The sequence below is a fragment of the Apium graveolens genome, chromosome 4 (genome assembly GCF_009905375.1).
Source record: "Apium graveolens cultivar Ventura chromosome 4, ASM990537v1, whole genome shotgun sequence".
Classification (NCBI taxonomy): Eukaryota; Viridiplantae; Streptophyta; class Magnoliopsida; order Apiales; family Apiaceae; genus Apium; species Apium graveolens.
The window spans coordinates 315,903,006-316,047,184 of NC_133650.1; the positions used below are offsets into that span (position 1 = coordinate 315,903,006).

The 144,179-nt window shown below is 34.3% G+C and overlaps 6 protein-coding genes and 2 pseudogenes across 6 annotated transcripts; 3 read left to right on the top strand and 5 right to left on the bottom strand.

The window, feature by feature from the left end:
• Positions 1–15,899: 15,899 nt before the first annotated feature.
• Positions 15,900–20,156, bottom strand: LOC141720283 (cell differentiation protein rcd1-like). The gene is made up of 7 exons (XM_074522629.1): positions 19,944–20,156; positions 18,175–18,264; positions 17,890–17,932; positions 17,313–17,422; positions 16,898–17,002; positions 16,388–16,480; positions 15,900–16,019 (listed from the first exon to the last, which is right to left on the bottom strand). Exons 1-7 carry the CDS (start codon positions 20,154–20,156, stop codon positions 15,900–15,902), a joined length of 774 nt encoding a protein of 257 aa, XP_074378730.1.
• Positions 20,157–28,044: 7,888 nt separating this feature from the next.
• LOC141720285 (sorting nexin 2A-like) lies at positions 28,045–35,533 on the top strand. The gene is made up of 13 exons (XM_074522630.1): positions 28,045–28,071; positions 30,033–30,555; positions 30,870–31,003; positions 32,284–32,287; positions 32,686–32,750; positions 32,881–33,141; positions 34,012–34,107; positions 34,417–34,482; positions 34,588–34,659; positions 34,758–34,817; positions 34,913–34,957; positions 35,063–35,155; positions 35,438–35,533. The coding sequence occupies exons 1-13, from the start codon at positions 28,045–28,047 to the stop codon at positions 35,531–35,533; spliced, it is 1,542 nt and encodes a 513-aa protein (XP_074378731.1).
• Positions 35,534–40,000: 4,467 nt separating this feature from the next.
• LOC141720286 (cell differentiation protein rcd1-like) lies at positions 40,001–44,825 on the bottom strand. Its single transcript, XM_074522631.1, has 8 exons — positions 44,613–44,825; positions 42,535–42,624; positions 42,250–42,292; positions 41,673–41,782; positions 41,296–41,400; positions 40,753–40,850; positions 40,471–40,543; positions 40,001–40,117 (listed from the first exon to the last, which is right to left on the bottom strand). The coding sequence occupies exons 1-8, from the start codon at positions 44,823–44,825 to the stop codon at positions 40,001–40,003; spliced, it is 849 nt and encodes a 282-aa protein (XP_074378732.1).
• Positions 44,826–44,909: 84 nt separating this feature from the next.
• LOC141720287 (sorting nexin 2A-like) lies at positions 44,910–62,480 on the top strand (annotated as a pseudogene).
• A 9,124-nt stretch (positions 62,481–71,604) lies between these two features.
• Positions 71,605–76,542, bottom strand: LOC141720288 (cell differentiation protein rcd1-like). The gene is made up of 8 exons (XM_074522633.1): positions 76,330–76,542; positions 74,252–74,341; positions 73,913–74,009; positions 73,390–73,499; positions 72,975–73,079; positions 72,348–72,538; positions 72,066–72,138; positions 71,605–71,712 (listed from the first exon to the last, which is right to left on the bottom strand). Exons 1-8 carry the CDS (start codon positions 76,540–76,542, stop codon positions 71,605–71,607), a joined length of 987 nt encoding a protein of 328 aa, XP_074378734.1.
• A 3,546-nt stretch (positions 76,543–80,088) lies between these two features.
• Positions 80,089–86,394, top strand: LOC141720289 (sorting nexin 2A-like; annotated as a pseudogene).
• Positions 86,395–95,542: 9,148 nt separating this feature from the next.
• Positions 95,543–100,114, bottom strand: LOC141720290 (cell differentiation protein rcd1-like). Its single transcript, XM_074522634.1, has 7 exons — positions 99,902–100,114; positions 97,861–97,903; positions 97,284–97,393; positions 96,906–97,010; positions 96,279–96,469; positions 95,997–96,069; positions 95,543–95,650 (listed from the first exon to the last, which is right to left on the bottom strand). Exons 1-7 carry the CDS (start codon positions 100,112–100,114, stop codon positions 95,543–95,545), a joined length of 843 nt encoding a protein of 280 aa, XP_074378735.1.
• Positions 100,115–131,482: 31,368 nt separating this feature from the next.
• On the bottom strand, positions 131,483–136,413 carry LOC141720291 (cell differentiation protein rcd1-like). Its single transcript, XM_074522636.1, has 9 exons — positions 136,201–136,413; positions 135,349–135,420; positions 134,122–134,211; positions 133,837–133,879; positions 133,260–133,369; positions 132,845–132,949; positions 132,226–132,416; positions 131,944–132,016; positions 131,483–131,590 (listed from the first exon to the last, which is right to left on the bottom strand). The coding sequence occupies exons 1-9, from the start codon at positions 136,411–136,413 to the stop codon at positions 131,483–131,485; spliced, it is 1,005 nt and encodes a 334-aa protein (XP_074378737.1).
• Between the last annotated feature and the right edge of the window lie 7,766 nt (positions 136,414–144,179).

Here is a 144,179-nt window from a genome sequence, read left to right on the forward strand (position 1 = left end):
GTATTTTGTAGTTAATTTAATGTTAAAATCAAATTTATTCCAACCAACTTGTAACAATCAATTAATAACTTTAGAAACGGCTATAAAGTTTATACATGGTATAAATATTTAAAAAATGAAGTTTTTTTAAAATTTGAAACCTAAATGATATGTTGTTTTAAAAATTTGCAGATTTTAATGAGAATTTCTAATTCAAGATCTCCAAGTAATACTAATATATGGAAAAAATTTGAAAATTGTAGTAATTATTATTTATTTAAACAAAGTAATTAATAAATAATAATGTTCTTAATCACCTATGGAAGTAAAGTCGTTAATGATAATATTTACCTTAATTTTTTAAAATACATAATAGTGAGATTTCAATGACATTTTGATTGTATTTCATGACATAAATGAAATCTGTTATTTTGCCTTAAAATTTATGTAAAAGATAAATTTATTTTCAGCTATCAATAGTTACAATAATTTTGGAAACAACTGTAAAAAATTTAGGTTTAACAGATATAAATTTTGAACTATACTAACATGTTTAATAAATTCGCAGATTCGAACTAGAGTTTCCAATCAAAATTTGATGAATCCAACACATTATGTGAGGATTCTATTCAAATATTTCAAAAATCAATTAGTGTAGTACTTTGTATAGGATTAATGGTGGATTGATGGGTCTAATCGAGAATTTTAGAATATTACTTTTTATCATTAATTTATAATTTTTTTAACCTTCGTACTCAAACCAGATGTAAATAATTGGGTAGGACGGGGGTACTCATCAATGTTATTTTTCAATTTTTTTTTGCTTTTGAAATGCACTTTTTTTAATTTGTTTGCTAATATAGATCTAGTGATAGATGGTTAAACCCACACTAGAAAACCCATGTGGTCACAAGGCCTAAAATTAACGAGAACTCAACAGCCCAGTCTCACGAAAATTTTAACCGCTACCAATTCATTTTAAAATCATGGATTATAATATTTTAAAGCAAGCTGTTAAAGTCAAATATATTGATATAAATGGATCGACATATTTAATTTGGATTTCAATTTTTAAAATCTTTGACTTGTGTGTTATTCAATAATAAGTTCTTTTTATTTTAGTAATTGGCAGTTCGTAATCCACTTTTATTTTTATTTTTGCGATTTCAGTCTACATTATTTTCTCTCCCAACTTGCACCCCATAAAATTGATTTCTCTTCTATTTGCACCCCGTTAATGACTTTCCATCCAAGATAACCGTTAACTTTAACGGAAGTAGGGATATTTCAGTAAATTACTAACGAAAATAGAAGAAAATAAAGTAAATGAAAAAGTCTCTTGGTGTTGGAATTTGTAGTGGCTTGAAGAGCTGTCTGAGTTTGTTGAATGATGTGAAAGAGAGTTGATTTGAAATGGTGCTCATCACAATCTTTGCTAAACATCCAAGATGGAGTGTTTGTACTTGAGCTATGGCCTGCTTCTCCCCCTGTGTGCATGAAATCTTCTTCATCATCATCTTCATCCCCAAACTCCTCCGAAGCACCAGCTGGATAGTCAAATTCATCACCAGCTGTGAAGGACATGGTAGTGATTGCATCATTGGCCCTTTGCATAGAAGCAGTTGTGTGCACGAAGTTGAGAATTCTCTCAGAAGCCACATTGTCCTGTTCAGCTAGAACTTGATAAGCTGGAATATGGTGAGTAAATGCCTCAACTTTAAAAGAAACAGAGTCTAAGACAGCTTGATAATCTTGCTAAAATAGCTATTTCTTTTCAGCCTCATTGACATCCCTTAACTCACTAACAATGGGATCTTCCCATTCTTCTGTACCTGCTTTTCTATCATAATCTCTCTTTTCTTACATCAAGGGCTCCCCTTGGCTTCCCACCCTCACACCTTCACCTTCACCTACTAAGGTGGGACTCCACTCACTCACTTTTGCCAACTAGAAGAAATACCTTGCATATTTTTACTCTTTTCCTCTCCTTTCGCCTGAGAGCAATTCAGCCTCTCACTATGATCACTCCCTTTCCTCAATCCTAAGAGTGATTGTACAACTACTAAATCATCTGCGCTTGTGACAACAGTTGAGATTTCAATTTGTGCAGTGATTGTCAACGGATGAGAAACATCCGTCGAAGTAGTAGTTGAAAGTGTCAATGGATAATCGCTGTTAAGCACATCCGTCGATATACAATCACTGGTCAACGGATGAACAATATTCATCGAGATAGTGGAAATGACAGAGTTTGGAGAAGAAACTACTGTAGAATCTGTGGTGATTGGTGAGATTTTGCATAGTATTCTTAGTAGAATCAGAAAGAAATGGCAACAAATCATCTAAAAAATCTTTGACTTGTGTGTTATTCAATAATAAGTTCTTTTTATTTTAGTAATTGGCAGTTCGTAATCCACTTTTATTTTTATTTTTGCGATTTCAGTCTACATTATTTTCTCTGTCAACTTGCACCCCATAAAATTAATTTCTCTTCTATTTGCACCCCGTTAATGACTTTCCATCCAAGATAACCGTTAACTTTAACGGAAGTAGGGACATTTCAGTAGATTACTAACGAAAATAGAAGAAAATAAAGTAAATGAAAAAGTCTCTTGTTGTTGGAATTTGTAGTGGCTTGAAGAGCTGTCTGAGTTTGTTGAATGTTGTGAAAGAGAGTTGATTTGAAATGGTGCTCATCACAGTCTTTGCTAAACATCCAAGATGGAGTGTTTGTACTTGAGCTATGGCCTGCTTCTCCCCCTGTGTGCATGAAATCTTCTTCATCATCATCTTCATCCCCAAACTCCTCAGAACCACCAGCTAGATAGTCAAATTCATCACCAGCTGTGAAGGGCATGGTAGTGATTACATCCTTGGCCCTTTGCATAGAAGCAGTTGTGTGCACCAAGTTGAGAATTCTCTCAGAAGCCACATTGTCCTGTTCAGCTAGAACTTGATAAGCTGGAATATGGTGAGTAAATGCCTCAGCTTGAAAAGAAACAGAGTCTAAGACAGCTTGATAATCTTGCTGAAATAGCTGTTTCTTTTCAGCCTCATTGACATCCCTTAATTGTGTTCTAGAACAATGTTGATAATTTTATTATTTGGCCATATTAGTTCTTGAAGTTTCAGTAACTATTTTTTCTTCAGGAATTCAATTTTACCTGGTTTATTAACAGGTATTTAAAGTGCTTGCATAACGGGGAAGGATCTGTCATCGATATTCCACTTCAGTGCCTTTTTTACTTTTTGAAAACCCGTTATAAACATTAATGAACGAGAGACTTAAAGTTGTATTTCATGTGCAAATTTTGATATTATTCCACCAATTATCGTATCATAATCTTTAATTTTTTTGGATTGTTATCTCTTGTGTAAGGTGTGCTCTCATGGATCTACAACATTAATGAACGATGAGCTTTTTTGAGTTTCAAGTGGAGGTGAACATATCTCTCATGCCATCCATCTCAAGGATTAATGATTTTCTCCCTTTATTTCTTCCTATTACTTTTATATTTGTCGTATTTTTTCTCCTTTCATCTTCTCTTTTCATGAAATTTAGATTTTAGCCTTTACAATATGTTCTCCTGAAGGCATGTACATAATTTTAACTAAGATGAGCTTTTCTGAGTCTTTTGCACGCTAGGAACCAGGTGATTGATTTATATCTTGGATCAGAGTTACAAAATATGTAAAGTACAAAGTGATTATTAAAGTAGGGTCTATTTATCAAGCTTCAGGTTGGATAGCGATCGCATTCTTAGCTAATCCTCCCATAGGTAAAAAAGTTTTAGGCATCATCATCTTATCGGTTATGAACATTCACTACGCCATAAGTGCACATAGGCAACGATTTTTATCCAGCGTTGCACAAAAAGCGTTGCATTATCTACAAAATTTTCAGTTTATTGCAACATAACGGTGAAAGCGTTTCATTACATTGAAGCTACCATTACTAATAACTGTTAGTGTTGTGCAGCATGCAACAGTAGAGGTCATAGCGTTGCATTAGATATTTTTTTTATTTAATAAATGCTGACCTGGAAAATAAATCTGAGGTGGCGTGCTGGGGACCCACGGGTACTAACCTGGCATGTTAACGTGTCATGCCACGTCAGCATTTTGGGCCCCACATATGGGGCCCATTGGTGACGTGGAATGCTGACATGGGATTAGTGTGACCCACATGGGGGCCCAAAATGCTGACGTGGCATGCTGACGTGGCACACAGTGGGGCCCACTTGCTGATGTGGCACTTCAGGCGTTGTATTTGCTTTATGGTGTTGCAGTAGGTTATTTAGTGTTGCGTTAGTTATTGTACTATTCTTAAAATTTATTTGTTATATTTATGTTATAATTTTTTTTAAAATATTTTTAATTGATCCAACCGTACAAATTTTGTTTCCTACTAGTTTTAGAGATGTGTAATTTTTTTTTAAAAAAATAAATTTTATATCACATGCTTTTTTAATAGTCAAACCCCGGTGCACACGGGTTCACATTACGTAGTCTTGTTCCGGGTGGTGATTCTATTTTTTTAAAATTTTTGTTCAACGATCCAACCGTACGGATGATGATACCTACTAATTTTAAAAATGTCTAAATATTTTTTAAAAAAATTAAATTTTATATCGTATGTTTTTATAATAGTCAAATTACGGTCAACACGGGTTCCTATAACCAAGACTTGTCCCGAGTGGTGATTCTATTTTCTTGAAATTCTTGTTCAATGATCCAACCGTATAGATGATGTTATCTTCTAATTTTAGAGATGTTAAATTTTGTTTTTTTTTAAAATTTAGATTTTATATCACGTGCTTTTTTAATAGTCAAATTACGGTCAACACGGGTTGCTGTTACCTAGTATTGTCCCGAGTGATTATTCTATTTCTTTAAAATACTTGTTCAACGATCCAACCGTATGGATGATGATACCTACTTATTTTAAAAATGTGTAATTTTTTTTTTAAAATTTAGATTTTATAGCGTGTGTTTTTATAATAGTCAAATTACGGTCAACACGAGTTCCTATAACCAAGTCTTGTCCCGAGTGGTGATTCTATTTTTTTAAAATTCTTGTTCAACGATCCAACCGTACGGATGATATTACCTACTAATTTTTAAGTTGTGTAAATTTTTTTAAAAAAATTATATTTTGTATTATGTGTTTTTATAATAGTCAAATTACGGTCAACACGGGTTCCATGTAGATTCTTGTCCCGAATGATTTCTATTTTTTTTTAAATTCTTGTTCGACAATTCAATTATACAAATAATTGTTCCGATTAATTTTATCATTGTCGTGTTATTTTGACATATATTTTACATTAGTTATACAATTTTCTTATAATATTTAAAATTGTAAATATTTAATAAAAAACTAAAAAAATAATTAAATGATGTTGAGACACAGATCTGCACACTTTCCCAGGCCAAAAAATTGGGCGGTTATTTCCCCCTTAACAAAAATTCACTCTTTCTCTCTAAATCTGAGCTGATACTCGAAAATTAAAATAATATTAAAATAATTTACAGAAAAGCAACAAGATATTTATCAAAATAATTAAGAAATTATGATTGTAAAGACTTAATTAAGTCAAGGCCCAGCCCGTTAACAGACAAGCCCTAAAAATTTATCATTTTTATATAAAACCCTAACAAACATAAATCATTAGCAGTGGCCGCCTCGTCTTTCAACCCCTCTCTTCACTCAGATCTTCAGACCCCTTCTCACCTCCACCATCCTCTCCCCCGCTCACCTTCTTATTATATTCTTCTACACATCTCGATCCGAGATGTGTAGAAACAATCGAGAAATCAACAACCTAATCCGTACAACACGTTTCTCGAACCGCCTTCGTATGCTGAAGCAATATTTCGATCGTTCGATGGAGAAGATAGCAACGGAGGAAGTGGAGTCAACGGTCATGATTTGTTCGCAACTTCGACTTCACATTCCGGAGTGAAGTATGTGCGAATCACGGTTTCGGATCCTCAGAAGGAGCAAGACGTGCCGAATGGGAAGTTGCCGTTGGTGAGGACCACGGATGTGGCGTCGAGAATGTTGGATGGGGCGGTGAAGTTGCCTTGGCAGTTGTTTGGGAGGGAGAGTTTGCAAGGGAGTGCATTGGATGTGAATGAGGTTGCGTTGCCTGCGAAAGGAGAGAGGGATTTGTTGAGGATTTTTAAGGAGTTGAAGCAGTCGGTTACGAATGATTGGGGTGCGGTTAAGCCACCGGTTGTGGAGGAAGATAAGGAATTTTTCAAGAGGAAGGGTAAGTTGCAGGATTTCGAGAATCAGATTGGTATTGCTTCTCAGCAGGTCTATTGAACTCTTTTGATGTAAATTATAAATTTTGAGTGCTATGTTTGTCAGTTTATATAATTAGTAATGTTTCTCGATTCAAATATGTATTGATATTTGTCTGATAATGTTGATCTAGCGAGACCATTTTGAGTTGCGACATCTAAGACTTGATTAAGCTTAAATGTATGTTAATCAATTTCCTAACTCCATACAATAAAGGAAATATCGATGTTTGCCTCGGTGTTATATGTAAATTTGTAATATTTATTACTGTCATGTAGTTGATTTAGGTACTAATAATATGTATAATGAAATGGGACGTATGCTATTGACATGAAATTAAAGCTCAGCAAGAAATTGGGGAGAGGATGGGGCAACTGGGGTTGGCTTTTGTCAAGCTAATGAAGTTTGAGGCGGATGAGGCAATGTTCAACTCTCAAAGGGTGAGATCTGCAGACATGAAAAATGTGGCTACTGAAGGGTTTTTAGCACATAAACGCAGCGAAAACGTAAATTTACTCTTAAAAAGAACCGAAACCCTCCGCAGGATCCATGCGAAAAAATAATATTTAATTCGTAGTTCAGTATGTTTACCTTAAGAAGCTTTACGTTAATGGAAAGATGGAGGTCTTTAATAGCGATCCAAGAACGATGAACGGAGATCCTTAGCAGATGCTCCTCAAGTGTGAAGCACTCCACCGGTATCCATCAAGAAAACGATGTAATGAAGGAGGAGGAGATGGAGATAATTAGGGTTTTGTCAATCTTTTTGGTTAAGGCAAAAATAGAGTTTATAATAGTATATTTATAGGCAAAATTTTCAGCTAAATTTTTTTCCATAAAATATTATTATTATTAACCCTTTATTATTCTCACTAATAATTAAAACACCTTTTAATTATTAATCCTTTTTCTAAATTCTTTAGAAATAATTCTCTCACTTGATTTAATTTCTAAAAATTAAATTCTTAATTAATAATATTAAGAATCTTTTCTTAATTAATAATATTAAGAATCTTTTCTTAATTAATTTATAATCAATTAAATCTCATTTAATCAATTATTAAATTTGCCAATTAATTATTTATTTCATAAATAAATAATTATCAGCCATTATTAATTAATTCCTCCACCATTAAATCATTATCTTTTATGGTGTGACCCTATAGGTTCAATATTAAGCGGTAGTAGAAATAAATAATAATAAAATTATTTTATCATTATTTATATAGATTCTCTAATTCATTAAATATGATTAATAAATTAATCATATTTATTCTACATCGTGAGGGATACTTCTCAGCATATCGCGACTATCCGGATAATACGAATTCACTGCTTAGAATACCAAGAACCTATTCAGTGAGTAGTTACCGTACAATTAATTCCTTCTACGCTGTAATATCATGATTAAATACAAGGCATAAAACTTGTGTCAAGCCTATCTTATTTAATCACTTGCTTTCCCATTCACTATGCTTAGTTCTATTTAATGTAAATTAGAAACTCCTTTCTAATTTCATTCACTCTGGCCAGAGATTCCTGGATTAACATAAGTGGATCAGCATTGAACATTCTCTTCCTACACTGGAAGGGGTAGATCCTTTATTGATCATACCCTATCTTCGTGTACAAATTCCTATACCCAGTAGAGCCCTTATAATTGTCCCTTGAGACTAAGAACTAAACCAAAGCATAGTTCAGTGTACACAAGATGACTATGATGACCTCAAGTCTAAGGATACTTGTACAACTATCACTATGTGAACAACTGCTGACACGTGAGTGAACTCCATTAGTTGTTCAGCTGTGTGAGTCATGTTCAGTGAACTTATTCTATAATAAGCACCTACATACTAGCTATAGTGTCACCAACAAATGTCTATGAGAACAGACATCCTTCATAATGAAGCAAGCATAGTATGTACCGCATCTTTGCGGATTATTAATTACCAGTTATAATTCTACGACCAGGAACTATTTAAGTTTAGAGTTATCATCTTTTAGGTCTCATTATTATGATCTCATCACAATCCATAAAAAGCTTTACTCTAAACTGTGGTATATCTTATTTAAATATTTAAATAGATAGAGCCCGCAATAAAAACAAAACAAGCCTTTTATTAATATCAATGAAATCAAAACAGATTACATAAAAGTTATTCCTAAATCCTCATACATGATTGGACTTAGGACATATCACTTTCAGCTACTGTTGCTGTCAATACTAGCAGACTCTATCGGGAGTTGAATGCACAAACTGTCAAGCATCTGGTAAGTTACTGGATTGTTGTACTTTCCCAGACTTGAATTGCTAACTTTAATCATGATCCTTTATCTTTTCAAGCATCTTGTTCCACTCGAAGTGCTAGATATTTACAGATGCTCTATTCTTATACTGCAGGATAAGCTTCATGACTATCTTGGGGTGATGTTGGCAATTAACAATGCATTTCTGACCGCGCGAATGCTTTGTTGACGGTGAAAACTCTTTTATCCGAATTGGCCTCCTTGAATGTAAGGATTGAAAAGCTTGAAGCTGCTTCATCAAAGATTTTTTGTGGTGACAGGTCTAGAATTCGCAAAATAAATGAGTTGAAAGAAACTGTAAGAGTAACAGAGGAAGCTAAAACCTGTGCAGTCAGAGAATATGAACGGATCAAGGTAACATGTTCTTCCTTCTAGTGCATGTATTACCTGAACACTTCAGAAATTTTAGTGACACCAGTTATCCATAAATTCTTTAACTAGTTTTTGAGCTGAGATAATATATTCTTTAAGTAGTTTTTTCTTCGTCCAATAACAATCATTATAAAAAACTGAATACAATAGGAGGGTCTTGCACTAAGAAAAATAGTTAATTGTGTGTGTCCTTAAGTGGATATTAGAACCATTTCTTCAATTGCTTTATAAAGTAAATGTGCATAAGCTTTGCCCTTGCTTGAGTTATGCTGACAAATTAAATATAGAATAATCATTCATTCTGTTGAATTGGATCTTGATATTCTTATAAATGAGGACTTAATTTTTTACCAAACAAAATATAGTTAGCAATACATAGTCACTTAGACTTATTGCTTAGTATGTAGCAGAATAAGCAACGAAGAGTTAAGCACCTCAGATTTTTAGAAGCAAGCAAGAAAATATAATAGGATGAAGTATTTAGCAAAAGTATACAAAGTAATTAACACAGAAGGAGCATAAATGTGCAACACTGAGTATATAATAGAAGCGAAGTCCGTCATGAGCAATGGGGTCACCAAAATCAATCCTAGTAATCATTATTTAGAAACACTGAATATAAGTTCTAGGGTCTATTATTTGATTGTGGCTACCAGACTGTGGTGGTATGTTATGGATGTTACTGCTAGCGACATGGGAACGTAGAGTATATCCGTGCAGTCTTTTAACCACTTTTCATGGTTCTATTTAATTAGATAACAAGGCAACCTGGGTTACATGAAGCTTCCTATCTATACTATGACATTATTGTTAATTCTTATTCTAAACTGTATATTTGTGTTGTATTTGCAGTGCTTTCCTATTACCATCGACGTCGGCAAAAATAACCAAAAGTTGCTGGATGATGAGTTCATTATTGGTCTCAAACAAAAGAGGGCAACTGGGCAGGTACTTTTTATCTTCTTTTCTGTAATTCATAGATATAATTACTTGCGGTCTACAACTAAAAACTAATTTTGTATGCATTCACCTGCATCAAGGAATTTGCCGAGCTTCTGGAGGAGTTTATGTCTACTGTTAAGCAGAACTATGGAGAGAAAATCCTCATACAGGCTTGTTTGCAGTTTCAAACATTTAAGTAGATAATGGATTTTTATATGTTATAAATTCTAATCATTTGACATTGATTCTCAGTTTGAAGATCAATCTTATGGTTGATTTATAGTGATTAATAGTGATTTATAAGTTTTCAGGGTCAATCTGACAATTATCACGAGTTGATCGGCATTCCGCACCATACTGAATGCCTAGCACCAGATGAAGTGGCCATGCTTGTGGTAGGTTGAGTGTTTTTGAAAAGTATATGCACTAAAATGTGTAAACTTTATGTCCTCTTATTACTTCTGTAAAGGCTTACCTAATGTTGTTTTATAATTTAAAAGACAAGTTTGAAAGCCCTGTCTGGAGTAGTTTCTTACATAGATTCTGATCACCACAAAATGCTTCTTTCTTTTGTAAGTAATAGTGCATTAATATTTTTTCTCATTTCTTTTTCCATTATTTTTTTTGGATTTTAGTTTTTTGGTTGTTAAAGAAAGTTTGTTACCTTCAGATAAGTGGCATGAGCTTGTGGAACTATGGTCCAGATGTGATGGATGTATTGGTTGAGTTGGTTGTTACTTTGATATATAATGCTACTCACTATACAATAATGATTATCATTGCTTGTTCTTATCAAGGATTAGTTTTGCTTTTACTACATTGTAGGCTGCAGTGAGCGGAAAATACCTCCATCTATGCTTGGATATGCTTGTAAGAAATTTTGTGCCGCCTTTATCTTTCCTTAGGCTATTACAGTATCCACGTGTGCATGCTGCTTTAAAGGAAATTGCTGATTTAGTTCCCCTCGCACCACTGAGATTTGAAAAAGTAATCAAGGAGAGGATGCCCCACAGATCCTCAAAGCAACCTTGGATTGTAAGTTTACTTCATCTGCTTCTCGTCTTTTTGGGGACATGCTTCTCTGTAACCTTGGTTGGAAGTACATTTTTTATGCATGTCTATGTAGACTATATAGCACATTATCGATTTGTTAAATATAAATTTAGAATGAATTTTTTTTGGTCTAGTTGCAAGTTGTTTCAAGTAATTTCATTAAAGGAAATGTCGGGGCCTATATTGACTCCAAAAAAAATTACCTTTTGAGTCCAGTTGCTTTTATGGTTGTATTTAGCTCTTTGTTTTAATCTCTCTTGGCAGATAAATCATAAATCTTTTACGCTTTGTACACTATCTGTTTTGCGTCTTTTTGGGGCAAATGCTCAATCTGTTCCAAGGCAGAAGTACATTTTTTGATGCATGTATTTATAGCCCATAGCTCGTAATAAATTCTAAAAATGAAATTATTGACTTTATTGGTTGGGTTTAATTGTGTTGTGTTAAATAAGTAGTAAATTAATAATGGAAAGTTTAAGGCCCAAATCAATACCATAATATTGAGTGATTGACTGCTAAGTCAAACTGCTTTCATTACTTAAGTTTAAGGCCCAAATCTTGTTATTCTTATTCTATTCATTTTTATTTTCTAGGCTAAAGCTCCATTTAGCTTCCTTGTATCAACATCGCCTTAGGGTCTATTTTTAAAAGGTTTTTATTCGAAGATGTACCACGGTTTCCAGTGATCAAGAGGAAAACGGTACTACAGTCATTCAAGGCACTCAAGGCGCAACTTCTTAGTGACTTAGTTCTTTGGTATCTTTGTTCATTTGAAGAAAGATTTGATGTACTTTTGGTGTTTTAAATTTAGAATTGGGCGTATGTATTTTAGTATTTTTTGTATGTTTAAAACTTGTTGGATTCCTGATATGGTTGTTTTTGTTGGATGCCACTTATTGCAGGTATCATGTAAAAACAGACAAATTATGGCCAATTTTTTATGTTTTCTAGTGTTGCATATTCCATAGTATGATGTTGCATATTGCTTTTCACTGTGTTACATTTGATTATTATACTGTTGCAATTTTAAAATGGTGTTGCATAATGTGGTATATACTGTTGCAATTGAATGAAAATAGTGTTGCATATGCAACAAAATGGTGTTGCATAAACAATATGGGCCCCACATATGATGTGGAAAAGGGCCCCACTGCTGATGTGGCATTGCGGGCCCCCACATGCTGACGTGGCAGGATGAGACCTAGCTGACGTGGCGTGCTGACGTGGCATGCTGATGTGGCTCTAGGGACCCCCTGTTGCTGACATGGCATCTGATGTGTCAGTTGCCACGTAGGACCAAGTGTACTATCCTCTCAGGTCTAATGCAACACTTTCTGTTGTTGCCAATAGGTGATTTACTGTTGCAAAATCCACCTGATGCATTACTTTCAAGTGTTGCACAAAATGTTGCATTAGGTGTCTACGACCACTTTCACATTGGCGACCCCCCTCTGGTGTTGCCTATTACCTTATGCAACACCATTTGGGCCTTATGCAACTGTATAGTAGGGGTTGCCTATGTGCACTTATGGCGTAGTGATTACTCTAATGACTAAAATTTAGGTACATACATATAGGTTATAGAATAATGTGAAAATCTTTTATGTACGGTAGAAATACGAGTAATAACCTTTTAACATAATGCGTATAACTTTTGTTTGAATGTACTTGAATTGGCCAATACTTTCATTCTTGAATGCTATAAAATGCTAATGAATTTGTTTTCCTACCTGCTAATGGAGAGTTTGAACTTGTGTACATTGCATGTGACTTTCTCTTATTTACAAAGCCTTTTTTGCTAATCCGATTTACTTTATCAGATTAAATTGCAACAAAAGTGTAGGGTTAAATTCACACTCTAATCATAGGTTTTTACAAGTTAGCAATCATTTCCCTATGACCAAATCTTTAAAAAATCAAGATTTACATAATTTATTATCTTTTACTTTGACATTAATTTGTTGCTTTGCAAAAGCTCCCACTATGAAACAAGGTTCGATTTTTAATTTGGATAAGAGTGAGAACAAATGAGTTGTGTTACCCACTTCTCTTCTTGCGGATATGCATAACATCCCAAATTATGTACATGTTGTAACAAAGAAGGCAATGTCTTATGTTCCCTAACCCCTTACAAATACGCCTATATTCTAATTGTTTATGGTTTATTGCAGGACTTTCATTTTCGGTTAGAGAAATTTAAACAGGTTTGCTATCCATTCGAGCATCTCAAGGATAATGAGACACCAGAATTTTGGAAAATAACGAGATCGCAAGTTGGTAGAGTTCTTTTCTAAAAAAAATGATGAAGTCAGAAAGTAAGAGCTTTTAGGTCTCAAATGCTGCTTTAAGGTAGGTACTCATGATAATCCATCTAGCCCTTAAGTGCATTGGTTTTTGAGTTGCTTATTGATATGGTTGTGTACATTGACCATGATAATTTTGACAAAGAAATGCTGTGTATATTTTTATGATGTTTATGAGTTTCTTTCAAGATTTAATGTGATAGTATATATAAAATTGTAGCCTGGACATTAAAGAGGAGATGTAAGTCCCCATCTATAACTACATTTTAATTTCACAAGTTATTGACGTACATGGTTGTTCCAATATATTTTAGATAATTGAATTACATGGATGACTTACATGGATGACTGACTAATTTTCAAATTAATTGTTTTATGCTAAAAAAAAGTGGGAAGTAATATTAGTCATCTCAATTTCAATATAAGATTTTTATATATTAAATAATTATTTTTAGCAAAACACATGCTCATATCCAGTCATTTTTTATTATTTTAATATTAAAGTATTATCAATTTTTTCTTTGTCTACAATCATGTTGGTATCTTCTATTTGCAAAATAAAATTAATTCTAAAAATGTGCACAGATGGATTATATATGGAGTTCTAGCTTCTCTTATTACACTTGGATGATGCAAAATGTCTATTGTAATTTAAGTACTAAATTTATTCAACATTTATTTAGATAGGTTAAATTATACATGCTTGATAAATTGTATTTAGAGCAATGAAAGAGTAAACATATATATAAAAATGATGTATGCATAATCTTATTATAAGTAGTATTTTTTTTGAAAGGATAAAGAAATGTTAGTTGGAAAAAAGATGTCAGATTGAAACATCTGACAAAAAAAAGTATAAAGTTAAAATATAAAGTACCATTGTACCACTTCTAATGTGTATAACATTATTTTTAGCCACTCTTTTAGTTTTAGGAATCTTAATTTTCAACAAAATTGCTGTAAATAATATTTTTTATTTTTATTTTTAAATAGTTTCTCTGAACTGGGCGGGTATATTTACCTAGTTATATTATGAACTGGGCGGGTATATTTACCTAGTTACATTATGAACAATTTGCACATCCTCGTCTTTTTTCTATATTCTTCCCTCTTACAATTACAAGTTACAACCTTTCTTTTGTATTGAAGTTTGTTAACAAATATATTGTTTGTATTCCCTTCAACCAAATAGAACAATAGTGTATGAACTGTGTGGTGTCTAGCAGTTATACAATAGCCGTTTCGGTTCAGGGAATGTTGAGTTTTTTTCAAAGAGAATTCACGTTTAGGACTTTATTTCATAAGACAAGCAAGCTATATTCTAAGACAGTTGAGAGCTTCTCATTTTCATTCATGACAGAAATAGTGGCATTTTGCTTTTGCCTACAATGTCAAAGGGAAGATAGCTTTAATCTGTCCCGGCAAAAATAAACGAAATGGAGACATTATTTAAACACACAGACACACACAGACATGGAGAGGGAGGGAGGGAGGGAGAATACTTTGTACTTTGTGATAACTCCGATGCCTAAACTACCTTATTTTTAAACTGTTGGCTAGACAGTTGTCTACCAGCTCTGTAAAAACTTCTTGCCCTATGTACTGTATGTTAACATAATGTAAAATATATTATACATATGTCATACATTAAATAACTTTATGCAGCAATTTTTAGCATTATAACAGTTTAATATGCAATTTTTTTGGTTGTTATATATGCCATTTTAACTTCAATTTTCAATGTTTTCAGTCTAGTACCAAGCACACAGATAGTTTCTTCGAGCATATAGACAATTGTACGGGTATGTATGATCAGAGTTAAAATTTTATGCAGAGCCTGCTGCATAATAAACAATCAACAGCTCAATGTCTTTCTTTTTAGCTTCCAGTTGTAGAAACTTGAAGTTCATATCAACAAATTGCACAATTTAAACTAGAGATTTTTCTTCCCATCTACTCGTTAGCCGCCAATTTTGTTTTTATAAGGTTGATGATGCGCACACAGCAATATGTGAATGAAGATTCTAGTGTATTTGCGCAAACTGGAAAAATAGAAGACACAGATAGGTAGGAAAAGATGCACAGGTCTTGATGTCTCAAATGTAACTGCTATTTTACATGCTTGAGACCGAAAGTTTGAAGCAAATAAACGAATTTTTGTTTCTTGACATCTCAAGTCCTCAATAGATGGTTTTAGTTTAGAAAATCTCAACATATTGTTTATAAATCATAAAGAAATTTATTAATGGTAATAATATTTTATGTACTATATCTAATCTTTTTAATCTTTGAACATAACAATATTTTTTCATGATCTCAATCATCAGAGTTCAGAGAGAGCGTTGATCAATAGTGACACTCAATGAGTTCATGCCTGTAATTCAAGAAGATGAGTAAAGAAAATAAAAAAATGCGTAAAAGGAGAAAACTATACACCAAAATATCATCAGCTAACCACATGAATCTCGATAGGGCATTTTATGATTGTTTATCATGTATTATTTTGCAACTTGGAGATATAATTGTTCTACAAAAAATATTGTTAACATCAAAGCTAAAATTAAAAGGTTTCTGAGATCTATGAGAGAATTCTTAATTTCCCTTGTATAACGAAAGGAAAGAGCTAGCAAATATCAGCTAGCGATCAAGATGTGAGGAACTGCAACATCACCAACCGCTTCTGCATTTGGCCCGCATCCCATCGATAGCTTTTGAAACAAATCTTGTAAATTTTTTAAGGTTATAGGGCGTGCCTGCATAATATGTGTAGAAAATTAGATATTAGATAAGAACATTTAAGATACATTAGTGTGTGTACTTGTGACTCTGTCCTCGCGACAAAAACTCATGTAAAAAATTATGTAATATTCAAAACGAGGAGTCGTGTATCTAGAAGTATTGATGTCGGTCAGAGACATTTTTTACACAAGTTCTAAATCAATAATACAATAACTATAGGAACGATATAAGAATAGAAACACACAACAGCTTGGAAGATATGCTTACAAAGGTTGCTGGCTAACCTTGGATCATCGGACAGTATGACATAACATTGAATAATATTCTTCAAAACTGTAGTAGACGGTTCATCCTGCATCTTTTCAATTACGTCATTAAAAACCTTCATGATTGCACACAACCGGTTTGCAGGCTCACAGCAATACTGTAGTCCCTGCTCTTGCATCATTATTCTTGACATTATCCAAGATGCAGTCTGTATAGCCATATACAAGTGTTCAGAGTGAGTTTAAAGAGCCAATTAACTATGGGTGTCGATCTATTTATATTTTGATGGTGTACCGGAATTGTTTCAGAATTATTTGCTCAGGTTCTTACTAGGACGATCAAGTCTATGCCATGCAATATAAACCTTATGATTTATATATGGCTGGGTAAGAATGTTCATCAACACCAAAATATTAGATGTTCATCAAGTCGACTTGATATGTATTAATACGAAACATGGAGTATTAACTAAAAATCCCTTTTTCAATAAACACCTAGCAGAAACACTAGAAAGGGAGATTAATTTGAAATTTTTAGTAACCAGATTACATACTCTGTACTGTCTTACATTACATGTAAGTTGGAAGCGAAAGAATGTTGAGTTCAAATTTTAATGGACACTTACTGATTGTGAAAGTTCGTTTCCATATTCTATGGATTTTAGACACAAAGGGAAGAGTCCTGATTCAAGCAAACAGTGAACAGCAACCTTTGTCGAAGGGTCGCCTACCTGCATAGTAGAGAAGATTCGGATGATATTTGGAGTAGAACCTTATAGGCATATCAGATCATATTAAAGCAAATTGATATGCAATCTGGTAAGAAATAATGGACATTTTCTTCAACTATTGTTCTGATTAAGCTAATTTATCTCAACATTGCATTCAATTCAGAGCTGAAACTTGAAAGGGCGGGTAGCAACTAGCAATGAGAAAATACTTCCATGCAAGGTTACTGGTGCTTAGCTGTTTTAATAATTCAAATGGCTAAAAGTATAAAAAATTGAAGGTATCATGTATTGATTTAGATTGGAATTGTACCTCCTTCAGAAGACCACCAATGACCCCCAAGCTCGTTAGCCTTAGGTACTGGAATGGCTTGCTCGTTTCTTCAGTCTCCAAGAAAGGGTACAAGTAACAATGTATCTGAACTGCAAGGACAGAAGTAAGTTAATACAAGTCTGTCTACGATTAACCTTATCTAGCTCCTTAATTATCCTATTAAAATCAGTTAATAACAATATTTGAATAAGTTATGCAAAATCCTCATCCCAGAATATATGTAACAAACTTGTAACTTCAACTGAATCCTTGATTTCACCTCAGTGTCCTGTTTCTTTGGTGTTCACATAAACAAATCATACCAGCTTGAAATAAAAAGTGAATGCATTTATATATCAAAACACGTCAAGTTCGACAATATCTTGTGTGGTCTTTAAGTAGCAATATCAGACATCAAGAAATCAGCAAAAGTTATAGAATGAAATTAGCTTATATCATTTGGTGAGAAGAAGCTATAACTGTGGATACATCCAACTATGTTGAAGAAGACTAATGTAAATACTGAATACATTAGCAGAAACAAGTCACATAGCTTTCAGAAAGTTCAGAAAAATACCATTAAGGAACTGCATCTTCGTTTGAGGGTGAGTGGCCAAGCACTGCATTCAATAGAAAATACACTTTGATATTAGAGTTGCATACATAATTTTTAAGTACATAGAGTACCAGCTATGGCTCCTGCATAAGTAAAAATAAATTTGATGTATATAGATAATAAATTTGATAAGTAAAAATAAATTTGATAAGAAAAAAGTTTGAAAATCAGGAAATCGAACATATAAAGCAAATACATTACAAAGTTATTACCACTAGAAAAGGAAATTAAAGGAGCGGAAATGACCTCAAACAAAACAAGTACATCACAAACTTTACTTGAATCTTTCATAGTAAGTTTCTCAGGTGTTAATGACTTGTATATAGATAATACTTCCTGCAATAAAGAAGATAATTCCATTAATCACCAACTGTAAAACACAACATTCTCATTTGAATAGATAGAATAGCCAATACAAACCACAAGGCTGAGCTTGTCAAACAAAGTAGTAAATCATTTAAATGATTCCAATGACCATCATGTGCGGATTTCATAAATTGTATCAAGTTCTGATTCAGATGTGATGCAACTTGATCTTAAGGGTAGAACTTCTCTAAGACGTGTGACATAAAAGTTGCAGAACTTCCTTACAATGCCTATTTTCCAGATTTTTGGGTTTCAAAATTTCAAATTTCCAAAATATTTGAGATCTCCGCAAATCTTCTCATTAGTTCAATGAAAGATTTCTTCGGCAACTGACAAGCAAAGATACGGGTGCAGAAATGCTGGGGTGCGTGGACAAAAATCTAATAAATAAATATAATAATATGGGAATTCGGGTGCGGGGGACACGACATATAGAAATATAGATTTTCTCTGGATTTCATGTTACATATATTCAATCTTGTTATAAAAACCACAAACTATAAACAAATTTAATCAAATGCATAATTTATTGATCTAAAACACAAAATACAGGTAAAATATTTTAATTTATGCAAAAATCAACACTAGCATAATACGTTTGTATTTACTAACAAAAAGTGATACTTAATTTTAGGAAAGTAGGCGGTTAACAGAAATTTTGATTACAAATTGTGGGGAAAGAATCAAAATTAGGATTCAGGATGAATCCCCTATCCGATGAGGGGACGTGCATGTCATAGTATCGGACACAAGGATCAAGGGATTCACAAACAAGTATAATCATTTCAAAAGACAAGAAAGAATAAGAATCATTAATCACGAAATATTGCTTAAATACTATATAACTGGGGGACTCCGGACTTGAGAAGATCAAATATCACAATGTAACCTAGATACTGCCATTTTGGTTTAGTAGTCCACTTCAGTATTAAGATCTAAGGAAGAAACTCAAATCAAAACAGGGAACTTTTATTGTTAATGTTAACCAAAATTAGAAGTTAATAAAAAGAATTCACGACATGATATAAACTTAAGCAAGCTATTAAAACAAATACATTTAGTTTGATCAATGCAAAGCATTGAGTAAGAAAACCGTACTGATTGACCGCCAAATGTGGAGGGCCAAATCTTGAATTCTTCCCTGTTTCTGTATTGATAAATCACATGTTAGAAATGAAATATACTATATCACCCAATAGACATTAGAACATAGAGTGTAAATAATTTGACTCTGCAGGCTGGACTGCACTTTAAACTTCTAACAAGCAAACTTAAATGATACTATACAGTCATTTAGGCGAGTCAAGATCATCATTTCTCTGCACATACTTATTGTTCTAAATAAAATGTAAAACTACAAAATATCGAAAGAATCCACGTAAAAGTGACATTTGGTGCATACAAAGATATATATTTGCACATTCCGATTGAAGAGATACTTTCATAAATCAGACTGATTACAAATAAATATCGATCTATGTTTGTGTATGAACCACATAAAGAATGAAATCAAACGAATGAGTATATCTGGTTTACATAATCCCTGGTCGATTACAGATCAATTTATTTCCACCTAACAACATACACAAACAAACAAAAATGTACATAAAACAAACAAAAATCTTCATAAATGAAGAAAAATGATGGACCTTAATCTGAGTAAGAGATGAAATGGCCTTTTCGCGATGCTCAGGTTCTCGAAGCAACACAACCAAGTCCTCTACACTAGCAGAAGGCCAATCAATAGCTTTGCTAGCACCATCACAGGGACCGTTGTTGTTAGCAGGTGCACCACCATTCGACATAACACTGTTGTCACCTTGTATCGGATCAGGATAAAGAGAGTCAGGGAGATTCAACATTGTTTCAGACAAAAACCCTAGATATGAACTGAACAAGATGGCTGCTGCTGTTATGTTGTGTAGGAAAAGAACACTGAACTAAAGATGCGGCAATATATTGGAGGCTGTAGGAATGGATATTTTTTAGGTATTTATAAGATTTTTCATTTTGCTAGAGTCACTGCTGTGTACCTAGGATTGGGTGTTGGACGTATCCTTTTTGCAGTTATTTGGAAACTGACCAATTGTTTTATTACACGTGGTCACAGGAAAAACAATTTCTAGGGGACGTTAGGGGTTCATGGTTTTGGGCCTAAACCCACACTTTACATACCTCATCCTTACCTTTTACCTGTAAATTTGTGATTAAATATTTGTAAGATTTTTCATGTTTTGCATCAAATAATTTGGGATAGTTTGGGAAAAGAAAATTGTTATGCTATATAAATAAGGTTGCACAAAAATTTTAAAATCTAGGAGCAATCTTATACATGTATAAATTTATACCAATAGTTGTTTGTACCATCACGGTAATTAATAAACAATAATTGGAAAATATGATTTTTTAAATAACTTATATTAGTTAAATCGTACATGATGGTAATAATATAATTTCAACAGACATATATTTCAAGATACGTAATGATATTTCATCGTATTCGTGACTTAAATAAACTACAGTATTTTGCAGTTAATTAAACGTTAAAATCAAATTTATTCCAACCAACTTGTAACAATCAATTAATAACTTTAGAAACGGCTATAAAGTTTATACATGGTATAAATATTTAAAAAATGAAGTTTTTTTAAAATTTGAAACCTAAATGATATGTTGTTTTAAAAATTTGCAGATTTTAATGAGAATTTCTAATTCAAGATCTCCAAGTAATACTAATATATGGAAAAAATTTGAAAATTGTAGTAATTATTATTTATTCAAACAAAGTAATTAATAAATTATAATGTTCTTAATCACCTATGGAAGTAAAGTCGTTAATGATAATATTTACGTTAATTTTTCAAAATACATAAAAGTGCGATTTCAATGACATTTTGATTGTATTTCATGACATAAATGGAATCTATTATTTTGCCTTAAAATTTATGTAAAAGATAAATTTATTCCAGTTAATTTCAGCTATCAATAGTTACAATAATTTTGGAAATAACTGTAAAAAATTTAGGTTTAACGGATATAAATTCTGAACTATACTAACATGTTTAATAAATTCGCAGATTCGAACCAGAGTTTTCAATCAAAATTTGATGAATCCAACACATTATGTGAGGATTCTATTCAAATATTTCAAAAATCAATTAGTGTAGTACTTTGTATAGGATTAATGGTGGATTGATGGGTCTAATCGAGAATTTTAGAATATTACTTTTTGTCATTAATTTATAATTTTTTAACCTTCGTACTCAGACCCGATGTAAATAATTGGGTAGGACGGGGGTACTCGTCAATGTTATTTCTCAATTTTTTTTTGCTTTTGAAATGCACTTTTTTTTAATTTGTTTCCTAATATAGATCTAGTGATAGATGGTAAAACCCAGACTAGAAAACCCATGTGGTCACAAGGCCTAAAATTAACGAGAACTCAACAGCCCAGTCTCACGAAAATTTTAACCGCTACCAATTCATTTTAAAATCATGGATTATAATATTTTAAAGCAAGCTGTTAAAGTCAAATATATTGATATAAATGGATCGACATATTTAATTTGGATTTCAATTTTAAAAATCTTTGACTTGCGATTTCAATAATAAGTTCTTTTTATTTTAGTAATTGGCAGTTCGTAATATACTTTTATTTTTATTTTTGCGATCTCAGTCTACATTATTTTCTCTGTCCACTTGCACCCCATAAAATTAATTTCTCTTCTATTTGCACCCCCTTAATGACTTTCCATCCAAGATAACCGTTAACTTTAACGAAAGTAGGGACATTTCAGTAAATTACTAACGAAAATAGAAGAAAATAAAGTAAATGAAAAAGTCTCTTGGTGTTGGAATTTGTAGTGGCTTGAAGAGCTGTCTGAGTTTGTTGAATGATGTGAAAGAGAGTTGATTTGAAATGGTGCTCATCACAATCTTTGCTAAACATCCAAGATGGAGTGTTTGTACTTGAGCTATGGCCTGCTTCTCCCCCTGTGTGCATGAAATCTTCTTCATCATCTTCATCCCCAAACTCCTCCGAACCACCAGCTGGATAGTCAAATTCATCACCAGCTTTGAAGGGCATGGTAGTGATTGCATCATTGGCCCTTTACATAGAAGCAGTTGTGTGATCGAAGTTGAGAATTCTCTCAGAAGCCACATTGTCCTGTTCAGCTAGAACTTGATAAGCTGGAACATGGTGAGTAAATGCCTCAGCTTTAAAAGAAACAGAGTCTAAGACAGCTTGATAATTTTGCTGAAATAGCTATTTCTTTTCAGCCTAATTGACATCCCTTAACTCACTAACAATGGGATCTTCCCATTCTTCTGTACCTGCTTTTCTATCATAATCTCTCTTTTCTTACATCAAGGGCTCCCCTTGGCTTCCCACCCTCACACCCTCACCTTCACCTACTAAGGTGGGACTCTACTCACTCACTTTTGCCAACTAGAAGAAATACCTTGTATATTTTCACTCTTTTCCTCTCCTTTTGCCTGAGAGCAACTCAGCCTCTCACTATATTCACTCCCTTTCCTCAATCCTAAGAGTGATTGTACAACTACTAAATCATCTGCACTTGTGACAACAGTTGAGATTTCAATTTGTGCAGTGATTGTCAACGGATGAGAAACATCCGTCGAAGTAGTAGTTGAAAGTGTCAATGGATAATTGCTGTTAAGCACATCCGTCGAGATACAATCACTGGTCAACGAATGAACAATATTCGTCGAGATAGTAGAAATGACAGAGTTTGGAGTGGAAACTACTGTAGAATCTGTGGTGATTGGTGAGATTTTGCATAGTATTCTCAGTAGAATCAGAAAGAAATGGCAACAAATCATCTAACAAATCTTTGACTTGTTTGTTATTCAATAATAAGTTCTTTTTATTTTAGTAATTGGCAGTTCATAATCCACTTTTATTTTTATTTTTGCGATTTCAGTCTACATTATTTTCTCTGTCCACTTGCACCCCATAAAATTAATTTCTCTTCTATTTGCACCCCGTTAATGACTTTCCATCCAAGATAACCGTTAACTTTAACGGAAGTAGGGACATTTCAGTAAATTACTAACGAAAATAGAAGAAAATAAAGTAAATGTAGAAGTCTCTTGGTGTTGGAATTTGTAGTGGCTTGAAGAGCTGTCTGAGTTTGTTGAATGATGTGAAAGAGAGTTGATTTGAAATGGTGCTCATCACAGTCTTTGCTAAACATCCAAGATGGAGTGTTTGTACTTGAGCTATGGCCTGCTTCTCCCCCTGTGTGCATGAAATCTTATTCATCATCATCTTCATCCCCAAACTCCTCCGAACCACCAGCTGAGCTGGATAGTCAAATTCATCACCAGCTGTGAAGGGCATGGTAGTGATTGCATCATTGGCCCTTTGCATAGAAGCAGTTGTGTGCACGAAGTTGAGAATTCTCTCAGAAGCCACATTGTCCTGTTCAGCTAGAACTTGATAAGCTGGAACATGGTGAGTAAATGCCTCAGCTTTAAAAGAAACAGAGTCTAAGACATCTTGATAATCTTGCTGAAATAGCTATTTCTTTTCAGCCTAATTGACATCCCTTAACTCACTAACAATGGGATCTTCCCATTCTTCTGTACCTGCTTTTCTATCATAATCTCTCTTTTCTTACATCAAGGGCTCCCCTTGGCTTCCCACCCTCACACCCTCACCTTCACCTACTAAGGTGGGACTCTACTCACTCACTTTTGCCAACTAGAAGAAATACCTTGTATATTTTCACTCTTTTCCTCTCCTTTTGCCTGAGAGCAACTCAGCCTCTCACTATATTCACTCCCTTTCCTCAATCCTAAGAGTGATTGTACAACTACTAAATCATCTGCACTTGTGACAACAGTTGAGATTTCAATTTGTGCAGTGATTGTCAACGGATGAGAAACATCCGTCGAAGTAGTAGTTGAAAGTGTCAATGGATAATTGCTGTTAAGCACATCCGTCGAGATACAATCACTGGTCAACGAATGAACAATATTCGTCGAGATAGTAGAAATGACAGAGTATGGAGTGGAAACTACTGTAGAATCTGTGGTGATTGGTGAGATTTTGCATAGTATTCTCAGTAGAATCAGAAAGAAATGGCAACAAATCATCTAACAAATCTTTGACTTGTTTGTTATTCAATAATAAGTTCTTTTTAATTAAGTAATTGGCAGTTCGTAATCCACTTTTATTTTTATTTTTGCGATTTCAGTCTACATTATTTTCTCTGTCCACTTGCACCCCATAAAATTAATTTCTCTTCTATTTGCACCCCGTTAATGACTTTCCATCCAAGATAACCGTTAACTTTAACGGAAATAGGGACATTTCAGTAAATTACTAACGAAAATAGAAGAAAATAAAGTAAATGTAGAAGTCTCTTGGTGTTGGAATTTGTAGTGGCTTGAAGAGCTGTCTGAGTTTGTTGAATGATGTGAAAAAGAGTTGATTTGAAATGGTGCTCATCACAGTCTTTGCTAAACATCCAAGATGGAGTGTTTGTACTTGAGCTATGGCCTGCTTCTCCCCCTGTGTGCATGAAATCTTATTCATCATCATCTTCATCCCCAAACTCCTCCGAACCACCAGCTGAGCTGGATAGTCAAATTCATCACCAGCTGTGAAGGGCATGGTAGTGATTGCATCATTGGCCCTTTGCATAGAAGCAGTTGTGTGCACGAAGTTGAGAATTCTCTCAGAAGCCACATTGTCCTGTTCAGCTAGAACTTGATAAGCTGGAACATGGTGAGTAAATGCCTCAGCTTTAAAAGAAACAGAGTCTAAGACATCTTGATAATCTTGCTGAAATAGCTATTTCTTTTCAGCCTCATTGACATCCCTTAAATCACTAACAATGGGATCTTCCCATTCTTCTGTACCTGCTTTTCTATCATAATCTCTCTTTTCTTACATCAAGGGATCCCCTTGGCTTCCCACCCTCACACCCTCACCTTCACCTACTAAGGTGGGACTCCACTCACTCACTTTTGCCAACTAGAAGAAATACCTTGCATATTTTCACTCTTTTCCTCTCCTTTTGCCTGAGAGCAACTCAGCCTCTCACTATATTCACTCCCTTTCCTCAATCCTAAGAGTGATTGTACAACTACTAAATCATCTGCACTTGTGACAACAGTTGAGATTTCAATTTGTGCAGTGATTGTCAACGGATGAGAAACATCCGTCGAAGTAGTAGTTGAAAGTGTCAATGGATAATTGCTGTTAAGCACATCCGTCGAGATACAATCACTGGTCAACGAATGAACAATATTCGTCGAGATAGTAGAAATGACAGAGTTTGGAGTGGAAACTACTGTAGAATCTGTGGTGATTGGTGAGATTTTGCATAGTATTCTCAGTAGAATCAGAAAGAAATGGCAAAAAATCATCTAACAAATCTTTGACTTGTTTGTTATTCAATAATAAGTTCTTTTTATTTTAGTAATTGGCAGTTCGTAATCCACTTTTATTTTTATTTTTGCGATTTCAGTCTACATTATTTTCTCTGTCAACTTGCACCCCATAAAATTAATTTCTCTTCTATTTGCACCCCGTTAATGACTTTCCATCCAAGATAACCGTTAACTTTAACGAAAGTAGGGACATTTCAGTAAATTACTAACGAAAATAGAAGAAAATAAAGTAAATGTAGAAGTCTCTTGGTGTTGGAATTTGTAGTGGCTTGAAGAGCTGTCTGAGTTTGTTGAATGATGTGAAAGAGAGTTGATTTGAAATGGTGCTCATCACAGTCTTTGCTAAACATCCAAGATGGAGTGTTTGTACTTGAGCTATGGCCTGCTTCTCCCCCTGTGTGCATGAAATCTTATTCATCATCATCTTCATCCCCAAACTCCTCCGAACCACCAGCTGAGCTGGATAGTCAAATTCATCACCAACTGTGAAGGGCATGGTAGTGATTGCATCATTGGCCCTTTGCATAGAAGCAGTTGTGTGCACGAAGTTGAGAATTCTCTCAGAAGCCACATTGTCCTGTTCAGCTAGAACTTGATAAGCTGGAACATGGTGAGTAAATGCCTCAGCTTTAAAAGAAACAGAGTCTAAGACATCTTGATAATCTTGCTGAAATAGCTATTTCTTTTCAGCCTCATTGACATCCCTTAAATCACTAACAATGGGATCTTCCCATTCTTCTGTACCTGCTTTTCTATCATAATCTCTCTTTTCTTACATCAAGGGCTCCCCTTGGCTTCCCACCCTCACACCCTCACCTTCACCTACTAAGGTGGGACTCCACTCACTCACTTTTGCCAACTAGAAGAAATACCTTGCATATTTTCACTCTTTTCCTCTCCTTTTGCCTGAGAGCAATTCAGCCTCTCACTATGTTCACTCCCTTTCCTCAATCCTAAGAGTGATTGTACAACTACTAAATCATCTGCACTTGTGACAACAGTTGAGATTTCAATTTGTGCAGTGATTGTCAACGGATGAGAAACATCCCTCGAAGTAGTAGTTGAATGTGTCAATGGATAATTGCTGTTAAGCACATCCGTCGATATACAATCACTGGTCAACGGATGAACAATATTCATCGAGATAGTGGAAATGACAGAGTTTGGAGTAGAAACTACTGTAGAATCTGTGGTGATTGGTGAGATTTTGCATAGTATTCTTAGTAGAATCAGAAAGAAATGGCAACAAATCATCTAACAAATCTTTGACTTGTGTGTTATTCAATAATAAGTTCTTTTTATTTTAGTAATTGGCAGTTCGTAATCCACTTTTATTTTTATTTTAGCGATTTCAGTCTACATTATTTTCTCTGTCAACTTGCACCCCATAAAATTAATTTCTCTTCTATTTGCACCCCGTTAATGACTTTCCATCCAAGATAACCGTTAACTTTAACGGAAGTAGGGACATTTCAGTAGATTACTAACAAAAATAGAAGAAAAGAAAATAAATGAAAAAGTCTCTTGGTGTTGGAATTTGTAGTGGCTTGAAGAGCTGTCTGAGTTTGTTGAATGATGTGAAAGAGAGTTGATTTGAAATGGTGCTCATCACAGTCTTTGCTAAACATCCAAGATGGAGTGTTTGTACTTGAGCTATGGCCTGCTTCTCCCCCTGTGTGCATGAAATCTTCTTCATCATCATCTTCATCCCCAAACTCCTCAGAACCACCAGCTAGATAGTCAAATTCATCACCAGCTGTGAAGGGCATGATAGTGATTACATCCTTGGCCCTTTGCATAGAAGCAGTTGTGTGCACCAAGTTGAGAATTCTCTCAGAAGCCACATTGTCCTGTTCAGCTAGAACTTGATAAGCTGGAATATGCTGAGTAAATGCCTCAGCTTTAAAAGAAACAGAGTCTAAGACAGCTTGATAATCTTGCTGAAATAGCTATTTCTTTTCAGCCTCATTGACATCCCTTAATTGTGTTCTAGAACAATGTTGATAATTTTATTATTTGGCCATATTAGTTCTTGAAGTTTCAGTAACTATTTTTTCTTCAGGAATTCAATTTTACCTGGTTTATTAACAGGTATTTAAAGTGCTTGCATAACGGGGAAGGATCTGTCATCGATATTCCACTTCAGTGCCTTTTTTACTTTTTGAAAACCCGTTATAAACATTAATGAACGAGAGACTTAAAGTTGTAGTTCATGTGCAATTTTTGATATTATTCCACCAATTATCGTATCATAATCTTTAATTTTTTTGGATTGTTATCTCTTGTGTAAGGTGTGCTCTCATGGATCTACAACATTAATGAACGATGAGCTTTTTTGAGTTTCAAGTGGAGGTGAACATATCTCTCATGCCATCCATCTCAAGGATTAATGATTTTCTCCCTTTATTTCTTCCTATTACTTTTATATTTGTCGTATTTTTTCTCCTTTCATCTTCTCTTTTCATGGAATTTAGATTTTAGCCTTTACAATATGTTCTCCTGAAGGCATGTACATAATTTTAACTAAGATGAGCTTTTCTGAGTCTTTTGCACGCTAGGAACCAGGTGATTGATTTATATCTTGGATCAGAGTTACAAAATATATAAAGTACAAAGTGATTATTAAAGTAGGGTCTATTTATCAAGCTTCAGGTTGGATAACGATCGCATTCTTAGCTAATCCTCCCATAGGTAAAAAAGTTTTAGGCATCATCATCTTATCGGTCATGAACATTCACTACGCCATAAGTGCACATAGGCAACGATTTTTATCCAGCGTTGCACAAAAAGCGTTGCATTATCTACAAAATTTTCAGTTTATTGCAACATAACGGTGAAAGCGTTTCATTACATTGAAGCTACCATTGCTAATAACTGTTAGTGTTGTGCAGCATGCAACAGTAGAGGTCATAGCGTTGTATTAGATATTTTTTTTATTTAATAAATGCTGACCTGGAAAATAAATCTGAGGTGGCGTGCTGGGGACCCACGGGTGCTAACGTGGCATGTTAACGTGTCATGCCACGTCAGCATTTTGGGCCCCATATATGGGGCCCATTGGTGACGTGGAATGCTGACATGGGATTAGTGTGACCCACATGGGGGCCCAAAATGCTGACGTGGCATGCTGACGTGGCACACAGTGGGGCCCACTTGCTGATGTGGCACTTCAGGCGTTGTATTTGCTTATAACCAAAACTTGTCCCGAGTGGTGATTCTATTTTCTTGAAATTCTTGTTCAATGATCCAACCGTATAGATGATGTTACCTTCTAATTTTAGAGATGTTTAATTTTTTTTAAAAAAATTTAGATTTTATATCACGTGCTTTTTTAATAGTCAAATTACGGTCAACACGGGTTGCTGTTACCTAGTATTGTCCCGAGTGATTATTCTATTTCTTTAAAATACTTGTTCAACGATCCAACCGTATGGATGATGATACCTACTTATTTTAAAAATGTGTAATTTTTTTTTTAAAATTTAGATTTTATAGCGTGTGTTTTTATAATAGTCAAATTACGGTCAACACGAGTTCCTATAACCAAGTCTTGTCCCGAGTGGTGATTCTATTTTTTTAAAATTCTTGTTCAACGATCCAACCATACGGATGATATTACCTACTAATTTTTAAGTTGTGTAATTTTTTTTTAAAAAATTAGATTTTGTATTATGTGTTTTTATAATAGTCAAATTACGGTCAACACGGGTTCCATGTAGATTCTTGTCCCGAATGATTTCTATTTTTTTTTTAAATTCTTCTTCGAAAATTCAATTATACAAATAATTGTTCCGATTAATTTTATCATTGTCGTGTTATTTTGACATATATTTTACATTAGTTATACAATTTTCTTATAATATTTAAAATTGTAAATATTTAATAAAAAACTAAAAAAATAATTAAATGATGTTGAGACACAGAGCGGCACACTTTCCCAGGCCAAAAAATTGGGTGGTTATTTCCCCCTTAACAAAAATTCACTCTTTCTCTCTAAATCTGAGCTGATACTCGAAAATTAAAATAATATTAAAATAATTTACAGAAAAGCAACAAGATATTTATCAAAATAATTAAGAAATTATGATTGTAAAGACTTAATTAAGTCAAGACCCAGCCCGTTAACAGACAAGCCCTAAAAATTTATCATTTTTATATAAAACCCTAACAAACATAAATCATTAGCAGTGGCCGCCTCGTCTTTCAACCCCTCTCTTCACTCAGATCTTCAGACCCCTTCTCACCTCCACCATCCTCTCCTCCGCTCACCTTCTTATTATATTCTCCTACACATATCGATCCGAGATGTGTAGAAACAATCGAGAAATCAACAACCTAATCCGTACAACACGTTTCTCGAACCGCCTTCGTATGCTGAAGCAATATTTCGATCATTCGATGGAGAAGATAGCAACGGAGGAAGTGGAGTCAACGGTCATGATTTGTTCACAACTTCGACTTCACATTCCGGAGCGAAGTATGTGCGAATCACGGTTTCGGATCCTCAGAAGGAGCAAGACGTGTCGAATGGGAAGTTGCCGTTGGTGAGGACCACGGATGTGGCGTCGAGAATGTTGGATGGGGCGGTGAAGTTGCCTTGGCAGTTGTTTGGGAGGGAGAGTTTGCAAGGGAGTGCATTGGATGTGAATGAGGTTGCGTTGCCTGCGAATGGAGGGAGGGATTTGTTGAGGATTTTTAAGGAGTTGAAGCAGTCGATTACGAATGATTGGGGTGCGGTTAAGCCACCGGTTGTGGAGGAAGATAAGGAATTTTTCAAGAGGAAGGGTAAGTTGCAGGATTTCGAGAATCAGATTGGTATTGCTTCTCAGCAGGTCTATTGAACTCTTTTGATGTAAATTATAAATTTTGAGTGCTATGTTTGTCAGTTTATATAATTACTAATGTTTCTCGATTCAAATATGTATTGATATTTGTCTGAAAATGCTGATCTAGCGAGACCATTTTGAGTTGCGACATCTCAGACTTGATTAAGCTTAAATGTATGTTAATCAATTTCCTAGCTCCATACAATAAAGGAAATATCGATATTTGCCTCGGTGTTATATGTAAATTTGTAATATTTATTACTGTCATGTAGTTGATTTAGGTACTAATAATATGTATAATGAAATGGGACGTATGCTATTGACATGAAATTAAAGCTCAGCAAGAAATTGGGGAGACGATGGGGCAACTGGGGTTGGCTTTTGTCAAGCTAACGAAGTTTGAGGCGGATGAGGCAATGTTCAACTCTCAAAAAGTGAGATCTGCAGACATGAAAAATGTGGCTACTGAAGGGTTTTTAGCACATAAACGCAGCAAAAACGTAAATTTACTCTTAAAAAGAACCGAAACCCTCCGCAGGATCCATGCGAAAAAATAATATTTAATTCGTAGTTCAGTATGTTTACCAATCTGCAGACTTGAGAAGCTTAACGTTAATGGAAAGATGGAGGTCTTTAATAGCGATCCAAAAATGATGAACGGAGAACCTTAGCAGATGCTCCTCAAGTATGAAGCACTCCACCGGTATCCACCAAGAAAACGATGTAATGAAGGAGGAGGAGATGGAGAGAATTAGGGTTTTGTCAATCTTTTTGGTTAAGGCAAAAATAGGGTTTATAATAGTATATTTATAGGCAAAATTTTCAGCTGAAATTTTTTCCATAAAATATTATTATTATTAACCCTTTATTATTCTCACTAATAATTAAAACACCTTTTAATTATTAATCCTTTTTCTAAATTCTTTAGAAATAATTCTCTCACTTGATTTAATTTCCAAAAATTAAATTCTTAATTAATAATATTAAGAATCTTTTCTTAATTAATTTATAATTAATTAAATCTTATTTAATCAATTATTAAATTTGCCAATTAATTATTTATTTCATAAATAAATAATTATCAGCCATTATTAATTAATTCCTCCACCATTAAATCATTATCTTTTATGGTGTGACCCTATAGGTTCAATATTAAGCGGTAGTAGAAATAAATAATAATAAAATTATTTTATCATTATTTATATAGATTCTCTAATTCATTAAATATGATTAATAAATTAATCATATTTATTCTACATCGTGAGGGATACTTCTCAGCATATCGCGACTATCCGGAGTAGTTACCGTACAATTAATTCCTTCTACCCTGCAATATCACGATTAAATACAAGGCATAAAACTTGTGTCAAGCCTATCTTATTTAATCACTTGCTTTCCCATTCACTATGCTTAGTTCTATTTAATGTAAATTAGAAACTCCTTTCTAATTTCATTCACTCTGGCCAGAGATTCCTGGATTAACATAAGTGGATCAGCATTGAACATTCTCTTCCTACACTGGAAGGGGAAGATCCTTTATTGATCATACCCTATCTTCGTGTACAAATTCCTATACCCAGTAGAGCCCTTATAATTGTCCCTTGAGACTAAGAACTAAACCAAAGCATAGTTCAGTGTACACAAGATGACTATGATGACCTCAACTCTAAGGATACTTGTACAACTATCACTATGTGAACAACTGCTGACACGTGAGTGAACTCCATTAGTTGTTCAGCTGTGTGAGTCATGTTCAATGAACTTATTCTATAATAAACACCTACATACTAGCTATAGTGTCACCAACAAATGTCTATGAGAACAGACATCCTTCATAATGAAGCAAGCATAGTATGTACCGCATCTTTGCGGATTATTAATTACCAGTTATAATTCTACGACCAGGAACTATTTAAGTTTAGAGTTATCATCTTTTAGGTCTCATTATTATGATCTCATCACAATCCATAAAAAGCTTTACTCTAAACTGTGGTATATCTTATTTAAACATTTAAATAGATAGAGCCCACAATAAAAACAAAACAAGCCTTTTATTAATATCAATGAAATCAAAACATATTACATAAAAGTTATTCCTAAATCCTCATACATGAATGGACTTAGGACATATCTCTTTCAGCTACTGCTAATGTCAAAGCTAACAGACTCTATCGGGAGTTGAATGCACAAACTGTCAAGCATCTGGTAAGTTACTGGATTGTTGTACTTTCCCAGACTTGAATTGCTAACTTTAATCATGATCCTTTATCTTTTCAAGCATCTTGTTCCACTCGAAGTGCTAGATATTTACAGATGCTCTATTCTTATACTGCAGGATAAGCTTCATGACTATCTTGGGGTGATGTTGGCAATTAACAATGCATTTTCTGACCGCGCGAATGCTTTGTTGACGGTGCAAACTCTTTTATCCGAACTGGCCTCCTTGAATGTAAGGATTGAAAATCTTGAAGCTGCTTCATCAAAGAATTTTTGTGGTGACAGGTCTAGAATTCACAAAATAGATGAGTTGAAAGAAACTGTAAGAGTAACAGAGGAAGCTAAAACCTGTGCAGTCAGAGAATATGAACGGATCAAGGTAACATGTTCTTCCTTCTAGTGCATGTATTACCCGAACACTTCAGAAATTTTAGTGACACCAGTTATTCATAAATTCTTTAACTAGTTTTTGAGCTGAGATAATATATTCTTTAAGTAGTTTTTTCTTCATCCAATAACAATCATTATAAAAAACTGAATACAATAGGAGGGTCTTGCACTAAGAAAAATAGTTAATTGTGTGTGTCCTTAAGTGGATATTAGAACTATTTCATCAATTGCTTTATAAAGTAAATGTGCATAAGCTTTGCCCTTGCTTGAGTTATGCTGACAAATTAAACATAGAATAATTATTCATTCTGTTGAATTGGATCTTGATATTCTTATAAATGAGGACTTAATTTTTTACCAAATAAAATATAGTTAGCAGTACATAGTCACTCAGATTTATTGCTTAGTATGTAGCATAATAAGTAACGAAGAGTTAAGCACCTCAGATTTTTAGAAGCAAGCAAGAAAACATAATAGGATGAAGTATTTAGCAAAAATATAGAAAGTAATTAACACAGAATGAGCATAAATGTGAAACACTGAGTATATAATAGAAGCGAAGTCGGTCATGAGCAATGGGGTCACCAAAATCAATCCCAGTAATCATTATTTAGAAACACTGAATATAAGTTCTAGGGTCTTTTATTTGATTGTGGCTACCAGACTGTGGTGGTATGTTATGGATGTTACTACTAGCGACATGGGAATGTAGAGTATATCCGTGCTGTCCCTTAACCACTTTTTATGGTTCTATTCAATTAGATAACAAGGAAACCTGGGTTACATGAAGCTTCCTATCTATACTATGACATTATTGTTAATTCTTATTCTAAACTGTATATTTGTGTTGTATTTGCAGTGCTTACCTATTACCATCGACGTCGGCACAAATAACCAAAATTTGCTGGATGATGAGTTCATTATTGGGCTCAAACAAAAGAGGGCAACTGGGCAGGTACTTTTTATCTTCCTTTCTGTAATTCATAGATATAATTACTTGCGGTCTACAACTAAAAACTAATTTTGTATGCATTCACCTGCATCAAGGAATTTGCCGAGCTTCTGGCGGAGTTTATGTCTACTGTTAAGCAGAACTATGGAGAGAAAATCATCATACAGGCTTGTTTGCAGTTTCAAACATTTAAGTAGATAATGGATTTTTATATGTTATAAATTCTAATCATTTGACATTGATTATCAGTTTGAAGATCAATCTTATGGTTGATTAATAGTGATTTATAAGTTTTCAGGGTCAACCTGACAGTTATCACGAGTTGATCGTCCGCACCATACTGAACGCCTAGCACCAGATGAAGTGGCCATGCTTGTGGTAGGTTGAGTGTTTTTGTAAAGTATATGCACTAAAATGTGTAAACTTTATGTCCTCTTATTACTTCTGTAAAGGCTTACCTAATGTTGTTTTATAATTTAAAAGACAAGTTTGAAAGCCCTGTCTGGAGCAGTTTCTTACATAGATTCTGATCACCACAAAATGCTTCTTTCTTCTGTAAGTAATAGTGCATTAATATTTTTGCTCATTTCTTTTTCCATTATTTTTTTCGGATTTTAGTTTTTTGGTTGTTAAAGAAAGTTTGTTACCTTCAGATAAGTGGCATGAGCTTGTGGAACTATAGTCCAGATGTGATGGATGTATTGGTTGAGTTGGTTGTTGCTTTGATATGTAATGCTACTCACTATACAATAATGATTATCATTGCTTGTTCTTATCAAGGATTAGTTTTTCTTTTACTACATTGTAGGCTGCAGTGAGCGGAAAATACCTCCATCTATGCTTGAATATGCTTGTAAGAAATTTTGTGCCGCCTTTATCTTTCCTTAGGCTATTACAGTAGCCACGTGGTCTTGCAAAAAAAGAGCAAATTCTTTGTCGTGTGCATGCTACTTTAAAGGAAATTGCTGATTTAGTTCCCCTCGCACCACTGAGATTGGAAAAAGTAATCAAGGAGAGGATGCCCTACAGATCCTCAAAGCAACCTTGGATTGTAAGTTTACTTCATCTACTTCTCGTCTTTTTGGGGACATGCTTCTCTGTAACCTTGGCTGGAAGTACATTTTTTATGCATGTCTATGTAGACTATATAGCACATTATCGATTTGTTAAATATAAACTTAGAATGAATTTTTTTTGGTCTAGTTGCAAGTTGTTTCAAGTAATTTCGTTAAAGGAAATGTCGGGGCCTATATTGACTCCAAAAAAAATTACCTTTTGAGTCCAGTTGCTTTTATGGTTGTATTTAGCTCTTTGTTTTAGTCTCTCTTGGCAGATAAATCATAAATCTTTTACGCTTTGTACACTATCTGTTTTGCGTCTTTTTGGGGCAAATGCTCAATCTGTTCCTAGGCAGAAGTACATTTTTTGATGCATGTATTTACAGCCCATAGCTCGTAATAAATTCTAAAAATGAAATTATTGACTTTATTGGTTGGGTTTAATTGTGTTGTGTTAAATAAGTAGTAAATTAATAATGGAAAGTTTAAGGCCCAAATCAATACCATAATATTGAGTGATTGACCTGTTAAGTCCAACTGCTTTCATTACTTAAGTTTAAGGCCCAAATCTTGTTATTCTTATTCTATTCATTTTTATTTTCTAGGCTAAAGCTCCATTTAGCTTCCTTGCATCAACATCGCCTTAGGGTCTATTTTTAAAAGGTTTTTATTCGAAGATGTATCACGGTTTCCAGTGATCAAGAGGAAAACGGTACTACAGTCATTCAAGGCACTCAAGGCGCAACTTCTTAGTGACTTAGTTCTTTGGTATCTTTGTTCATTTGAAGAAAGATTTGATGTACTTTTGGTGTTTTAAATTTAGAATTGGGCGTATGTATTTTAGTATTTTTTGTATGTTTAAAACTTGTTGAATTCCTGATATGGTTGTTTTTGTTGGATGCCACTTATGGCAGGTATCATGTAAAAACAGACAAATTATGGCCAAATTTTTATGTTTTCTAGTTTTGCATATTCCATAGTATGATGTTGCATATTGCTTTTCACTGTATTACATTTGATTGTAATACTGTTGCAATTTAAAAATGGTGTTGCATAATGTGGTATATACTGTTGCAATTGAATGAAAATAGTGTTGCATATGCATCAAAATAGTGTTGCATAAATAATATGGGCCCCCACATATGATGTGGAAAAAGGGCCCCACTGCTGACGTGACATTGCGGGCCCCCACATGCTGACGTGGCAGGATGAGACCCAGCTGACGTGGCGTGCTGACGTGGCATGCTGATGTGACTCTGGGGACCCCTTGTTGCTGACATGGCATCTGATGTGTCAGTTGCCACGTAGGACCAAGTGTACTATCCTGTCAGGTCTAATGCAACACTTTCTGTTGTTGCCAATAGGTGATTTACTGTTGCAAAATCCACCTGATACATTACTTTCAAGTTTTGCACAAAATATTGCATTAGGTGTCTACGACCACTTCCACATTGGCAACCCCCCTCTGGTGTTGCCTATTACCTTATGCAACACCATTTGGGCCTTATGCAACTGTATAGTAGGGGTTGCCTATGTGCACTTATGGCGTAGTGATTACTCTAATGACTAAAATTTAGGTATGTACATATAAGTTATAGAATAATGTGAAAATCTTTTAATGTGAATTTGTTTTCCTACCTGCTAATGGAGAGTTTGAACTTGTGTACATTGTATGTGACTTTCTCTTATTTACAAAGCCTTTTTTGCTAATCCGGTTTACTTTATGAGATTAAATTGTAACAAAAGTGTAGGGTTAAATTCACACTGTAATCATAGGTTTTTACAAGTTAGCAACCATTTCCCTATGACCAAATCTTTAAAAAATCAAAAATTTACATAATTAATTATCTTTTACTTTGACATTAATTTGTTGCTTTACAAAAGCTCCCACTATGAAACAAGGTTCGATTTTCAATTTGGATAAGAGTGAGAACAAATGAGTTGTGTTACCCACTTCTCTTCTAGCGGATCTGCATAACATCCCAAATTATGTACATGTTGCAACAAAGAAGGCAATGTCTTATGTTCCCTAACCCCTTACAAATACGCCTATATTCTAATTATTTATGATTTATTGCAGGACTTTCATTTTGGGTTAGAGAAATTTAAACAGGTTTGCTATCCATTCGAGCATCTCAAGGATAATGAGACACCAGAATTTTGGAAAATAACGAGAAAAAAAATGATGAAGTCAGAAAGTATGAGCTTTTAGGTCTGAAATGCTGCTTTCGGGTAGGTACTCATAATAATCCATCTAATAATCCATCTAGCCCTTAAGTGCATTGGTTTTTGAGTTGCTGATTGATATGGTTGTGTACATTGAGGATGATAATTTTGACAAAGAAATGCGGTGTATATTTTTTTGATGTTTTTGAGTTTCTTTCAAGATTTAATGTGATAGTATATATAAAATTGTAGCGTGGGCATTAAAGAGGAGATGTAAGTCCCCATCTATAACTACATTGTTATTGACGTACATGGCTGTTCCAATATATTCTAGATAATTGAATTACATGGATGACTGACTAATTATCAAATTAATTGTTTTATGCTAAAAAAAACTGGGAAGTAATATTAGTCATCTCAATTTCAATATAAGATTTTTATATTTTAAATAATTTTTTTTAGCAAAACACATGCTCAGATCCAGTCATTTTTTATTATTTTAATATTAAAGTATGATCAATTTTTTCTTTGTCTACAATCATGTTGGTATCTGCTATTTGCAAAACAAAATTAATTCTAAAAATGTGCACATATGGATTATATATGGAGTTCTAGCTTCTCTTATTACACCTGGATGATGCAAAATGTCTATTGTAATTTAAGTACTAAATTTATTCAACATTTATTTAGATAGGTTAAATTATACGTGCTTGATAAATTATATTTAGATCAATGAACAGTAAACATATATATGAAAATGATGTATGCATAATCTTATTATAAGTAGTATTTTGTTTGAAAGGATAAAGAAATGTTAGTTGGAAAAAAGATGTCAGATTGGAACATCTGACAAAAAAAAGTATAAAATTAAAATATAAAGTACCATTGTACCACTTCTAATGTGTATAACTCCTTAAAATTTTAGGTACACTCATCAACTCTCCAATTATATGTTATATTTTTATAACATTATTTTTAGCGACTCTTTTAGTTTTAGGAATCTTAATTTTCAACAAAATTGCTGTAAATAATATTTTTTATTTTTATTTTTATTTTTAAATAGTTTCTCTGAACTGGGCGGGTATATTTACCTAGTTACATTATGAACAGTTTGCACATCCTTGTCTTTTTTCTATATTCTTCCCTCTTACAATTACAAGTTACAACCTTTCTTTTGTATTGAAGTTTGTTAACAAATATATTGTTTGTATTCCCTTCAACCAAATAGAACAATAGTGTATGAACTGTGTGGTGTCTAGCAGTTATACAATAGCCGTTTCGGTTCAGGGAATGTTGAGTTATTTTCAAAGAGAATTCACGTTTAGGACTTTATTTCATAAGACAAGCAAGCTATATTCTAAGACAGTTGAGAGCTTCTCATTTTCATTCATGACAGAAATAGTGGCATTTTGCTTTTGCCTACAATGTCAAAGGGAAGATAGCTTTAACCTGTCCCGGCCAAAATAAACGAAATGTAGTGTTATATATTTAAACACACAGACACACACAGACATGGAGAGGGAGGGAGGGAGAATAGTTTGTACTTTGTGATAACTCCGATGCCTAAACTACGTTATTTTTAAACTGTTGGCTAGACAGTTGTCTACCAGCTCTGTAAAAACTTCTTGCCCTATGTACTGTATGTTAACATAATGTAAAATATATTATACATATGTCATACATTAAATAACTTTATGCAGCAATTTTTAGCATTATAACAGTTTAATATGCAATTTTTTTGGTTGTTATATATGCCATTTTAACTTCAATTTTCAATGTTTTCAGTCTAGTACCAAGCACACAGATAGTTTCTTCCAGCATATAGACAATTGTACGGGTATGTATGATCAGAGTTAAAATTTTATGCAGAGCCTGCTGCATAATAAACAATCAACAGCTCAATGTCTTTCTTTTTAGCTTCCAGTTGTAGAAACTTGAAGTTCATATCAACAAATTGCACAATTTAAACTAGATATTTTTCTTCCCATCTACTCGTTAGCCGCCAATTTTGTTTTTATAAGGTTGATGATGCGCACACAGCAATATGTGAATGAAGATTCTAGTGTATTTGCGCAAACTGGAAAAATAGAAGACACAGATAGGTAGGAAAAGATGCACACGTCTTGATGTCTCAAATGTAACTGCTATTTTACATGCTTGAGACCCAAAGTTTGATGCAAATAAACGAATTTTTGTTTCTTGACATCTCAAGTCCTCAATAGATGGTTTTAGTTTAGAAAATCTCAACATATTGTTTATAAATCATAAAGAAATTTATTAATGGTAATAATATTTTATGTACTATATCTAATCTTTTTAATCTTTGAACATAACAATATTTTTTCAAGATCTCAATCATCAGAGTTCACAGAGAGCGTTGATCAATAGTGACATTCAATGAGTTCATGCCTGTAATTCAAGAAGATGAGTATAGAAAATAAAAAAATGCGTAAAAGGAGAAAACTAAACACCAAAATATCATCAGCTAACCACATGAATCTGGATAGGGCATTTTATGATTGTTTATCATGTATTATTTTGCAACTTGGAGATATAATTGTTCTACAAAAAATATTGTTAACATCATAGCTAAAATTAAAAGGTTTCTGAGATCTATAAGAGAATTCTTAATTTCCCTTGTATAACGAAAGGAAAGAGCTAGCAAATATCAGCTAGCGATCAAGATGTGAGGAACCTGCAACATCACCAACGGCTTCTGCATTTGGCCCGCTTCCCATCGATAGCTTTTGAAACAAATCTTGTAAATTTTTTAAGGTTATAGGGCGTGCCTGCATAATATGTATAGAAAATTAGATATTAGATAAGAACATTTAAGATACATTAGTGTGTGTACTTGTGACTCTGTCCTCGCCACAAAAACTCATGTAAAAAATTATGTAATATTCAAAACGAGGAGTCGTGTATCTAGAAGTATTGATGTCGGTTTTGTTGTGCAACTAGAGATGCCCATAGAAGTTGCTGAGGCATACAAAATTGCAAATACTGTGTGCCTCCAGTATTTATGCGTAATATAGATACTTTTTTTTATAAACTTGGATTTTGTTAGTGAAATTTGCTGTTTTGTGCCACAATAGAGTCCACATTTTTACATGTATATAAGAGATCATCTGGATGGACTTACACGAAGGGCTTCAATATATGGGGCAGTCGTCAGTATTGGCGGAATGAAGCTTCTCAAGAGGAGACAACCCCTGCTGCATTCGAATCACATCAAATTATGTTTGTTGAGTACAACAACCAGACCGCCCCAAGGGACATAAAACCACTCTCAAGCTATCCGGTGCTTGGTCAGACACATTTTTTACACAAGTTCTAAATCAATAATACAATAACTATAGGAACGATATAAGAATAGAAACACACAACAGCTTGGAAGATATGCTTACAAAGGTTGCTGGCTAACCTTGGATCATCGGACAGTATGACATAACATTGAATAATATTCTTCAAAACTGTAGTAGACGGTTCATCCTGCATCTTTTCAATTACGTCATTAAAAACCTTCATGATTGCACACAACCGGTTTGCAGGCTCACAGCAATACTGTAGTCCCTGCTCTTGCATCATTATTCTTGACATTATCCAAGATGCAGTCTCTATAGCCATATACAAGTGTTCAGAGTGAGTTTAAAGAGCCAATTAACTATGGGTGTCGATCTATTTATATTTTGATGGTGTACCGGAATTATTTCAGAATTATTTACTCAGGTTCTTACTAGGACGATCAAGTCTATGCCATGCAATATAAACCTTATGATTTATATATGGCTGGGTAATAATGTTCATCTAACACCAAAATATTTGATGTTCATCAAGTCGACTTGATATGTATTAATACCAGATTTTATACTCTGTACTGTCTTACATTACATGTAAGGTGATATATTGCAGTAAAAAATGCTTGGAAGCGAAAGAATGTTGAGTTCAAATTTTAATGGACACTTACTGATTGTGAAAGTTCGTTTCCATATTCTATGGATTTTAGACACAAAGGGAAGAGTCCTGATTCAAGCAAACAGTGAACAGCAACCTTTGTCGAAGGGTCGCCTACCTGCATAGTAGAGAAGATTCGGATGATATTTGGAGTAGAACCTTATAGGCATATCAGATCATATTAAAGCAAATTGATATGCAATCTGGTAAGAAATAATGGACATTTTCTTCAACTATTGTTCTGATTAAGCTAATTCATCTCAACATTGCATTCAATTCAGAGCTGAAACTTGAAAGGGCGGGTAGCAACTAGCAATGAGAAAATAATTCAAATGGCTAAAAGTATAAAAAATTGAAGGTATCATGTATTGATTTAGAGTGGAATTGTACCTCCTTCAGAAGACCACCAATGACCCCCAAGCTCATTAGCCTTAGGTACTGGAATGGCTTGCTCGTTTCTTCAGTCTCCAAGAAAGGGTACAAGTAACAATGTATCTGAACTGCAAGGACAGAAGTAAGTTAATACAAGTCTGTCTACGATTAACCTTATCTAGCTCCTTAATTATCCTATTAAAATCAGTTAATAACAATATTTGAATAAGTTATGCAAAATCCTCATCCCAGAATTTATGTAACAAACTTGTAACTTCAACTGAATCCTTGATTTCACCTCAGTGTCCTGTTTCTTTGGTGTTCACATAAACAAATCATACCAGCTTGAAATAAAAAGTGAATGCATTTATATATCAAAACACGTCAAGTTCGACAATATCTTGTGTGGTCTTTAAGTAGCAATATCAGACATCAAGAAATCAGCAAAAGTTATAGAATGAAATTAGCTTATATCATTTGGTGAGAAGAAGCTATAACTGTGGATACATCCAACTATGTTGAAGAAGACTAATGTAAATACTGAATACATTAGCAGAAACAAGTCACATAGCTTTCAGAAAGTTCAGAAAAATACCATTAAGGAACTGCATCTTCGTTTGAGGGTGAGTGGCCAAGCACTGCATTCAATAGAAAATACACTTTGATATTAGAGTTGCATACATAATTTTTAAGTACATAGAGGACCAGCTATGGCTCCTGCATAAGTAAAAATAAATTTGATGTATATAGATAATAAATTTGATAAGTAAAAATAAATTTGATAAGAAAAAAGTTTGAAAATTAGGAAATCGAACATATAAAGCAAATACATTACAAAGTTAATACCACTAGAAAAGGAAATTAAAGGAGCGGAAATGACCTCAAACAAAACAAGTACATCACAAACTTTACTTGAATCTTTCATAGTAAGTTTCTCAGGTGTTAATGACTTGTATATAGATAATACTTCCTGCAATAAAGAAGATAATTCCATTAATCACCAACTGTAAAACACAACATTCTTATTTGAATAGATAGAATAGCCAATACAAACCACAAGGCTGAGCTTGTCAAACAAAGTAGTAAATCATTTAAATGATTCCAATGACCATCATGTGCGGATTTCATAAATTGTATCAAGTTCTGATTCAGATGTGATGCAACTTGATCTTAAGGGTAGGACTTCTCTAAGACGTGTGACATAAAAGTTGCAGAACTTCCTTACAATGCCTATTTTCCAGATTTTTGGGTTTCAAAATTTCAAATTTCCAAATTATTTGAGATCTCCGCAAATCTTCTCATTAGTTCAATGAAAGATTTCTTCGGCAACTGACAAGCAAAGATACCGGTGCAGAAGTGCTGGGGTGCGTGGACAAAAATCTAATAAATAAATATAATAATATGGGAATTCGGGTGCGGGGGACACGACATATAGAAATATAGATTTTCTCTAGATTTGATGTTACATATATTCAATCTGGTTAAAAAAACCACAAACTATAAGCAAATTTAATCAAATGCATAACTTATCGATCTAAAACACAAAATTCAGGTAAAATATTTTAATTTATGCAAAAATGAACACTAGCATAATACGTTTGTATTTACTAACAAAAACTGATACTTAATTTTACGAAAATAGGCGGTTAACAGAAATTTTGATTACAAATTGTGGGGAAAGAATCAAAATTAAGATTCACGATGAATCCCCTATCCCATGAGGGGACGTGCATGTCATAGTATCGGACACAAGGATCAAGGGATTCACAAACAAGTATAATCATTTCAAAAGACAAGAAAGAATAAGGATCATTAATCACCAAATATTGAAAAAATACTATATAACTGGGGGACACTGGACTTGAGAAGATCAAATATAACAATGGAACCTAGATACTGCCATTTTGGTTTAGTAGTCCACTTCAGTATTAAGATGTGAGGAAGAAACTCAAATCAAAACAGGGAACTTTTATTGTTAATGTTAACCAAAATTAGAAGTTAATAAAAAGAATTCATGACATGATATAAATTTAAGCAAGCTATTAAAATAAATACATTTAGTTTGATCAATGCAAAGCATTTGGTAGACCCAAGTCATTGTGCATAGCGATAGGAGTAAGAAAACCGTACTGATTGACCGCCAAATGTGGAGGGCCAAATCTTGAATTCTTCCCTGTTTCTGTATTGATAAATCACATGTTAGAAATGAAATATACTATATCACCCAATAGACATTAGAACATAGAGTGTAAATAATTTGACTCTGCAGGCTGGACTGCACTTTAAACTTCTAACAAGCAAACTTAAATGATACTATACAGTCATTTAGGCGAGTCAAGATCATCATTTCTCTGCACATACTTATTGTTCTAAATAAAATATAAAACTACAAAATATCGGAAGAATCCACGTAAAAGTGACATTTGGTGCCTACAAAGATATATATTTGCACATTCCGATTGAAGAGATACTTTCATAAATCAGACTGATTACAAATAAATATCGATCTATGTTTGTGTATGAACCACATAAAGAATGAAATCAAACGAATGAGTATATCTGGTTTACATAATCCCTGGTCGATTAAACCACACTTTATGAAAATGAAATGACGAGCATAGACATCATAAAATCATGACAAGGCCACAATTTAACTTGTATTTCAACATATGAATGCATAATTTAAACTCTTTAAAAACTCAGATCTATTGTCAATTACTTCTAATCAAGACACACAAATATAAATGATAACTCTAATCATAATTAATCATCAATCATTTCTAACCAGCCACGTTAAACAAGCTTAAACACAAAAAATGCATCCAATCATGTATTAAAAACATCATTTATGAATTTACAATTACAGATCAATTTATTTCCACCTAACAACATACAAAAACAAACAAAAATGTACATAAAACAAAAAAAATTCTTCATAAATGAAGAAAAATAATGGACCTTAATCTGAGTAAGAGATGAAATGGCCTTTTCGCGATGCTCAGGTTCTCGAAGCAACACAACCAAGTCCTCTACACTAGCAGAAGGCCAATCAATAGCTTTGCTAGCACCATCACAGGGACCATTGTTGTTAGCAGGTGCACCACCATTCGACATAACACTGTTGTCACCTTGTATCGGATCAGGATAAAGAGAGTCAGGGAGATTCAACATTGTTTCAGACAAAAACCCTAGATATGAACTGAACAAGATGGCTGCTGCTGTTATGTTGTGTAGGAAAAGAACACTGAACTAAAGATGCGGCAATATATTGGAGGCTGTAGGAATGAATATTTTTTCGGTATTTATAAGATTTTTCATTTTGCTGGAGTCACTGCTGTGTACCTAGGATTGGGTGCTGGACGTATCCTTTTTGCGGTTATTTGGAAAGACAATTTCTAGGGGACGTTAGGGGTTCATGGTTTTGGGCCTAAACCCACACTTTACATACCTCATCCTTACCTTTTACCTGTAAATTTGTGATTAAATATTTGTAAGATTTTTCATGTTTTGCATCAAATAATTTGGGATAGTTTGGGAAAAGAAAATTGTTATGCTATATAAATAAGGTTGCACAAAAAATTTAAAATCTAGGAGCAATCTTATACATGTATAAATTTATACCAATAGTTGTTTGTACCATCACGGTAATTAATAAACAATAATTGGAAAATATGATTTTTTAAATAACTTATATTAGTTAAATCGTACATGATGGTAATAATATAATTTCAACAGACATATATTTCAAGACACGTAATGATATTTGATCGTATTCGTGACTTAAATAAACTACAGTATTTTGCAGTTAATTAAACGTTAAAATCAAATTTATTCCAACCAACTTGTAACAATCAATTAATAACTTTAGAAACGGCTATAAAGTTTATACATGGTATAAATATTTAAAAAATGAAGTTTTTTTAAAATTTGAAACCTAAATGATATGTTGTTTTAAAAATTTGCAGATTTTAATGAGAATTTCTAATTCAAGATCTCCAAGTAATACTAATATATGGAAAAAATTTGAAAATTGTAGTAATTATTATTTATTCAAACAAAGTAATTAATAAATTATAATGTTCTTAATCACCTATGGAAGTAAAGTCGTTAATGATAATATTTACGTTAATTTTTCAAAATACATAAAAGTGCGATTTCAATGACATTTTGATTGTATTTCATGACATAAATGGAATCTATTATTTTGCCTTAAAATTTATGTAAAAGATAAATTTATTCCAGTTAATTTCATCTATCAATAGTTACAATAATTTTGGAAATAACTGTAAAAAATTTAGGTTTAACGGATATAAATTTTGAACTATACTAACATGTTTAATAAATTCGCAGATTCGAACCAGAGTTTTTAATCAAAATTTGATGAATCCAACACATTATGTGAGGATTCTATTCAAATATTTCAAAAATCAATTAGTGTAGTACTTTGTATAGGATTAATGGTGGATTGATGGGTCTAATCGAGAATTTTAGAATATTATTTTTTGTCATTAATTTATAATTTTTTAACCTTCGTACTCAGACCCGATGTAAATAATTGGGTAGGACGGGGGTACTCGTCAATGTTATTTCTCAATTTTTTTTTGCTTTTGAAATGCACTTTTTTTTAATTTGTTTCCTAATATAGATCTAGTGATAGATGGTAAAACCCAGACTAGAAAACCCATGTGGTCACAAGGCCTAAAATTAATGAGAACTCAACAGCCCAGTCTCACGAAAATTTTAACCGCTACCAATTCATTTTAAAATCATGGATTATAATATTTTAAAGCAAGCTGTTAAAGTCAAATATATTTATATAAATGGATCGACATATTTAATTTGGATTTCAATTTTAAAAATCTTTGACTTGTGTGTTATTCAATAATAAGTTCTTTTTATTTTAGTAATTGGCAGTTCGTAATCCACTTTTATTTTTATTTTTGCGATTTCAGTCTACATTATTTTCTCTGTCCACTTGCACCCAATAAAATTAATTTCTCTTCTATTTGCACCCCGTTAATGACTTTCCATCCAAGATAACCGTTAACTTTAACGAAAGTAGGGACATTTCAGTAAATTACTAACAAAAATAGAAGAAAATAAAGTAAATGAAAAAGTCTCTTGGTGTTGGAATTTGTAGTGGCTTGAAGAGCTGTCTGAGTTTGTTGAATGATGTGAAAGAGAGTTGATTTGAAATGGTGCTCATCACAATCTTTGCTAAACATCCAAGATGGAGTGTTTGTACTTGAGCTATGGCCTGCTTCTCCCCCTGTGTGCATGAAATCTTCTTCATCATCTTCATCCCCAAACTCCTCCGAACCACCAGCTGGATAGTCAAATTCATCACCAGCTGTGAAGGGCATGGTAGTGATTGCATCATTGGCCCTTTACATAGAAGCAGTTGTGTGATCGAAGTTGAGAATTCTCTCAGAAGCCACATTGTCCTGTTCAGCTAGAACTTGATAAGCTGGAACATGGTGAGTAAATGCCTCAGCTTTAAAAGAAACAGAGTCTAAGACAGCTTGATAATTTTGCTGAAATAGCTATTTCTTTTCAGCCTAATTGACATCCCTTAACTCACTAACAATGGGATCTTCCCATTCTTCTGTACCTGCTTTTCTATCATAATCTCTCTTTTATTACATCAAGGGCTCCCCTTGGCTTCCCACCCTCACACCCTCACCTTCACCTACTAAGGTGGGACTCCACTCACTCACTTTTGCCAACTAGAAGAAATACCTTGCATATTTTCACTCTTTTCCTCTCCTTTTGCCTGAGAGCAACTCAGCCTCTCACTATATTCACTCCCTTTCCTCAATCCTAAGAGTGATTGTACAACTACTAAATCATCTGCACTTGTGACAACAGTTGAGATTTCAATTTGTGCAGTGATTGTCAACGGATGAGAAACATCCGTCGAAGTAGTAGTTGAAAGTGTCAATGGATAATTGCTGTTAAGCACATCCGTCGAGATACAATCACTGGTCAACGAATGAACAATATTCGTCGAGATAGTAGAAATGACAGAGTTTGGAGTGGAAACTACTGTAGAATCTGTGGTGATTGGTGAGATTTTGCATAGTATTCTCAGTAGAATCAGAAAGAAATGGCAACAAATCATCTAACAAATCTTTGACTTGTTTGTTATTCAATAATAAGTTCTTTTTATTTTAGTAATTGGCAGTTCGTAATCCACTTTTATTTTTATTTTTGCGATTTCAGTCTACATTATTTTCTCTGTCAACTTGCACCCCATAAAATTAATTTCTCTTCTATTTGCACCCCGTTAATGACTTTCCATCCAAGATAACCGTTAACTTTAACGGAAGTAGGGACATTTCAGTAAATTACTAACGAAAATAGAAGAAAATAAAGTAAATGTAGAAGTCTCTTGGTGTTGGAATTTGTAGTGGCTTGAAGAGCTGTCTGAGTTTGTTGAATGATGTGAAAGAGAGTTGATTTGAAATGGTGCTCATCACAGTCTTTGCTAAACATCCAAGATGGAGTGTTTGTACTTGAGCTATGGCCTGCTTCTCCCCCTGTGTGCATGAAATCTTATTCATCATCATCTTCATCCCCAAACTCCTCCGAACCACCAGCTGAGCTGGATAGTCAAATTCATCACCAGCTGTGAAGGGCATGGTAGTGATTGCATCATTGGCCCTTTGCATAGAAGCAGTTGTGTGCACGAAGTTGAGAATTCTCTCAGAAGCCACATTGTCCTGTTCAGCTAGAACTTGATAAGCTGGAACATGGTGAGTAAATGCCTCAGCTTTAAAAGAAACAGAGTCTAAGACATCTTGATAATCTTGCTGAAATAGCTATTTCTTTTCAGCCTCATTGACATCCCTTAAATCACTAACAATGGGATCTTCCCATTCTTCTGTACCTGCTTTTCTATCATAATCTCTCTTTTCTTACATCAAGGGCTCCCCTTGGCTTCCCACCCTCACACCCTCACCTTCACCTACTAAGGTGGGACTCCACTCACTCACTTTTGCCAACTAGAAGAAATACCTTGCATATTTTCACTCTTTTCCTCTCCTTTTGCCTGAGAGCAACTCAGCCTCTCGCTATGTTCACTCCCTTTCCTCAATCCTAAGAGTGATTGTACAACTACTAAATCATCTGCACTTGTGACAACAGTTGAGATTTCAATTTGTGCAGTGATTGTCAATGGATGAGAAACATCCGTCGAAGTAGTAGTTGAAAGTGTCAATGGATAATTGTTGTTAAGCACATCCGTCGAGATACAATCACTGGTCAACGGATGAACAATATTCGTCGAGATAGTAGAAATGACAGAGTTTGGAGTGGAAACTACTGTAGAATCTGTGGTGACTGGTGAGATTTTGCATAGTATTCTCAGTAGAATCAGAAAGAAATGGCAACAAATCATCTAACAAATCTTTGACTTGTTTGTTATTCAATAATAAGTTCTTTTTATTTTAGTAATTGGCAGTTCGTAATCCACTTTTATTTTTATTTTTGCGATTTCAGTCTACATTATTTTCTCTGTCAACTTGCACCCCATAAAATTAATTTCTCTTCTATTTGCACCCCGTTAATGACTTTCCATCCAAGATAACCGTTAACTTTAACGGAAGTAGGGACATTTCAGTAAATTACTAACGAAAATAGAAGAAAATAAAGTAAATGTAGAAGTCTCTTGGTGTTGGAATTTGTAGTGGCTTGAAGAGCTGTCTGAGTTTGTTGAATGATGTGAAAGAGAGTTGATTTGAAATGGTGCTCATCACAGTCTTTGCTAAACATCCAAGATGGAGTGTTTGTACTTGAGCTATGGCCTGCTTCTCCCCCTGTGTGCATGATATCTTATTCATCATCATCTTCATCCCCAAACTCCTCCGAACCACCAGCTGAGCTGGATAGTCAAATTCATCACCAGCTGTGAAGGGCATGGTAGTGATTGCATCATTGGCCCTTTGCATAGAAGCAGTTGTGTGCACGAAGTTGAGAATTCTCTCAGAAGCCACATTGTCCTGTTCAGCTAGAACTTGATAAGCTGGAACATGGTGAGTAAATGCCTCAGCTTTAAAAGAAACAGAGTCTAAGACATCTTGATAATCTTGCTGAAATAGCTATTTCTTTTCAGCCTCATTGACATCCCTTAAATCACTAACAATGGGATCTTCCCATTCTTCTGTATCTGCTTTTCTATCATAATCTCTCTTTCCTTACATCAAGGGCTCCCCTTGGCTTCCCACCCTCACACCCTCACCTTCACCTACTAAGGTGGGACTCCACTCACTCACTTTTGCCAACTAGAAGAAATACCTTGCATATTTTCACTCTTTTCCTCTCCTTTTGCCTGAGAGCAACTCAGCCTCTCGCTATGTTCACTCCCTTTCCTCAATCCTAAGAGTGATTGTACAACTACTAAATCATCTGCACTTGTGACAACAGTTGAGATTTCAATTTGTGCAGTGATTGTCAACGGATGAGAAACATCCGTCGAAGTAGTAGTTGAAAGTGTCAATGGATAATTGTTGTTAAGCACATCCGTCGAGATACAATCACTGGTCAACGGATGAACAATATTCGTCGAGATAGTAGAAATGACAGAGTTTGGAGTAGAAACTACTGTAGAATCTATGGTGATTGGTGAGATTTTGCATAGTATTCTCAGTAGAATCAGAAAGAAATGGCAACAAATCATCTAACAAATCTTTGACTTGTTTGTTATTCAATAATAAGTTCTTTTTATTTTAGTAATTGGCAGTTCGTAATCCACTTTTATTTTTATTTTTGCGATTTTAGTCTACATTATTTTCTCTGTCAACTTGCACCCCATAAAATTAATTTCTCTTCTATTTGCACCCCGTTAATGACTTTCCATCCAAGATAACCGTTAACTTTAACGGAAGTAGGGACATTTCAGTAAATTACTAACGAAAATAGAAGAAAATAAAGTAAATGTAGAAGTCTCTTGGTGTTGGAATTTGTAGTGGCTTGAAGAGCTGTCTGAGTTTGTTGAATGATGTGAAAGAGAGTTGATTTGAAATGGTGCTCATCACAGTCTTTGCTAAACATCCAAGATGGAGTGTTTGTACTTGAGCTATGGCCTGCTTCTCCCCCTGTGTGTATGAAATCTTATTCATCATCATCTTCATCCCCAAACTCCTCCGAACCACCAGCTGAGCTGGATAGTCAAATTCATCACCAGCTGTGAAGGGCATGGTAGTGATTGCATCATTGGCCCTTTGCATAGAAGCAGTTGTGTGCACGAAGTTGAGAATTCTCTCAGAAGCCACATTGTCCTGTTCAGCTAGAACTTGATAAGCTGGAACATGGTGAGTAAATGCCTCAGCTTTAAAAGAAACAGAGTCTAAGACATCTTGATAATCTTGCTGAAATAGCTATTTCTTTTCAGCCTCATTGACATCCCTTAAATCACTAACAATGGGATCTTCCCATTCTTCTGTACCTGCTTTTCTATCATAATCTCTCTTTTCTTACATCAAGGGCTCCCCTTGGCTTCCCACCCTCACACCCTCACCTTCACCTACTAAGGTGGGACTCCACTCACTCACTTTTGCCAACTAGAAGAAATACCTTGCATATTTTCACTCTTTTCCTCTCCTTTTGCCTGAGAGCAACTCAGCCTCTCGCTATGTTCACTCCCTTTCCTCAATCCTAAGAGTGATTGTACAACTACTAAATCATCTGCACTTGTGACAACAGTTGAGATTTCAATTTGTGCAGTGATTGTCAACGGATGAGAAACATCCGTCGAAGTAGTAGTTGAAAGTGTCAATGGATAATTGTTGTTAAGCACATCCGTCGAGATACAATCACTGGTCAACGAATGAACAATATTCGTCGAGATAGTAGAAATGACAGAGTTTGGAGTGGAAACTACTGTAGAATCTGTGGTGATTGGTGAGATTTTGCATAGTATTCTCAGTAGAATCAGAAAGAAATGGCAACAAATCATCTAACAAATCTTTGACTTGTTTGTTATTCAATAATAAGTTCTTTTTATTTTAGTAATTGGCAGTTCGTAATCCACTTTTATTTTTATTTTTGCGATTTCAGTCTACATTATTTTCTCTATCAACTTGCACCCCATAAAATTAATTTCTCTTCTATTTGCACCCCGTTAATGACTTTCCATCCAAGATAACCGTTAACTTTAACGGAAGTAGGGACATTTCAGTAAATTACTAACGAAAATAGAAGAAAATAAAGTAAATGTAGAAGTCTCTTGGTGTTGGAATTTATAGTGGCTTGAAGAGCTGTCTGAGTTTGTTGAATGATGTGAAAGAGAGTTGATTTGAAATTGTGCTCATCACAGTCTTTGCTAAACATCCAAGATGGAGTGTTTGTACTTGAGCTATGGCCTGCTTCTCCCCCTGTGTGCATGAAATCTTATTCATCATCATCTTCATCCCCAAACTCCTCCGAACCACCAGCTGAGCTGGATAGTCAAATTCATCACCAGCTGTGAAGGGCATGGTAGTGATTGCATCATTGGCCCTTTGCATAGAAGCAGTTGTGTGCACGAAGTTGAGAATTCTCTCAGAAGCCACATTGTCCTGTTCAGCTAGAACTTGATAAGCTAGAACATGGTGAGTAAATGCCTCAGCTTTAAAAGAAACAGAGTCTAAGACATCTTGATAATCTTGCTGAAATAGCTATTTCTTTTCAGCCTCATTGACATCCCTTAAATCACTAACAATGGGATCTTCCCATTCTTCTGTACCTGCTTTTCTATCATAATCTCTCTTTTCTTATATCAAGGGCTCCCCTTGGCTTCCCACCCTCACACCCTCACCTTCACCTACTAAGGTGGGACTCCACTCACTCACTTTTGCCAACTAGAAGAAATACCTTGCATATTTTCACTCTTTTCCTCTCCTTTTGCCTGAGAGCAACTCAGCCTCTTGCTATGTTCACTCCCTTTCCTCAATCCTAAGAGTGATTGTACAACTACTAAATCATCTGCACTTGTGACAACAGTTGAGATTTCAATTTGTGCAGTGATTGTCAACGGATGAGAAACATCCGTCGAAGTAGTAGTTGAAAGTGTCAATGGATAATTGTTGTTAAGCACATCCGTCGAGATACAATCACTGGTCAACGGATGAACAATATTCGTCGAGATAGTAGAAATGACAGAGTTTGGAGTAGAAACTACTGTAGAATCTATGGTGATTGGTGAGATTTTGCATAGTATTCTCAGTAGAATCAGAAAGAAATGGCAACAAATCATCTAACAAATCTTTGACTTGTTTGTTATTCAATAATAAGTTCTTTTTATTTTAGTAATTGGCAGTTCGTAATCCACTTTTATTTTTATTTTTGCGATTTCAGTCTACATTATTTTCTCTGTCAACTTGCACCCCATAAAATTAATTTCTCTTCTATTTGCACCCCATTAATGACTTTCCATCCAAGATAACCGTTAACTTTAACGGAAGTAGGGACATTTCAGTAAATTACTAACGAAAATAGAAGAAAATAAAGTAAATGTAGAAGTCTCTTGGTGTTGGAATTTATAGTGGCTTGAAGAGCTGTCTGAGTTTGTTGAATGATGTGAAAGAGAGTTGATTTGAAATTGTGCTCATCACAGTCTTTGCTAAACATCCAAGATGGAGTGTTTGTACTTGAGCTATGGCCTGCTTCTCCCCCTGTGTGCATGAAATCTTATTCATCATCATCTTCATCCCCAAACTCCTCCGAACCACCAGCTGAGCTGGATAGTCAAATTCATCACCAGCTGTGAAGGGCATGGTAGTGATTGCATCATTGGCCCTTTGCATAGAAGCAGTTGTGTGCACGAAGTTGAGAATTCTCTCAGAAGCCACATTGTCCTGTTCAGCTAGAACTTGATAAGCTGGAACATGGTGAGTAAATGCCTCAGCTTTAAAAGAAACAGAGTCTAAGACATCTTGATAATCTTGCTGAAATAGCTATTTCTTTTCAGCCTCATTGACATCCCTTAAATCACTAACAATGGGATCTTCCCATTCTTCTGTACCTGCTTTTCTATCATAATCTCTCTTTTCTTACATCAAGGGCTCCCCTTGGCTTCCCACCCTCACACCCTCACCTTCACCTACTAAGGTGGGACTCCACTCACTCACTTTTGCCAACTAGAAGAAATACTTTGCATATTTTCACTCTTTTCCTCTCCTTTTGCCTGAGAGCAACTCAGCCTCTCGCTATGTTCACTCCCTTTCCTCAATCCTAAGAGTGATTGTACAACTACTAAATCATCTGCACTTGTGACAACAGTTGAGATTTCAATTTGTGCAGTGATTGTCAATGGATGAGAAACATCCGTCGAAGTAGTAGTTGAAAGTGTCAATGGATAATTGTTGTTAAGCACATCCGTCGAGATAAAATCACTGGTCAACGGATGAACAATATTCGTCGAGATAGTAGAAATGACAGAGTTTGGAGTAGAAACTACTGTAGAATCTATGGTGATTGGTGAGATTTTGCATAATATTCTCAGTAGAATCAGAAAGAAATGGCAACAAATCATCTAACAAATCTTTGACTTGTTTGTTATTCAATAATAAGTTCTTTTTATTTTAGTAATTGGCAGTTCGTAATCCACTTTTATTTTTATTTTTGCGATTTCAGTCTACATTATTTTCTCTGTCAACTTGCACCCCATAAAATTAATTTCTCTTCTATTTGCACCCCGTTAATGACTTTCCATCCAAGATAACCGTTAACTTTAATGGAAGTAGGGACATTTCAGTAAATTACTAACAAAAATAGAAGAAAATAAAGTAAATGTAGAAGTCGCTTGGTGTTGGAATTTGTAGTGGCTTGAAGAGCTGTCTGAGTTTGTTGAATGATGTGAAAGAGAGTTGATTTGAAATGGTGCTCATCACAGTCTTTGCTAAACATCCAAGATGGAGTGTTTATACTTGAGCTATGGCCTGCTTCTCCCCCTGTGTGCATGAAATCTTATTCATCATCACCTTCATCCCCAAACTCCTCCGAACCACCAGCTGAGCTGGATAGTCAAATTCATCACCAGCTGTGAAGGGCATGGTAGTGATTGCATCTTTGGCCCTTTGCATAGAAGCAATTGTGTGCACGAAGTTGAGAATTCTCTCAGAAGCCACATTGTCCTGTTCAGCTAGAACTTGATAAGCTGGAACATGGTGAGTAAATGCCTCAGCTTTAAAAGAAACAGAGTCTAAGACAACTTGATAATCTTGCTGAAATAGCTATTTCTTTTCAGCCTCATTGACATCCCTTAATTGTGTTCTAGAACAATGTTGATAATTTTATTATTTGGCCATATTAGTTCTTGAAGTTTCAGTAACTTTTTTTTCTTCAGAAATTCAATTTTACCTAAATTATTAACAGGTATTTAAAGTGCTTGCATAACGGCGAAAGATCTGTCATCGATATTCCACTTCATTGCCTCTTTTACTATTTGAAAACCCGTTATAAACATTAATGAATGAGAGACTTAAAGTTGTAGTTCATGTGCAATTTTTGATATTATTACACCAATTATCGTATCATAATCTTTAATTTTTTTGGATTGTTATCTCTTGTGTAAGGTGTGCTCTCATGGATCTACCACATTAATGAACGATGAGCTTTTTTGAGTTTCAAGTGGAGGTGAACATATCTCTCATGCCATCCATCTCAAGGATTAATGATTTTCTCCCTTTATTTCTTCCTATTACTTTTATATTTGTCGTATTTTTTCTCCTTTCATATTCTCTTTTCATGGAATTTAGATTTTAGCCTTTACAATATGTTCTCCTGAAGGCATGTACATAATTTTAACTAAGATGAGCTTTTCTAAGTCTTTTGCACGCTAGGAACCAGGTGATTGATTTATATCTTGGATCAGAGTTACAAAATATGTAAAGTACAAAGTGATTATTAAAGTAGAGTCTATTTATCAAGCTTCAGGTTGGATTGCGATCGCATTCTTAGCTAATCCTCCCATAGGTAAAAAAGTTTTAGGCATCATCATCTTATCGGTCATGAACATTCACTACGCCATAAGTGCACATAGGCAACGATTTTTATCCAGCGTTGCACAAAAAGCGTTGTATTATCTACAAAATTTTCAGTTTATTGCAACACAGTGGTGAAAGCGTTTCATTACATTCAAGCTACCATTGCTAATAACTGTTAGTGTTGCGCAGCATGCAACAGTAGAGGTCATAACGTTGCATTAGATATTTTTTTATTTAATAAATGCTGACGTGGAAAATAAATCTGAGGTGGCATGCTGGGGACCCACGGGTGCTAACGTGGCATGTTAACGTGTCATGCCACGTCAGCATTTTGGGCCCCACATATGGGGCCCATTGGTGACGTGGAATGCTGACGTGGCATGCCACGTCAGCATGCTAACATGGGATTAGTGGGACCCACATGGGTGCCCAAAATGCTGAATGGCATGCTGACATGGCACACAGTGGGGCCCACTTGCTGACGTGGCACTTCAGGCGTTGCATTTGCTTTTCGGTGTTGTAGTAGGTTATTTAGTGTTGCGTTAGTTATTGTACTATTCTTAAAATTTATTTGTTATATTCATGTTATAATTTTTTTAAAATAATTTTTAATTGTTCCAACCGTACAAATTTTGTTTCCTACTAGTTTTAGATATGTGTAATTTTTTTTTAAAAAAATAAATTTTATATCACGTGCTTTTTTAATAGTCAAACCCCGGTGCACCCGGGTTCACATTACGTAGTCTTGTTCCGGGTGGTGATTCTATTTTTCTAAATTTTTTGTTCAACGATCCAACCATACGGATGATGATACCCACTAATTTTAGAGATGTCTAAATGTTTTTTAAAAAATTTAAATTTTATATCGTATGTTTTTATAATAGTCAAATTACGGTCAACACGGGTTCCTATAACCAAGACTTGTCCCGAGTGGTGATTCTATTTTCTTGAAATTCTTGTTCAATGATACAAGCGTACAGATGATGTTACCTTCTAATTTTAGAGATGTTTAATTTTTTTTTTTTAAATTTAGATTTTATATCACGTGCTTTTTTAATAGTCAAATTACGGTCAACACGGGTTGCTGTTACCTAGTATTGTCCCGAGTGATTATTCTATTTTTTTAAAATTCTTGTTCAATGATCCAACCGTATGGATGATGATACCTACTTATTTTAAAAATGTGTAATTTTTTTTAAAAAATTTAGATTTTATAGCGTGTGTTTTTATAATAGTCAAATTACGGTCAACACGAGTTCCTATAACCAAGTCTTGTCCCGAGTGGTGATTCTATTTTTTTAAAATTCTTGTTCAACGATCCAACCGTACGGATGATATTACCTACTAATTTTTAAGTTGTGTATTTTTTTTAAAAAAATTAGATTTTATATCATGTGTTTTTATAATAGTCAAATTACGGTCAACACGGGTTCCATGTAGATTCTTGTCCCGAATGATTTCTATTTTTTTTTAAAATTCTTGTTCGACAATTCAATTATACAAATAATTGTTCCGATTAATTTTATCATTATCGTGTTATTTTGACATATACTTTACATTAGTTATACAATTTTCTTAGAATATTTAAAATTGTAAATATTTAATAAAAAACTAAAAAAATAATTAAATGATGTTGAGACACAGATTTGCACACTTTCCCAGGCCAAAAAATTGGGCGGCTATTTCCCCCTTAGCAAAAATTCACTCTTTCTCTCTAAATCTGAGCTGATACTCGAAAATTAAAATAATATTAAAATAATTTACAGAAAAGCAACAAGATATTTATCAAAATAATTAAGAAATTATGATTGTAAAGACTTAATTAAGTCAAGGCCCAACCCGTTAACAGACAAGCCCTAAAAATTTATCATTTTTAAATAAAACTCTAACAAACATAAATCATTAGCAGTGGCCGCCTCGTCTTTCAACCCCTCTCTTCACTCAGATCTTCACACCCCTTCTCACCTCCACCATCCTCTCCTCCGCTCACCTTCTTATTATATTCTCCTACACATCTCGATCCGAGATGTGTAGAAACAATCGAGAAATCAACAACCTAATCCGTACAACACGTTTCTTGAACCGCCTTCGTATGTTGAAGTAATATTTCGATCCTTCGATGGAGAAGATAGCAACGAAGGAAGTGGAGTCAACGGTCATGATTTGTTCGCAACTTCGACTTCACATTCCGGAGCGAAGTATGTGCGAATCACGGTTTCGGATCCTCAGAAGGAGCAAGACGTGCGAATGGGAAGTTGCCGTTGGTGAGGACCACGGATGTGGCGTCGAGAATGTAGAATGGGGCGGTGAAGTTGCCTTGGCAGTTGTTTGGGAGGGAGAGTTTGCAAGGGAGTGCATTGGATGTGAATGAGGTTGCGTTGCCTGCGAAAGGAGGGAGGGTTTTGTTGAGGATTTTTAAGGAGTTGAAACAGTCGGTTACGAATGATTGGGGTGCGGTTAAGCCACCGGTTGTGGAGGAAGATAAGGAATTTTTGGAGAGGAAGGGTAAGTTGCAGGATTTCGAGAATCGGATTGGTAATGCTTCTCAGCAGGTCTATTGAACTCTTTTGATGTAAATTATAAATTTTGAGTGCTATGTTTGTCGGTTTATATAATTAGTAATGTTTCTCGATTCAAATATGTATTGATATTTGTCTGATAATGCTGATCTAGTGAGACCATTTTGAGTTGCGACCTCTCAGACTTGATTGAGCTTAAATGTATGTTAATACATTTCCTAGCTCCATACAATAAAGGAAATATCGATATTTGCCTCAGTGTTATATGTAAATTTGTAATATTTATTACTGTCATGTAGTTGATTTAGGTACTAATAATATGTATAATGAAATGGGAAGTATGCTATTGACATGAAATTAAAGCTCAGCAAGAAATTGGGGAGACGATGGGGCAACTGGGGTTGGCTTTTGTCAAGCTAACGAAGTTTGAGGCGGATGAGGCAATGCTCAACTCTCAAAGGGTGAGATCTGCAGACATGAAAAATGTGGCTACTGAAGGGTTTTTAGCACATAAACGCAGAAAAAACGTAAATTTAATCTTAAAAAGAACCGAAACCCTCCGCAGGATCCATGCGAAAAAATAATATTTAATTCATAGTTCAGTATGTTTACCTTAAGAAGCTTTACGTTAATGGAAAGATGGAGGTCTTTAATAGCGATCCAAGAACGATGAACGGAGATCCTTAGCAGCTGCTCCTCAAGTGTGAAACACTCCACCGGTATCCACCAAGAAAACGATGTAATGAAGGAGGAGGAGATGGAGAGAATTAGGGTTTTGTCAATCTTTTTGGTTAAGGCAAAAATAGGGTTTATAATAGTATATTTATAGATAAAATTTTCAGCTGAATTTTTTTTCATAAAATATTATTATTATTAACCCTTTATTATTCTCACTAATAATTAAAACACCTTTTAATTATTAATCCTTTTTATAAATTCTTTAAAAATAATTCTCTCACTTGATTTAATTTCCAAAAATTAAATTCTTAATTAATAATATTAAGAATCTTTTCTTAATTAATTTATAATCAATTAAATCTCATTTAATCAATTATTAAATTTTCCAATTAATTATTTATTTCATAAATAAATAATTATCAGCCATTATTAATTAATTCCTCCACCATTAAATCATTCTCTTTTATGGTGTGAACCTATATGTTCAATATTAAGTGGGTAGTAGAAATAAATAATAATAAAACTATTTTATCATTATTTATATAAATTCTCTAATTCATTAAATATGATTAATAAATTAATCATATTTATTCTACATCGTGAGGGATACTTCTCAATATATCGCAACTATCCGGATAATACGAATTCACTGCTTAGAATACCAAGAACCTATTCAGTGAGTAGTTACCGTACAATATCATGATTAAATACAAGGCTGGAAACTTGTGTCAAGCCTATCTTATTTAATCACTTGCTTTCCCATTCACTATGCTTAGTTCTATTTAATGTAAATTAGAAACTCGTTTCTAATTTAATTCACTTTGGCCAGAGATTCCTGAACTAACATAAGTGGATCAGCATTGAACATTCTCTTCCTACACTGGAAGGGGCAGATCCTTTATTGATCATACACTATCTTCGTGTACAAATTCCTATACCCAGTAGAGCCCTTATAATTATCCCTTGAGACTAAGAACTAAACCAAAGCATAGTTCAGTGTACACAAGATGACTATGATGACCTCAAGTCTAAGGATACTTGTACAACTATCACTATGTGAATAACTGCTGACACGTGAGTGAACTCCATTAGTTGTTCAGCTGTGTGAGTCATGTTCAGTGAACTTATTCTATAATGAGCACCTACATACTAGCTATAGTGTCACCAACAAATGTCTATGAGAACAGACATCCTTCATAATGAAGCAAGCATAGTATGTATCGCATCTTTGTCGATTATTAATTACCAGTTAGTAATTCTACGACCATGAACTATTTAAGTTTAGAGTTATCATCTTTTAGGTCTCATTATTATGATCTCATCACAATCCATAAAAAGCTTTACTCTAAACTGTGGTATATCTTATTTAAACATTTAAATAGATAGAGCCCGCAATAAAAACAAAACAAGCCTTTTATTAATATCAATAAAATCAAAACAGATTACATAAAAGTTATTCCTAAATCCTCATACATGATTGGACTTAGGACATATCTCTTTCAGCTACTGCTGCTGTCAAAGCTAACAGACTCTATCGGGAGTTGAATGCACAAACTGTCAAGCATCTGGTAAGTTACTGGATTGTTGTACTTTCCAAGACTTGAATTGCTAACTTTAATCATGATCCTTTATCTTTTCAAGCATCTTGTTCCACTCGAAATGCTAGATATTTTCAGATACTCTATTCTTATACTGTAGGATAAGCTTCATGACTATCTTGGTGTGATGTTAGCAATTAACAATGCATTTTCTGACCGCGCGAATGCTTTGTTGACGGTGCAAACTCTTTTATCCGAACTGGCCTCCTTGAATGTAAGGATTGAAAATCTGGAAGCTGCTTCATCAAAGATTTTTTGTGGTGAGAGGTCTAGAATTCGCAAAATAGATGAGTTGAAAGAAACTGTAAGAGTAACAGAGGAAGCTAAAACCTGTGCAGTCAGAGAATATGAACGGATCAAGGTAACATGTTCTTCCTTCTAGCGCATGTATTACCCGAACACTTCAGAAATTTTAGTGACACCAGTTATCCATAAATTCTTTAACTAGTTTTTGAGCTGAGATAATATATTCTTTAAGTAGTTTTTTCTTCATCCAATAACAATCATTATGAAAAACTGAATACAATAGGAGGGTCTTGCACTAAGAAAAATAGTTAATTGTGTGTGTCCTTAAGTGGATATTAGAACTATTTCTTCAATTGCTTTATAAAGTAAATATGCATAAGCTTTGCCCTTGCTTGAGTTATGCTGACAAATTAAACATAGAATAATTATTCATTCTGTTGAATTGGATCTTGATATTCTTATAAATGAGGACTTAATTTTTTACCAAACAAAATATAGTTAGCAGTACATAGTCACTCAGACTTATTGCTTAGTATGTAGCATAATAAGCAACGAAGAGTTAAGCACCTCAGATTTTTAGAAGCAAGCAAGAAAACATAATAGGATGAAGTATTTAGCAAAAGTATACAAAGTAATTAACACAGAAGGAGCATAAATGTGCAACACTGAGTATATAATAGAAGCGAAGTCGGTCATGAGCAATGGGGTCACCAAAATCAATCCCAGTAATCATTATTTAGAAACACTGAATATAAGTTCTAGGGTCTATTATTTGATTGTGGCTACCAGACTGTGGTGGTATGTTATGGATGTTACTGCTAGCGACATGGGAACGTAGAGTATATCCGTGCAGTCCCTTAACCAATAGTTGCTGGATGATGAGTTCATTATTGGGCTCAAACAAAAGAGGGCAACTGGGCAGGTACTTTTTATCTTCTTTTCTGTAATTCATAGATATAATTACTTGCGGTCTACAACTAAAAACTAATTTTGTATGCATTCACCTGCATCAAGGAATTTGCCGAGCTTCTGGAGGAGTTTATGTCTACTGTTAAGCAGAACTATGGAGAGAAAAGCCTCATACAGGCTTGTTTGCAGTTTCAAACATTTAAGTAGATAATGGATTTTTATATGTTATAAATTCTAATCATTTGACATTGATTCTCAGTTTGAAGATCAATCTTATGGTTGATTAATAGTGATTAATAGTGATTTATAAGTTTTCAGGGTCAACCTGACAGTTATCACGAGTTGATCGGGAATCCGCACCATACTGAACGCCAAGCACCAGATGAAGTGGCCATGCTTGTGGTAGGTTGAGTGTTTTTGTAAAGTATATGCACTAAAATGTGTAAACTTTATGTCCTCTTATTACTTCTGTAAAGGCTTACCTAATGTTGTTTTATAATTTAAAAGACAAGTTTGAAAGCCCTGTCTGGAGCAGTTTCTTACATAGATTCTGATCACCACAAAATGCTTCTTTCTTCAGTAAGTAATAGTGGATTAATATTTTTGCTCATTTCTTTTTCCATTATTTTTTTCGGATATTAGTTTTTTGGTTGTTAAAGAAAGTTTGTTACCTTCAGATAAGTGGCATGAGCTTGTGGAACTATGGTCCAGATGTGATGGATGTATTGGTTGAGTTGGTTGTTGCTTTGATATGTAATGCTACTCACTATACAATAATGATTATCATTGCTTGTTCTTATCAAGGATTAGTTTTGCTTTTACTACATTGTAGGCTGCAGTGAGCGGAAAATACCTCCATCTATGCTTGGATATGCTTGTAAGAAATTTTGTGCTGCCTTTATCTTTCCTTAGGCTATTACAGTAGCCACGTGGTCTTGCAAAAAAAGAGCAAATTCTTTGTCGTGTGCATGCTGCTTTAAAGAAAATTGCTGATTTAGTTCCCCTCGCACCACTGAGATTGGAAAAAGTAATCAAGGAGAGGATGCCCCACAGATCCTCAAAGCAACCTTGGATTGTAAGTTTACTTCATCTGCTTCTCGTCTTTTTGGGGACATGCTTCTCTGTAACCTTGGCTGGAAGTACATTTTTTATGCATGTCTATGTAGACTATATAGCACATTATCGATTTGGTCTAGTTGCAAGTTGTTTCAAGTAATTTCATTAAAGGAAATATCGGGGCCTATATTGACTCCAAAAAAAATTACCTTTTGAGTCCAGTTGCTTTTATGGTTGTATTTAGCTCTTTGTTTTAGTCTCTCTTGGCAGATAAATCATAAATATTTTACGCTTTGTACACTATCTGTTTTGCGTCTTTTTGGGGCAAATGCTCAATCTGTTCCTAGGCAGAAGTACATTTTTTGATGCATGTATTTATAGCCCATAGCTCGTAATAAATTCTAAAAATAAAATTATTGACTTTATTGGTTGGGTTTAATTGCGTTGTGTTAAATAAGTAGTAAATTAATAATGGAAAGTTGAAGGCCCAAATCAATACCATAATATTTAGTGATTGACCTGTTAAGTCAAACTGCTTTCATTACTTAAGTTTAAGGCCCAAATCTTGTTATTCTTATTCTATTCATTTTTATTTTCTAGGCTAAACCTCCATTTAGCTTCCTTGCATCAGCATCGCCTTAGGGTTTATTTTTAAAAGTTTTTTATTCGAAGATGTACCACGGTTTCCAGTGATCAAGAGGAAAACGGTACTACAGTCATTCAAGGCACTCAAGGCGCAACTTCTTAGTGACTTAGTTCTTTGGTATCTTTGTTCATTTGAAGAAAGATTTGATGTACTTTTGGTGTTTTAAATTTAGAATTGGGCGTATGTATTTTAGTATTTTTTGTATGTTTAAAACTTGTTGGATTCCTGATATGGTTGTTTTAGTTGGATGCCACTTATGGCAAGTATCATGTAAAAACAAACAAATTTATCATGTAAAAACAGACAAATTATGGTCAAATTTTTATGTTTTCTAGTGTCGCATATTCCATAGTATGATGTTGCATATTGCTTTTCACTGTATTGCATTTGATTATAATACTGTTGCAATTTAAAAATGGTGTTGCATAATGTGGTATATACTGTTACAATTGAATGAAAATAGTGTTGCATATGCATCAAAATGGTGTTGCATAAACAATATAGGCCCCACATATGATGTGGAAAAAGGGCCCCACTGCTGACGTGGCATTGCGGGCCCCCACATGCTGACGTGGCAGGATGAGACCCAGCTGACGTGCTGACGTGGCATGCTGATGTGGCTCTGGGAACCCCCTGTTGCTGACATGACATCTGATGTGTCAGTTGCCACGTAGGACCAAGTGTACTATCCTGTCAGGTCTAATGCAACACTTTCTGTTGTTGCCAATAGGTGATTTACTATTGCAAAATCCACTTGATGCATTACTTTCAAGTTTTGCACAAAATATTGCATTAGGTGTCTACGACCACTTCCACATTGGCAACCCCCCTCTAATGTTGCCTATTACCTTATGCAACACCATTTGGGCCTTATGCAACTGTATAGTAGGGGTTGCCTATGTGCACTTATGGCGTAGTGATTACTCTAATGACTAAAATTTAGGTACATACATATAGTTATAGAATAATGTGAAAATCTTTTATGTACGGTAGAAATAAGAGTAATAATCTTTTAACATAATGAGTATAACTTTTGTTTGAATGTACTTGAATTGGCCAATACTTTCATTCTTGAATGCTATAAAATGCTAATGAATTTGTTTTCCTACCTGCTAATGGAGAGTTTGAACTTGTGTACATTGCATATGACTTTCTCTTATTTACAAAGCCTTTTTTGCTAATTCGGTTTACTTTATGAGATTAAATTGTAACAAAAGTGTAGGGTTAAATTCACACTCTAATCATAGGTTTTTACAAGTTAGCAACCATTTCCCTATGACCAAATCTTTAAAAAATCAAGATTTACATAATTAATTATCTTTTACTTTGACATTAATTTGTTGTTTTGCAAAAGATCCCACTATGAAACAAGGTTCGATTTTTAATTTGGATAAGAGTGAGAACAAATGAGTTGTGTTACCCACTTCTCTTCTAGCGGATCTGCATAACATCCCAAATTATGTACATGTCGCAACAAAGAAAGCAATGTCTTATGTTCCCTAACCCCTTACAAATACGCCTATATTCTAATTGTTTATGATTTATTGCAGGACTTTCATTTTGGGTTAGAGAAATTTAAAAAGGTTTGCTATCCATTCGAGCATCTCAAGGATAATGAGACACCAGAATTTTGGAAAATAACGAGATCGCAAGTTGGTAGAGTTCTTTTCTAAAAAAAATGATGAAGTCAGAAAGTATGAGCTTTTAGGTCTGAAATGCTGCTTTCAGGTAGGTACTCATAATAATCCATCTAATAATCCATCTAATAATCCATCTAGCCCTTAAGTGCATGGTTTTTGAGTTGCTTATTGATATGGTTGTGTACATTGACGATGATAATTTTGACAAAGAAATACAGTGTATATTTTTATGATGTTTATGAGTTTCTTTCAAGATTTAATGTGATAGTATATATAAAATTGTAGCCTGGGCATTAAAGAGGAGATGTAAGTCCCCATCTATAACTACATTTTAATTTCACAAGTTATTGACGTACATGGTTGTTCCAATATATTCTAGATAATTGAATTACATGGATGACTTACATGGTTGACTGACTAATTTTTAAATTAATTGTTTTATGCTAAAAAAAACTGGGAAGTAATATTAGTCATCTCAATTTCAATATAAGATTTTTATATATTAAATAATTTTTTTTAGCAAAACACATGCTCAGATCCAGTCATTTTTTATTATTTTAATATTAAAGTATGATCAATTTTTTATTAATTCTAAAAATGTGCACATATGGATTATATATGGAGTTCTAGCTTCTCTTATTACACTTGGATGATGCAAAATGTCTATTGTAATTTAAGTACTAAATTTATTCAACATTTATTTAGATAGGTTAAATTATACGTGCTTGATAAATTGTATTTAGAGCAATGAAAGAGTAAACATACATATAAAAATGATGTATGCATAATTTTATTATAAGTAGTATTTTTTTTGAAAGGATAAAGAAATGTTAGTTGAAAAAAGATGTCAGATTGGAACATCTGACAAAAAAAAGTATAAAATTAAAATATAAAGTACCATTGTACCACTTCTAATGTGTATAACTCCTTAAAATTTTAGGTACACTCATCAACTCTCCAATTATATGTTATATTTATAACATTATTTTTAGCGACTCTTTTAGTTTTAGGAATATTAATTTTCAACAAAATTGCTGTAAATAATATTTTTTATTTTTATTTTTAAATAGTTTCTGTGAACTGGGCAGGTATATTTACCTAGTTACATTATGAACAATTTGCACATCCTCGTCTTTTTTCTATATTCTTCCCTCTTACAATTACAAGTTACAACCTTTCTTTTGTATTGAAGTTTGTTAACAAATATATTGTTTGTATTCCCTTCAACCAAATAGAACAATAGTGTATGAACTGTGTGGTGTCTAGCAGTTATACAATAGCCGTTTCGGTTCAGGGAATGTTGAGTTATTTTCAAAGAGAATTCACGTTTAGGACTTTATTTCATAAGACAAGCAAGCTATATTCTAAGACAGTTGAGAGCTTCTCATTTTCATTCATGACAGAAATAGTGGCATTTTGCTTTTGCCTACAGTGTCAAAGGGAAGATAGCTTTAACCTGTCCCGGCCAAAATAAACGAAATGTAGTGTTATATATTTAAACACACAGACACACACAGACATGGAGAGGGAGGGAGGGAGGGAGAATAGTTTGTACTTTGTGATAACTCCGATGCCTAAACTACGTTATTTTTAAACTGTTGGCTAGACAGTTGTCTACCACCTCTGTAAAAACTTCTTGTCCTATGTACTGTATGTTAACATAATGTAAAATATATTATACATATGTCATACATTAAATAACTTTATGCAGCAATTTATAGCATTATAACAGTTTAATATGTAATTTTTTTGGTTGTTATATATGCCATTTTAACTTCAATTTTCAATGTTTTCAGTCTTGTACCAAGCACACAGATAGTTTCTTCGAGCATATAGACAATTGTACGGGTATGTATGATCAGAGTTAAAATTTTATGCAGAGCCTGCTGCATAATAAACAATCAACAGCTCAGTGTCTTTCTTTTTAGCTTCCAGTTGTAGAAACTTGAAGTTCATATCAACAAATTGCACAATTTAAACTAGAGATTTTTCTTCCCATCTACTCGTTAGCCGCCAATTTTGTTTTTATAAGGTTGATGATGCGCACACAGCAATATGTGAATGAAGATTCTAGTGTATTTGCGCAAACTGGAAAAATAGAAGACAGAGATAGGCAGGAAAAGATGCACATGTCTTGATGTCTCAAATGTAACTGCTATTTTACATGCTTGAGACCGAAAGTTTGATGCAAATAAACGAATTTTTGTTTCTTGACATCTCAAGTCCTCAATAGATGGTTTTAGTTTAGAAAATCTCAACATATTGTTTATAAATCATAAAGAAATTTATTAATGGTAATATATTTTATGTACTATATCTAATCTTTTTAATCTTAGAACATAACAATATTTTTTCATGATCTCAATCATCAGAGTTCAGAGAGAGCGTTGATCAACAGTGACACTCAATGAGTTCATGCATGTAATTCAAGAAGATGAGTAAAGAAAATAAAAAAATGCGTAAAAGGAGAAAACTAAACACCAAAATATCATCAGCCAGCGTTACTAGTAGCAGAGATTGAGCAGAACACAAGGGAAACGGTGATGCTGCACGTTGGTGACTCACGAGCCGTGACTGACGTGGGTAAAGAAATTGAGGCTAAGATCGAAGCAAACATGTGGTATTTAGACAACGGTGCAAGTAATCATATGACTGGGCACCGCGAAAAGTTTGTTAAGTTAGACGAGGGAGTGACTGGCCAAGTTAAATTCGGAGACGGTTCCACGGTGCACATAAAGGGGGTTGGATCGATAAAGATACACTGCAAAAATGGTGAAGATAAGGAACTTAAAAATGTGTACTTCATTCCCAATCTTTGAAGCAACATAATTAGCCTCGGGCAGCTATCTGAGGAGGGCAATAAGGTATTTATTGATGGTGATCAGCTGCGAGTCCATGACACAAAGCATAGACTGTTAATGAGCGTTCAACGCTCCTCGAACAGACTATATAAAATATATATATCAGAAGTAAAGGAAAAGACGTGCCTACTCACCAAGACAGAAGAGAGTACAGGACTATGGCATCTACGTTTTGGTCATGTAAATTACGAGGCAATGGCGGACATGTCAAAAGCTGGAATGGTGAATGGGCTACCGGTGCTGAAAATACCAAAAGAATTGTGCAATGGATGTCTTCTCTCAAAATAAACACGTAAGCCTTTCCCTTCTGAATCAAATTTGTCTGCACAAGTTCCCTTAGCACTAGTACATGGAAATATTAGTGGTCCCATTTCCCCTCCTACCCCAGCTGGAAATAGATATTTCCTATTGCTTGTAGATGACTTTACTCGCATGATGTGGGTTTATATGATCAAAACCAAAGATGAGGCACTTACAGTGTTCAAGAAATTCAAGGCCTCAGTTGAAAAAACCATATTCCTAGGAATCAAAGTGCTATGTACTGACCGAGGAGGAGAATTTTGCTCAAGTGCTTTTACTAAATTCTGTGAAGAAGCTGGGGTTACACGTCATTATACCGCACCATACTCTCCTCAACAAAATGGAGTTGTTGAGAGACGCAACAGAACTGTGGTTGCTATGGCTCGAAGTATGTTGAAAGAAATGAATGTTCCTTCAATCATGTGGGGAGAGGCTGTGCGACATCCGGTATATGTATTGAACAGACTTCCCACTAGAAGCTTGATGAGAAAGACACCATATGAGGCCTGGTTTCAGAAAAAACCATTTGTCGACTACCTATGAGTTTTTGGCTGTGTTGCCCACGTGAAAGTGCCCAGCGTACAAGTTGCCAAGTTAGATGATCGGAGCAAACAAATGGTGCATTTGGGGAGAGAACCTGGCACAAAGGCATATCGCCTTTACGACCCTTCTACAGGAAAAATAAATGTAAGTCGGGACGTAGTGTTTGATGAAAAATAGGGGTGGCCATGGGATGACTCGACAACAGAGGGTGCTGCACATAACACTGGTGCTTTCACATTGGTAGACACAGAGCTAATTGATGAAGAATCTAGCAGTAATGAAATCACTCGAAACTCCAGCCATACTTCATTCGATAACAATACACCAGAGTCTCCAAACTCGAGTCTTTTAGATAAAACAGCAACACCTACCTCAGAAAGTACAGGCTCGAGTTTTGGCAACGTGAATTCTGCCACCAGTACTGAAAGCACTGCACCCCTGAGATACAGATCATTACACGATATATATGATAATACTGAAATAGTGGAACTAGCAGATGAGCTGCTACTGTTGGGAGTTGATGACCCAGTCACGTATGATCAAGCAGTTAAAGAAAAATCATGGCGAGATGCAATGCAAAGTGAGATTGAAGCCATTGAAAAGAATGACACCTGGGTGCTAACAGACCTACCACAAGGCCACAACGCCATTGATTTGAAATGGGTCTATAAGCTCAAGAAGGATACAAATGGAGAGGTAATCAAACATAAGGCCCGTTTGGTTGCAAAGGGCTACGTTCAAAAATACGGTATTGATTATAAAAAAGTATTCGCCCCAGTAACAAAATGGAGACTGTGCGATTACTTCTTGCTTTAGCAGCCAAATGCAACTGGGAAGTCCATCACCTCGATGTCAATTCCGCTTTCTTGAATGGGGAACTGCAGGAGGAAGTATATGTCTCACAACCTCGAGGTTTCGTGAAAGTCGGGCAAGAAAACAAAGTGTATCGACTACTCAACGCATTGTATGGGCTTCGCCAAACCCCTCGAGCATGGTATGCACAACTGAATAAATGTTTGCAACGTCTAGATTTTGTCAAATATCCTTTCGAGCACGCTGTATATACTCGAAAGGAAGGGAGAGATTCATTGATCATTGGAGTCTACTTAGATGATATCCTCATTACCGGTACCAGTGTTGCAAACATCGTGCGATTCAATAACCAAATGAGCAAGGAGTTTGATATGACAGACTTGGGCAAGCTTTCATATTATCTCGGTTTGGAAGTCGAACAGGGACAAAGCTTTATTCAGATTAAGAAAACTGCGTATGCTAAGAAGTTGCTCGAGAAATCTGGTATGCGAGATTGTAATGCAGTGAAGTACCCGATGGAATTCAAGCTACAGCTGACTAAAGATGAACATGGCGAACCAGTAAACCTAACAGAATTCAAGTCTATTGTTGGGGGTCTACATTATTTAGTGCACACTCGTCCTGATTTGGCTTATTCAGTTGGCGTGATTAGCAGGTTCATGGAACGTCCAACAGTGACACATCTTAATGCAGCAAAGAGGATCTTGCGATATGTGAAGGGAACTTTAAATTTTGGTTTAACATATACTCAAGGCCAGGGTAATTATCTGTTATCAAGATTCTCCGACAGTGATCTAGCCGAGAATGTTGATGACCGGAAAAGTACAGGTGGAGTGACGTTTTATTTAGATGAAAGTCTTATCACATGGATCTCTCAGAAGCAATGATGTGTCGCCCTATCCTCTTGTGAGACAGAATTTATGGCTGCAACGGCTGCAGCATGCCAGGGAATATGGTTGCAGAGGGTTCTCAATCAAATTTGTAATGTGAAGATTGGTCCTGTGACTTTGTACATTGACAACAGATCAGCTATCGACTTGGCGAAAAAACTAGTGTTCCATGAAAGGAGCAAACACATAGATATTCGATACCACTTTATAAGAGAATGCGTGGAGCAAGGATTGATAATCGTTAAGCATGTTAAAACTAATGAGCAACGTGCAGACATTCTCTCAAAGGCGTTATCAGTGGGGAAGTTTGAGAAAATGAGGAAGTTACTCGGTGTCAAAGATACAGCAGGAGCTGGGCTTTACTGATCGTCCATGAATACGTTTAGATTAAGGGAGAGTATGTTGGGCTTTGCTGGGCTTAGTAATCTAAACGTAGTCCAAGTCCACTTCATGTAATGAATAAGCAGCGTGTATATCGCTCAGAAGAATAAGTCATCAGGAGGTGGCGAGTTGTTGGAGTCTAGTGGAGGAAAAGTAGCAGTGTAGTTCCTAGTTTGTAGGAGTCTTGGATAGCTGTTAGTTTTTGATTATATGTAATCTGTATGCACTTCTAATTCAAGTAGTTTTATTTCAGTCCATTTCAGTAAATCAAGTGTGTGTCTGTTATTTACTTTTACGTATATTGTCTTCAGTTACAACCTTTCTTTTGTAGAAAAAGATGCACAGGTCTTGATATCTCAAATGTAACTGCTATTTACATGCTTGAGACTGAAAGCTTGATGCAAATAAATGAATTTTTATTTCTTGACACCTCAAGTCCTCAATAGATGGTTTTAGTTTAGAAAAATCTCAACATATTGTTTATAAATCATAAAGAAATTTATTAATGGTAATAATATTTTATGTACTATATCTATTCTTTTTAATCTTTGAACATAACAATATTTTTTCATGATCTCAATCTTCAGAGTTCAGAGAGAGCGTTGATCAATAGTGACACTCAATGAGTTCATGCCTGTAATTCAAGAAGAAGAGTAAAGCAAATAAAAAAAATGCGTAAAAGGAGAAAAATAAACACCAAAATATCATCAGCTAACCACATGAATCAGCTGGATAGGGGCATTTTATGATTGTTTATCATGTATTATTTTGCAACTTGGAGATATAATTGTTCTACAAAAAATATTGTTAACATGATAGCTAAATTAAAAGGTTTATGAGATCTATGAGGGAATTCTTAATTTCCCTTGTATAACGAAAGGAAAGAGCTAGCAAATATCAACTATATTAGCGATCAAGATGTGAGGAACGTGCAACCGCTTCTGCATTTGGCCCCCATCCCATCGATAGCTTTTGAAACAAATTTTGCAAATTTTTTAAGGTTACAGGGCGTGCCTGCATAATATGTATAGAAAATTAGATATTAGATAAGAACATTTAAGATACATTAGTGTGTGTACTTGTGACACTTTCCTCGGGACAAAAACTCATATAGAAAATTATGTCATATTCAAAACGAGGAGTAGTGTATCTAGAAGTATTGATGTCGGTTTTGTTGTGCAACTAGGGATGCCCATAGAAGTTGCTGAGGCATACACAATTGCAAATACTGTGTGCCTCCAGTATTTATGCGTAATAGAGAATTTTTTTTTTCTAAACTTGGATTTTGGTAGTGAAATTTGCTGTTTTGTGCGAGAATAGAGTCCACATTTTTACATGTATATAGGAGATCATCTGGATGGACTTACACGAAGGGCTTCAATATATGGGGCAGTCGTCAGTATTGGCGGAATGAAGCTTCTCAGGAGGAGACAACCCCTGCTGCATTCGAATCACATCAAATTATGTTTGTTAAGTACAACAACCAGACCACCCCAAGGGACATAAAACCACTCTCAAGCTATCCGGTGCTTGGTCAGAGACATTTTTTACACAAGTTCTAAATCAATAAGACAATAACTATAGGAACGATATAACAATAGAAACACACAACAGCTTGGAAGATATGCTTACAAAGGTTGCTGGCTAACCTTGGATCATTGGACAGTATGACATAACATTGAATAATATTCTTCAAAACTAAAGAAGACGGTTCATCCTGCATCTTTTCAATTACGTCATTAAAAACCTTCATGATTACACACAACCGGTTTGCAGGCTCACAGCAATACTGTAGTCCCTGCTCTTGCATCATTATTCTTGACATTATCCAAGATGCAGTCTGTATAGCCATATACAAGTGTTCAGAGTGAGTTTAAAGAGCCAATTAACTATGGGTGTCGATCTATTTATATTTTGATGGTGTACCGGAATTGTTTCAGAATTATTTGTTCAGGTTCTTACTAGGACGATCAAGTCTATGCCATGCAATATAAACCTTATGATTTATATATGGCTGGGTAATAATGTTCATCAACACCAAAATATTAGATGTTCATCAAGTCGACTTGATATGTATTAATACGAAACATGGAGTATTAACTAAAAATCCCTTTTTCAATAAACACCTAGCAGAAACACTAGAAAGGGATATTAATTTGAAATTTTTAGTAACCAAATTACATACTATGTACTGTCTTACATGTAAGGTGATATATTGCAGTAAAAAATGCTTGGAAGCAAAAGAATGTTGAGTTCAAATTTTAATGGACACTTACTGATTGTGAAAGTTCGTTTCCATATTCTATGGATTTTAGACACAAAGGGAAGAGTCCTGATTCAAGCAAACAGTGAACAGCAACCTTTGTCGAAGGGTCGCCTACCTGCATAGTAGAGAAGATTCGGATGATATTTGGAGTAGAACCTTATAGGCATATCAGATCATATTAAAGCAAATTGATATGCAATCTGGTAAGAAATAATGGACATTTTCTTCAACTATTGTTCTGATTAAGCTAATTCATCTCAACATTGCATTCAATTCAGAGCTGAAACTTGAAAGGGCGGGTAGCAACTAGCAATGAGAAAATACTTCCATGCAAGGTTACTGGTGCTTAGCTGTTTTAATAATTCAAATGGCTAAAAGTATAAAAAATTGAAGGTATCATGTATTGATTTAGAGTGGAATTGTACCTCCTTCAGAAGACCACCAATGACCCCCAAGCTCATTAGCCTTAGGTACTGGAATGGCTTGCTCGTTTCTTCAGTCTCCAAGAAAGGGTACAAGTAACAATGTATCTGAACTGCAAGGACAGAAGTAAGTTAATACAAGTCTGTCTACGATTAAACTTATCTAGCTCCTTAATTATCCTATTAAAATCAGTTAATAACAATATTTGAATAAGTTATGCAAAATCCTCATCCCAGAATATATGTAACAAACTTGTAACTTCAACTGAATCCTTGATTTCACCTCAGTGTCCTGTTTCTTTGGTGTTCACATAAACAAATGATACCAGCTTGAAATAAAAAGTGAATGCATTTATATATCAAAACACGTCAAGTCCGACAATATCTTGTGTGGTCTTTAAGTAGCAATATCAGACATCAAGAAATCAGCAAAAGTTATAGAATAAAATTAGCTTATATCATTTGGTGAGAAGAAGCTATAACTGTGGATACATCCAACTATGTTGAAGAAGACTAATATAAATACTGAATACATTAACAGGAACAAGTCTCATAGCTTTCAGAAAGTGCAGAAAAATACCATTAAGGAACTGCATCTTCGTTTGAGGGTGAGTGGCAAAGCACTGCATTCAATAGAAAATACACTTTGATATTAGAGTTGCATACATAATTTTTAAGTACATAGAGTACCAGCTATGGCTCCTGCATAAGTAAAAATAAATTTGATGTATATAGATAATAAATTTGATAAGTAAAAATAAATTTGATAAGAAAAAGGTTTGAAAATTAGGAAATCGAACATATAAAGCAAATACATTACAAAGTTAATACCACTAGAAAAGGAAATTAAAGGAGCGGAAATGACCTCAAACAAAACAAGTACATCACAAACTTTACTTGAATCTTTCATATTAAGTTTCTCAGGTGTTAATGACTTGTATATAGATAATACTTCCTGCAATAAAGAAGATAATTCCATTAATCACCAACTGTAAAACACTACATTCTCATTTGAATAGATAGAATAGCCAATATAAACCACAAAGCTGAGCTTGTCAAACAAAGTAGTAAATCATTTAAATGATTCCAATGACCATCATGTGCGGATTTCATAAATTGTATCAAGTTCTGATTCAGATGTGATGCAACTTGATCTTAAGGGTAGGACTTCTCTAAGACGTGTGACATAAAAGTTGCAGAACTTCTTTACAATGCCTATTTTCCAGATTTTTGGGTTTCAAAATTTCAAATTTCCAAAGTATTTGAGATCTCCGCAAATCTTCTCATTAGTTCAATGAAAGATTTCTTCGGCAACTGATAAACAAGGATACGGGTGCAGAAGTGCTGGGGTGCGTGGACAAAAATCTAATAAATAAATATAATAATATGGAAATTCGGGTGCGGGGGACACGACATATAGAAATATAGATTTTCTCTAGATTTCATGTTACATATATTCAATCTTCTTAAAAAAACCACAAACTATAAGCAAATTTAATCAAATGCATAATTTATTGATCTAAAACACAAAATACAGGTAAAATATTTTAATTTATGCAAAAATGAACACTAGCATAATAGGTTTGTATTTACTAACAAAAACTGATACTTAATTTTAGATAAGTAGACGGTTAACAGAAATTTTGATTACAAATTGTGGGGAAAGAATCAAAATTAGGATTCAGGATCAATCCCCTCTCCGATGAGGGGATGTGCATGTCATAGTATCCGACACAAGGATCAAGGGATTCACAAACAAGTATAATCATTTCAAAAGACAAGAAAGAATAAGGATCATTAATCACGAAATATTGATTAAATACTATATAACTGGGGGACTCCGGACTTGAGAAGATCAAATATAACAATGTAACCTAGATACTGCCATTTTGGTTTAGTAGTCCACTTCAGTATTAAGATCTGAAGAAGAAACTCAAATCAAAACAGGGAACTTTTATTATTAATGTTAACCAAAATTAGAAGTTAATAAAAAGAATTCACGACATGATATAAACTTAAGCAAGCTATTAAAACAAATACATTTAGTTTGATCAATGCAAAGCATTTGGTAGACCCAAGTCATTGTGCATACCGATAGGAGTAAGAAAACGGTACTGATTGACCGCCAAATGTGGAGGGCCAAATCTTGAATTCTTCCATGTTTCTGGATTGATAAATCACATGTTAGAAATGAAATATACTATATCACCCAATAGACATTAGAACATAGAGTGTAAATAATTTGACTCTGCAGGCTGGACTGCACTTTAAACTTCTAACAAGCAAACTTAAATGATACTATACAGGCATTTAGGTGAGTCAAGATCATCATTTCTCTGCACATACTTATTGTTCTAAATAAAATGTAATACTACAAAATATCGAAAGAATCCACGTAAAAGTGATATTTAGTGCATACATTGATATATATTTGCACATTCCGACTGAAGACATACTTTCATAAATCAGACTGATTACAAATAAATATCGATCTATGTTTGTGTATGAACCACATAAAGAATGAAATCAAACGAATGAGTATATCTGGTTTGCATAATCCCTGGTCGATTAAACCAGACTTTATGAAAATGAAATGACCAGCATAGACATCATAAAATCATGACAAGGCCACAATTTAACTTGTATTTCAACATATGAATGCATAATTTAAACTCTTTAAAAATTCAGATCTATTGTCAATTACTTCTAATCAAGACACACAAATATAAAAGATAACTCTAATCATAATTAATCATCAATCATTTCTAACCAGCCACGTTAAATAAGCTTAAACACAAAAAATGCATCCAATCATGTATTAAAAACATCATTTATGAATTTACAATTACAGATCAATTTATTTCCACCTAACAACATACACAAACAAACAAAAATGTACATAAAACAAACAAAAATCTTCATAAATGAAGAAAAATGATGGACCTTAATCTGAGTAAGAGATGAAATGGCCTTTTCGCTATGCTCAGGTTCTCGAAGCAACACAACCAAGTCCTCTACACTAGCAGAAGGCCAATCAATAGCTTTGCTAGCACCATCACAGGGACCATTGTTGTTAGCAGGTGCACCATCATTCGACATAACAGTGTTGTCACCTTGTATCGGATCAGGATAAAGAGAGTCAGGGAGATTCAACATTGTTTCAGACAAAAACTCTAGATATGAACTGAACAAGATGGCTGCTGCTGTTATGTTGTGTAGGAAAAGAACACTGAACTAAAGATGCGGCAATATATTGGAGGCTGTAGGAATGAATATTTTTTAGGTATTTATAAGATTTTTCATTTTGCTAGAGTCACTGCTGTGTACCTAGGATTGGGTGCTGGACGTATCCTTTTTGCAGTTATTTGGAAACTGACCAATTGTTTTATTACACGTGGTCACAGGAAAAACAATTTCTAGGGGACGTTAGCGGTTCATGGTATTGGACCTAAACCCACACTTTATATACCTCATTCTTACCTTTTACCTGTAAATTTGTGATTAAATATTTGTAAGATTTTTCATGTTTTGCATCAAATAATTTGGGGTAGTTTGGGAAAAAAAATTTGTTATGCTATATAAATAAGGTTGCACAAAAAATTTAAAATCTATGAGCAATCTTATACATGTATAAATTTATACCAATTGTTGTTTGTACCATCAGGTAATTAATAAACAATAATTGGAAAATATGATTTTTTAAATAACTTATATAAGTTAAATCGTACATGATGATAATAATGTAATTTCAACAGACATATATTTCAAGATACATAATGATATTTGATCGTATTCGTAACTTAAATAAACTCCAGTATTTTGCAGTTAATTTAACGTTAAAATCAAATTTTTTCCAACCAACTTGTAACAATCAATTAATAACTTTAGAAACGGCTATAAAGTTTATACATGGTATAAATATTTAAAAAATGAAGTTTTTTTAAAATTTGAAACCCAAATGATATGTTGTTTTAAAAATTTGCAGATTTTAATGAGAATTTCTAATTCAAGATCTCCAAGTAATACTAATATATGGAAATAATTTAAAAATTGTAGTAATTATTATTTATTCAAACAAAGTAATTAATAAATTATAATTTTCATAATCACCTATGGAAGTAAAATCGTTAATGATAATATTTACGTTAATTTTTTAAAATACATAAAAGTGCGATTTCAATGACATTTTGATTGTATTTCATGACATAAATGGAATCTATTATTTTGCTTTAAATTTATGAAAAAGATAAATTTATTCCAGTTAATTTCAGCTATCAATAGTTACAATAATTTTGGAAACAACTGTAAAAAATTAGGTTTAACGGATATAAATTTTGAACTATACTAACATGTTTAATAAATTCGCAGATTCGAACCAGAGTTTTCAATCAAAATTTGATGAATCCAACACATTATGTGAGGATTCTATTCAAATATTTCAAAAATCAATTAGTGTAGTACTTTGTATAGGATTAATGGTGGATTGATGGGTCTAATCGAGAATTTTAGAATATTACTTTTTATCATTAATTTACAATTTTTTTAACCTTCATACTCAAACCCGATGTAAATAATTGGGTAGGACGGGGGTACTCGTCAATGTTATTTTTTAATTTTTTTTTGCTTTTGAAATGCACTTTTTTTAATTTGTTTGCTAATATAAATCTAGTGATAGATGGTAAAACCCAGACTAAAAAACCCATGTGGTCACAAGACCTAAAATTAACGAGAACTCAACAGCCCAGTCTCACGAAAATTTTAACTGCTACCAATTCGCTTTAAAATCATGGATTATAATATTTTAAAGCAAGCTGTTAAAATCAAATATATTGATATAAATGAATCGACATATTTAATTTGGATTTCAATTTTAAAAATCTTTGACTTGTGTGTTATTCAATAATAAGTTCTTTTTATTTTAGTAATTGGCAGTTCGTAATCCACTTTTATTTTTATTTTTGCGATTTCAGTCTACATTATTTTCTCTATCAACTTGCACCCCATAAAATTAGTTTCTCTTCTATTTGCACCCCGTTAATGACTTTCCATCCAAGATAACCGTTAAATTTAACGGAAGTAGGGACATTTCAGTAAATTACTAACGAAAATAGACGAAAATAAAGTAAATGTAGAAGTCTCTTGGTGTTGGAATTTGTAGTGGCTTGAAGAGCTGTCTGAGTTTGTTGAATGATGTGAAAGAGAGTTGATTTGAAATGGTGCTCATCACAATCTTTGCTAAACATCGAAGATGGAGTGTTTGTACTTGAGCTATAGCCTGCTTCTCCCCCTGTGTGCATGAAATCTTCTTCATCATCATCTTCATCCCCAAACTCCTCCGAACCACCAGCTGAGCTGGATAGTCAAATTCATCACCAGCTGTGAAGGGAATGGTAGTGATTGCATCCTTGGCCCTTTGCATAGAAGCAGTTGTGTGCACGAAGTTGAGAATTCTCTTAGAAGCCACATTGTCCTGTTCAGCTAGAACTTGATAAGCTGGAACATGGTGAGTAAATGCCTCAGCTTTAAAAGAAACAGAGTCTAAGACAACTTGATAATCTTGCTGAAATAGCTATTTCTTTTCAGCCTCATTGACATCCCTTAATTGTGTTCTAGAACAATGTTGATAATTTTATTATTTGTCCATATTTGTTCTTGAAGTTTCAGTAACTATTTTTTCTTCAGGAATTCAATTTTACCTGGTTTATTAACAGGTATTTAAAGTGCTTGCATAACGGGGAAGGATCTGTCATCGATATTCCACTTCAGTGCCTTTTTTACTTTTTGAAAACCCGTTATAAACATTAATGAACGAGAGACTTAAAGTTGTAGTTCATGTGCAATTTTTGATATTATTCCACCAATTATCGTATCATAATCTTTAATTTTTTTGGATTGTTATCTCTTGTGTAAGGTGTGCTCTTATAGATCTACAACATTAATGAACGATGAGCTTTTTTGAGTTTCAAGTGGAGGTGAACATATCTCTCATGCCATCCATCTCAAGGATTAATGATTTTCTCCCTTTATTTCTTCCTATTACTTTTATATTTGTCGTATTTTTCTCCTTTCATCTTCTCTTTTCATGGAATTTAGATTTTAGCCTTTACAATATGTTCTCCTGAAGGCATGTACATAATTTTAACTAAGATGAGCTTTTCTGAGTCTTTTGCACGCTAGGAACAAGGTGATTGATTTATATCTTGGATCAGAGTTACAAAATATGTAAAGTACAAAGTGATTATTAAAGTAGGGTCTATTTATCAAGCTTCAGGTTGGATAGCGATCGCATTCTTAGCTAATCCTCCCATAGGTAAAAAAGTTTTAGGCATCATCATCTTATCGGTCATGAACATTCACTACGCCATAAGTGCACATAGGCAACGATTTTTATCCAGCGTTGCACAAAAAGCGTTGCATTATCTATAAAATTTTCAGTTTATTGCAACACAGTGGTGAAAGCGTTTCATTACATTGAAGCTACCATTGCTAATAACTGTTAGTGTTGCGCAGCATGCAACAGTAGAGGTCATAGCGTTGCATTAGATATTTTTTTTATTTAATAAATGCTGATGTGGAAAATAAATCTGAGGTGGCGTGCTAGGGACCCACGGGTGCTAACGTGGCATGTTGGCGTGTCATGCCACGTCGGCATTTTGGGCCCCACATATGGGGCCCATTGGTGACGTGGAATGCTGACGTGGCATGCCACGTCAGCATGCTGACATGGGATTAGTGGGACCCACATGGGGGCCCAAAATGCTGACGGGGCATGTTGACGTGGCACACAGTGGGGCCCACTTGCTGACGTGGCACTTCAGGCGTTGCATTTGCTTTCTGGTGTTGCAGTAGGTTATTTAGTGTTGCGTTAGTTATTGTACTATTTTTAAAATTTATTTGTTATATTCATGTTATAATTTTTTTAAAATAATTTTTAATTGATCCAACCGTACAAATTTTTTTTCCTACTAGTTTTAGATATTTGTAATTTTTTTAAAAAAAAATAAATTTTATATCACATGCTTTTTTAATAGTCAAACCCCGGTGCACACGGGTTCACATTACGTAGTCTTGTTCCGGGTGGTGATTCTATTTTTTTAAAAGTTTTGTTCAACGATCCAACCGTACGGATGATGATACCTACTAATTTTAGAGATGTCTAAATGTTTTTTAAAAAAATTAAATTTTATATTGTATGTTTTTATAATAGTCAAATTACGGTCAACACGAGTTCCTATAACCAATTCTTGTCCCGAGTGGTGATTCTATTTTTTTTAAATTCTTGTTCAATGATCCAACCGTACGGATGATATTACCTACTAATTTTTAAATTATGTAATTTTTTTTAAAAACATTAGATTTTATATCATGTGTTTTTATAATAGTCAAATTACGGTCAACACGGGTTCCATGTAGATTCTTGTCCCGAATGATTTCTATTTTTTTTTTAAATTCTTGTTCGATAATTCAATTATACAAATAATTGTTCCGATTAATTTTATCATTGTCGTGTTATTTTGACATATATTTTACATTAGTTATACAATTTTCTTATAATATTTAAAATTGTAAATATTTAATAAAAAACTAAAAAAATAATTAAATGATGTTGAGACACAGATCTGCACACTTTCCCAGGCCAAAAAATTGGGCGGCTATTTCCCCCTTAACAAAAATTCACTCTTTCTCTCTAAATCTGAGCTGATACTCGAAAATTAAAATAATATTAAAATAATTTACAGAAAAGCAACAAGATATTTATCAAAATAATTAAGAAATTATGATTGTAAAGACTTAATTAAGTCAAGGACCAGCCCGTTAACAGACAAGCCCTAAAAATTTATCATTTTTATATAAAACCCTAACAAACATAAATCATTAGCAATGGCCGCCTCGTCTTTCAACCCCTCTCTTCACTCACATCTTCACACCCCTTCTCACCTCCACCATCCTCTCCTCCGCTCACCTTCTTATTATATTCTCCTACACATCTCGATCCGAGATGTGTAGAAACAATCGAGAAATCAACAACCTAATCCGTACAACACGTTTCTCGAACCGCCTTCGTATGCTGAAGCAATATTTCGATCGTTCGATGGAGAAGATAACAACAGAGGAAGTGAAGTCAATGGTCATGATTTGTTCGCAACTTCGACTTCACATTCCGGAGCGAAGTATGTGCGAATCACGGTTTCAGATCCTCAGAAGGAGCAAGACGTGTCGAATGGGAAGTTGCCGTTGGTGAGGACCACGAATGTGGCGTCGAGAATGTTGGATGGGGCGGTGAAGTTGCCTTGGCAGTTGTTTGGGAGGGAGAGTTTGCAAGGGAGTGTATTGGATGTGAATGAGGTTGCGTTGCCTGCGAAAGGAGGGAGGGATTTGTTGAGGATTTTTAAGGAGTTGAAGCAGTCGGTTACGAATGATTGGGGTGCGGTTAAGCCACCGGTTGTGGAGGAAGATAAGGAATTTTTGGAGAGCAAGGGTAAGTTGCAGGATTTCGAGAATCAGATTGGTAATGCTTCTCAGCAGGTCTATTGAACTCTTTTGATGTAAATTATAAATTTTGAGTGCTATATTTGTCGGTTTATATAATTAGTAATGTTTCTCGATTCAAATATGTATTGATATTTGTCTGATAATGCTGATGTAGCGAGACCATTTTGGGTTGCGACATCTCAGACTTGATTGAGCTTAAATGTATGTTAATCAATTTCCTAGCTCCATACAATAAAGGAAATATCGATATTTGCCTCGGTGTTATATGTAAATTTGTAATATTTATTACTGTCATGTAGTTGATTTAGGTACTAATAATATGTATAATGAAATGGGAAGTATGCTATTGACATGAAATTAAAGCTCAACAAGAAATTGGGGAGATGATGGGGCAACTGGGGTTGGCTTTTGTCAAGCTAACGAAGTTTGAGGCGGATGAGGCAATGTTCAACTCTCAAAGGGTGAGATCTGCAGACATGAAAAATGTGGCTACTGAAGGGTTTTTAGCACATAAACGCAGCGAAAACGTAAATTTAATCTTAAAAAGAACAGAAACCCTCCGCAGGATCCATTCGAAAAAATAATATTTAATTCGTAGTTCAGTATGTTTACCTTAAGAAGCTTTACGTTAATGGAAAGATGGAGGTCTTTAATAGCGATCCAAGAAAGATGAACGGAGATGCTTAGCAGCTGCTCCTCAAGTGTGAAGCACTCCACCGGTATCCACCAAGAAAACGATGTAATGAAGGAGGAGGAGATGGAGAGAATTAGGGTTTTGTGAATCTTTTTGGTTAAGGCAAAAATAGGGTTTATAATAGTATATTTATAGGCAAAATTTTCAGCTGAAAATTTTTCCATAAAATATTATTATTATTAACCCTTTAGTATTCTCACTAATAATTAAAACACCTTTTAATTGTTAATCCTTTTTCTAAATTCTTTAGAAATAATTCTCTCACTTGATTTAATTTCCAAAAATTAAATTCTTAATTAATAATATTAAGAATCTTTTCTTAATTCATTTATAATCAATTAAATCTCATTTAATCAATTATTAAATTTTCTAATTAATTATTTATTTCATAAGTAAATAATTATCAACCATTATTAATTAATTCCTCCACCATTAAATCATTCTCTTTTATGGTGTGACCCTATAGGTTCAATATTAAGCGGTTAGTAGAAATAAATAATAATAAAACTATTTTATCATTATTTATATAAATTCTCTAATTCATTAAATATGATTAATAAATTAATCATATTTATTCTACATCGTGAGGGATACTTCTCAGCATATCGCAACTATCTGGATAATACGAATTCACTGCTTAGAATACCAAGAACCTATTCAGTGAGTAATTACCGTACAATTAATTCCTTCTACCCTGCAATATCATGATTAAATACAAGGCATGAAACTTGTGTCAAGCCTATCTTATTGAATCACTTGCTTTCCCATTCACTATGCTTAGTTCTATTTAATGTAAATTAGAAACTCCTTTCTAATTTCATTCACTCTGGCCAGAGATTCCTGAACTAACATAAGTGGATCAACATTGAACATTCTCTTCCTACACTGGAAGGGGTAGATCCTTTATTGATCATACACTATCTTCGTGTACAAATTCCTATACCCAGTAGAGCCCTTATAATTGAGACTAAGAACTAAACCGAAGCATAGTTTAGTGTACACAAGATAACTATGATGACCTCAAGTCTAAGGATACTTGTACAACTATCACTATGTGAACAACTGCTGACACGTGAGTGAACTCCATCAGTTGTTCAGCTGTGTGAGTCATGTTCAGTGAAATTATTCTATAATAAGCACCTACATACTAGCTATAGTGTCACCAACAAATGTCTATGAGAACAGACATCCTTCATAATGAAGCAAGCATAGTATGTACCGCATCTTTGCGGATTATTAATTACCAGTTAGTAATTCTACGACCAGGAACTATTCAAGTTTAGAGTTATCATCTTTTAGGTCTCATTATTATGATCTCATCACAATCCATAAAAAGCTTTACTCTAAACTGTGGTATATCTTATTTAAACATTTAAATAGATAGAGCCCGCAATAAAAACAAAACAAGCCTTTTATTAATATCAATGAAATCAAAACAGATTACATAAAAGTTATTCCTAAATCCTCATACATGATTGGACTTAGGACATATCTCTTTCAGCTACTGCTGCTGTCAAAGCTAGCAGACTCTATCGGGAGTTGAATGCACAAACTGTCAAGCATCTGGTAAGTTAGTGGATTGTTGTACTTTCCCAGACTTGAATTGCTAACTTTAATCATGATCCTTTATCTTTTCAAGCATCTTGTTCCCCTCGAAGTGCTAGATATTTACAGGTGCTCTATTCTTATAATGTAGGATAAGCTTCATGACTATCTTGGGGTGATGTTGGCAATTAACAATGCATTTTCTGACCGCACGAATGCTTTGTTGACGGTGAAAACTCTTTTATCCGAACTGGCCTCCTTGAATGTAAGGATTGAAAAGCTTGAAGCTGCTTCATCAAAGATTTTTTGTGGTGACAGGTCTAGAATTCGCAAAATAGATGAGTTGAAAGTACTATAAGAGTAACAGAGGAAGCTAAAACCTGTGCAGTCAGAGAATATGAACGGATCAAGGTAACATGTTCTTCCTTCTAGTGCATGTATTACCCGAACACTTCAGAAATTTTAGTGACACCAGTTATCCATAAATTCTTTAACTAGTTTTTGAGCTGAGATAATATATTCTTTAAGTAGTTTTTTATTCATCCAATAACAATCATTATGAAAAACTGAATACAATAGGAGGGTCTTGCACTAAGAAAAATAGTTAATTGTGTGTGTCCTTAAGTCGATATTAGAACTATTTCTTCAATTGCTTTATTAAGTAAATGTGCATAAGCTTTGCCCTAGCTTGAGTTATGCTGACAAATTAAAGATAAAATAATTATTCATTCTGTTGAATTGGATCTTGATATTCTTATAAATGAGGACTTAATTTTTTACCAAACAAAATATAGTTAGCAGTACATAGTCACTCAGACTTATTGCTTAGTATGTAGCATAATAAGCAACGAAGAGTTAAGCACCTCAGATTTTTAGAAGAAAGCAAGAAAATATAATAGGATGAAGTATTTAGCAAAAGTATACAAAGTAATTAACACAGAAGGAGCATAAATGTGCAACACTGAGTATATAATAGAAGCGAAGTCGGTCATGAGCAATGGGGTCACCAAAATCAATCCCAGTAATCATTATTTAGAAATACTGAATATAAGTTCTCGGGTCTATTATTTGATTGTGGCTACCAGACTGTGGTGGTATGTTATGGATGTTACTGCTAGCGACATAGGAACGTAGAGTATATCCGTGCAGTCCCTTAACCACTTTTCATGGTTCTATTCAATTAGATAACAAGGCAACCTGGGTTACATGAAGCTTCCTATCTATACTATGACATTATTGTTAATTCTTATTCTAAACTGTATATTTGTGTTGTATTTGCAGTGCTCTCCTATTACCATCGACGTCGGTACAAATAACCAAAAGTTGCTGGATGATGAGTTCATTATTGGTCTCAAACAAAAGAGGGCAACTGGGCAGGTACTTTTTATCTTCTTTTCAGTAATTTATAGATATAATTACTTGCGGTCTACAACTAAAAACTAATTTTGTATGCATTCACCTGCATCAAGGAATTTGCCGAGCTTTTGGAGGAGTTTATGTCTACTGTTAAGCAAAACTATGGAGAGAAAATCCTCATACAGGCTTGTTTGCAGTTTCAAACATTTAAGTAGATAATGGATATTTATATGTTATAAATTCTAATCATTTAACATTGATTCTCAGTTTGAAGATCAATCTTATGGTTGATTAATAGTGATTAATAGTGATTTATAAGTTTTCAGGGTCAACCTAACAGTTATCACGAGTTGATCGGGATTCCGCACCGTACTAAACGCCTAGCACCAGATAAAGTGGCCATGCTTGTGGTAGGTTGAGTGTTTTTGTAAAGTATATGCACTAAAATGTGTAAACTTTATGTCCTCTTATTACTTCTGTAAAGGCTTACCTAATGTTGTTTTATAATTTAAAAGACAAGTTTGAATGCCCTGTCTGGAGCAGTTTCTTACATAGATTCTGATCACCACAAAATGCTTCTTTCTTCTGTAAGTAATAGTGCATTAATATTTTTGCTCATTTCATTTTCCATTATTTTTTTCGGATTTTAGTTTTTTGGTTGTTAAAGAAAGTTTGTTACCTTCAGATAAGTGGCATGAGCTTGTGGAACTATGGTCCAGATGTGATGGATATATTGGTTGAGTTGGTTGTTGCTTTGATATGTAATGCTACTCACTATACAATAATGATTATCATTGCTTGTTCTTATCAAGGATTAGTTTTGCTTTTACTACATTGTAGGCTGCAGTGAGCGGAAAATACCTCCATCTATGCTTGGATATGCTTGTAAGAAATTTGGTGCCGCCTTTATCTTTCCTTAGGCTATAACAGTAGCCACGTGGTCTTGCAAAAAAAGAGCAAGTTCTTTGTCGTGTGCATGCTGCTTTAAAGGAAATTGCTGATTTAGTTCCCCTCGCACCACTGAGATTGGAAAAAGTAATCAAGGAGAAGATGCCCCACAGATCCTCAAAGCAACCTTGGATTTTAAGTTTACTTCATCTGCTTGTCGTCTTTTTGGGGACATGCTTCTCTGTAACCTTGGCTGGAAGTACATTTTTTATGCATATCTATGTAGACTATATAGCACATTATCGATTTGTTAAATATAAATTTAGAATGAATTTTTTTTGGTCTAGCTGCAAGTTGTTTCAAGTAATTTGATTAAAGGAAATGTCGGGGCCTATATTGACTCCAAAAAAATTACCTTTTGAGTCCAGTTGCTTTTATGGTTGTATTTAGCTCTTTGTTTTAGTCTCTCTTGGCAGATAAATCATAAATCTTTTACGCTTTGTACACTATTTGTTTTGCGTCTTTTTGGGGCAAATGCTGAATCTGTTCCTAGACAGAAGTACATTTTTTGATGCATGTATTTATAGCCCATAGCTCGTAATAAATTCTAAAAATGAAATTATTGACTTTATTGGTTGGGTTTAATTGCATTGTGTTAAATAGGTAGTAAATTAATAATGGAAAGTTTAAGGCCCAAATCAATACCATAATATTGAGTGATTGACCTGTTAAGTCAAACTGCTTTCATTACTTAAGTTTAAGGCCCAAATCTTGTTATTCTTATTCTATTCATTTTTATTTTCTAGGCTAAAGCTCCATTTAGCTTCCTTGCATCAACATCGCCTTAGGGTATATTTTTAAAAGGTTTTTATTTGAAGATGTACCACGGTTTCCAGTGATCAAGAGGAAAACGGTACTACAGTCATTCAAGGCACTCAAGGCGCAACTTCTTAGTGACTTAGTTCTTTGGTATCTTTGTTCATTTGAAGAAAGATTTGATGTACTTTTGGTGTTTTAAATTTAGAATTGGGCGTATGTATTTTAGTATTTTTTGTATGTTTAAAACTTGTTGGATTCCTGATATGGTTGTTTTTGTTGGATACCACTTATGGCAGGTATCATGTAAAAACAGACAAATTATGCCCAAATTTTTATGTTTTCTAGTGTTGCATATTCTATGATGTTGCATATTGCTTTTCACTGTATTACATTTGATTATAATATTGTTGCAATTTAAAAATGGTGTTGCATAATGTGGTATATACTGTTGCAATTGAATGAAAATAGTGCTGCATATGCATCAAAATGGTGTTGCATAAACAATATGGGCCCCACATATGATATGGAAAAAGGGCCCCACTGCTGACGTGGCATTGTGGGCCCCCACATGCTAACGTGGCAGGATGAGACCCAGCTGACGTGGCGTGCTGACGTGGAATGCTGATATGACTTTGGGGACCCCTGGTTGCTGACATGACATCTGATGTGTCAGTTGCCACGTAGGACCAAGTGTACTATCCTGTCAGGTCTAATGCAACACTTTCTGTTGTTGCCAATATGTGATTTACTGTTGCAAAATCCACCTGATGCATTACTTTCAAGTGTTGCACAAAATGTTGCATTAGGTGTCTTCGACCACTTCCACATTGGCAACCCCCCTCTGGTGTTGCCTATTACCTTATGCAACACCATTTGGGCCTTATGCAACTGTATAGTAGGGGTTGCCTATGTGCACTTATGGCGTAGTGATTACTCTAATGACTAAAATTTAGGTACATACATATAGGTTATAGAATAATGTGAAAATCTTTTATGTACGGTAGAAATACGAGTAATAACCTTTTAACATAATGAGTATAACTTTTGTTTGAATGTACTTGAATTGGCCAATACTTTCATTCCTGAATGCTATAAAATGCTAATGAATTTGTTTTCCTACCTGCTAATGGAGAGTTTGAACTTGTGTACATTGCATGTGACTTTCTCTTAGTTACAAAGCCTTTTTTGCTAATCCGGTTTAGTTTATGAGATTAAATTGTAACAAAAGTGTAGGGTTAAATTCACACTCTAATCATAGGTTTTTACAAGTTAGCAACCATTTCCCTATGACCAAATCTTTAAAAAATCAAGAATTTACATAATTAATTATCTTTTACTTTGACATTAATTTGTTGCTTTGCAAAAGCTCCCACTATGAAACAAGGTTCGATTTTCAATTTGGATAACAGTGAGAATAAATGAGTTGTGTTACCCACTTCTCTTCTAGCGGATCTGCATAACATCCCAAATTATGTACATGTTGCAACAAAGAAGGCAATGTCTTATGTTCCCTAACCCCTTACAAATACGTGTATATTCTAATTGTTTATGGTTTATTGCACGACTATCATTTTGGGTTCGAGAAATTTAAATAGGTTTGCTATCCATTCGAGCATCTCAAGGATAATGAGACACCAGAATTTTGGAAAATAACTAGATCACAAGTTGGTAGAGTTCTTTTCTAAAAAAAATGATGAAGTCACAAAGTATGAGCTTTTAGGTCTGAAATGCTGCTTTCAGGTAGGTACTCATAATAATCCATCTAGCCCTTAAGTGCATTGGTTTTTGAGTTGCTTATTGATATGGTTGTGTACATTGACCATGATAATTTTGACAAAGAAATGCGGTGTATATTTTTACCATGTTTATGAGTTTCTTTCAAGATTTAATGTGATAGTATATATAAAATTGTAGCGTGGGCATTAAAGAGGAGATGTAAGTCCCCATCTATAACTACATCTTAATTTCACAAGTTATTGACGTACATGGTTGTTCCAATATATTCTAGATAATTGAATTACATGGATGACTTACATGGATGACTGACTAATTTTCAAATTAATTGTTTTATGCTAAAAAAAACTGGGAAGTAATATTAGTCATCTCAATTTCAATATAAGATTTTTATATATTAAATAATTTTTTTAGCAAAACACATGCTCAGATCCAATCATTTTTTATTATTTTAATATTAAAGTATGATCAATTTTTTCTTTGTCTACAATCATTTTGGTATCTGCTATTTGCAAAATAAAATTAATTCTAAAAATGTGCACAGATGGATTATATATGGAGTTCAAGCTTCTCTTATTACACTTGGATGATGCAAAATGTCTATTGTAATTTAAGTACTAAATTTATTCAACATTTATTTAGATAGGTTAAATTATAAGTGCTTGATAAATTGTATTTAGAGCAATGAAAGAATAAACATATATATAAAAATGATGTATGCATAATCTTATTATAAGTAGTATTTTTTTTGAAAGGATAAAGAAATGTTAGTTGGAAAAAAGATGTATCGATTTAAATTGAAAGAAGGCATGTTTTAAGAATTTATCAAGTATCAGATTGGAACATGTGACAAAAAAAAGTATAAAATTAAAATATAAAGTACCATTGTACCACTTCTAATGTGTATAACTCCTTAAAATTTTAGGTACACTTATCAACTCTCCAATTATATGTTATATTTTTATAACATTATTTTTAGCGACTCTTTTAGTTTTAGGAATCTTAATTTTCAACAAAATTGCTGCAAATAATATTTTTTATTTTTATTTTTAAATAGTTTCTCTGAACTGGGCGGGTATATTTACCAAGTTACATTATGAACAATTTGCACTTCCTCGTCTTTTTTCAATATTCTTCCCTCTTACAATTACAAGTTACAACCTTTGTTTTGTATTGAAGTTTGTTAACAAATATATTGTGTGGTGTCTAGCAGTTATACAATAGCCGTTTCGGTTTAGGGAATGTTGAGTTTTTTTCAAAGAGAATTCACGTTTAGGACTTTATTTCATAAGACAAGCAAGCTATATTCTAAGACAGTTGAGAGCTTCTCATTTTGATTTATGACAGAAATAGTGGCATTTTGCTATATATAGTGGCATTTTGATTTATTTTGGCCTGTCCCGGCCAAAATAAACGAAATGTAGTGTTATATATTTAAACACACAGACACACACAGACATGGAGAGGGAGGGAGAATAGTTTGTACTTTGTGATAACTCCGATGCCTAAACTACGTTATTTTTAAACTATTGGCTAGACAGTTGTCTACCAGCTCTGTAAAAACTTCTTGTCCTATGTACTCTATGTTAACATAATGTAAAATATATTATACATATGTCATACATTAAATAACTTTATGCAGCAATTTTTAGCATTATAACAGTTTAATATTCAATTTTTTTGGTTGTTATATATGCCATTTTAACTTCAATTTTCAATGTTTTCAGTCTAGTACCAAGCACACAGATAGTTTCTTCGAGCATATAGACAATTGTACGGGTATGTATGATAAGAGTTAAAATTTTATGCAGAGCCTGCTGCATAATAAACAATCAACAGCTCAGTGTCTTTCTTTTTAGCTTCCAGTTGTAGAAACTTGAAGTTCATATCAACAAATTGCACAATTTAAACTAGAGATTTTTCTTCCCATCTACTCGTTAGCCGCCAATTTTGTTTTTATAAGGTTGATGATGCGCACACAGCAATATGTGAATGAAGATTCTAGTGTATTTGCGCAAACTGGAAAAATAGAAGACAGAGATAGGTAGGAAAAGATGCACAGGTCTTGATGTCTCAAATGTAACTGCTATTTTACATGCTTGAGACCGAAAGTTTGATGCAAATAAACGAATTTTTGTTTCTTGACATCTCAAGTCCTCAATAGATGGTTTTAGTTTAGAAAATCTCAACATATTGTTTATAAATCATAAAGAAATTGATTAATGGTAATAATATTTTATGTACTATATCTAATCTTTTTAATTTTTGAACATAACAATATTTTTTCATGATCTCAATCATCAGAGTTCAGAGAGAGCGTTGATCAACAGTGACACTCAATGAGTTCATGCCTGTAATTCAAGAAGATGAGTAAAGAAAATAAAAAAATGCGTAAAAGGAGAAAACTAAACACCAAACTATCATCAGCCAGCCTTACTAGTAGCAGAGATTGAGCAGAACACAAGGGAAACGGTGATGCTCCACGTTGGTGACTCACGAGCCGTGACTGGCGTGGGTAAAGAAATTCAGGCTAAGATCGAAGCAAACATGTGGTATTTAGACAACGGTGCAAGTAATCATATGACTGGGCACCGCGAAAAGTTTGCTGAGTTAGACGAGGGAGTTACTGGCCAAGTCAAATTCGGAGACGGTTCCACGATGCACATAAAGGGGGTTGGATCGTTAAAGATACACTGCAAAAATGGTGAAGATAAGGAATTTAAAAATGTGTACTTCATTCCCAATCTTTGAAGCAACATAATTAGCCTCGGGCAGCTATCTGAGGAGGGCAACAAGGTAGTTATTGATGGTGATCAGCTGCGAGTCCATGACACAAAGCATAGACTGTTAATGAGCGTTCAACGCTCCTCGAACAGACTATATAAAATATATATATCAGAAGTAAAGGAAAAGACGTGCCTACTCACCAAGACAGAAGAGAGTACAAGACTATGGCATCTACGTTTTGGTCATGTAAATTACCAGGCAATGGCGGACATGTTAAAAGCTGGAATGGTGAATGGGCTACCGGTGCTGAAAATACCAAAAGAATTATGCAATGGATGTCTTCTCTCAAAATAAACACGTAAGCCTTTCCCTTCTGAATCAAATTTCTCTGCACAAGTTCCCTTAGCACTAGTACATGGAGATATTTGTGGTCCCATTTCCCCTCCTACCCCAGCTGGAAATAGATATTTCCTATTACTTGTAGATGACTTTACTCGCATGATGTGGGTTTATATGATCAAAACCAAAGATGAGGCACTTACAGTGTTCAAGAAATTCAAGGCCTCAGTTGAAAAAACCACATTCCCAGGGATTAAAGTGCTATGTACTGACCGAGGAGGAGAATTTTGCTCAAGTGCTTTTACTAAATTCTGTGAAGAAGCTGGGGTTACACGTCATTATACCGCACCATACTCTCCTCAACAAAATGGAGTTGTTGAGAGACGCAACAGAACGGTGGTTGCTATGGCTCAAAGTATGTTGAAAGAAATGAATGTTCCTTCAATCATGTGGGGAGAGGCTGTGCGACATGCGGTATATGTATTGAACAGACTTCCTACTAGAAGCTTGATGAGAAAGACACCATATGAGGCCTGGTTTCATAAAAAACCATTTGTCGACTACCTACGAGTTTTTGGCTGTGTTGCCCACGTGAAAGTGCCCAGTGTACAAGTTGCCAAGTTAGATGATCAGAGCAAACAAATGGTGCATTTGGGGAGAGAACCTGGCACAAAGGCATATCGCCTTTACGACCCTTCTACAGGAAAAATAAATGTAAGTCGGGACGTAGTGTTTGATGAAAAATAGGGGTGGCCATGGGATGACTCGATAACAGAGGGTGCTGCACATAACACTGGTGCTTTCACATTGGTAGACACAGAGCTAATTGACGAAGAATCTAGCAGTAATGAAATCACTCGACACTCCAGCCACACTTCATTCGATAACAATACACCAGAGTCTCCAAACTCGAGTCGTTCAGATAAAACAGCAACACCTACCTCGAAAAGTACAGGCTCGAGTTTTAGCAACGTGAATTCTGCCACCAGTACTGAAAGCACTGCACCCCTGAGATACAGATCATTACACGATGTATATGATAATACTGAAATAGTGGAACTAGCAGATGAGCTGCAACTGTTGGGAGTTGATGACCCAGTCATGTATGATCAAGCAGTTAAAGAAAAATCATGGCGAGATGCAATGCAAAGTGAGATTGAAGCCATTGAAAAGAACGACACCTGGGTGCTAACAGACCTACCACAAGGCCACAACGCCATTGATTTGAAATGGGTCTATAAGCTCAAGAAGGATACAAATGGAGAGGTAATCAAACATAAGGCCCATTTGGTTGCAAAGGGCTACGTTCAAAAATACGGTATTGATTATAATAAAGTATTCGCCCCAGTAACAAGAATGGAGACTGTGCGATTACTTCTTGCTTTAGCAGCCAAATGCAACTGGGAAGTCCATCACCTCGATGTCAATTCCGCTTTCTTGAATGGGGAACTGCAGGAGGAAGTATATGTCTCACAACCTCGAGGTTTCGTGAAAGTCGGGCAAGAAAACAAAGTGTATCGACTACTCAACGCATTGTATGGGCTTCGCCAAGCCCCTCGAGCATGGTATGCATAACTGAATAAATGTTTACAACGTCTAGGTTTTGTCAAATGTCCTTTCGAGCACGCTGTATATACTCGAAAGGAAGGGAGAGATTCATTGATCATTGGAGTCTACGTAGATGATATCCTCATTACCGGTACCAGTGTTGCAAACATCGTGCGATTCAATGACCAAATGAGCAAGGAGTTTGATATGACAGACTTGGGCAAGCTTTCATATTATCTCGGTTCGGAAGTCGAACAGGGACAAGGCTTTATTCAGATTAAGAAAACTGCGTATGCTAAGAAGTTGCTCGAGAAATCTGGTATGCGAGATTGTAATGCAGTGAAGTACCCGATGGAATTCAAGCTACAGCTGACTAAAGATGAACATGGCGAACCAGTAAACCCAACAGAATTCAAGTCTATTGTTGGGGGTCTACGTTATTTAGTGCACACTCGTCCTGATTTGGCTTATTCAGTTGGCGTGATTAGCAGGTTCATGAAACGTCCAACAGTGACACATCTTAATGCAGCAAAGAGGATCTTGCGATATGTGAAGGGAACTTTAAATTTTGGTTTAACATATACTTAAGGCCAGGGTAATTATCTGTTATCAGGATTCTCCGACAGTGATCTAGCTGAGAATGTTGATGACCGGAAAAGTACAGGTGGAGTGGCGTTTTATTTAGATGAAAGTCTTATCACATGGATCTCTCAGAAGCAACGATGTGTCGCCCTATCCTCTTGTGAGACAGAATTTATGGCTGCAACGGCTGCAGCATGCCAGGGAATATGGTTGCAGAGGGTTCTCAATCAAATTTGTAATATGAAGATTGGTCCTGTGACTTTGTACATTGACAACAGATCAGCTATCGACTTGGCGAAAAACCCAGTGTTCCATGGAAGGAGCAAACACATAGATATTCGATACCACTTTATTAGAGAATGCGTGGAGCAAGGATTGATAATCGTTAAGCATGTTAAAACTGATGAGCAACGTGTAGACATTCTCTCAAAGGCGTTATCAGTGGGGAAGTTTGAGAAAATGAGGAAGTTACTCAGTGTCAAAGATACAGCAGGAGCTGGGCTTTACTGATCGTTCATGAATACGTTTAGATTAAGGGAGAGTATGTTGGGCTTTGCTGGGCTTAGTAATCTAAACGTAGTCCAAGTCCACTTCATGTAATGAATAAGCAGCGTGTATATCGCTCAGAAGAATAAGTCATCAGGAGGTGGCGAGTTGTTGGAGTCTAGTGGAGAAAAAGTAGCAGTGTAGTTCCTAGTTTGTAGGAGTCTTGGATAGCTGTTAGTTTTTGATTATATGTAATCTGTATGCACTTCTAATTCAAGTAGTTTTATTTCAGTCCATTTCAGTAAATCAAGTGTGTGTCTGTTATTTACTTTTACGTATATTGTCTTCAGTTACAACCTTTCTTTTGTAGAAAAAGATGCACAGGTCTTGATATCTCAAATGTAACTGCTATTTACTTGCTTGAGACTGAAAGCTTGATGCAAATAAATGAATTTTTATTTCTTGACACCTCAAGTCCTCAATAGATGGTTTTAGTTTAGAAAAATCTCAACATATTGTTTATAAATCATAAAGAAATTTATTAATGGTAATAATATTTTATGTACTATATCTATTCTTTTTAATCTTTGAACATAACAATATTTTTTCATGATCTCAATCTTTAGAGTTCAGAGAGAGCGTTGATCAATAGTGACACTCAATGAGTTCATGCCTGTAATTCAAGAAGATGAGTAAAGCAAATAAAAAAAATGCGTAAAAGGAGAAAAATAAACACCAAAATATCATCAGCTAACCACATGAATCAGCTGGATAGGGGCATTTTATGATTGTTTATCATGTATTATTTTGCAACTTGGAGATATAATTGTTCTACAAAAAATATTGTTAACATGATAGCTAAATTAAAAGGTTTATGAGATCTTTGAGGGAATTCTTAATTTCCCTTGTATAACGAAAGGAAAGAGCTAGCAAATATCAACTATATTAGCGATCAAGATGTGAGGAACGTGCAACTGCTTCTGCATTTGGCCCCCATCCCATCGATAGCTTTTGAAACAAATTTTGCAAATTTTTTAAGGTTACAGGGCGTGCCTGCATAATATGTATAGAAAATTAGATATTAGATAAGAACATTTAAGATACATTAGTGTGTGTACTTGTGACACTTTCCTCGGGACAAAAACTCATGTAGAAAATTATGTCATATTCAAAACGAGGAGTAGTGTATCTAGAAGTATTGATGTCGGTTTTGTTGTGCAACTAGGGATGCCCAGAGAAGTTGCTGAGGCATACACAATTGCAAATACTGTGTGCCTCCAGTATTTATGCGTAATTTTTTTTTTCTAAACTTGGATTTTGGTAGTGAAATTTGCTGTTTTGTGCCAGAATAGAGTCCACATTTTTACATGTATATAGGAGATCATCTGGATGGACTTACACGAAGGGCTTCAATATATGGGGCAGTCGTCAGTATTGGCGGAATGAAGCTTCTCAGGAGGAGACAACCCCTGCTGCATTCGAATCACATCAAATTATGTCTGTTAAGTACAACAACCAGACCACCCCAAGGGACATAAAACCACTCTCAAGCTATCCGTTGCTTGGTCAGAGACATTTTTTACACAAGTTCTAAATCAATAAGACAATAACTATAGGAACGATATAACAATAGAAACACACAACAGCTTGGAAGATATGCTTACAAAGGTTGCTGGCTAACCTTGGATCATTGGACAGTATGATATAACATTGAATAATATTCTTCAAAACTAAAGAAGACGGTTCATCCTGCATCTTTTCAATTATGTCATTAAAAACCTTCATGATTGCACACCACTGGTTTGCAGGCTCACAGCAATACTGTAGTCCCTGCTCTTGCATCATTATTCTTGACATTATCCAAGATGCAATCTGTATAGCCATATACAAGTGTTCAGAGTGAGTTTAAAGAGCCAATTAACTATGGGTGTCGATCTATTTATATTTTGATGGTGTACCGGAATTGTTTCAGAATTATTTGTTCAGGTTCTTACTAGGACGATCAAGTCTATGCCATGCAATATAAACCTTATGATTTATATATGGCTGGGTAATAATGTTCATCAACACCAAAATATTAGATGTTCATCGAGTCGACTTGATATGTATTAATACGAAACATGGAGTATTAACTAAAAATCCCTTTTTCAATAAACACCTAGCAGAAACACTAGAAAGGGAGATTAATTTGAAATTTTTAGTAACCAAATTACATACTCTGTACTGTCTTACATGTAAGGTGATATATTGCAGTAAAAAATGCTTGGAAGCAAAAGAATGTTGAGTTCAAATTTTAATGGACACTTACTGATTGTGAAAGTTCGTTTCCATATTCTATGGATTTTAGACACAAAGGGAAGAGTCCTGATTCAAGCAAACAGTGAACAGCAACCTTTGTCGAAGGGTCGCCTACCTGCATAGTAGAGAAGATTCGGATGATATTTGGAGTAGAACCTTATAGGCATATCAGATCATATTAAAGCAAATTGATATGCAATCTGGTAAGAAATAATGGACATTTTCTTCAACTATTGTTCTGATTAAGCTAATTCATCTCAACATTGCATTCAATTCAGAGCTGAAACTTGAAAGGGCGGGTAGCAACTAGCAATGAGAAAATACTTCCAAATGGCTAAAAGTATAAAAAATTGAAGGTATCATGTATTGATTTAGAGTGGAATTGTACCTCTTTCAGAAGACCACCAATGACCCCCAAGCTCATTAGCCTTAGGTACAGGAATGGCTTGCTCGTTTCTTCAGTCTCCAAGAAAGGGTACAAGTAACGATGTATCTGAACTGCAAGGACAGAAGTAAGTTAATACAAGTCTGTCTACGATAAACCTTATCTAGCTCCTTAATTATCCTATTAAAATCAGTTAATAACAATATTTGAATAAGTTATGCAAAATCCTCAACTCAGAATATATGTAACAAACTTGTAACTTCAACTGAATCCTTGATTTCACCTCAGTGTCCTGTTTCTTTGGTGTTCACATAAACAAATGATACCAGCTTGAAATAAAAAGTGAATGCATTTATATATCAAAACACGTCAAGTTCGACAATATCTTGTGTGGTCTTTAAGTAGCAATATCAGACATCAAGAAATCAGCAAAAGTTATAGAATAAAATTAGCTTATATCATTTGGTGAGAAGAAGCTATAACTGTGGATACATCCAACTATGTTGAAGAAGACTAATATAAATACTGAATACATTAACAGAAACAAGTCACATAGCTTTCAGAAAGTGCAGAAAAATACCATTAAGGAACTGCATCTTCGTTTGAGGGTGAGTGGCAAAGCACTGCATTCAATAGAAAATACACTTTGATATTAGAGTTGCATACATAATTTTTAAGTACATAGAGTACCAGCTATGGCTCCTGCATAAGTAAAAATAAATTTGATGTATATAGATAATAAATTTGATAAGTAAAAATAAATTTGATAAGAAAAAGGTTTGAAAATTTGATTCCAATGACCATCATGTGCGGATTTCATAAATTGTATCAAGTTCTGATTCAGATGTGATGCAACTTGATCTTAAGGGTAGGACTTCTCTAAGATGTGTGACATAAAAGTTGCAGAACTTCCTTACAATGCCTATTTTCCAGATTTTTGGGTTTCAAAATTTCAAATTTCCAAAATATTTGAGATCTCCGCAAATCTTCTCATTAGTTCAATGAAAGATTTCTTCGGCAACTGACAAACAAGGATACGGGTGCAGAAGTGCTGGGTGCGTGGACAAAAATCTAATAAATAAATATAATAATATGGAAATTCGGGTGCGGGGGACACGACATATAGAAATATAGATTTTCTCTAGATTTCATGTTACATATATTCAATCTTGTTAAAAAAACCACAAACTATAAGCAAATTTAATCAAATGCATAATTTATTGATCTAAAACACAAAATACAGGTAAAATATTTTAATTTATGCAAAAATGAACACTAGCATAATACGTTTGTATTTAATAACAAAAACTGATACTTAATTTTAGGAAAGTAGGCGGTTAACAGAAATTTTGATTACAAATTGTGGGGAAAGAATCAAAATTAGGATTCAGGATCAATCCCCTGTCCGATGAGGGGATGTGCACGTCATAGTATCCGACACAAGGATCAAGGGATTCACAAACAAGTATAATCATTTCAAAAGACAAGAAAGAATAAGGATCATTAATCACGAAATATTGATTAAATACTATATAACTGGGGGACTCCGGACTTGAGAAGATCAAATATAACAATGTAACCTAGATACTGCCATTTTGGTTTAGTAGTCCACTTCAGTATTAAGATCTGAGGAAGAAACTCAAATCAAAACAGGGAACTTTTATTGTTAATGTTAACCAAAATTAGAAGTTAATAAAAAGAATTCACGACATGATATAAACTTAAGCAAGCTATTAAAACAAATACATTTAGTTTGATGAATGCAAAGCATTTGGTAGACCCAAGTCATTGTGCATACCGATAGGAGTAAGAAAACCGTACTGATTGACCGCCAAATGTGGAGGGCCAAATCTTAAATTCTTCCCTGTTTCTGTATTGATAAATCACATGTTAGAAATGAAATATACTATATCACCCAATAGACATTAGAACATAGAGTGTAAATAATTTGACTCTGCAGGCTGGACTACACTTTAAACTTCTAACAAGCAAACTTAAATGATACTATACAGGCATTTAGGTGAGTGAGTCAATATCATCATTTCTCTGCACATACTTATTGTTCTAAATAAAATATAAAACTACAAAATATCGAAAGAATCCACGTAAAAGTGATATTTCGTGCATACAATGATATATATTTGCACATTCTGACTGAAGATATACTTTCATAAATCAGACTGATTACAAATAAATATCGATCTATGTTTGTGTATGAACCACATAAAGAATGAAATCAAACGAATGAGTATATCTGGTTTACATAATCCCTGGTCGATTAAACCAGACTTTATGAAAATGAAATGACCAGCATAGACATCATAAAATCATGACAAGGCCACAATTTAACTTGTATTTCAACGTATGAATGCATAATTTAAACTCTTTAAAAAGTCAGATCTATTGTCAATTACTTCTAATCATAATTAATCATCAATCATTTCTAACCAGCCACGTTAAATAAGCTTAAACACAAAAAATGCATCCAATCATGTATTAAAAACATCATTTATGAATTTACAATTACAGATCAATTTATTTCCACCTAACAACATACACAAACAAACAAAAATGTACATAAAACAAACAAAAATCTTCATAAATGAAGAAAAATGATGGACCTTAATCTGAGTAAGAGATGAAATGGCCTTTTCGCGATGCTCAGGTTCTCGAAGCAACACAACCAAGTCCTCTACACTAGCAGAAGGCCAATCAATAGCTTTGCTAGCACCATCACAGGGACCATTGTTGTTAGCAGGTGCACCACCATTCGACATAACAGTGTTGTCAGCTTGTATCGGATCAGGATAAAGAGAGTCAGGGAGATTCAACATTGTTTCAGACAAAAACCCTAGATATGAACTGAACAAGATGGCTGCTGCTGTTATGTTGTGTAGGAAAAGAACACTGAACTAAAGATGCGGCAATATATTGGAGGCTGTAGGAATGAATATTTTTTCGGTATTTATAAGATTTTTCATTTTGCTAGAGTCACTGCTGTGTACCTAGGATTGGGTGCTGGACGTATCCTTTTTGCAGTTATTTGGAAACTGACCAATTGTTTTATTACACGTGGTCACAGGAAAAACAATTTCTAGGGGACGTTAGCGGTTCATGTATTCAACCTAAACCCACACTTTACATACCTCATTCTTACCTTTTACCTGTAAATTTGTAATTAAATATTTGTAAGATTTTTCATGTTTTGCATCAAATAATTTGGGGTAGTTTGGGAAAAAAAATTTGTTATGCTATATAAATAAGGTTGCCAAAAATTTTAAAATCTATGAGCAATCTTATACATGTATAAATTTATACCAATTGTTGTTTGTACCATTAGGTAATTAATAAACAATAATTGGAAAATATGATTTTTTAAATAACTTATATAAGTTAAATCGTACATGATGATAATAATGTAATTTCAACAGACATATATTTCAAGATACATAATGATATTTGATCGTATTCCTGACTTAAATAAACTCCAGTATTTTGCAGTTAATTTAACGTTAAAATCAATTTTTTTCCAACCAACTTGTAACAATCAATTAATAACTTTAGAAACGGCTATAAAGTTTATACATGGTATAAATATTTAAAAAATGAAGTTTTTTTAAAATTTGAAACCTAAATAATATGTTGTTTTAAAAATTTGCAGATTTTAATGAGAATTTCTAATTCAAGATCTCCAAGTAATACTAATATATGGAAATAATTTAAAAATTGTAGTAATTATTATTTATTCAAACAAAGTAATTAATAAATTATAATGTTCTTAATCACCTATGGAAGTAAAATCGTTAATGATAATATTTACGTTAATTTTTCAAAATACATAAAAGTGCGATTTCAATGACATTTTGATTGTATTTCATGGCATAAATGGAATCTATTATTTTGCCTTAAAATTTATGAAAAAGATAAATTTATTCCAGTTAATTTCAACTATCAATAGTTACAATAATTTTGGAAACAACCGTAAAAAATTTAGGTTTAACGGATATAAATTTTGAACTATACTAACATGTTTAATAAATTCGCAATTCGAACCTGAGTTTCCAATCAAAATTTGATGAATCCAACACATTATGTGAGGATTCTATTCAAATATTTCAAAAATCAATTAGTGTAGTACTTTGTATAGGATTAATGGTGGATTGATGGGTCTAATCGAGAATTTTAGAATATTACTTTTTATCATTAATTTACAATTTTTTTAACCTTCATACTCAAACCCGATGTAAATAATTGGGTAGGACGGGGGTACTCGTCAATGTTATTTTTTAATTTTTTTTTGCTTTTGAAATGCACTTTTTTTAATTTATTTGCTAATATAGATCTAGTGATAGATGGTACAACCCAGACTAAAAAACCCATGTGGTCACAAGACCTAAAATTAACGAGAACTCAACAGCCCAGTCTCACGAAAATTTTAACCGCTACCAATTCGCTTTAAAATCATGGATTATAATATTTTAAAGCAAGCTGTTAAAATCAAATATATTGATATAAATGAATCGACATATTTAATTTGGATTTCAATTTTAAAAATCTTTGACTTGTGTGTTATTCAATAATAAGTTCTTTTTATTTTAGTAATTGGCAGTTCGTAATCCACTTTTATTTTTATTTTTGCGATTTCAGTCTACATTATTTTCTCTGTCAACTTGCACCCCATAAAATTAGTTTCTCTTTTATTTGCACCCCGTTAATGACTTTCCATCCAAGAAAATAAAGTAAATTACTAACGAAAATAGAAGAAAATAAAGTAAATGTAGAAGTCTCTTGGTGTTGGAATTTGTAGTGGCTTGAAGAGCTGTCTGAGTTTGTTGAATGATATGAAAGAGAGTTGATTTGAAATGGTGCTCATCACAGTCTTTGCTAAACATCGAAGATGGAGTGTTTGTACTTGAGCTATGGCCTGCTTCTCCCCCTGTGTGCATGAAATCTTCTTCATCATCATCTTCATCCCCAAACTCCTCCGAACCACCAGCTGAGCTGGATAGTCAAATTCATCACCAGCTGTGAAGGGCATGGTAGTGATTGCATCCTTGGCCCTATGCATAGAAGCAGTTGTGTGCACGAAGTTGAGAATTCTCTCAGAAGCCACATTGTCCTGTTCAGCTAGAACTTGATAAGCTGGAACATGGTGAGTAAATGCCTCAGCTTTAAAAGAAACAGAGTCTAAGACAGCTTGATAATCTTGCTGAAATAGCTATTTCTTTTCAGCCTCATTGACATCCCTTAATTGTGTTCTAGAACAATGTTGATAATTTTATTATTTGTCCATATTTGTTCTTGAAGTTTCAGTAACTATTTTTTCTTCAGGAATTCAATTTTACCTAGTTTATTAACAGGTTTTTAAAATGCTTGCATAACGGGGAAGGATCTGTCATCAATATTCCACTTCAGTGCCTTTTTTACTTTTTGAAAACCCGTTATAAACATTAATGAACGAGAGACTTAAAGTTGTAGTTCATGTGCAATTTTTTATATTATTCCACCAATTATCGTATCATAATCTTTAATTTTTTTGGATTGTTATCTCTTGTGTAAGGTGTGCTCTCATAGATCTACAACATTAATGAACGATGAGCTTTTTTGAGTTTCAAGTGGAGGTGAACATATCTCTCATGCCATCCATCTCAAGGATTAATAATTTTCTCCCTTTATTTCTTCCTATTACTTTTATATTTGTCGTATTTTTCTCCTTTCATCTTCTCTTTTCATGGAATTTAGATTTTAGCCTTTACAATATGTTCTCCTGAAGGCATGTACATAATTTTAACTAAGATGAGCTTTTCTGAGTCTTTTGCAAGCTAGGAACAAGGTGATTGATTTTTATCTTGGATCAGAGTTACAAAATATATAAAGTACAAAGTGATTATTAAAGTAGGGTCTATTTATCAAGCTTCAGGTTGGATAGCGATCGCATTCTTAGCTAATCATCCCATAGGTAAAAAAGTTTTAGGCATCATCATCTTATCGGTCATGAACATTCACTACGCCATAAGTGCACATAGGCAACGATTTTTATCCAGCGTTGCACAAAAAGCGTTGCATTATCTATAAAATTTTCAGTTTATTGCAACACAACGGTGAAAGCGTTTCATTACATTGAAGCTACCATTGCTAATAACTGTTAGTGTTGCGCAGCATGCAACAGTAGAGGTCATAGCGTTGCATTAGATATTTTTTTTATTTAATAAATGCTGATGTGGAAAATAAATCTGAGGTGGCGTGCTAGGGACCCACGGGTGCTAACGTGGCATGTTGACGTGTCATGCCACGTCAGCGTGCTGACATGGGATTAGTGGGACCCACATGGGGGCCCAAAATGCTGACGTGGCATGTTGACGTGGCACACAGTGGGCCAACTTGCTGACGTGGCACTTCAGGCGTTGCATTTGCTTTCTGGTGTTGCAGTAGGTTATTTAGTGTTGCGTTAGTTATTGTACTATTTTTAAAATTTATTTGTTATATTCATGTTATAATTTTTTTAAAATAATTTTTAATTGATCCAACCGTACAAATTTTGTTTCCTACTAGTTTTAGATATGTGTAATTTTTTTTTTAAAAAAAAAAATTTATATCACATGCTTTTTTAATAGTCAAACCCCGGTGCACACAGGTTCACATTACGTAGTCTTGTTCCGGGTGGTGATTCTATTTTTTTAAAAGTTTTGTTCAACGATCCAACCGTACGGATGATGATACCTACTAATTTTAGAGATGTCTAAATGTTTTTTAAAAAAATTAAATTTTATATTGTATGTTTTTGTAATAGTCAAATTACGGTCAACACGGGTTCCTATAACCAAGACTTGTCCCGAGTGGTGATTCTATTTTCTTGAAATTCTTGTTCAATGATCCAACCGTACAGATGATGTTACCTTCTAATTTAAGAGATGTTTAATTTTTTTTTTTAAATTTAGATTTTATATCACGTGCTTTTTTAATAGTCAAATTACGGTCAACACGGGTTGCTGTTACCTAGTATTGTCCCGAGTGATTATTCTATTTTTTTTAAAATTCTTGTTCAACGATCCAACCGTATGGATGATGATACCTACTTATTTTAAAAATGTGTAATTTTTTTTTAAAAAATTTTGATTTTATAGCATGTGTTTTTATAATAGTCAAATTACGGTCAACACGAGTTCCTATAACCAAGTCTTGTCCCGAGTGGTGATTCTATTTTTTTAAAATTCTTGTTCAACGATCCAACCGTACGGATGATATTACCTACTAATTTTTAAGTTGTGTAATTTTTTTAAAAAAAAATTAGATTTTATATCATGTGTTTTTATAATAGTCAAATTACGGTCAACACGGGTTCCATGTAGATTCTTGTCCCGAATTATTTCTATTTTTTTTTAAAATTCTTGTTCGACAATTCAATTATACAAATAATTGTTCCGATTAATTTTATCATTGTCGTGTTATTTTGACATATATTTTACATTAGTTATATAATTTTCTTATAATATTTTAAATTGTAAATATTTAATAAAAAACTAAAAAAATAATTAAATGATGTTGAGACACAAATCTGCACACTTTCCCAGGCCAAAAAATTGGGCGGCTATTTCCCCCTTAACAAAAATTCACTCTTTCTCTCTAAATCTGAGCTGATACTTGAAAATTAAAATAATATTAAAATAATTTACAGAAAAGCAACAAGATATTTATCAAAATAATTAAGAAATTATGATTGTAAAGACTTAATTAAGTCAAGGCCCAGCCCGTTAACAGACAAGCCCTAAAAATTTATCATTTTTATATAAAACCCTAACAAACATAAATCATTAGCAGTGGCCGCCTCGTCTTTTAACCCCTCTCTTCCCTCAGATCTTCACACCCCTTCTCACCTCCACCATCCTCTCCTCCGCTCACCTTCTTATTATATTCTCCTACACATCTCGATCCGAGATGTGTAGAAACAATCGAGAAATCAACAACCTAATCCGTACAACACGTTTCTCGAACCGCCTTCGTATGCTGAAGCAATATTTTGATCGTTCGATGGAGAAGATAGCAACAGAGGAAGTGGAGTCAACGGTCATGATTTGTTCGCAACTTCGACTTCACATTCCGGAGTGAAGTATGTGCGAATCACGGTTTCGGATCCTCAGAAGGAGCAAGACGTGTCGAATGGGAAGTTGCCGTTGGTGAGGACCACGGATGTGGCGTCGAGAATGTTGGATGGGGCGGTGAAGTTGCCTTGGCAGTTGTTTGGGAGGGAGAGTTTGCAAGGGAGTGCATTGGATGTGAATGAGGTTGTGTTGCCTGCGAAAGGAGGGAGGGATTTGTTGAGGATTTTTAAGGAGTTGAAGCAGTCAGTTACGAATGATTGGGGTGCGGTTAAGCCACCGGTTGTGGAGGAAGATAAGGAATTTTTTGAGAGGAAGGGTAAGTTGCAGGATTTCGAGAATCAGATTGGTAATGCTTCTCAGCAGGTCTATTGAACTCTTTTGATGTAAATTATAAATTTTGAGTGCTTTGTTTGTCGGTTTATATAATTAGTAATGTTTCTCGATTCAAATATGTATTGATATTTGTTTGATAATGCTGATCTAGCGAGACCATTTTGAGTTGCGACATCTCAGACTTGATTGAGCTTAAATGTATGTTAATCAATTTCCTAGCTCCATACAATAAAGGAAATATCGATATTTGCCTCGGTGTTATATGCAAATTTGTAATATTTATTACTGTCATGTAGTTGATTTAGGTATTAATAATATGTATAATGAAATGGGAAGTATGCTATTGACATGAAATTAAAGCTCAACAAGAAATTGGGGAGACGATGGGGCAACTGGGGTTGGCTTTTGTCAAGCTAACGAAGTTTGAGGCGGATGAGGCAATGTTCAACTCTCAAAGGGTGAGATCTGCAGACATGAAAAATGTGGCTACTGAAGGGTTTTTTGCACATAAACGCAGCAAAAACGTAAATTTAATCTTAAAAAGAACCGAAACCCTCCGCAGGATCCATGCGAAAAAGTAATATTTAATTCGTAGTTCAGTATGTTTACCTTAAGAAGCTTTACGTTAATAGAAAGATGGAGGTCTTTAATAGCGATCCAAGAACGATGAACGGAGATGCTTAGCAGCTGCTCCTCAAGTGTGAAGCACTCCACCGGTATCCACCAAGAAAACGATGTAATGAAGGAGGATGAGATGGAGAGAATTAGGGTTTTGTGAATCTTTTTGGTTAAGGCAAAAATAGGGTTTATAATAGTATATTTATAGGCATAATTTTCAGCTGAAATTTTTTCCATAAAATATTATTATTATTAACCCTTTAGTATTCTCACTAATAATTAAAACACCTTTTAATTATTAATCCTTTTTCTAAATTCTTTAGAAATAATTCTCTCACTTGATTTAATTTCCAAAAATTAAATTCTTAATTAATAATATTAAGAATCTTTTCTTAATTAATTTATAATCAATTAAATCTCATTTAATCAATTATTAAATTTGCCAATTAATTATTTATTTCATAAGTAAATAATTATCAGCCATTATTAATTAATTCCTCCACCATTAAATCATTCTCTTTTATGGTGTGACCCAATAGGTTCAATATTAAGCGGGTAGTAGAAATAAATAATAATAAAACTATTTTATCATTATTTATATAAATTCTCTAATTCATTAAATATGATTAATAAATTAATCATATTTATTCTACATCGTGAGGGATACTTCTCAGCATATCGCGACTATCCGGATAATATGAATTCACTGCTTAGAATACCAAGAACCTATTCAGTGAGTAGTTACCGTACAATTAATTCCTTCTACCCTGCAATATCACGATTAAATACAAGGCATGGAACTTGTGTCAAGCCTATCTTATTTAATCACTTGCTTTCCCATTCACTATGCTTAGTTCTATTTAATGTAAATTAGAAACTCCTTTCTAATTTCATTCACTCTGGCCAGAGATTCCTGAACTAACATAAGTGGATCAGCATTGAACATTCTCTTCCTATACTGGAAGGGGTAGATCCTTTATTGATCATACACTATCTTCGTATACAAATTCCTATACCCAGTAGAGCCCTTATAATTGAGACTAAGAACTAAACCAAAACATAGTTCAGTGTACACAAGATGACTATGATGACCTCAAGTCTAAGGATACTTGTACAACTATCACTATGTGAACAACTGCTGACACGTGAGTGAACTCCATCAGTTGTTCAGCTGTGTGAGTCATGTTCAGTGAAATTATTCTATAATAAGCACCTACATACTAGCTATAGTGTCACCAACAAATGTCTATGAGAACAGACATCCTTCATAATGAAGCAAGCATAGTATGTACCGCATCTTTGCGGATTATTAATTATCAGTTAGTAATTCTACGACCAGGAACTATTTAAGTTTAGAGTTATCATCTTTTAGGTCTCATTATTATGATCTCATCACAATCCATAAAAAGCTTTACTCTAAACTGTGGTATATCTTATTTAAACATTTAAATAGATAGAGCCCGTAATAAAAACAAAACAAGCCTTTTATTAATATCAATGAAATCAAAACATATTACATAAAAGTTATTCCTAAATCCTCATACATGATTGGACTTAGGACATATCTCTTTCAGCTACTGCTGCTGTCAAAGCTAGCAGACTCTGTCGGGAGTTGAATGCACAAACTGTCGAGCATCTGGTAAGTTAGTGGATTATTGTACTTTCCCAGACTTGAATTGCTACCTTTAATCATGATCCTTTATCTTTTCAAGCATCTTGTTCCCCTCGAAGTGCTAGATATTTACAGATGCTCTATTCTTATAATGCAGGATAAGCTTCATGACCATCTTGGGGTGATGTTGGCAATTAACAATGCATTTTCTGACCGCGCGAATGCTTTGTTGACGGTGCAAACCCTTTTATCCGAACTGGCCTCCTTGAATGTAAGGATTGAAAAGCTTGAAGCTGCTTCATCAAAGATTTTTTGTGGTGACAGGTCTAGAATTCGCAAAATAGATGAGTTCAAAGAACTGTAAGAGTAACAGAGGAAGCTAAAACCTGTGCAGTCAGAGAATATGAACGGATCAAGGTAACATGTTCTTCCTTCTAGTGCATGTATTACCCGAACACTTCAGAAATTTTAGTGACACCGGTTATCCATAAATTCTTTAACTAGTTTTTGAGCTGAGATAATATATTCTTTAAGTAGTTTTTTATTCATCCAATAACAATCATTATGAAAAAATAAATACAATAGGAGGGTATTGCACTAAGAAAAATAGTTAATTGTGTGTGTCCTTAAGTGGATATTAGAACTATTTCTTCAATTGCTTTATAAAGTAAATGTGCATAAGCTTCGCCCTTGCTTGAGTTATGCTGACAAATTAAAGATAAAATAATTATTCATTCTGTTGAATTGGATCTTGATATTCTTATAAATGAGCACTTAATTTTTTACCAAACAAAATATAGTTAGCAGTACATAGTCACTCAGACTTATTGCTTAGTATGTAGCATAATAAGCAACGAAGAGTTAAGCACCTCAGATTTTTAGAAGCAAGCAAGAAAATATAATAGCATGAAGTATTTAGCAAAAGTATACAAAGTAATTAACACAGAAGGCGCATAAATGTGCAACACTGAGTATATAATAGAAGCGAAGTCGGTCATGAGCAATGGGGTCACCAAAATCAATCCCAGTAATCATTATTTAGAAATACTGAATATAAGTTCTAGGGTCTATTATTTGATTGTGGCTACCAGACTGTGGTGGTATGTTATGGATGTTACTGCTAGCGACATGGGAACGTAGAGTATATCCGTGTAGTCCCTTAACCACTTTTCATGGTTCTATTCAATTAGATAACAAGGCAACCTGGGTTACATGAAGCTTCCTATCTATACTATGACATTATTGTTAATTCTTATTCTAAACTGTATATTTGTGTTGTATTTGCAGTGCTTTCCTATTACCATCGACGTCGGTACAAATAACCAAAAGTTGCTGGATGATGAGTTCATTATTGGTCTCAAACAAAAGAGGGCAACTGGGCAGGTACTTTTTATCTTCTTTTCTGTAATTCATAGATATAATTACTTGCGATCTACAACTAAAAACTAATTTTGTATGCATTCACCTACATCAAGGAATTTGCCGAGCTTCTGGAGGAGTTTATGTCTACTGTTAAGCAGAACTATGGAGAGAAAATCCTCATACAGGCTTGTTTGCAGTTTCAAACATTTAAGTAGATAATGGATATTTATATGTTATAAATTCTAATCATTTAACATTGATTCTCAGTTTGAAGATCAATCTTATGGTTGATTAATAGTGATTAATAGTGATTTATAAGTTTTCAGGGTCAACCTGACAGTTATCACGAGTTGATCGGGATTCCGCACCATACTGAACGCCTAGCACCAGATGAAGTGGCCATGCTTGTGGTAGGTTGAGTGTTTTTGTAAAGTATATGCACTAAAATGTGTAAACTTTATGTCCTCTTATTACTTCTGTAAAGGCTTACCTAATGTTATTTTATAATTTAAAAGACAAGTTTGAAAGCCCTGTCTGGAGCAGTTTCTTACATAGCTTCTGATCACCACAAAATGCTTCTTTCTTCTATAAGTAATAGTGCATTAATATTTTTGCTCATTTCTTTTTCCATTATTTTTTTCGGATTTTAGTTTTTTGGTTGTTAAAGAAAGTTTGTTACCTTCAGATAAGTGGCATGAGCTTGTGGAACTATGGTCCAGATGTGATGGATCTATTGGTTGAGTTGGTTGTTGCTTTGATATGTAATGCTACTCACTATACAATAATGATTATCATTTCTTGTTCTTATCAAGGATTAGTTTTGCTTTTACTACATTGTAGGCTGCAGTGAGCGGAAAATACCTCCATCTATGCTTGGATATGCTTGTAAGAAATTTTGTGTCGCCTTTATCTTTCCTTAGGCTATAACAGTAGCCACGTGGTCTTGCAAAAAAAGAGAAAGTTCTTTGTCGTGTGCATGCTGCTTTAAAGGAAATTGCTGATTTAGTTCCCCTCGCACCACTGAGATTGGAAAAAGTAATCAAGGAGAAGATGCCCCACAGATCCTCAAAGCAACCTTGGATTGTAAGTTTACTTCATCTACTTCTCGTCTTTTTGGGGACATGCTTCTCTGTAACCTTGGCTGGAAGTACATTTTTTGTGCATGTCTATGTAGACTATATAGCACATTATCGATTTGTTAAATATAAATTTAGAATGAATTTTTTTTGGTCTAGCTGCAAGTTGTTTCAAGTAATTTGATTAAAGGAAATGTCGGGGCCTATATTGACTCCAAAAAAAATTACCTTTTGAGTCCAGTTGCTTTTATGGTTGTATTTAGCTCTTTGTTTTAGTCTCTCTTGGCAGATAAATCATAAATCTTTTACGCTTTGTACACTATATGTTTTGCATCTTTTTGGGGCAAATGCTCAATCTGTTCCTAGACAGAAGTACATTTTTTGATGCATGTATTTATAGCCCATAGCTCGTAATAAATTCTAAAAATGAAATTATTGACTTTATTGGTTGGGTTTAATTGCATTGTGTTAAATAGGTAGTAAATTAATAATGGAAAGTTTAAGGCCCAAATCAATACCATAATATTGAGTGATTGACCTGTTAAGTCAAACTGCTTTCATTACTTAAGTTTAAGGCCCAAATCTTGTTATTCTTATTCTATTCATTTTTATTTTCTAGGCTAAAGCTCCATTTAGCTTCCTTGCATCAACATCGCCTTATGGTCTATTTTTAAAAGGTTTTTATTCGAAGATGTACCACGGTTTCTAGTGATCAAGAGGAAAACGGTACTACAGTCATTCAAGGCACTCAAGGCGCAACTTCTTAGTGACTTAGTTCTTTGGTATCTTTGTTCATTTGAAGAAAGATTTGATGTAATTTTGGTGTTTTAAATTTAGAATTCGGCGTATGTATTTTAGTATTTTTTGTATGTTTAAAACTTGTTAGATTCCTGATATGGTTGTTTTTGTTGGATGCCACTTATGGCAGGTATCATGTAAAAACAGACAAATTATGGCCAAATTTTTATGTTTTCTAGTGTTGCATATTCCATAGTATGATGTTGCATATTGCTTTTCACTGTATTACATTTGATTATAATATTGTTGCAATTTAAAAATGGTGTTGCATAATGTGGTATATACTGTTGCAATTGAATGAAAATAGTGTTGCATATGCATCAAAATGGTTGTGCATAAACAATATGGGCCCCACATATGATGTGGAAAAAGGGCCCCACTGCTGGCGTGGCATTGCGGGCCCCCACATGCTAACGTGGCAGGATGAGACCCAGCTGACGTGGCGTGCTGATGTGGCATGCTGATGTGACTCTGGGGACCCCCTGTTGCTGACATGTCATCTGATGTGTCAGTTGCCACGTAGGACCAAGTGTACTATCCTGTCAGGTCTAATGCAACACTTTCTGTTGTTGCCAATAGGTGATTTACTGTTGCAAAATCCACCTGATGCATTACTTTCAAGTGTTGCACAAAATGTTGCATTAGGTGTCTTCAACCACTTCCACATTGGCAACCCCCCTTTGGTGTTGCCTATTACCTTATGCAACACCATTTGGGCCTTATGCAACTATATAGTAGGGGTTGCCTATGTGCACTTATGGCGTAGTGATTACTCTAATGACTAAAATTTAGGTACATACATATAGGTTATAGAATAATGTGAAAATCTTTTATGTACTGTAGAAATACGAGTAATAACCTTTTAACATAATGAGTATAACTTTTGTTTGAATGTACTTGAATTGGCCAATACTTTCATTCTTGAATGCTATAAAATGCTAATGAATTTGTTTTCCTACCTGCTAATGGAGAGTTTGAACTTGTGTACATTGCATGTGACTTTCTCTTATTTATAAAGCCTTTTTTGCTAATCCGGTTTAGTTTATGAGATTAAATTGTAACAAAAGTGTAGGGTTAAATTCACACTCTAATCATAGGTTTTTACAAGTTAGCAACCATTTCCCTATGACCAAATCTTTAAAAAATCAAGAATTTACATAATTAATTATCTTTTACTTTGACATTAATTTGTTGCTTTGCAAAAGCTCCCACTATGAAACAAGGTTCGATTTTCAATTTGGATAACAGTGAGAATAAATGAGTTGTGTTACCCACTTCTCTTCTAGCGGATCTGCATAACATCCCAAATTATGTACATGTTGCAACAAAGAAGGCAATGTCTTATGTTCCCTAACCCCTTACAAATACGTTTATATTCTAATTGTTTATGGTTTATTGCAGGACTTTCATTTTGGGTTCGAGAAATTTAAATAGGTTTGCTATCCATTCGAGCATCTCAAGGATAATGAGACACCAGAATTTTGGAAAATAACTAGATCGCAAGTTGGTAGAGTTCTTTTCTAAAAAAAATGATGAAGTCAGAAAGTATGAGCTTTTAGGTCTGAAATGCTGCTTTCAGGTAGGTACTCATAATAATCCATCTAGCCCTTAAGTGCATTGGTTTTTGAGTTGCTTATTGATATGGTTGTGTACATTGACGATGATAATTTTGACAAAGAAATGCGGTGTATATTTTTACGATGTTTATGAGTTTCTTTCAAGATTTAATGTGATATTATATATAAAATTGTAGCCTGGGCATTAAAGAGGAGATGTAAGTCCCCATCTATAACTACATTTTAATTTCACAAGTTATTGACGTACATGGTTGTTCCAATATATTCTAGATAATTGAATTACATGGATGACTTATGTAATATCCGGGAAAATTATGTGAATATTATATGTTAAATAAATAAATATTGCGTGTTTTATAAATTTAGAGTAATTGTTGCAATGATATGAGATGTTATAACTGTTATGTATGTTTCTGTACGGGCCAGAAAATTTTTCGGTTGATTAAAATATGTTTAAATTGCAATTATAAGAACTTATCTGCAATCGGGACGCGTAATTATCAGCATCTTTATTAGGATACCGGTTTTATTTGATTTTATACGTGTTTGATTGTATTTTACGTGTTTTTGGGATTTTCGGGTAATTTAGGGATCGTTTCCGTTTTTCAAAAATCAACGAACCGGGACCCCACCGGGACGTCAAACCCCACAAAATCGATGTTTCTATTTTTATAAAATTATTCGTATTTCAAATACCCATTATTTTTGTATTTTCGAATTATTCGCAATTTTTGGGGAATTTTGACATTAATTTTATATTTTATCGTTTTTAAAATTATTCCCCGTAATTATTATTTTGGGGCTTAATTATTGTAATTTAGGGATAAAAAAACACCCTTAAATAATTTTGGGGATATAATTTGTTATAAGTATAAATAGCAGATTTATAGTATTTTAGTTTATTTATATTTCAGAAATTATTAAAAATAAAACAAAAATCCAGAAATTCAATTTGGGGGTTAGGGTTGTTCTTGAAGAAAATCAATTGATTGAAGGTGTTGCAGGGATCCGTTGTTTGTGTGCTATATACCAAATCAAAGCCCGTGGAAAGGCCATTCTTTTGATATAGGTATCTCGATTTAAGATTGAGTATCTTACAAAATCGGGTTTAATGTTTTCGGTTTATAATTTTGAGTTTTCTGGACTACTGACTGATTTGTGGTTGATATGGGTTATATAATTAGATTCTAGAGATTCATAGCTTTAATTTAAGGGGTAAATCGATGTGTTTGGTTTGGGATTGAGGAGTATCAGATTCTTGAGTTGATTCGTTTTGTCTTTTGATTGTTACAGATTATTGTTGATTTTGTTGTTGATGTTGATTAATCAAATAGATTGTACAGTTAATTAGCTTCGTATTGATACATATATAATTGTTTTTGGGTAAGAAATTCGTTGTTTTGATGCTTGGCCGGAACTGGAACTCTTCGCCGGCGTTAATGGTGACTCCGGCCGGAACCTGTGATTTCGGAGTTGTTTGTTAACGATTCCGGTTGGATTATGGTGTCTAGCTTACCAGGAACGTGTTGAGGCAATAATCCCGGGATGAACAAGCCGTTTTAACCTTAACCGGAGCTCGCCGGAGTCCGGCAGAGCCACCGGATTCTGGGTTCAATCCCAGTTTCCGGCGGCCTTCAACCCGACCCGGTAGCGGTTCATCTTTAACCCGTTTCCATGAATAAACCAACCCGGTTTTGATTCCTGAATCCCCAATTCCAAATTCACTAATCTGTTTCTGATTAATTTCTTTTACTTTTATTTCAAAATTCATTTTTCTTATTTTAAAAAAATCATTTAATTTGTTTTCAAAAATCATTTAATAATTATTTTAAATTTCTAAAATTATTTTCTTTAAATATTTTCAAAAATACAATTTGATTTAATTATTTATAATTCATTTTAGTTAAATATTTATAAATTTAATTAATTGATTAAAAATCAATTAATCAATTAATTTTATTTATAAATAGTTAAATAAATGTAAATTATTTATAATTAATTCAAATAATTCCTAAAAATTATTTTTAAGGTTTTAAAAATTATATCTTGGTATTTAAAAATCAATTAACATTATTATTAATTGATTTAAATCTATTTATTCCTTATTTTATTCATAATAATTAAACCGTTCGTCCGTTTAATACGAAACGAACACGTACAGACTCAGAAAAATATTGCGCTTCCAATAAAAATACTTTTGAGACCTAATTTCTTTTATATTGCAATGTCATTTGATTTGTGTATCAGTTTAAGTCGGTATTTGATCGGTAAATGCTAATATTGACCTAATTTTCATTCTGAATGCACTGAGACGTATCTTTTAATGATTTGACTTATGTATTACATGAAATATGTGAGTACGTGTTATACGAATACCATGAATACGTGTTACGTGATATACATGCTATCTATTTTAATTTTAAAATGCCATGCTAGTTATAAATGATCGGGTAGATGTCAAGACGTATAGTTACGTCGATTGAGTTTAGTTCTGTCAATTAAGATAGTCCTTTTGTTTATAGAATCGAGTAGCAAGGAGTGCAGTCAAGTGTTAGACAAAGATAATAGCCATCAGTTAGAAGCAGAGTTAAAGTAAGAGGTTATTGAGCATACCAGGCAAGTACCCCTAACTTCACTTATTGTTCAAGTGACGTTTATTTTGAATTATATTATGCAAGTACCTCTATCTTCATTTATCATTCAATTGATATTGACTCTGAACTTTATTCTTTCGATTTCCATACTATTCTAAGTTCAGAATATTTAAACGTTTTATATATTTCGCTATAAATCACTCTATACAGTGGAATATTGAAAGTTATTGTTGATAATTTGTGAAGCTTTTATTAATGATCAAATATTACTGCTTTTATTCTTTTGTTCAGTTATTATTGGAATGTGGTTTATCATTTCAAGTACATTTTATATTGCTTGCTGAGCATTTCTTTCGCTCATACTTGTTTATCAATCTAATCTTTCAGCTAAGCCAGAGCAAGCTTGAGATCCAGGTTTGGTCAGAAGTCGAGTGCTTATAAATAGTGGTGTGTATTCCAGGTAGACTGTTTTGGGACGCTTGGATAGTCTAGAGGTTTGTAATAAAATTTGAATAATCTGTAAAACTAATTAGACTTATGGATTGTAATAACACTTGATTTGTAGTAATGCCTGTTCCATACTATAACCTGTGATCGATCCAGTGCAGGTAAAGGGGTCGTATTTATTATATTATTCCGCTGTGATTATTTTATTATAATTTAGTGGCAAGTGATCCCCAAATCTAGACCCCGAGTTTGGAGGGCGTCACAGGTTGGTATCAGAGCTACAGGTTATGGTCACTGAAACAGGTGTAGGATTGTCATAGATGAGTCATAGGACGATCATATAAGATAGGCGCGTATATTTAGCTTTTATAGGATTAAATTTAGGATATTGGGCTGGGTTATAGTTAAGTTGTTTAGGTTTCCTGTGTTGCGGTTAGCTTTAGGCCTTGTGTCATTACCCTTCTATTTTGTTGGGTTAGTTAAGATTTCGAGCAAGGATTTAAAAGTTTGGATAATTCGGAGTAAATTTTCTTTATGTTATTATTCTCGAGATAATAAGCAGGATTATGTGATAATCATGTCGCTTGTGTTAATATGGTAGCAAGTTTATGATATTCAAGGAAGAGATATTGTTTGCGAACTTTAATATGCTAAGGAATTGCTACATATTTGACACAATGCTTGACAGATTATTATATATATTGCTTGTTTCTTACCAGAATAATGGCTCCAAAGAAAAGGAATAATTCAGGAGAGGATCGTACCGAGAGTCGTACAGATCCAGCGATTATCCAGATGTTGGGACTGATGCAGCAGCAGATGTTACATCTTACGCAGCAGCAACAACAGCAACAACAACAACAACAGCAACAACAGCAGCAAGCAACAGCACCACCAGCAGTGACTTTTAAGCAGTTTCAAGCAGTGAAGCCACCTGAGTTCAAGGGAAGTGCTGATCCTGTGGAAGCTAATGCATGGCTCAAGGAAATGGAAAAGGCTTTTGAATTAGTCGGAGCAGGAACTGAGCAGAAGACCAAGTTTGCAAGCTACTTTTTGAAGGGCGAGGCGAACTATTGGTGGGAATCCACGCGAGCATTGGAAGGAGGTGAGTTTATAACTTGGGAGAGATTCACAGAGTTGTTCCTGGAGAAGTATTTCCCGAGGTATATGAAGAATCAAATGGAGATTAAGTTCTTGAATCTGACCCAGGGTGATCTTACTGTGGCTGAGTACGAGGCTAAGTTTACTGAGTTAGCAAGGTTCGTGCCAGACCAGGTTGATACAGATGAAAAGAAAGCCAGAAGATTTGAACAGGGATTGAAATTTTGGATTCAGAACAGAGTGGCCATGTTTGAGTTAACTTCATATATGGCAGTGGTTCAGAAGGCAATGGTGATTGAGAGTAGGAGTGATATGTCTCAGAAAGGAAAAGATGGGAAGAAAAGGAAAATGGAAACCTCAGAGGGAGGTCAGCAGTCAAGTAATTTTCAGGGCCATTTCAACAGAAGGCCAGAATTTCAGGGTAATAGGAATATGGGATTCAGAAGACCACAATCAGGAAATGGAGGACAAGGCAACCGTTTTCAGAATTCAAATCAGCAGAGGCCCAATCGTCCACCAATACCAGATTGTCAGTTTTGTGGTAGGAAGCACTTTGGGAATTGTAATGCTAATGTGACGTGTTTCAAGTGCGGCAGGAAGGGACACTTTGCTAATGTGTGTCAGAATCCGACTCAAGGTCAGAATGTGGGAACTGGATGTTATAAGTGTGGAAAGCCAGGGTATATTTCCAGGAATTGCCCAACTCAGGGTACGACGAGCAACACCCCAAGGCTTACAGGTGCTCCATCTCAGAATGTGCCAAGAATTGAAGGACCACCAGCAAAGGACCAACCAAAGGCCAGGACATTTAACTTGACTATGAAGGATGCTGTTCAGAGTTCAGACGTGGTTGCAGGTACGCTTCCAGTCAACTCCGTAGATGCTAAAGTTTTATTTGATTCTGGAGCTACGAGGTCATTTATTTCTCAAAATTTTGTCGATAAACTGCATTGCGAAGTTAAGCTGTTAGAACAAGCATTAATAATAGAGTTAGCTAATAAGAATCAAGTTTTAGTCGACCGAGTGTGCCCGAGGTGCGATGTTGAGATAGGAGGACATTATTTCTATGCCAACTTGATACCTTTTAAGTTGGGAGAATTTGATGTTATTTTAGGAATGGATTGGTTGTCAGAAAATAACGCCCAGATTGATTGTAAGAATAGGAAAGTGAGACTTCAGACCTTGGATAATAAGAAGAAGGTGATATTCCGAGGAAATAAGCAAGAGAAGAAGTTCTTAACGATCGCTCAAGTGAAGAAGTTATTGCGTCAGAATTGTGAAGCATATTTGGCCCATGTGATAGACACCAGCAAGGAAGTTCCAACATTAGAAACGATTCCAATTGTCAACGAATTTTCAGATGTCTTTCCAGACGATCTACCAGGATTACCTCCAGACAGAGAAATTGAGTTTGCAATTGATCTAGCACCCGGAACAGAACCAGTTTCTAAAGCCCCGTACCGGATGGCACCAGTGGAAATGAAAGAATTGGCATCTCAGCTGCAAGATCTTTTGGAGAAAGGAGTTATAAGACCCAGTGTATCCCAATGGGGCGCACCAGTATTGTTTATCAAAAAGAAGGATGGGAGTATGCGACTGTGTATCGACTATCGAGAACTGAATAAGCTAACCATTAAAAACAAGTATCCGTTACCAAGGATCGATGATTTGTTTGACCAATTGAGAGGCGCTGTATGGTTTTCTAGGATTGATTTAAGATCCGGATATCATCAACTAAAGATCAAGCCTGAAGACATTCCGAAGACCGCATTTAGAACCAGATATGGGCATTATGAGTTTCTAGTGACGGCATTTGGATTAACCAATGCACCAGCAGCTTTCATGGATTTGATGAATCGAGTATTTAAGAAATATTTGGATAAATTTGTGATCGTGTTTATAGACGATATCTTGATCTATTCCAAAACAGAAGAAGAGCATGTAGAGCATTTGAGGATAGTTCTGGAGATACTGCGACATGAGAAGTTATACGCAAAGTTTTCCAAGTGTGAATTTTGGTTAAAAGAAGTACGATTTCTTGGGCACGTGATTAGTAATAAAGGAGTGGAAGTGGATCCAGCAAAGATTGAAGCCATAATCAACTGGGAGAGGCCAAAAACACCAACGGAAGTAAGAAGTTTCATGGGATTGGAAGGTTACTATAGAAGATTCGTGCAAGATTTTACGAAGATAGCTACGCCATTGACAAAGCTCACCAGGAAGAACTAGAAATTTGAATGGGATGAGAAGTGCGAAGAAAGTTTCCAGGAATTAAAGAATAGATTAGTATCTTCTCCAGTGCTAGTCTTGCCAGATGATCAAGGAAATTTTGTAATTTATAGTGACGCATCGTACAAAGGACTGGGATGTGTTTTGATGCAGCATGACAAGGTGATAGCCTACGCTTCAAGACAGTTGAAACCACACGAAGAGAAGTATCCAACGCATGATCTGGAATTGGCAGCTATAGTATTTGCATTGAAGATTTGGAGGCATTATCTTTATGGGGAAAAGTGCAAGATCTACACGGACCACAAGAGTTTGAAGTATATCTTTACCCAGAAGGAATTGAACATGAGGCAGAGGAGATGGCTAGAACTAATCAAGGACTACGACTGTACTATCAACTATCATCCAGGCAAAGCAAATGTAGTGGCCGACGCTCTGAGCAGAAAAGAGAGGTTAAATATGATAATTTCATCAGAGGAATTGATCAAGGAATTTGAGAAGCTAGAAATAGAGGTCAGTATTCCAAGTATGTCTATAGAGGTGTTATGTGCAATGTTTTTTCAACCAGAACTATTAGAGAAAATAAGAAGATGTCAGGAGGAAGTTATGAGCCATGAACGAGACAGTTTGACAGGAGAAGAAATAGGGAGTCAAAAGGATGATAAAGGGATATTAAGATTTTCTTCCAGAATATGGATACCCAATGTAGCCGAGCTGAAAGAGGAAATTCTTCGAGACGCTCACAACTCTAGATATTCAATTCATCCCGGGAGTACGAAGATGTACAGAGACTTAAGAGAAAACTTTTGGTGGCCAAGCATGAAGAAGGAAATTGCAGAATGGGTAAGTAAGTGTTACACTTGCCAGCGAGTCAAAGCGGAACATCAAAGGCCCAGTGGACTGATACAACCATTGGACATTCCAGAATGGAAGTGGGAGCATATAGCGATGGATTTCGTAGTTGGATTACCGAGGACCAGGGCGAATCATGATGCTATTTGGGTTATTATCGACAGATTGACGAAGTCAGCGCATTTTCTTCCTATCAACGAGAGATTCTCAATGGATAAATTGGTACGGTTATATCTTAAAGAAATTGTGACAAGAAACGGAGTTCCAGTATCCATAGTTTCAGACAGAGATCCTCGATTTAACTCAAGATTTTGGAGAAGTTTTCAAGATTGTCTCGGAACGAGGCTGAACATGAGTACCGCGTATCATCCGCAGACAGACGGTCAAAGTGAAAGAACGATTCAGACTATTGAAGATAAACTAAGGGTATGTACACTAGATTTTGAAGGGAGTTGGGACGAGCATTTTCCATTAGTTGAATTCTCCTACAATAACAGTTATCATGCCAGTATTGGAATGCCTCCTTACGAAGCTTTGTACGGGAGAAGATGCAGATCTCCAATATGTTGGGAAGAAGTTGGTGAGAGAAAGATTTTGGGTCCAGAATTGATCCAACAGACGAAGGAGAAAATAGAACTCATTCGGAAAAGATTAACAGCAGCTCAAGATCGTCAACGTAAATATGCTGATCCTACCAGAAAAGATATGGAATTTGAAGTTGGAGAGGCAGTGTTATTAAAAGTTTCTCATTGGAAAGGTTTATCAAGATTTGGAAAGAAAAGAAAGCTGAGTCCGCGTTATGTTGGCCCTTTTGAGATTTTGAAGTGTGTGGGAAAGGTTGCTTACGAATTAGCGTTACCACCTCACATGCAGCATATTCACAACGTGTTCCACGTGTCAATGTTGAAGCGTTATTTGCCTGATTCGAATCATGTGATAGAATACGAGCCAATAGAGATCCAGCCAGATTTGTCTTTTGTAGAGCAACCAGTGCAAATTTTAGATAAGAAAGAAAGAGTGCTTAGGAATAAATCTGTATCTTTAGTGCGAGTCTTGTGGAGGAATCCCAAGGTTGAAGAGTCGACCTGGGAGTTGGAAAGCGAAATGCAAACCAAGTATCCTCATTTATTTTCCTAGGCTGATTCTGAGGACAGAATCCTGTTAAGGGGGGAAGGATGTAATATCCGGGAAAATTATGTGAATATAATATGTTAAATAAATAAATATTGTGTGTTTTATAAATTTAGAGTAATTGTTGCTATGATATGAGATGTTATAACTGTTATGTATGTTTCTGTACGGGCCAGAAAATTTTTCGGTTGATTAAAATATGTTTAAATTGCAATTATAAGAACTTATCTGCAATCGGGACGCGTAATTATCAGCATCTTTATTAGGATACCTGTTTTATTTGATTTTATACGTGTTTGATTGTATTTTACGTGTTTTTGGGATTTTCGGGTAATTTAGGGATCGTTTCCGTTTTTCAAAAATCAATGAACCGGGACCCCACCGGGACGTCAAACCCCACAAAATCGATGTTTTTATTTTTATAAAATTATTCGTATTTCAAATACCCATTATTTTTGTATTTTCGAATTATTCGCAATTTTTGGGGAATTTTGACATTAATTTTATATTTTATCGTTTTTAAAATTATTCCCCGTAATTATTATTTTGGGGCTTAATTATTGTAATTTAGGGATAAAAAAACACCCTTAAATAATTTTGGGGATATAATTTGTTATAAGTATAAATAGCAGATTTATAGTATTTTAGTTTATTTATATTTCAGAAATTATTAAAAATAAAACAAAAATCCAGAAATTCAATTTGGGGGTTAGGGTTGTTCTTGAACAAAATCAATTGATTGAAGGTGTTACAGGGATCCGTTGTTTGTGTGCTATATACCAAATCAAAGCCCGTGGAAAGGCCATTCTTTTGATATAGGTATCTCGATTTAAGATTGAGTATCTTACAAAATCGGGTTTAATGTTTTCGGTTTATAATTTTGAGTTTTCTGGACTACTGACTGATTTGTGGTTGATATGGGTTATATAATTAGATTCTAGAGATTCATAGCTTTAATTTAAGGGGTAAATCGATGTGTTTGGTTTGGGATTGAGGAGTATCAGATTCTTGAGTTGATTCGTTTTGTCTTTTGATTGTTACAGATTATTGTTTATTTTGTTGTTGATGTTGATTAATCGAATAGATTGTACAGTTAATTAGCTTCGTATTGATACATATATAACTATTTTTGGGTAAGAAATTCGTTGTTTTGATGCTTGGCCGGAACTGGAACTCTTCGCCGGCGTTAATGGTGACTCCGGCCGGAACCTGTGATTTCGGAGTTGTTTGTTAACGATTCCGGTTGGATTATGATGTCTAGCTTACCAGGAACGTGTTGAGGCGATAATCCCGGGATGAACAAGCCGTTTTAACCTTAACCGGAGCTCGCCGGAGTCCGGCAGAGCCACCGGATTCTGGGTTCAATCCCAGTTTCCGGCGGCCTTCAACCCGACCCGGTAGCGGTTCATCTTTAACCCGTTTCCATGAATAAACCAACCCGGTTTTGATTCCTGAATCCCCAATTCCAAATTCACTAATCTGTTTCTGATTAATTTCTTTTACTTTTATTTCAAAATTCATTTTTCTTATTTTAAAAAAATCATTTAATTTGTTTTCAAAAATCATTTAATAATTATTTTAAATTTCTAAAATTATTTTCTTTAAATATTTTCAAAAATACAATTTGATTTAATTATTTATAATTCATTTTAGTTAAATATTTATAAATTTAATTAATTGATTAAAAATCAATTAATCAATTAATTTTATTTATAAATAGTTAAATAAATGTAAATTATTTATAATTAATTCAAATAATTCCTAAAAATTATTTTTAAGGTTTTAAAAATTATATCTTGGTATTTAAAAATCAATTAACATTATTATTAATTGATTTAAATCTATTTATTCCTTATTTTATTCATAATAATTAAACCGTTCGTCCGTTTAATACGAAACGAACACGTACAGACTCAGAAAAATATTGCGCTTCCAATAAAAATACTTTTGAGACCTAATTTCTTTTATATTGCAATGTCATTTGATTTGTGTATCAGTTTAAGTCGGTATTTGATCGGTAAATGCTAATATTGACCTAATTTTCATTCTGAATGCACTGAGACGTATCTTTTAATGATTTGACTTATGTATTACATGAAATATGTGAGTACGTGTTATACGAATACCATGATTACGTGTTACGTGATATGCATGCTATCTGTTTTAATTTTAAAATGCCATGCTAGTTATAAATGATCGGGTAGATGTCAAGACGTATAGTTACGTCGATTGAGTTTAGTTCTGTCAATTAAGATAGTCCTTTTGTTTATAGAATCGAGTAGCAAGGAGTGCAGTCAAGTGTTAGACGAAGATAATAGCCATCAGTTAGAAGCAGAGTTAAAGTAAGAGGTTATTGAGCATACCAGACAAGTACCCCTAACTTCACTTATTGTTCAAGTGACGTTTATTTTGAATTATATTATGCAAGTACCTCTATCTTCATTTATCATTCAATTGATATTGACTCTGAACTTTATTCTTTCGATTTCCATACTATTCTAAGTTCAGAATAGTTAAACGTTTTATATATTTAGCTATAAATCACTCTATACAGTGGAATATTGAATTGAGATTAGCGAATAACTAATTATTCTAGTTATTTCGCCATCGATTGTTGAGATAACTCTGGACCATGAGAAATGGGGAGTTATATGGTTAAGGATGTCCTTTGATTCGGCTCCTTTGATCAAAATGTTTTATAGATTGGATGAATGCGTAAGTGACCGGGACGGACGGTCCAGCGGAGGGCTATTTCTATGTGTTATATGAAATACTATGACACCATTTTGCCACAGGCAGGTATATTGCCTTTTTAATTGAGTACTCGTATTTTGGGGACATGTTTCTATGAATCATGACCTTGTGCTATCACACGGGCTGATCAGCATGTGATAGTACGTCCGTCGGAGTTAGATTCCAATCTAAAAGTTATCGTTTATTGTTGATAATTTGTGAAGCTTTTATTAATGATCAAATATTACTGCTTTTATTCTTTTGTTCAGTTATTATTGGAATGTGGTTTATCATTTCAAGTACATTTTATATTGCTTGCTGAGCATTTCTTTCGCTCATACTTGTTTATCAATCTAATCTTTCAGCTAAGCCAGAGCAAGCTTGAGATCCAGGTTTGGTCAGAACTCGAGTGCTTATAAATAGTGGTGTGTATTCCAGGTAGACTGTTTTGGGACGCTTGGATAGTCTAGAGGTTTGTAATAAAATTTGAATAATCTGTAAAACTAATTAGACTTATGGATTGTAATAACACTTGATTTGTAGTAATGCCTGTTCCATACTATAACCTGTGATCGATCCAGGTAAAGGGGTCGTATTTATTATATTATTCCGCTCTGATTATTTTATTATAATTTAGTGGCAAGTGACCCCCAAATCTAGACCCCGGGTTTGGAGGGCGTCACAACTTACATGGATGACTGACTAATTTTCAAATTAATTGTTTTATGCTAAAAAAACTGGGAAGTAATATTAGTCATCTCAATTTCAATATAAGATTTTTATATATTAAATAATTTTTTTTAGCAAAACACATGCCCAGATCCATTTATTATTTTAATATTAAAGTATGATCAATTTTTTCTTTGTCTACAATCATGTTGGTATCTGCTATTTGCAAAACAGAATTAATTCTAAAAATGTGCACAGATGGATTATATATGGAGTTCAAGCTTCTCTTATTACACTTGGATGATGCAAAATGTCTATTGTAATTTAAGTACTAAATTTATTCAACATTTATTTAGATAGGTTAAATTATACGTGCTTGATAAATTGTATTTAGAGCAATGAAAGAGTAAACATATATATAAAAATGATGTATGCATAATCTTATTATAAGTAGTATTTTTTTTTTGAAAGGATAAAGAAATGTTAGTTGGAAAAAAGATGTATGGATTTAAATTGAAAGAAGGGATGTTTTAAGAATTTATCAAGTATCAGATTGGAACATCTGACAAAAAAAAGTATAAAATTAAAATATAAAGTACCATTGTACCACTTCTAATGTGTATAACTCCTTAAAATTTTAGGTACACTTATCAACTCTCCAATTATATGTTATATTTTTATAACATTATTTTTAGGGACTCTTTTAGTTTTAGGAATCTTAATTTTCAACAAAATTGCTGCAAATAATATTTTTTATTTTTATTTTTAAATAGTTTCTCTGAACTGGGCGGGTATATTTACCTAGTTACATTATGAACAATTTGCACATCCTCGTCTTTTTTCAATATTCTTCCCTCTTACAATTACAAGTTACAACCTTTCTTTTGTATTGAAGTTTGTTAACAAATATATTGTGTGGTGTCTAGCAGTTATACAATAGCCGTTTGGGTTTAGGGAATGTTGAGTTTTTTTCAAAGAGAATTCACGTTTAGGACTTTATTTCATAAGACAAGCAAGCTATATTTTAAGACAGTTGAGAGCTTCTCATTTTCATTCATGACAGAAATAGTGGCATTTGGCTTTTGCCTACAATGTCAAAGAGAAGATAGCTTTAACCTGGCCCGACCAAAATAAACGAAATGTAGTGTTATATATTTAAACACACAGACATGGAGAGGGAGGGAGAATAGTTTGTACTTTGTGATAACTCCAATGCCTAAACTACGTTATTTTTAAATTGTTGGCTAGACAGAGAACCGGAAACTGGAAAAATAGAAGACAGAGATAGGTAGGAAAAGATGCACAGGTCTTGATGTCTCAAATATAACTGCTATTTTACATGCTTGAGACCGAAAGTTTGATGCAAATAAACGAATTTTTGTTTCTTGACATCTCAAGTCCTCAATAGATGGTTTTAGTTTAGAAAATCTCAACATATTGTTTATAAATCATAAAGAAATTTATTATTGGTAATAATATTTTATGTACTATATCTAATCTTTTTAATCTTTGAACATAACAATATTTTTTCATGATCTCAATCATCAGAGTTCAGAGAGAGCGTTGATCAACAGTGACACTCAATGAGTTCATGCCTGTAATTCAAGAAGATGAGTAAAGAAAATAAAAAAATGCGTAAAAGGAGAAAACTAAACACCAAAATATCATCAGCCAGCCTTACTAGTAGCAGAGATTGAGCAGAACACAAGGGAAACGGTGATGCTGCACGTTGGTGACTCACGAGCCGTGACTGACATGGGTAAAGAAATTGAGGCTAAGATCGAAGCAAACATGTGGTATTTAGACAACGGTGCAAGTAATCATATGACTGGGCACCGCGAAAAGTTTGCTGAGTTAGACGAGGGAGTGACTGACCAACTCAAATTCGGAGACGGTTCCACGGTGCACATAAAGGGGGTTGGATCGATAAAGATACACTGCAAAAATGGTGAAAAGAAGGAACTTAAAAATGTGTACTTCATTCCCAATCTTTGAAGCAACATAATTAGCCTCGGGCAGCTATCTGAGGAGGGCAACAAGGTAGTTATTGATGGTGATCAGCTGCGCGTCCATGACACAAAGCATAGACTGTTAATGAGCGTTCAACGCTCCTCGAACAGACTATATAAAATATATATATCAGAAGTAAAGGAAAAGACGTGCCTACTCACCAAGACAGAAGAGAGTACAAGACTATGGCATCTACGTTTTGGTCATGTAAATTACCAGGCAATGGCGGACATGTCAAAAGCTGGAATGGTGAATGGGCTACCGGTGCTGAAAATACCAAAAGAATTGTGCAATGGATGTCTTCTCTCAAAATAAACACGTAAGCCTTTCCCTTCTGAATCAAATTTCTCTGCACAAGTTCCCTTAGCACTAGTACATGGAGATATTTGTGGTCCCATTTCCCCTCCTACCCGAGATGGAAATAGATATTTTTTATTGCTTGTAGATGACTTTACTCGCATGATGTGGGTTTATATGATCAAAACCAAAGATGAGGCACTTACAGTGTTCAAGAAATTCAAGGCCTCAGTTGAAAAAACCACATTCCCAGGGATCAAAGTGCTAAGTACTGACCGAGGAGGAGAATTTTGCTCAAGTGCTTTTACTAAATTCTGTGAAGAAGCTGGGGTTACACGTCATTATACCGCACCATACTCTCCTCAACAAAATGGAGTTGTTGAGAGACGCAACAGAACTGTGGTTGCTATGGCTCGAAGTATGTTGAAAGAAATGAATGTTCCTTCAATCATGTGGGGAGAGGCTGTGCGATATGTGGTATATGTATTGAACAGACTTCCCACTAGAAGCTTGATGAGAAAGACACCATATGAGGCCTGGTTTCAGAAAAAACCATTTATCGACTACCTACGAGTTTTTGGCTGTGTTGCCCACGTGAAAGTGCCCAGCATACAAGTTGCCAAGTTAGATGATCAGAGCAAACAAATGGTGCATTTGGGGAGAGAACCTAGCACAAAGGCATATCGCCTTTACGACCCTTCTACAGGAAAAATAAATGTAAGTCGGGACGTAGTGTTTGATGAAAAATAGGGGTGGCCATGGGATGACTCGACAACAGAGGGTGCTGCACATAACACTGGTGCTTTCACATTGGTAGACACAGAGCTAATTGACGAAGAATCTAGCAGTAATGAAATCACTCGAAACTCCAGCCATACTTCATTCGATAACAATACACCAGAGTCTCCAAACTCGAGTCTTTCAGATAAAATAGCAACACCTACCTCAGAAAGTACAGGCTCGAGTTTTAGCAACGTGAATTCTGCCACCAGTACTGAAAGCACTGCACCTCTGAGATACAGATCATTATACGATGTATATGATAATACTGAAATAGTGGAACTAGCAGATGAGCTGCTATTATTGGGAGTTGATGACCCAGTCACGTATGATCAAGCAGTTAAAGAAAAATCGTGGCGAGATGCAATGCAAAGTGAGATTGAAGCCATTGAAAAGAATGACACCTGGGTGCTAACAGACCTACCACAAGGCCACAACATCATTGATTTGAAATGGGTCTATAAGCTCAAGAAGGATACAAATGGAGAGGTAATCAAACATAAGGCCCGATACAAATGGAGAGGTAATCAAACATAAGGCCCGTTTGGTTGCAAAGGGCTACGTTCAAAAATACGGTATTGATTATAAAAAAGTATTCGCCCCAGTAACAAGAATGGAGATTGTGCGATTACTTCTTGCTTTAGCAGCCAAATGCAACTGGGAAGTCCATCACCTCGATGTCAATTCCGCTTTCTTGAATGGGGAACTACAGGAGGAAGTATATGTCACACAACCTCGAGGTTTCATGAAAGCCGGGCAAGAAAACAAAGTGTATCGACTACTCAACGCATTGTATGGGCTTCGCCAAGCCCCTCGAGCATGCACAACTGAATAAATGTTTGCAACGTCTAGGTTTTGTCAAATGTCCTTTCGAGCACGCTGTATATACTCGAAAGGAAGGGAGAGATTCATTGATCATTGGAGTCTACGTAGATGATATCCTCATTACCGGTACCAGTGTTGCAAACATCGTGCGATTCAATGACCAAATGAGCAAGGAGTTTGATATGACAGACTTGGGAAAGCTTTCATATTATCTCGGTTTGGAAGTCGAACAGGGACAAGGCTTTATTCAGATTAAGAAAACTGTGTATGCTAAGAAGTTGCTCGAGAAATCTGGTATGCGAGATTGTAATGCAGTGAAGTACCCGATGGAATTTGTTGGAATAATCTTAAATTTAGTTATTAATTATTTGTTTATTTAATTATTAGATATTTAGCAATAGATTAATTATTAGAGAAAAATATTATTTTAGAATTGTTTAGTAGTGGGGTAGTGGAGTTATGGAGTAAATTATGGACATGTAATTTACCCATTAATTAGTAGTGGTTAGTTTTAGTAATAGTTAGTTTTTAATATGTTTGTAAAGCCTATATAATGGCAAGTTTACCTTGAGTTTTATAAGAGGAAAAGAAAACAAGAAATATAGCAGTATAAGTTCTCTGAAAAAATGTAGGTGTCTTTTTTCTCTAAGTTTTTTCAACATGGTATCAGAGCTATATGTTATAAGGCTTGTGAGACTCTGAGAAATACATACATTTATATATATATATATATATTAAGTATTTATCTGAGATTTCAAATGGTATTAAAAATTTCTCCATATATATTTAGTGAAATATCAAGATGAAATGGTACGTGGAAAAGGAAAAGAGAAGCAAGAATAAAAATGAAGGAGGAACATGAGCGGGGAAATAATGAGAAAGATATCATGGCTCAAGAGGCCATGAAAGAAATTTTATTTTAGAGTTGTGGAGAGAATGTGCTCCAAAGTGTTTTTGGAGAGAAAGTGCTCCAAAGTGTTTTTGATGAGATAGTGCATCAAAATTGATGGTGGTGAGAAGTGCATCACAGGCGAAGAGAAAGTGCTTCGTAAATTTAAGATTATGAGGGTGAATGTTGGAATAATCTTAAATTTAGTTATTAATTATTTGTTTATTTAATTATTAGATATTTAGCAATAGATTAATTATTAGAGAAAAATATTATTTTAGAATTGTTTAGTAGTGGGGTAGTGGAGTTATGGAGTAAATTATGGACATGTAATTTACCCATTAATTAGTAGTGGTTAGTTTTAGTAATAGTTAGTTTTTAATATGTATGTAAAGCCTATATAATGGCAAGTTTACCTTGAGTTTTATAAGAGGAAAAGAAAACAAGAAATATAGCAGTATAAGTTCTCTGAAAAAATGTAGGTGTCTTTTTTCTCTAAGTTTTTTCAACAGAATTCAAGCTACAGCTGACTAAGGATGAACATGGCGAACCAGTAAACCCAACATAATTCAAGTCTATTGTTGGGGGTCTACGTTATTTAGTGCACACTCATCGTGATTTGGCTTATTCAGTTGGCGTGATTAGCAGGTTCATGGAACGTCCAACAGTGACACATCTTAATGCAGCAAAGAGGATCTTGCGGTATGTGAAGGGAACTTTAAATTTTGGTTTAACATATACTCAAGGCCAGGGTAATTATCTGTTATCAGGATTCTCCGAGAGTGATCTAGCTGAGAATGTTGATGACCAGAAAAGTACAAGTGGAGTGGCGTTTTATTTAGATGAAAGTCTTATCACATGGATCTCTCAGAAGCAACGATGTGTCGCCCTATCCTCTTGTGAGGCAGAATTTATGGCTGCAACGGCTGCAACATGCCAGGGAATATGGTTGCAGAGGGTTCTCAATCAAATTTGTAATGTGAAGATTGGTCCTGTGACTTTGTACATTGACAACAGATCAGCTATCGACTTGGCGAAAAACCCAGTGTTCCATGGAAGGAGCAAACACATAGATATTCGATACCACTTTATAAGAGAATGCGTGGAGCAAGGATTGATAATCGTTAAGCATGTTAAAACTGATGAGCAATGTGCAGACATTCTCACAAAGGCGTTATCAGTGGGGAAGTTTGAGAAAATGAGGAAGTTACTCGGTGTCAAAGATATAGCAGGAGCTGGGCTTTACTGATCGTCCATGAATACGTTTAGATTAAGGGAGAGTATGTTGGGCTTTGCTGGGCTTAGTAATCTAAACGTAGTCCAAGTCCACTTCATGTAATGAATAAGCAACGTGTATATCGTTCAAAAGAATAAGTCATCAGGAGGTGGCGAGTTGTTGGAGTCTAGTGGAGGAAAAGTAGCAGTGTAGTTCCTAGTTTGTAGGAGTCTTGGATAGCTGTTAGTTTTTGATTATATGTAATGTGTATGCACTTCTAATTCAAGTAGTTTTATTTCCGTCCATTTCAGTAAATCAAGTGTGTGTCTGTTATTTACTTTTACGTATATTGTCTTCAGTTACAACCTTTCTTTTGTAGAAAAAGATGCACAGGTCTTGATATCTCAAATGTAACTGCTATTTACATGCTTGAGACCGAAAGCTTGATGCAAATAAATGAATTTTTATTTCTTGACTCCTCAAGTCCTCAATAGATGGTTTTAGTTTAGAAAAATCTCAACATATTGTTTATAAATCATAAAGAAATTTATTAATGGTAATAATATTTTATGTACTATATCTATTCTTTTTAATCTTTGAACATAACAATATTTTTTCATGATCTCAATCATCAGAGTTCAGAGAGAGCGTTGATCAATAGTGACACTCAATGAGTTCATGCCTGTAATTCAAGAAGATGACTAAAGCAAATAAAAAAATTGCGTAAAAGGAGAAAAATAAACACCAAAATATCATCAGCTAACCACATGAATCAGGTGGATAGGGGCATTTTATGATTGTTTATCATGTATTATTTTGCAACTTGGAGATATAATTGTTCTACAAAACATATTGTTAACATGATAGCTAAATTAAAAGGTTTATGAGATCTATGAGGGAATTCTTAATTTCCCTTGTATAACGAAAGGAAAGAGCTAGCAAATATCAGCTATATTAGCGATCAAGATGTGAGGAACCTGCAACCGCTTCTGCATTTGGCCCCCATCCCATCAATAGCTTTTGAAACAAATTTTGCAAATTTTTTAAGGTTACAGGGCGTGCCTGCAAAATATGTATAAAAAATTAGATATTAGATAAGAACATTTAAGATACATTAGTGTGTGTACTTGTGACACTTTCCTCGGGACAAAAACTCATGTAGAAAATTTTGTCATATTCAAAACGAGGAGTAGTGTATCTAGAAGTATTGATGTCAGTTTTGTTGTGCAACTAGGGATGCCCATAGAAGTTGCTGAGGCATACACAATTGCAAATACTGTGTGCCTCCAGTATTTATGCGTAATAGAGAATTTTTTTTTTCTAAACTTGGATTTTGGTAGTGAAATTTGCTGTTTTGTGCCAGAATAGAGTCCACATTTTTACATGTATATAGGAGATCATCTGGATAGACTTACACGAAGGGCTTCAATATATGGGGCAGTCATCAGTATTGGCGGAATGAAGCTTCTCAGGAGGAGACAACCCCTGCTGCATTCGAATCACATCAAATTATGTTTGTTAAGTACAGCGACCAGACCACCCCAAGGGACATAAAACCACTCTCAAGCTATCCGGTGCTTGGTCAAAGACATTTTTTACACAAGTTCTAAATCAATAAGACAATAACTATAGGAACGATATAACAATAGAAACACACAACAGCTTGGAAGATATGCTTACAAAGGTTGCTGGCTAACCTTGGATCATTGGACAGTATGACGTAACATTGAATAATATTCTTCAAAACTAAAGAAGACGGTTCATCCTGCATCTTTTCAATTACGTCATTAAAAACCTTCATGATTGCACACAACCGGTTTGCAGGCTCACAGCAATACCGTAGTCCCTGCTCTTGCATCATTATTCTTGACATTATCCAAGATGCAGTCTGTATAGCCATATACAAGTGTTCAGAGTGAGTTTAAAGAGCCAATTAACTATGGGTGTCGATCTATTTATATTTTGATGGTGTACCGGAATTGTTTCAGAATTATTTGCTCAGGTTCTTACTAGGACAATCAAGTCTATGCCATGCAATATAAACCTTATGATTTATATATGGCTGGGTAATAATGTTCATCAACACCAAAATATTAGATGTTCATCAAGTCGACTTGATATGTATTAATACGAAACATGGAGTATTAACTAAAAATCCCTTTTTCAATAAACACCTAGCAGAAACACTAGAAAGGGAGATTAATTTGAAATTTTTAGTAACCAGATTACATACTCTGTACTGTCAAGGTGATATATTGCAGTAAAAAATGCTTGGAAGCAAAAGAATATTGAGTTCAAATTTTAATGGACACTTACTGATTGTGAAAGTTCGTTTCCATATTCTATGGATTTTAGACACAAAGGGAAGAGTCCTGATTCAAGCAAACAGTGAACAGCAACCTTTGTCGAAGGGTCGCCTACCTGCATAGTAGAGAAGATTCGGATGATATTTGGAGTAGAAACTTATAGGCATATCAGATCATATTAAAGCAAATTGATATGCAATCTGGTAAGAAATAATGGACATTTTCTTCAACTATTGTTCTGATTAAGCTAATTCATCTCAACATTGCATTCAATTCAGAGCTGAAACTTGAAAGGGCGGGTAGCAACTAGCAATGAGAAAATACTTCCATGCAAGGTTACTGGTGCTTAGCTGTTTTAATAATTCAAATGGCTAAAAGTATAAAAAATTGAAGGTATCATGTATTGATTTAGAGTGGAATTGTACCTCCTTCAGAAGACCACCAATGACCCCCAAGCTCATTAGCCTTAGGTACTGGAATGGCTTGCTCGTTTCTTCAGTCTCCAAGAAAGGGTACAAGTAACAATGTATCTGAACTGCAAGGACAGAAGTAAGTTAATACAAGTCTGTCTACGATTAACCTTATCTAGCTCCTTAATTATCCTATTAAAATCAGTTAATAACAATATTTGAATAAGTTATGCAAAGTCCTCATCCCAGAATATATGTAACAAACTTGTAACTTCAACTGAATCCTTGATTTCACCTCAGTGTCCTGTTTCTTTGGTGTTCACATAAACAAATCATACCAGCTTGAAATAAAAAGTGAATGCATTTATATATCAAAACACGTCAAGTTTGACAATATCTTGTGTGGTTTTTAAGTAGCAATATCAGACATCAAGAAATCAGCAAAAGTTATAGAATAAAATTAGCTTATATCATTTGGTGAGAAGAAGCTATAACTGTGGATACATCCAACTATGTTGAAGAAGACTAATATAAATACTGAATAAATTAACAGAAACAAGTCACATAGCTTTCAGAAAGTGCAGAAAAATACCATTAAGGAACTGCATCTTCGTTTGAGGGTGAGTGGCAAAGCACTGCATTCAATAGAAAATACACTTTGATATTAGAGTTGCATACATAATTTTTAAGTACATAGAGTACCAGCTATGGCTCCTGCATAAGTAAAAATAAATTTGATGTATATAGATAATAAATTTGATAAGTAAAAATAAATTTGATAAGAAAAAAGTTTGAAAATTAGGAAATCCAACATATAAAGCAAATACATTACAAAGTTAATACCACTAGAAAAGGAAATTAAAGGAGCGGAAATGACCTCAAACAAAACAAGTACATCACAAACTTTACTTGAATCTTTCATAGTAAGTTTCTCAGGTGTTAATGACTTGTATATAGATAATACTTCCTGCAATAAAGAAGATAATTCCATTAATCACCAACTGTAAAACACAACATTCTCATTTGAATAGATAGAATAGCCAATATAAACCACAAAGCTGAGCTTGTCAAACAAAGTAGTAAATCATTTAAATGATTCCAATGACCATCATGTGCGGATTTCATAAATTGTATCAAGTTCTGATTCAGATGTGATGCAACTTGATCTTAAGGGTAGGACTTCTCTAAGACGTCTGACATAAAAGTTGCATAACTTCCTTACAATGCCTATTTTCCAGATTTTTGGGTTTCAAAATTTCAAATTTCCAAAATATTTGAGATCTCCGCAAATCTTCTCATTAGTTTAATGAAAGATTTCTTCGGCAACTGACAAGCAAGGATACGGGTGCAGAAGTGCTGGGGTGCGTGGACAAAAATCTAATAAATAAATATAATAATATGGGAATTCGGGTGCGGGGGACACGACATATAGAAATATAGATTTTCTCTAGATTTCATGTTACATATATTCAATCTTGTTAAAAAAAACCACAAACTATAAGCAAATTTAATCAAATGCATAATTTATTGATATAAAACACAAAATACAGGTAAAATATTTTAATTTATGCAAAAATGAACACTAGCATAATACGTTTGTTTTTACTAACAAAAACTCATACTTAATTTTAGGAAAGTAGGCGGTTAACAGAAATTTTGTTTACAAATTGTGGGGAAAGAATCAAAATTAGGATTCAGGATCAATCCCTATCCGATGAGGGGATGTGCATGTCATAGTATGGGACACAAGGATCAAGGGATTCACAAACAATTATAATCATTTCAAAAGACAAGAAAGAATAAGGATCATTAATCACGAATTATTGATAAAATACTATATAACTGGGGGACTCCGGACTTGAGAAGATCAAATATAACAATGTAACCTAGATACTGCCATTTTGGTTTAGTAGTCCAGTTCAGTATTAAGATCTGAGGAAGAAACTCAAATCAAAACACATAACTTTTATTGTTAATGTTAACCAAAATTAGAAGTTAATAAAAAGAATTTACGACATGATATAAACTTAAGCAAGCTATTAAAACAAATACATTTAGTTTGATCAATGCAAAGCATTTGGTAGACCCAAGTCATTGTGCATACCGATAGGAGTAAGAAAACCGTACTGATTGACCGCCAAATGTGGAGGGCCAAATCTTGAATTCTTCCCTGTTTCTGTATTGATAAATCACATATTAGAAATGAAATATACTATATCACCCAATAGACATTAGAACATAGAGTGTAAATAATTTGACTCTGCAGGCTGGACTGCACTTTAAACTTGGACTGCAATTTAAACTTCTAACAAGCAAACTTAAATGATACTATACAGTCATTTAGGCGAGTCAAGATCATCATTTCTCTGCACATACTTATTGTTCTAAATAAAATGTAAAACTACAAAATATGGAAAGAATCCACATAAAACTACAAACTACAAAGATATATATTTGCACATTCCGATTGAAGAGATACTTTCATAAATCAGACTGATTACAAATAAATATCGATCTATGTTTGTGTATGAACCACATAAAGAATGAAGTCAAACGAATGAGTATATCTGGTTTACATAATCCCTGGTCGATTAAACGAGACTTTATGAAAATGAAATGACCAGCATAGACATCATAAAATCATGACAAGGCCACAATTTAACTTGTATTTCAACATATGAATGCATAATTTAAACTCTTTAAAAACTCAGATCTATTGTCAATTACTTCTAATCAAGACACACAAATATAAAAGATAACTCTTAATCATAATTAATCATCAATCATTTCTAACCAGCCACGTTAAACAAGCTTAAACACAAAAAATGCATCCAAAAACATCATTTATGAATTTACAATTACAGATCAATTTATTTCCACCTAACAACATACACAAACAAACAAAAATGTACATAAAACAAACAAAAATCTTGATAAATGAAGAAAAATGATGGACCTTAATCTGAGTAAGAGATGAAATGGCCTTTTCGCGATGCTCAGGTTCTCGAAGCAACACAACCAAGTCCTCTACACTAGCAGAAGGCCAATCAATAGCTTTGCTAGCACCATCACAGGGACCATTGTTGTTAGCAGGTGCACCACCATTCGACATAACACTGTTGTCACCTTGTATCGGATCAGGATAAAGAGAGTCAGGGAGATTCAACATTGTTTCAGACAAAAACCCTAGATATGAACTGAACAATATGGCTGCTGCTGTTATGTTGTGTAGGAAAAGAACACTGAACTAAAGATGCGGCAATATATTGGAGGCTGTAGGAATGAATATTTTTTCTGTATTTATAAGATTTTTCATTTTGCTAGAGTCACTGCTGTGTACCTAGGATTGGGTGCTGGACGTATCCTTTTTGCAGTTATTTGGAAACTGACCAATTGTTTTATTACACGTGGTCACATGAAAAACAATTTCTAGGGGACGTTAGCGGTTCATGGTATTGGACCTAAACCCACACTTTACATACCTCATCCTTACCTTTTACGTGTAAATTTGTGATTAAATATTTGTAAGATTTTTCATGTTTTGCATCAAATAATTTGGGGTAGTTTGGGAAAATTTTTTTGTTATGCAATATAAATAAGGTTGCACAAAAATTTTAAAATCTACGAGCAATCTTATACATGTATAAATTTATACCAATTGTTGTTTGTACCATCACGGTAATTAATAAACAATAATTGGAAAATATGATTTTTTAAATAACTTATATAAGTTAAATCGTACATGATGGTAATAATATAATTTCAACAGACATATATTTCAAGATACGTAATGATATTTGATCGTATTCGTGACTTAAATAAACTCCAGTATTTTGCAGTTAATTTAACGTTAAAATCAAATTTTTCCAACCAACTTGTAACAATCAATTAATAACTTTAGAAACGGCTATAAAGTTTATACATGGTATAAATATTTAAAAAATGAAGTTTTTTTAAAATTTGAAACCTAAACGATATGTTGTTTTAAAAATTTGCAGATTTTAATGAGAATTTCTAATTCAAGATCTCCAAGTAATACTAATATATGGAAATAATTTAAAAATTTTAGTAATTATTATTTATTCAAATAAAGTAATTAATAAATTATAATGTTCTTAATCACCTATGGAAGTAAAGTCGTTAATGATAATATTTACGTTAATTTTTCAAAATACATAAAAGTGCGATTTCAATGACATTTTGATTGTATTTCATGACATAAATGGAATCTATTATTTTGCCTTAAAATTTATGTAAAAGATAAATTTATTCCAGTTAATTTCAGCTATCAATAGTTACAATAATTTTGGAAACAACTGTAAAAAATTTAGGTTTAACGGATATAAATTTTGAACTATACTAATATGTTTAATAAATTCGCAGATTCGAACCAGAGTTTCCAATCAAAATTTGATGAATCCAACACATTATGTGAGGATTCTATTCAAATATTTCAAAAATCAAATAGTGTAGTACTTTGTATAGGATTAATGGTGGATTGATGGTCTAATCGAGAATTTTAGAATATTACTTTTTATCATTAATTTACAATTTTTTTAACCTTCATACTCAAACCCGATATAAATAATTGGGTAGGACGTGGGTACTCGTCAATGTTATTTTTTAATTTTTTTTTGCTTTTGAAATGCACTTTTTTTTAATTTGTTTGCTAATATAGATCTAGTGATAGATGGTAAAACCCAGACTAGAAAACCTATGTGGTCACAAGGCCTAAAATTAACGAGAACTCAACAGCCCAGTCTCACGAAAATTTTAACCGCTACCAATTCGTTTTAAAATCATGGATTATAATATTTTAAAGCAAGCTGTTAAAATCAAATATATTGATATAAATGGATCGACATATTTAATTTGGATTTCAATTTTAAAAATCTCTGACTTGTGTGTTATTCAATAATAAGTTCTTTTTATTTTAGTAATTGGCAGTTCGTAATTCACTTTTATTTTTATTTTTGCGATTTCAGTCTACATTATTTTCTCTGTCAACTTGCACCCTATAAAATTAATTTCTCTTCTATTTGCACCCCGTTAATGACTTTCCATCCAAAATAACCGTTAACTTTAACGGAAGTAGGGACATTTCAGTAAATTACTAACGAAAATAGAAGAAAATAAAGTAAATGTAGAAGTCTCTTGGTGTTAGAATTTGTAGTGGCTTGAAGAGCTGTCTGAGTTTGTTGAATGATGTGAAAGAGAGTTGATTTGAAATGGTGCTCATCACAGTCTTTGCTAAACATACAAGATGGAGTGTTTACATCCAAGATGGAGTGTTTGTACTTGAGCTATGACCTGCTTCTCCCCCTGTGTGCATGAAATCTTCTTCATCATCATCTTTATCCCCAAACTCCTCCGAACCACCAGCTGAGCTGGATAGTCAAATTCATCACCAGCTGTGAAGGGCGTGGTAGTGATTGCATCCTTGGCCCTTTGCATAGCAGTTGTGTGCACGAAGTTGAGAATTCTCTCAGAAGCCACATTGTCCTGTTCAGCTAGAACTTGATAAGCTGGAACATGGTGAGTAAATGCCTCAGCTTTAAAAGAAACAGAGTCTAAGACAGCTTGATAATCTTGCTGTAATAGCTATTTCTTTTCAGCCTCATTGACATCCCTTAATTGTGTTCTAGAACAATGTTGATAATTTTATTATTTGGCCATATTAGTTCTTGAAGTTTCAGTAACTACTTTTTCTTCAGGAATTCAATTTTACCTGGTTTATTAACAGGTATTTAAAGTGCTTGCATAACGGGGAAGGATCTGTCATCGATATTCCACTTCAGTGCCTTTTTTACTTTTTGAAAACCCGTTATAAACATTAATGAACGAGAGACTTAAAGTTGTAGTTCATGTGCAATTTTTGATATTATTCCACCAATTATCGTATCATAATCTTTAATTTTTTTGGATTGTTATCTCTTGTGTAAGGTGTGCTCTCATGGATCTACAACATTAATGAACGATGAGCTTTTTTGAGTTTCAAGTGGAGGTGAACATATCTCTCATGCCATCCATCTCAAGGATTAATGATTTTCTCCCTTTATTTCTTCCTATTACTTTTATATTTGTCGTATTTTTTCTCCTTTCATCTTCTCTTTTCATGGAATTTAGATTTAAGCCTTTACAATATGTTCTCCTGAAGGCATGTACATAATTTTAACTAAGATGAGCTTTTCTGAGTCTTTTGTACGCTAGGAACCAGATGATTGATTTATATCTTGGATCAGAGTTACAAAATATGTAAAGTACAAAGTGATTATTAAAATAGGGTCTATTTATCAAGCTTCAGGTTGGATAACGATCGCATTCTTAGCTAATCCTCCCATAGGTAAAAAAGTTTTAGGCAATATCATCTTATCGGTCATGATAATTCACTACGCCATAAGTGCACATAGGCAACGATTTTTATCCAGCGTTGCACAAAGAGCGTTGCATTATCTACAAAATTTTCAGTTTATTGCAATACAGTGGTGAAAGCTTTTCATTACATTGAAGCTACCATTGCTAATAACTGTTAGTGTTGCGCAACATGCAACAGTAGAGGTCATAGCATTGCATTAGATATTTTTTTTATTTAACAAATGCTGACGTGGAAAATAAATCTGAGGTGGCGTGCTGGGACCCACGGGTGCTAACGTGGCATGTTGACGTGTCATGCTACGTCAGCATTTTGGGCCCCACATATGGGGACCATTGGTGACGTGGAATGCTGACGTGGCATGCCACGTCAGCATGCTGCCATGGGATTAGTGGGACCCACATGGGGCCCAAAATGCTGACGTGGCATGCTGACGTGGCACACAGTGGGCCCACTTGCTGACGTGGCACTTCAGGCGTTGCATTTGCTTTCTGGTGTTGTAGTAAGTTATTTAGTGTTGCGTTAGTTATTGTACTATTCTTAAAATTTATTTGTTATATTCATGTTATAATTTTTTTAAAATAATTTTTAATTGATCCAACCATAAAATTTTGTTTCCTACTAGTTTTAGATGTGTGTAATTTTTTTTTAAAAAAATAAATTTTATATCACGTGCTTTTTTAATAGTCAAACCCCGGTGCACACGGGTTCACATTACGTAGTCTTGTTCCGGGTGGTGATTCTATTTTTTTAAAATTTTTGTTCAACGATCCAACCGTACGGATGATGATTCCTACTAATTTTAGAGATGTCTAAATTTTTTTTAAAAAAATTAAATTTTATATCGTATGTTTTTATAATAGTCAAATTACGGTCAACACGGGTTCCTATAACCAAGACTTGTCCCGAGTGGTGATTCTATTTTCTCGAAATTCTTGTTCAATGATCCAACCCTACAGATGATGTTACCTTCTAATTTAAGAGATATTTAATTTTTTTTTTTTTAAATTTAGATTTTATATCACGTGCTTTTTTAATAGTCAAATTACGGTCAACACGGGTTGCAGTTACCTAGTATTGTCCCGAGTGATTATTCTATTTTTTTAAAATTCTTGTTCAACGATCCAACCGTATGGATGATGATACCTACTTATTTTAAAAATGTGTAATTTTTTTTAAAAAATTTAGATTTTATAGCGTGTGTTTTTATAATAGTCAAATTACGGTCAACACAAGTAACCAAGTCTTGTCCCGAGTGGTGATTCTATTTTTTTAAAATTCTTGTTCAACGATCCAACCGTACGGATGATATTACCTACTAATTTTTAAGTTGTGTTGTTTTTTTTAAAAAAATTAGATTTTATATCATGTGTTTTTATAATAGTGAAATTACGGTCAACACGGGTTCCATGTAGATTCTTGTCCCGAATGATTTCTATTTTTTTTTAAAAATTCTTGTTCGACAATTCAATTATACAAATAATTGTTCCGATTAATTTTATCATTGTCGTGTTATTTTGACATATATTTTACATTAGTTATACAATTTTCTTATAATATTTAAAATTGTAAATATTTAATAAAAAACTAAAAAAATAATTAAATGATGTTCAGACACAAATCTGCACACTTTCCCAGGCCAAAACATTGTGCGGCTATTTCCCCCTTAACAAAAATTCACTCTTTCTCTCTAAATCTGAGCTGATACTCAAAAATTAAAATAATATTAAAATAATTTACATAGAAGCAACAAGATATTTATCAAAATAATTAAGAAATTATGATTCTAAAGACTTAATTAAGTTAAGGCCCAGCCTGTTAACAGACAAGCCCTAAAAATTTATCATTTTTATATAAAACCCTAACAAACATAAATCATTAGCAGTGACCGCCTCATCTTTCAACCCCTCTCTTCACTCAGATCTTCACAACCCTTCTCACCTCCACCATCCTCTCCTCCGCTCACCTTCTTATTATATTCTCCTACACATCTAGATCCGAGATGTGTAGAAACAATCGAGAAATCAACAACCTAATCCGTACAACACATTTCTTGAACCGCCTTCGTATGTTGAAGTAATATTTCGATCGTTCGATGGAGAAGATAGCAACGGAGGAAGAGCAGTCAACGGTCATGATTTATTCGCAACTTCGACTTCACATTCGAGAGCGAAGTATGTGCGAATCACGGTTTCGGATCCTCAGAAGGAGCAAGACGTGTCGAATGGGAAGTTGCCGTTGGTGAGGACCACGAACGTGCCGTCGAGAATGTTGGATGGGGCGGTGAAGTTGCCTTGGCAGTTGTTTGGGAGGGAGAGTTTGCAAGGGAGTGCATTGGATGTGAATGAGGTTGCGTTGCCTGCGAAAGGAGGGAGGGATTTGTTGAGGATTTTTAAGGAGTTGAAGCAGTCGGTTACGAATAATTGGGGTGCGGTTAAGCCACCGGTTGTGGAGGAAGATAAGGAATTTTTGGAGAGGAAGGGTAAGTTGCAGGATTTCGAGAATCAGATTGGTAATGCTTCTCAGCAGGTCTATTGAACTTTTTTGATGTAAATTATAAATTTTGAGTGCTATGTTTGTCGGTTTATATAATTAGTAATGTTTCTCGATTCAAATTTGTATTGATATTTGTCTGATAATGCTGATCTAGCGAGACCATTTTGAGTTGCGACATGTCAGACTTGATTGAGCTTAAATGTATGTTAATCAATTTCCTAGCTCCATACAATAAAGGAAATATCGATATTTGCCTCGGTGTTATATGTAAATTTGTAATATTTATTACTGTCATGTAGTTGATTTAGGTACTAATAATATGTATAATGAAATGGGAAGTATGCTATTGACATGAAATTAAAGCTCAGCAAGAAATTGGGGAGACGGTGGGGCAACTGGGGTTGGCTTTTGTCAAGCTAACGAAGTTTGAGGCGGATGAGGCAATGTTCAACTCTCAAAGGGTGAGATTTGCAGACATGAAAAATGTGGCTACTGAAGGGTTTTTAGCACATAAATGCAGCGAAAACGTAAATTTAATCTTAAAAAGAACCGAAACCTTCCGCAGGATCCATGCGAAAAAATAATATTTAATTCATAGTTCAGTATGTTTACCTTAAGAAGCTTTACGTTAATGGAAAGATGGAGGTCTTAAATAGCGATCCAAGAATGATGAACGGAGATCCTTAGCAGCTGCTCCTCAAGTGTGAAGCACTCCACCGGTATTCACCAAGAAAACGATGTAATGAAGGAGGGGGACATGGAGAGAATTAGGGTTTTGTCAATCTTTTTGGTTAAGGCAAAAATAGGGTTTATAATAGTATATTTATAGACAAAATTTTCAGCTGAATTTTTTTCCATAAAATATTATTATTATTAACCCTTTATTATTCTCACTAATAATTAAAACACATTTTAATTATTAATCCTTTTTCTAAATTACTTAGAAATAATTCTCTCACTTGATTTAATTTCCAAAAATTAAATTCTTAATTAATAATATTAAGAATCTTTTTTTAATTAATTTATAATCAATTAAATCTCATTTAATCAATTATTAAATTTGCCAATTAATTATTTTTTTCATAAATAAATAATTATCAGCCATTATTAATTAATTCCTCCACCATTAAATCATTCTCTTTTATGGTGTGACCCTATAGGTTCAATATTAAGCGGGTAGTAGAAATAAATAATAATAAAACTATTTTATCATTATTTATATAAATTCTCTAATTCATTAAATATGATTAATAAATTAATCATATTTATTCTACATCGTGAGGGATACTTCTCAGCATATCGCGACTATCCGGATAATACGAATTCACTGCTTAGAATACCAAGAACCTATTCAGTGAGTAGTTACCGTACAATTAATTCCTTCTACCCTGCAATATCATGATTAAATACAAGACATGGAACTTGTGTCAAGCCTATCTTATTTAATCACTTGTTTTCCCATTCACTATGCTTAGTTCTATTTAATGTAAATTAGAAACTCCTTTCTAATTTCATTCACTCTGGCCAGAGATTCCTGAACTAACATAAGTGGATCAACATTGAACATTCTCTTCCTATACTGAAAGAGGTAGATCCTTTATTGATAATACACTATCTTCGTGTACAAATTCCTATACCCAGTAGAGCCCTTATAATTGTCCCTTGAGACTAAGAACTAAACCAAAGCATAGTTCAGTGTACACAAGATGACTATGATGACCTCAAGTCTAAGGATACTTGTACAACTATCACTATGTGAACAACTGCTGACACGTGAGTGAACTCCATTAGTTGTTCAGCTGTGTGAGTCATGTTCAGTGAACTTATTCTATAATAAGCACCTACATACTAGCTATAGTGTCACCAACAAATATCTGTGAGAACAAACATCCTTCATAATGAAGCAAGCATAGTATGTACCGTATCTTTGCGGATTATATTAACAGTTAGTAATTATATGACCAGGAACTATTTAAGTTTAGAGTTATCATCTTTTAGGTCTCATTATTATTATCTCATCACAATCCATAAAAAGCTTTACTCTAAACTGTGGTATATCTTATTTA

Bases quoted from the DNA above. Each gene is read 5' to 3' on its own strand.
- LOC141720283 (XM_074522629.1), bottom strand. From the start codon at position 20,156: ATGTTGAATCTCCCTGACTCTCTTTATCCTGATCCGATACAAGGTGAC. The intron at 17,423-17,889 runs GTATTTTTCTGA...CTGTCCTTGCAG, and splicing joins GAAGATGCAGTTCCTTAATG to TTCAGATACATTGTTACTTG. The intron at 16,481-16,897 runs GTAAGTGTCCAT...ATGGCTATACAG, and splicing joins GAAACGAACTTTCACAATCA to ACTGCATCTTGGATAATGTC.
- LOC141720291 (XM_074522636.1), bottom strand. From the start codon at position 136,413: ATGTTGAATCTCCCTGACTCTCTTTATCCTGATCCGATACAAGGTGAC. The intron at 134,212-135,348 runs GTATGCACAATG...TCTTTATTGCAG, and splicing joins CGGTTTTCTTACTCCTATCG to GAAGTATTATCTATATACAA. The intron at 133,880-134,121 runs GTCATTTCCGCT...TATTGAATGCAG, and splicing joins ATGTACTTGTTTTGTTTGAG to TGCTTTGCCACTCACCCTCA.
- LOC141720286 (XM_074522631.1), bottom strand. From the start codon at position 44,825: ATGTTGAATCTCCCTGACTCTCTTTATCCTGATCCGATACAAGGTGAC. The intron at 41,783-42,249 runs GTATTTTTCTGA...CTGTCCTTGCAG, and splicing joins GAAGATGCAGTTCCTTAATG to TTCAGATACATTGTTACTTG. The intron at 40,544-40,752 runs GTTAGCCAGCAA...ATTCGAATGCAG, and splicing joins ATACTGTCCGATGATCCAAG to CAGGGGTTGTCTCCTCTTGA.
- LOC141720285 (XM_074522630.1), top strand. From the start codon at position 28,045: ATGAGCTTTTTTGAGTTTCAAGTGGAG. The intron at 33,142-34,011 runs GTAACATGTTCT...TTGTATTTGCAG, and splicing joins GAGAATATGAACGGATCAAG to TGCTTACCTATTACCATCGA. The intron at 34,660-34,757 runs GTAAGTAATAGT...TGTTACCTTCAG, and splicing joins ACAAAATGCTTCTTTCTTCT to ATAAGTGGCATGAGCTTGTG.
- LOC141720290 (XM_074522634.1), bottom strand. From the start codon at position 100,114: ATGTTGAATCTCCCTGACTCTCTTTATCCTGATCCGATACAAGCTGAC. The intron at 97,904-99,901 runs GTCCATCATTTT...TATTGAATGCAG, and splicing joins CATCTCTTACTCAGATTAAG to TGCTTTGCCACTCACCCTCA. The intron at 97,011-97,283 runs GTACAATTCCAC...TCTACTATGCAG, and splicing joins TTGGTGGTCTTCTGAAAGAG to GTAGGCGACCCTTCGACAAA.
- LOC141720288 (XM_074522633.1), bottom strand. From the start codon at position 76,542: ATGTTGAATCTCCCTGACTCTCTTTATCCTGATCCGATACAAGGTGAC. The intron at 74,342-76,329 runs GTCCATCATTTT...TCTTTATTGCAG, and splicing joins CATCTCTTACTCAGATTAAG to GAAGTATTATCTATATACAA. The intron at 73,080-73,389 runs GTACAATTCCAC...TCTACTATGCAG, and splicing joins TTGGTGGTCTTCTGAAGGAG to GTAGGCGACCCTTCGACAAA.